Raw genomic sequence first — 131663 nt, forward strand, 5'->3', positions numbered from 1 at the left:
ATTGGTACTCATGTCCGTCAATATTGATGGTGCACGTGGGGTCATGGGATGATAAATAGATTGTTGGGCACATTAGGGCTGCTTTAGAGGGATTCCCTGTTGGTTGTCATTGATTAATTTGTTGCGGAGCTTGTCCTGGGAGTTGGTCATGAAACGGATTTGGTCCTATAGCAGGGGTAGCATTGGCCGAGGTATCGTTATCAATGGGAGTTAGTCTTGTGGCCAAGGAGCTTAAGAAAAGGGAACAATTTCGCTTTATGTGCCCTGTTTGGTTACAATAATAACACTGATAAGGGGCTTGCTGCTGGGCATTCCCTGGCCGTTGGTAGGGCGTATTATTTCGAGCCGTCTGTGGATAATTTCCCTTTCCCTGCGGTCTAAAGTTCCTGGAGGAAGGATTATAAGGGTTGTTGGGTTTAAAGTTATTCTGGAATTGGGCTGAGCCTAGGGCTAATGCCAGGACCCTTGCGTCCTCTTCCTTCTCCTTCCTTGCCTCCTTCTTCTTCCTCTCATCCCTCCCGTCATATATCGTTTTTGCAAGTTCTATAATTTCAGTCATTGGTCGCCCTTCATAAGGCACTTGAAGAGATAAGAATTTCCATATGTCTGGGCATGACTGGTCCTTTAAAAAGCTCTTTACCACTACTTGATTTTCAGGGGTGTCGGGGTCAATTCCTCCCCAAGTACGGAAGGCATTGATTAGCCTGGTATAAAAAGCGGAAGGTGTCTCGTCAGGCCCCTGCGTAATTTCTCGAATTTTTGTCCAATTGACAGATTTTTTCCCAGCCGCTTTAATGCCATATAGGATAGCCTTCCTGAAGGTTTTTAGGCTCCAGATCCCTGCTGGAGTATTGTAGTCCCACTCTGGGTCGGTTATTAACTGAGCTTCCGTTACCGGATTAACGCCTGCCGGCTTATCAGATTGTGTCTCAGGCAACCGTAGAGCTTCTGCGGCTTTGCTCATTATTTCATCTCTCTCGTTGTCCTCGAAGAGAGAGCCCAGAAGCATGTGGACATCAGCCCATGAAGGGTTGTGGGTTGAAAATAAGATGGAGACTTTCCTATAGCACATTGTGGGATTGTCTTTTAAGGCGGCCATTTGATTAGCCCAATTCATTAAGTCCGTTGATAGGAAGGGGACATGTGAATACACAAAGGTTTTCCCGTCTGTTACTGGAACAGACCTAAGAGGATATTGTCCCATTAATCCCACAGCCGATGTACTGGCTGTTTCTTCCGCTGCAGGCGGACGGGTAGTTAATTCTTTTAAGGCTGTCACTAGCTCCCCGACTAACGTCTTTTCCGGATCCTTGCTTCTAGTGCGGTTGGCGACAGGGCTGGCTACAGGGCTGAGATGGGGGGGTTCGTCGGGTGGACTTTGAGTTACTTGGTCATCCTGGGGTCCCCTAGTTAAGCTGGGTGGTTCGGGTGTCGCAGCTCCCGTTCCCGGTCTACTTGTGGGGGTTACTTCTCCTCCCCTCCTTTCACTTATCTCCTGATTGGGGGGGTTCGGTGCTGGAACCTGGGTACAACTGGGAATGCGGTCCAGGGGCTCTTCTATAGTCTCTTGGTAGGATGGGGGTTTAGGATCCTTCCTTTTGATAACGGGCATCTGGGGAACGGCGGGGGGGTCGTTGCCTTTCAGGATCTCCCTTGCCTTCTCGAACAGGTTAAGATAGCAAATCTGGAGGGGGTACTGATCTTCTAGAGTGAGCTTTAAGGCGGCAATCCGTTGGGTGTTAAACGACCCTCCTGGCAGCCACTTCCCTTCGTCTGGATGATCCATGGTAAAGTGGACCCAGTGTTTTTTGCATAGTTTTTGCAAACGCTTTCTGTCTAGCTTGTCCGCTCCAGGGATATCACTCCAACTTTGGAGGACAAATTGTAACGGGGTTTCTCCCTCAAAGTCCTTACCAGAGCCAAGCTTCCACTGCGCTTTGCTCCGGTTGGGAGTTTGGGGTAGGAATTCCTTAGAAGATTGGGCGCCCATGTTTAACTCTCTGGCCTATTTATACTGCAGTGCGGGTAGAAGACCCTCCAATCCGGGACACTCTATACATTAAAATCCTGAGTCTAAGACTCACTCAACAGACGATACCGTCTCCTGCCTACCTGTTGCGTGCACTTGCTAACTAGGTGGCTGGTGTGGCTAGATACCTAAGGACCCCCTCCTGGTCATTAATTGCCTAGGGTCCTGCAGCAACTTTCCTGCCTCTTACACACTAGACTCAGATCCTACTGAACGCTTGCCTACGCAATGTCAGGTCGGAACTGAGGAATACAAAGTAGGAAAAAGGAACGGGCGCACTTGCAATCTCTGATCATGGGTCATACCCAACAAGGGTCGCCATGGCAGAGGGGCGTCTTCACCCGAAGATTAAGAGCAGAGGAACACGGAATAAGGTTGGGTAGATTGCTCAGAACTCCTGCGCAGATTGGCAGGAGCGAGCTGGGTCCGTCCTTCTGGGGATTTCGTTTTAACGAAAGGACGGATCCCAAAAAGGCTCCAATTCTTCTTTATCCCTTATGCCTTTACAGCTTAGCTGCAACTAGAGCCCAAGATAAGAAACAGAAAAGGAGAGAACAGTGAAGAGTGAAGTTTTAGATTTTTAGTTGCTGCAGTAATCAGCCCACCCCAAAATGTCCCTGTTTAATACTCACAACGAATGACTCCTGAAGCTTCGGTTTCCCTCAACGATCAGGTTCCTGGTAAAAAGACCAACCCTTCCCAAATCTTTGCTTTGCCTTGGCTTGGTCCCGCTAGGCTCCCAATCACTCCCCTGAGCTCCGGACCCTGAAGTCGGGTTTCCCCCTGCAAGAGGCAGGAGCGCGCTGGGTCTCCTTTCCCCAGAAAGTCCGGGGCTCAAGGAAAAACTGGGTCCCTTCGTGGTCGCCAAATTGAAGTAAAATTTTAAGCTGGTTCCTATGAACCCAGAGAAATGGATCCTGACCCAGGGAGAGCCCAAGGATCCAGGCAAGCAGGCACGATGTTGCTGCTGGCCGTAGAATGACAGAGACCAAACTAAGGCTGTCAAAAGCAAAGTACAGTTTATTAAAGAATAAAAAACTGTTGCAACAGGGTCCTTCCTCTCACGCAGCAGCACGGAGTGAAGAACCCAGAACAAAGGAAGGTTGACAGTTTTATAGGTTTTTCTGTACATGTTACACAATTGTATGAAAGGCGATAAATGGATTTGGGAGGAGGGCTATCCGGTGAGGACAAACAAATTGATAGTCCTTGATGAGGAAAAACAAAAGGTGACAGTTCCTGGTGATAGTCCAGTTGATGCTTATGTACATTCCTTTATTGTTTCAGGCAACTCGGTTGGAGATGCGGCAGACGTCAGCGATATCAAAATCTAAATAAAGTTGTTTTTCTTCCTTGAGTTTTGTGTATTAGTGTCCTTTTGTTCAAGACTGGCTAGGTGGCAGTGTGGGATAAGGGATGCCAAAGTGGAAAGCGCAGCGAGTAAAAAGTCCATAGGATATATAGGAATTCATATAAAATTGTCCATAAACATATATAGAGCCACGGAATATACAAAGTTTATAGAAATGAAGCTTGCAGGAATGTTTCGTCTAGGGGATACAATATAAACAATAAAGGAATCAAAAGGTTACATTTCAGGTGCTGTTCTGGGAAGGAGTTATACAATTATTGTAGCGGGAAAGAGGGAACAGAGTGGATACATAGCAACTTCGTATTGACACTTTCAAGGAACGTTTTGACAGCTTGTGACATGGTTATAAAGTTAAAACGAAATCTCAGCCTAGAAAAGCGCAAGGAGGAAAAGCTTTGGCAATACAGTATAAAACAATTAGTCCTTTTAATTGACATAGTTTATTAACACAGGATCGGTTGCGTTTCCTGGAACCGATAATCTCTTCTGGGAGGGAGACGGAGACGCTTCGTCAGCAGCCAGAACGGGATTTTGTGTAACGATTGTGATAGCTGTCATTCCAGACATCCTGACTTGGCTTTTGTTATGTGTGTCCCTCTAGGGTGTTGATAGCAGGGTTTATGATAATCGTGGAATGTTTACTAGGGTGGAGAGCATCCTGGGGCAAGTCTGGGCAAGAAGGGATTATTCCTTCCCTTGGTTCAGGCAGTTTCCCCTTTGACCTGATTCCCGATGTCAGGTAGAAATATGGCTTCTGTGTGGGCAATGAGTGTGTCCCCTCTCTGTTCATTTCTGGACCCCTTAAACGTGGATTGTGTACCCCGATTCCTATTTCAAGTGTGTGCACATGAAAGGTTTCCATTCTCTCCCCAGCCTCTCCACTCCACTTCTCACCAAGAGATCAGGTTAGGCCCACACCCTATCTCCCACTTGTCCCTGTTTCTCACTCTGGGGGGGGGGGCAGCCCAGCTTTTTTTATTTATTTTGTTACTTTTGAAATGTATGACACGAAACACCCCAGCTCCACCCACCCCCAGTCCCTCAAGTAATTCTGGGCGCCATAGTTTGTGGAAGGTGAAGGGGCGGAGTCAACGCAGTGGCCAGTGGAAGGGCCAGTCTGGTCACTTGGAGCAGATCACATAAATTCCAAACCGAAACGCCCTGCCCGCAAACCGCTCAGTTTTTGCTTACAGCACTGGGCACAAAACATTGCGGATGGATTCGATGAAAGGAAAGGAGATAGAAAGAGGAAGGGTGGACTTTCTTTGTCCAGAGCATTTAGGGGAGAGACTGAGGCACTTGGAGGATTGGCAGCCTGGGTACCCTGAGGGAGGGTTATCTTAAAAAAAGAAAAAAAGAAATTGAATTAATACTGGACTGTCTGGAAAATGTTTGGAAAAAAGGAACTTGAAGAAGCATCCCTTTTCTTCACAAGTGGAGTCAAGGAATGTATGAAAGAAAAGAAAAATGGTGTTTTAAGGACAGCGAAGCGGAATGCTTTCCTTGCATCAAAAATCAGAACAGAAATGATAAATAACTCCTCTATAATTAAGTTCTCCCTACAACAGAACAACAAAGCATTGGCTTAAACTCTCAATGCCACAAAGGCAGCCAGTCAAAGACTAACTTATGAAAAGATGCTATTGCAGAAAGAAATGGAGCTGTGTCACTTAGAACAGCTTTTGGTTCAGGGAAGCATTTTCAAAGTGAACAAATATATTAATGAACTACACCAATATATGAACAGCTACTTGCAAATAGCTGAGCAGACCTCCTGAGAATGGTTCATGCTCTAGGATGCTGGATGCTGGACTGATATTACAAAAACAAAAAACAAAAAAACAGCAGAATGTCTATATTACGCAAATCCAATTGAAAAAACACATAAACATAATAGGCCGTATATAACAGTTGCAAAGTTATTTACTAGAAACTACTTCTCAAAAATTAGATACAGCTTCTTATAATGTCAAAATCAACATCATGACACAATATATTAAAATGTAGCTTTCCAGTTACCACCAAGTCCAGTATGTACAAAATACAAGTCCTATATTGTCAGGGCTGTAGTACATTCTTTTCTAATTTCTTCATCTTCTCTTATATTTTTTGTCTGTCGTATTCCTTAGAAGAGTGGCATGAAATAATCTAAGTGTCTAATGAAGATGATTGGGTTGGCAGACAAAAGAACGTAAAAGGAAAAGAACTCAAGAACTCTGGTCAATGATTACAGGTAGGTAGCCGTGTTGGTCTGAGTCGAAGCAAAATAAAAAAATTCCTTCAGTAGCACCTTAAAGACCAACTAAGTTTATATTTTGGTATGAGCTTTCGTGTGCATGCACACTTCTTCAGATGAGCGTTTCAATTGTGGGGATAATCCCTACTCGTAAATCAATAGGAAATTATAACAAACAATAATCCATTTTCTTGGTATTACAAAGCCCATTGCGCTCATAGAGTGTAGTGGGGGTTGCGGACGAGCCCAAAAGAAATCTGGGAGGGGGTGGGCTGTAGTTAGGCTGAGTCACGGGGCGTGCCTTTGAGTTTGATTGGCAGCCACTTCTTACTTAACGACCACGCTGGTTTCGCTTTTCCTCACTCTCGTAAAAGCCTGCGAATCTGCTAGTTCCTGCTGCAGATTTCTGCTGACCGAGAGAGCTTAAATTGGTGATATTGTCCTATTTCTTCCCTTCCTGCTGCAGATTTCTGCTGACCGAGAGAGCTTAAATTGGTGATATTGTCCTATTTCTTGAGAGGCCCTTATTTACCTGAGTTTATAAAACCTATTTTTCCTACCCCTCCTGCCCCCTTTTCACCCTTCCCTCCCCCACCCCTCCCCCACCCCTCGCCTTTCGGCGCTTCCACAGCCCGAGACCGGCTGAGAAGCATTTTGAAGCCTCTCTACTTATTGGTTTGAGCCTTTTGGAGCCCCCCCTTTTCCTCCCCCCCCCCTGGTTATAGCGACCTTTGGGAGCCTTAGCTTTTGTTTGTTTTTTATCAATAATTTTTATTTTCTCTTACATCAACATAAGCATAAACAAACATAACATAAACCTGTTCACAAATCCCGAAGTTGCAAATACAAGATACACAATCCAATATATCCGTTCTGCCGAACTTGACTTCCCCTGTGCGTTCGTTTTGGTTTTGTTCGTAAAAGTCTAAATTGTACGCTTTTTTTCATTTCTTTTCTACATACATTATCTTTACAGTTGTAGGTGTTACATCATTCCTGTGAGTGTTTTTACCATTTTACAATGCCTTTTGAGATATTCGAAAAATTTACTCCAATCCTTATGAGTCTTTTGATCTTTTTGTTCCCTTATCCTACCAGTTAGCATAGCCAGTTCTATATATTCAATCAATTTACCTCTCCACTCTTCTACTGATGGAATTTCTGGTGTTTTCCACCTCTGTGCTGATAGTATCCTGGCCGCGGTGGTGGCATACATGAATATTTTTACATCTTCCTTTTTGATTTCATTCCCTATTAGACATAACAAAAATAACTCGGGAATGTATATTTTAACATTTTTTTGATCTCATTGTATATTGTTTCCCAAAAGGGTTTCACTTTTTTACATAGCCACCACATATGATATGTGTCGCCATTTTCCTCTTTACATTTCCAGCACTTTTTATCTTTTATCTTATATATCTTTGCAAGCTTGACTGGAGTCAAGTGCCAGCGATACATCATCTTCATGATGTTCTCTTTAAGTATCGTACATGCGGTAAATTTTAGATTTTGATTCCAAAGCTTTAGCCACAGATCTGTCTCAATGTTATGACCAAAATCCATGGCCCATTTAATCATGGCATCTTTAGTTTCCTCATCTTTGGTGTTCCATTCCAAAATAAAGTCATATGTTTTCGACAAAAGTTTCTTATTTCCCTCCACTATATCCATTTGAAATTTTGATTTACCATTACCAAAACCATTTTTTCTATTATCCTCTTTAAATAGATCCCTTATCTGATAGTATTGGAGCCAACTTGTCATCTTACCCTTTAATTGTTCATATGGTTTAATTTCCCATCCTTTTTCAGATCTTACTATTATTTCCTCATACGTTATCTAGTTGGACTCCATATTTTTTTTCTTTATTGTCAGCGCTTCCGTTGGAGATAACCACCAGGGGTTTTTCCTTTCTAACAATGTTTTAAACTTGTGCGAACTTAATCAAAGCAGATCACCCATCTAGAATCTATACCTTTGTTACAAAGGTAATCTTTTATATATTTCCATTCCTTTTCCCATTTTTGCTTAGGGACTTTTCTAACTATTGCTGTTAATCTCGCTAGGTTCATAAACTCCACCAATTTAATATGCCAATCTTGGATGGTCGGTAATTTGTCTCCTTTCCATTTTTGTGCAAGCAACAGTCTGGCCGCAGCACATGTGTACAATAAAATATTTCTTCTATCTGTCGGGGTATTTTCAGGGATTAGGCTTAATAACAATATCTCAGGTTTCTTTTCGAATGTCCATTTTAACATTTTCTTTAGCCTCTCATAAATTTCTATCCAAAACATATTGACTCTCTTACAGCTCCACCAGCAGTGGAAGTAATCCCCTGCGTTTTCACTACATTTCCAGCATTTATCCATAACATTTTTATAAATCCTTGCTAATTTTACCGGTGTTAAATGCCATCTGAATATTAATTTCCATCTATTTTCCCTAATTCCCATACATGCTGTAAAGTTGATATCCACCCTCCATAATCTGTCCCACTGGTTACTGTAAATTACTCTACCAACATCTTGTGCCCACTTTATCATAACATGTTTTACCTCCTCATCTTTCATATCCCACTCTAATAGAAATTTATAAATTTTTGCTAATGGTTTTATCGAATTTTCAATTAATAATTCCTGCAATTTCGATCTATTCTCCAAAAAGCCATTCATTTTATGTTTCTTAAAAATACTTTGCACTTGATAATATTGTAGCCAGCTCATACAAAATTGCTCAACCTGATGATATGATTTTAATACATATTCCCTGTTTATTTTTTCTATTAAATCTTTATAGGTCAACCACTTCCCTCCTTTTGCATTCAGGTGTGCATTATCGACGTGTGGGTTAAAAGATGATCGAGTGCGGAATGAAGAAGAAATTGTCTGGGAGTTGCCAAAATGGTATCTCAGTTTTACAAGACGTATAATTTTGAAAAAGGTCTACTCTAGTTTGGAATGCGTTATATTTAGGCGTGGGAACAAAGCCTAATCCAAGATTTAGTATTCTCTCCTCTTCTTGTGATAATCAAAACAGAGCACAGGGAAAAGAGCACAAGGTCCTGAAAGATTTGACCTGCTCTGGAAGCACCTCCAACACGGCCAAAAAGAAAAAGAATTTTCGTGTGCAGAGCCCAAGCTTAACACCCAACAGAAACATGGTAACCCACATATGATATCTTCCTAGAAGCTGACCAGAGGATCTGGAAAGTCCAAGAAAACCTAAAAGGACTTAATTGAACCAAGTTATGAATTCATTATTTTTCCTTAGGGAACAATTTTGTTACTAGTTACAGGTAGGTAGCCGTGTTGGTCTGACGTTGTCGAAGCAAAATTTAAAAAATCCTTCCTGAAGAATATCTGAAGAAGTGTGCATGCACACGAAAGCTCGTACCAAAATAAAAACTTAGTTGGTCTTTAGGGTGCTGCTGGAAGGAATTTCTTAATTTTGTTACTGTTTTTTAAAAACTTTGGGGCATTCCCTCTTACCTAGTCTTTTTATAGGCATTTCATAACTTTTATAGGCATTTCATAAATCATTTTTCCCTGGAAGAAAAAAAATATTATATTAATCTAGAGTTCCAAGATAGCCTACAAAAGAAAACCATAAAACAGATCAAAATCAGGGGGGAAGCAGTTATCGTAGCAGCAGTTAAAATACAAAAGGCAGTAGATATAAAATCAGTTAGAATCCTGGGCATTTTTTTCTTTTTTCTTTTTTGAAAATGTCTAAAATGTGGCTTTCCCAATAAAGGCTAGAGTACCCCCTGCCCAACACGAGTAGTGTGCCACCTCCTCCCTCCTGTGTAGTCTCAACTCCTATTTAGCTGAAATTAGTGAGACATCTGACCAGCCCTGAACCCCTGGACAGTGACTAGGGCCTTGACCAAAGTTTGGTAAAAACTTCATTTTAGCTGAAAACCCCTTTTGCATCTCTCATGCTTTGTCCTTCATGAGAAGCTCTCGTTGCGCACAAGCCGAACACCTGCTGGGACTTTCCGTTAGACGTTGACTGCTGGAAACTCCTTAGCCAGAAACCGAAACTGGCTGACCACAAAGATCTAAATCCAGCTAGATATGGAAAGTACCTTGCACCTGGGCAGAAGGGGTAAACTGCCAGCTATACAAATGCTCTGATAGGCTAAGAGCAAAATAGAGAAGTAATTCTGATAGGCTTAAGAGAAATGCAAAAGGGTGGGCTTTGCTGTTTGAAAAATGTATTTAACCCATTGCACAAATAACTGCTTTGTGCAGTCTGCCAATTACCCTGCTGCACCTTATTGCTTTTGTCTGACAAAACAATAAAATTGTTCTTAGAACTTTAAAACTTTGCTGCCTGAAGTTTTCTTCTTCTGGTCTTTGTCTGGAGTCCTAGAACACAGTGCAACATTAGGGGCAGAGGCAAATAATGGAGACAAAACTTCGACATGTTTAATTCTGGTTTCTTTGACTGGTGGTTAAGACCACTATCCTAAACGCCCATTGTTCTTTGAAATTAGATAATGTTTCTGCCAAATCTCCTCTTTCTTTCTGTGCCTGAGGCCCCTGCATGTGTGCCTTATGCCAGCATTCACCTATCTGTTGCCCTCCAGATGTTGGCAACCTGATGCCCTCCAGATGTCCAGCCTTGCCCTCACTCTGGATGTACTTGGGATGCATTTTTTTAAAGTTCAGGGGGCACCAATATAGCAGCTTGCCAAGGGCGCAAGCAACCCTTGCAGAAAATCTAGTGTATTCGTGCTGAAATGAATAAATCATAAATGAAGTGGTCTTGCTATGAACCTAACTATAATTGCAACTTGTTCTGCACATTGCTGGATAGAGTTCAGAGTGTTGCTTCCTTGACCTACTTTTATAGTAATTGTGTATATATCTGCCCATGATAGCAGAGAAAAGGGTTGCACTGTTGTGGATAAAATGCACTATTCACTCATTTTAATTACATGGCAACAATCTTTTAGCTCTGTAATCATAGAACATGCACAATAGAAACAACCCCATTGTGAGAAGCTCTTTTTAAATAGATATAGTAAAATATGTAGCAAAAACCATTATACATCCATCATCGTTGCTTCTTATGCAAAACAAGAAAGAAAGGGAAAGGAAAGAAAGGAACAAGAAAATGGCATATGAAAAGGAGGAAGGAACAACATAACTCAAGTATACGTTCCCACTTACTAGCACTTTGAGTTGTGACCCACCCATCTACAAGCCCCACATAACTTTCTGATACAGGAGTAGGTTCCTTAAACAAATCCCTCTTATGACTCATGTTATCTACAACCAGAATCAATAATGTAATTCAGAGAACGATTGGTCAGTTTTACATTCATGGCTCTCTTTTTCACGAAACCTTGCTTCTGCTGCCTCTGATGCTGTCGAGACAACCCTCCAGATATTCCACTCTCCATCTTCCAACAATCACTTGTGCACTTGCAATGCCTTTGAATTTTCAGTTGCTTGAAACCTTTGTCCTGTAGCAACTCTCTTTGGGGACTTGTGGGCTTGTTTTGACTCACAGTGTTCCCATTAGAGTTCCCACTGATTGAAGAGACTCCCAGAATTGCAGAGTTGATCATCCTATATAATAAAGTGTAAGTGTCTGTGCGTCCAGTCCCTGTGTCCCTGGGTTTGCGCTACTGCGCATGTGCCCCACGGACAGCCGTTGGGACTTGGAACACAGAGACACTTGCTCGTGCGCCCAGGACACTCTCATGCGCGCGGGGGTCTGAGGGGAAGGCTGGCCCGGACGTCGAGTGAGCGGGAGGCGCAGCGCGGAGAGGGGGAGAGAGAGGCCTGTGTGTTGTGGGGCAGCCCAGCCACCCTCTCAGCTCGCCTCCCGCCGTCTAGCCCAGAGCCGCGTCGCAAGGCCGAAGTGGCAGTGAGGAGGAGGACGCCGCCTTCTCCCCCCCTCCCCAAACAACAACACTCTTTACCCGCCTCTGAAGCTCAGCCCACTCCGGTGGGGTGGTAGTAGGTTGACCTCGGCGACAACCCGTTTCTGCATCGGCGACGGAGGCTGCGAGGCTCCACCAAGCCCCAAGGGGGCGGCTTGATCTGAGCGGCCTGCTCTTGGCGATGCCGCGCCCGTCTCAACCTGGCAGTGAAGGCCCTGCAGGCGAGAGACAGGATCGGCCCACCAGCCTGGCTCTCCAAGGAAGAAAGCACAGCAGGTGCCCCCGAGCAACCACACAGCCCCAGCCGGACCCCACTGCACGTTTTCTCGGAAGCAAGTCCCAGCTAACCCTGAGGGACTTACTCTCGGGTAAGCGAGCCTAGGATTCCCGCTGCAGCGAGGAGGAGCATGTGGTTGGTTTTGCAGCAAACGGCAAACCTCTTAACTTAAGAGACTCTGAACAGGGCAAGTCTAACCCTGTCTACTCGGAACTGAGTTCTGTTGAATTCAGTGGTGCTTACTCTCAGGAAATACTGGAAGGGTCCCGTTTGTCATTTTAAGGATCGCAGCCCCGCACGAGTCCTTCGATCAACCCAACGAAATATTTCTCTTTCTGCTGGTCAATAAATTCGGGGATGATCGCAGCACCTGCTCTAGCACCCGTTATTTTAACGGGCTTCAAGATACTAGTTTTAACAATAAAATACTGGACTTTAATACAGTAGTCTAAAACTGGAGAATCTTTACACATAGATTATCCTCAATCTCTTACACTGCAAATTCCTGTGTTTAGGTGTGTTTTACTTTTAAATCATTGTGAGGGACACAATTTTGCCTGGGGACAGACCGGAGCCCCAGAGCTAAGCCACGGTCTTTATCTGCATGCACCCTCAACCTTTCAAGGTTTATTGAAAGCCATTCTTTCTCCCCCTCCACCCTGTGGAGGAGGTGTAGGGTTAGTAGGTTTTTTTTTCTATTGTTTGTAATTATTCTTTCTTCAGATATTTTTTTCTTTTGTGATGTTTAGTACAGTGGTACCTCGGTTTATGAACACAGTTGGTTCTGGAAGTCTGCTCATAAACTGAAGCATTCATAAACTGAAGCGAACTTTCCCATTGAAAGTAATGGAAAGTGGATTAATCCGTTACAGATGGGTCCGCGGCGTTCGTAAACCAAAAATTCGCAAACCGAGGGTCCACTGTATAGTATATTTGATGTGATAGATTTTACATTGTTATTGATTTGTATATATTCCTTTTTCCGTTATCTTTTTTTTCTTATCTTTTGTAATTTTTTGAAAGAAAGAGCAATAAAGATAAATTTTAATTAAAAAGGAAATTTATGCTAGAAATTTAAAAGAAAAGAAAAGAAAGCCTTTCTTTCTCTTCCTGTGGGCCAATCACTCGCAAGCAGAGTAGTTTGGAGGTAGCTACTCCCTGTTGCTTGACCCTGGTGTTTTGTGCACAGAGACGTAGCATTTACTTAAAGTAGACCTGTTGAAATCAGTGGAAAGGAATAACAAGCCTACCAATGTTGGTCTACTCTGCTTAAATGTCAGCTGAATACAACCCATTACCTCTAAAGACATCCAAATCAGAATGTAGGCTGATAACTTTATTTACTGCTCCAAAATAAAAACATAATGAAAGGAGCAGATAACCGCCCACCCCCAAAAAAATGGGTTTCCCTGAGCCATATGCAACTGCTACCTCAAATGCTTTTTTTGCTGCTTTTGTTTCATAGAACTGAGAGAAATTAAATCTGATGACAGTGCATTGCTATATGTAAACTTACCAGATTTTCAAGGTGAGAGCCTTTTATCTGAGCCACTGAGGTATTTTAATACTCCAGAGAGCATTTCCACAGCTGACAGTGTTGGCTTAGTGGTTGCCTAGAGTAATTATCCATTATTTCTTTTTCTTCTTTTAATTGTATCCCAAGGTTGGCTAAGTGCAGCTTCATTACAAACAAGTCCATGCAGGGTCACTGCAAGATTGCGAAGAAGAAAATGTGGGCGTATCAATCACTTTGATGAAAAGGTTGATTGGAATTCACCCTCACATACCACTAACCTCTAATGTCTCTGGAACACAGCCTATTAATATGGTCTTTTAACTTTATCATTGTGTTAAAAGATAGCAGCAATGTTTCAGTGGAAAGCCTTTTGCAAAAAGATAACCACTGTTAATGGAGAAATCGGAGGGCTCACTTGGACAAATAGAGACTTCAGCCCAAAGTGTCAGAGCAAAACAGCAGCCAGTAGGCTTGGTCTTTATTTAGGAGAATACTGTCGTGACAGGGCTCCACCTGCTACAAGATGAAGCAAGATGGAGACCCCGAACAAAGAGGACCCCCCACTTTTATTAGCTTCCCACCACCAAGATACACCCCTAAAAATACATCACTAATATGTCACTACATGTCATCAATACATCACAAAAAGGAGGGGTTTTGAGGCAGAAATCTGGGCACCTTGTCACCTTTTTCTGCCTCCCTTTCACCCCCCTCCCTAGTACATTCCAGGGGACAAAGGGAAGTTCCACAGTCTTTTGCATGTTGATCGCCGTATCCTGTGCTGAATCCATTTTGGGAGGAGAGACCTTCATGCTGGATTCCTTTTAGTCCCTCAGTTAGTTTGTGTATATTATTCAAATGGCCGGTAATGTTCAAGGTCTGGTCAGACACAAATGTGCAACACTCCGAACCCACGAGGGCACACACGCCTCCGGTCGATGCCAAAATATAATCCAAAGCCAATTTATTCTGTAAAGATACCTGTCTAATCTCTGACAGTTCAGTGAGGACAGACTGCATGGCCGCATTTGATTCTCCATGAAAGTCAACAAGGTATCAGTAAGCTCTAGGATATCCACATGATTAGAGCCCGCCCCGTAGGCAAGGAAAAGTGCCCTGCCGTATGGTTCACCATTGGCCGAGACCTATGACAGTTCTGACAGGTCCTTCTCTTTTTTTATTACGCCTCCTCCCGGTAGGGAGTTTAGGGGTTACCCTGATTCAAAGTAAGACTAATCCAAGGTAACAGGAGCCGCAGGAGTGTGGACTAGCCCACACATATGTGCGATGTGCACACAGATCCAGAATAGCCCTTGGAGGCAGGAGTCAATAAGCCCCGTAGTAAATGTGCGAAAGAAACAGTGGGCGGTTGGTGAAGGAACCCAGGATTCGGGAAGCTTTATTACTTGCTTCCAAGCGGATGACAGGTTCGGATGTGAGGAGGGGATATTATTTCTCCAAAGGGTTATATGCCCAGATAGGGTAATAGCAATTGTATACTCACTGGTGCTGTCCTCGATCATCTTATCTTCACCCACGAATTTCCGGCATAATGCTCCGTTGGTAGGTCCGGACAAGTGGATGTATTGGTGAGTTAAATTGACTGCAGTTAAATTCCAGGACGCTACATTGGCAGAGAGATGTTGCTGCAATGAGAGGGAAACCCCAAGGAAAGGGATGCCACTCTGGAGGTGAGCCGGGGTGTGTGCACAAACCCAGCAATTGTCTGTGGTTGCTTGTGTCGCTATTTCTGAGGCAAGGCGAACGTAAGAGTTTGAGTGCCAGGTAGAAAGGAGGTCATTATTGGTGGGGAAACTTGAAACCAACAGTTCCCCCCTTTGTTGAGGGGCAGTGCCTACAAGGTGTAATGGGTCCTGGTATTGGAGGAGGGTTAAGTTGGTGGACAAACCCCTACACCTCTGCGGTCCGGTTGTGTCCCATTCAGCACCTGGGAGTCTGGAAATGGAGTGGGACCACCCTTTTATATAACCCTTGCCGGTCCACGAGGAGGCTTTGCCGATGTCCCAAACACAGCAAAATCAGCGTAAGCACACCCCTTGTAAAATGGTGTGTCTTGGAGAGGAGTCGATGCGTTGGCAGTAAAATCCATGAATGAGACGACTGGTGGGGTGATTGTGGTCTGTGTAAACTGCCGTCCCACCACCACTGTCAATTGAGGTCCAGTTCAAAGGATAACTCTCCCATATGCTTGATAAAAATATTTATTCAATGTCAAGCTCACCAGTTGATAGTTATCAAGTCCCACCAGATTGCATAGGAATGTTCCACAGGTACTTTTCCTTTCATGACTGAGGCTGTGTTATGTTATGTTCCCAGCAACTGCTATGTTCCATACATATTTATACCATAGTTTGATAAGCCTTGCAAGTTACTCCATTTTTTAATATATTCTGGCTGTTGCAAGAAACCATGCAAGGTTGTCTTTCACAGGTGCTATCATATCTCTCTGGGTGCTTCCTGGTTATCAGTGGGGCTGAAAGGGCAATAGCAGCCACCCCCTGAATCCCACCAACATTAACAGGAGGACTTAGTTGAGTGTATTGTGCAAGGTCTCTTTACCCCTTTCTTTCAGATGCAACTTCCTTTCCCAGGCTGGCTTCTTCAGGGAGGCTAGTTAATATTTCAACCATCCATTGTCTCTGAAATTTTTGCCTTAAGCCAGTTTTCTCCTTCAGAATATTGCCACTCAGCCTGTGCTTTTTTCACCTTTCAGGAGGGTCTCAGCCTCAGCTCTTTGTAATGGTGTTACATTTTAGATATGAATGGGTAAAAAATGTGCAAGAATTCAAGTTCTCCTTTATTTTAAAATGCAGCCTCAGGGCAGGTTTCACAGTACCTCTGAAGATATATATGTTCACCTTACTATTTTCACCTTTTTAAAAGTGGCCTTGTTTTGTCTGTTTATTTTTCTTTCTTTTTCTTTAAACACAAACACTTTCATTTTGTCAAGTTGCTTCCAATATCTTAGTGTTGTCTCAACATTGCTTTTTTTGTGGGAGGTACATAGTGAAAAGTTGGAAATAGGTGGAGAGAACAATAGCACACTTCATTAGACATGGTTATTGTGGCAAATCAATGAGAATGTAATAATGTAAATAACTACATGATTTGTAAGAGGACTGTGTGATTTTGTTAGTTTCTCAGTGAGGTGTTTTCATTAATTTAAATTAAGCAAACAGTAATTTTTTGTTATATTTCGCAACTTAGTTGACTATGTCTGTTTTTTCATGTTGTGAGCTTCCATGAACAGAATTTACTTCAGAAAGGTGGCATACAGATAAATGGTGACATGCATTGTCTTTTTGCTTTTAGAACTTTCTTTATTCATATGCAAATTTATGTGGATTTTAATCACAACTCATATGTTGGAACAACCAAGACTTCTTTAATAGGCTGTCAGCCTTTAGTTGTTTCATTAAATTTTTATTGCATGCATTTTGATGAAAAAGTGAACTCTTATCCTTGAAATCTGGATTCTAACCCCTGGCACTCACTCTCTGAAGCTTAAGTTAGTTTGTTGTTCTCCAATTCTGAGGAAGAAAACTAAGCTTTGAAAGTAGGCTACAGGGCACAACATCTTGATTACCTAGTAAGCATGAACTGAATAAGATACACTTCATCTGAACATTACCCACTTGGCTACTGAATTTTCTGCACTAATAACCATGAAAATAGAATGTGCTGCTTAAGAACAAGACTCTAGAAATCTCCACAGCTAGCGATGATCTAGGAACTGAACTTCATCTTAAAACTGAATTAACTGTTATGAAGCAACATACATTCAAATTGGGACCCCTGCTGTAAAAGTAATTACATAGGAGCTCTCTGCTGTGGAATGTGCCTTAAATGTACTGCAACCTAGTAATATGTCAAAAAGGAAAAAAGCACGCTTCCTCCCATTTGCTATTGAGGACACATTTATAGGGACAGAGTCAAATGGGATACACAGCACCCACAATGCTACCTGGAGGGGCTGTACTTAATCTCTGCTGTGGACTTGCCCCCCATAACCAATGAGACACCACCACCAGTGCTACACCACACAGACAGCTCAGCCCATGACTGTTCTGTCAAATGCAAACAGGTTCCTTTCCTGATGGATCTTTGATAAACAACAAACCACTTGGCGGGGGCGGGGGGGCAGGTGAGCTTTATTGAACAAACTGGGCCTTTATACCCACATACAACAGTGCAAAACCTTCCCAAATAGAAACAACCAATGAACCCCCTTTTTTTCCTAAGCACAAACACACAAATAGACAATCCCTCCACAAAACATTTACGCAAACAACCAATGTACAGTACCAGATTATTAAGCCAAATTCCTCCTCACAGCTGCAGGGAGCCTGAGGAACAGTGGATCTTTTGTCTGGCTTGCAATATGGCAGCTTTGCCCCACATCCGGGCCCCCTCTACTCTGGCCCAGTCCTGTTATTTATACCCACCCCAGGTAGGCAAGGCTTCCTGCCTCAACAACATCCACCTTTAGTGATTTGTGCTGCTTTAACCGCCTCCCAGTGCCATAAGCTGGGCCATCCCCAAGAGTAGAAGTGTTCCTGCAAGGACTTAAGGTGGACTTAAATGAAGAGGTTCCATGTTTTCAGTACAATGGCCACATACTTTTGCCACTGGAAATACAGCCATGGCCTTGACCCTGTCTGACTTTAACCAGACCAGCAGGAGCTGGAACAGACCCCTCTGGAGACTTAGAAGCAGAGGAAACAGCCTCAGTCCCCTGGAGAGCACTCTCAAAAGAGATGCCTTCAAAGCTGAGCACACTTTTCCTACTCCCAGACTGCAAGCTAGAGAACGTCACTGCATGCTTGTGACCCATTCCCTGGGTGGTGCACTGGGAAGAAGAAACCTCATCCAGAGATGGATTTTCTCACCCTGGGAGGGAAGCACTTCGGCCATTGCTATAACAGGACATTTTCTGGCCGTAGTCCTGTAAAACACTGCGACCCACATCCATAGATGTGGATGTGGTTGCGTCTGACGTGGTTGCATCAGAAATGTAGCATCAGAGTCTTTATTTACAGCAGAATAAACAAAAGCATCATGACGAGCGGTAAGCTGCGTCTTCTCACACAGGCAGTGTCTCAGAAGAGAGTGAGAGAACAAAGGGCGGAAGTTCTCACAGAATTACCGTACTTCCGTTCCCACACATACAACAGTATGGAATGTAAACAGGACCACATGATCCAGCAATGGAGAATGAAATACTGACATGCCACGGCGTGATGAGCCCTCTCTAAGAGCTGGCTTTAATTGGCCTGGAAGAGAAGCACTTCGGCCATTGCCATGGCGTTGGGAGCCAGACTTTCTCCACTCTGGAAGGAAGCACTTTGGTGGATGCCATGGCATGTTGAGCCCTCCCTGGAAGACGGCAATTCTTCAACCTGGAAGGAAGCTCTTTACTGGATGCCAGGGCATATTGCAGCCTCCCTGGGAGCTGCCCTTTCTTGGCTTCTGGTGACACTGGGGATCAAACGTTAGATGAAACAAAAATACTGGGACCTTTCTTCGGAAAGCTGCTCGGGGACCTGCGATGGAGCACTGCCCAAGGAGGAGGAAGTGTGGGAGACCTGCTGGGAAGGCTGCTGGGACCCCGACTCTTCCGGGCTAAGGGGAGCAGCTCTTCCAATGGTAGCTCTGGGAACAGAGAGCTTCTGTTCTTCCTGAAGTCAAGCTTCTCTTGCAGGCTCTGGCAGCGATTCTCCTGGTCCACCCACATCAGAGTCTCCTTCTCCAGCTGCTTCTTGGCTCAGAAGGCTCCGCCAGCTGGGAGCCAGAGGTCTTTGTGATCGCACCCAGGGATTCATTGGAGAAACTTTTCTTCTCCATTCTGTGAACACGTAGGCAAGTCTTCTGACAACTGTACCAGCTGCTTTCAAAGGCTATTTTTTATTAAAGCTTGAAAAACAAAGAAAACACAATATACAGAAATCAATGTCAGATATCAAGCATTTTTAAAACATAAAAATGAAAAGAAACAGGAGAAAAGACTTCTGATTCTTCCTCTGTCAGCTTTAAAAACTTATGCAAAATTCTTACTTCATATTAACATCCAATTCTTCTACTTTCCATAAACCAACCCCCCCCCCCCAGTCTTTGAACCCATATCATCACAAGTTCATGTTCCTTTTTGTGCAAAAAGGGGTTCCCAAAAGTTCCATGGAGGTAAAATTCAGGAAAGGTTACCCCCCAACCCTCAACAACTGCAAGGAATGTTGACCCCTGTGCCCTTCCAAAACCCAAGGGACACCAAGTCCTGGGGAACAGCTTCCTCTAATTACAAGGATAGACAAGGGCCTCCTGCAAGCAACAGATACTTGCCAAGTTGGCTTCAGAAACAAGCCCTGAGCCACCCCCCCAAGGAGTCATGTCTCAATTTCTGCATAAAAGTAACTGCCTCCCACCAAGTTGCAAAGTAGGCAGGAGCACAGCTGCCTATGATGGAACCAAGTGCCAATTTGTACTAGCTTCTATGGGAGCTATCTCATTCATTTATTTTTATATCTCACCTTTTCTCCCACAAGCTCAGAGTAGCATTCATGGGGTTTCCCCTCCCTGTTTTATCCTCACAACAACCCAGTGAGATAGGCTAAGTTAAGAGGCAGTGACTGGCCCAAGGCCACCCAGTGACAGCTAGATGGCTGAATGGGAATTTGAACCTTTGTCTCTCAGATCCTAATTCAACTCTCTAATCATGGCATCAGCTCTCCAGATGCTCGCTCTCTTCGTGTTGCTCTTCACAGCATTGATCCACAACACCCCCTTTAAAATGTGTCAAAACACTACGGACACCATTGCACAGTCAATGGATGGGCAACGGATGGGCAACTGCAGCCCAGAGAGCTGCTGGTTCCATCATGATCACCTGGCCACAGCCCCGCTTCCTCTTGGGGAAGGTGTATTGTGGCAACTGGGATAGTGCTTCTCCTTTCCAGGCAAGGAATGATCCATGCAATTGTTTTCCACTTCTGTTCATTTGATACTGATATGCATCCTAAAGCAAGCCTGGGGTGGTTTATTGAACAAATAAAGAGTTTTAAAAATTAAATCAAAACTTCTTGCTAATAAATTTGGTCAGGCAATTTTTCTCTCTTTACAGCTTGTAATTTTTCAAAGCAATAATTAAACTTGGTTACTTTACTCCATGTCAAAGTGGGAAAGGTGCCAACCATTTTAATGCAGAAAATGATTTGAGTGTATTTAAAGGAATCAGCTGTGATAGGCAATTAAGCCTGAGGTATAAAATGTCATTTAAAGAACACTTTTTCAACTACCGAGGCTAAGAACTTGGAATTGACAAATGGGTAAAATATCTGTCGCATTTAATCTTTCATCTTCTTGGATCTCCCATTGTATTCTTTGACTTTCTCATCATTTACTTACGGTAGATAATATAAATCTCCGTTGCCCCCATCTCTGCAGGTACAGCAGGAGTCATAAGGGCTGTTTCGCTCAGCGGCATTAGGTTCAGTGGCAGGTGGGATTGCCAAAGTCTTTCTTCCTAGATGCCTGCCCCCCCCCCCAAAAAAAAGATTAAATCTGCTAAGTACAGAAAGCAGGATGCACACAAGTTAAATGCACATAAGTTGCAAGTTGTCTATAATATCATCTTCCTATGTCTCCCAAAGACTCCCAGACGGAGCTGTAAACACTCTAGATAATATTGCTACCGAAACATCACAATCACATTGTTGTTCCTGTTGCTATGGGAAGAAGGGGGAAGGCGAGAGATGTTGTACTGTTATTACTGGGTTTTTTTTTTACAATTCTGATGTATTCTGCTATATATTTACAATTAAACAAAAAAATGACATTTATAGCTGCATATCTACATCAAACTGCCTTGTGGATAAGCCCTTTGCCGATTTAAAACTATGCCATGGAACCTGAAAATGTTGTGTATTTATTTTTTACTAGCTGGCCCTGCCACGTGTTGCTGTGGGTCTTTCCTGTGATCCCCCACCCCAACCTGTCCCGATCTATGACGTATATTGCCCCTCCTCCTTCCACCCCGGCTCATCCCTGTGTGTTGGTAGGATATCCTTTCATCTGTTGTCCTTGGGGAGTGTTGGTCCCTCCCCCATGTATCTCCATACATTGGCCCCCACCCTTGGAGAAGGAACTGTTAGGTTCTGGGTTTTATTTCCCAGTATGCACTTCTGTCTGAGGACTCTGTTATCCATGGGGAGTCTTGGCCCCTACCCCCGGTATCTTCCTACATTGGTCCCCAGTCTTGGAGAAGGAGTTGTCAGTTTCTGGGTTCCATTTCCCAGTTTTTAATTTTGTTTGTGTCCTCTGTTGTCCCCTCCCCCCTGTATCTTCATAAATTGGCCCTTGCGCATGGATTGTGAACATTTCTGTATATTTAGATTAAGGATGGGGGTGGTGATGTGTCCTGGGACGCAGAGAACTACTTAACAAATCCCGAGGGGGGGTGTAAAATAGCGAAGTCCCATAGTCCTGTAGCAAGAGATAGGCCCAGACAGAAGGAGCGGGGTCAAAAGGGGCACTTGCCGCGGGTCTCCGAATCTAAAGGGGGTCTCGGTCTGCGTTGGTGGGGGTAGAGATGTGTTATCCTACCTTTAGAGTCCTTTTTGGTTTGGTGGAGTTGTAGTTTTGATGAAGGTAGTTTATGCTGGGGTTGTCGTGGATTTTTGGTAGGTAGAAATGGATGTTGGATTGATCGGCAAGGAAAAGGTGGGAAGTGGGTATATGATCCGAAAAGAATTGTAAATATTAGGAAGTTAAGAAGTTATGTTGCTGGGGGTAGAGATGTGGTATCCTACCTTTAGAGTTGGTTTTGAGTTGGTGGAGTTGCAGTTTTGGTGAAGGTAGTTTATACTGGGGTTGTCCTGGAACTGTGGAAGGTGTGAATGGATGCTGCAGTTGTCTGTAATTAAGTTTAATTTTCTTTTTTGATTGTAGAAGTCGAAGGATGGTGTTGGAGAGGTTTTTAGGATTTTGTTTATGAGGGGATTTTGAGAGGGGAAGTATTTGACGAAGGTAAGAGGGAATGGATCGGAGGATGGTGGGGTAGGAGGTCATTAAGGTTGCGGAAAGCTTTTGAGGGGTTTTGGGGTGGGTGTGATTATGAGAGGGAAAGGATCGCAGGATGTTGTTGGAGAGGTTTGGAGGATGTAATTGAGTAGGGGATGAAGAGGGAGAAAAGCGTTCATAAGAGTATGTTGGGGGGGGTTGAGAGGGAAATGTAGAGAGGATGGTGAGAGGGACCGATCGGAGGATGGTGGTTTGGTGTTTCTGAAGATGGTGGAAAGACTCTGAGTGTCTGGGGGGGGGGTGTTATTGTGAGAGGGGATGCATCGGAGGATTGTGTTGGAGACGTTAGGAGGAACTTGTAATGGAGTGGATAAATAAGAAGGTAATTGTTTTTGAGGGGTTTGGGGGGTGTTTGAGAGGATAAAGGATCGCAGGACGGTGGTTATTAGGGTCGGAAGATGGAGGAAAAGTTTGGAGGCCGTGGGGGGGAGTGGGAGTGCGAGAGGGGAAAGATCGGTAGAAGGATAAGAGGCAGCGGATCGGAGTACAATGTTCAAGATGTTAGGATAATTAGGAAGGAAATTGTTTATGAGGGCGTTTGGGGGGGTGTTTGTGACAGGGGAAAGGATCGGAGGACGGTGAGTGGGAAGGTTTCGGAGGACGCTGGTTATTAGGGGCGGAAGATGGCGGATACGTTCGGAGGCCGGTGGGAGGGGGAGTGTGAGAGGGGAAAGATCGGTAGAAGGATAAGAGGCAACGGATCGGAGCACAATGTTCGAGATGTTAGGATAACTACGAAGGGAAGTGTTTTTCAGGGCCTGTGGGGGTGCGTGATTTTGAGAGGGTGAAGGATTGCAGGACGGTGAGTGGTTGTTAAGAGGGCTGTAAGATGGTGGATAGGGTCGGAGGGTGTGGGGGGGGGAGGGTGTGGGGGGGTGAGGGTGATAGGGGAAAGATCGGGGGAAGAATAAGAGGGAATGGATAGGTGAGAGGATAAGGGAGTGTGAAAGGGAAAGGTATACTCCTAGTAGATTTTTGGTCGTTGGTAGGATGTTAAGATGGCGGCGTTGTGTGTCTCCGTTGAGGTCTTTGTGGGTGTGGCTTAGATTTCACAGGAAGGGAGGGGGTGTACTGTGGGAGGAATTCCACTTGAGGGCGCTGTTTGTGGGGGTGGGAAAGCAGGTCAAATCCTGTCAAGGTGTTTGATTTGAGGTTTAGCATGGCCCCTACAACCTTCTAGGAGTGACCTGGAGCGCTGTGTCAAAATTTCAGGACGATCGGTCAAGCGGTTACGGAGAACATAGCGGCCGTAAATTTCAGGATTTTTACATTTTTATATATATATAGATGACCATGTGGTTGTCCCGCTTCTTCTCCCATTGCTCATATTTGCTCTTGAATTTCTTATAAATGTGTGAGCTTGGCTAAGAAGTCACAGAATTGCGTTCTAAAATGGAGACTTTCCTGAGTGAGATGAACTCAAACTCCAAGTGCCTGCTTGAATTTAGAGAGATGCATGAGAAAGATGCCTTTGAGAAAGAAGTGTCTGGCAACCTAAAAGCATCACAACAGGCTAATAATTTGATTACAGCACTTTATATAGCTACTAAATTGTATCTTCATTCAGTGTCAAGTGGCATACGATATATACAAGGTGCCACCAACTAATGTGACTTCAGAGAATTTCCCAAAGTAGGGGATTTTTTTCAGTGGTGTATCAAACAGAGAATGATTCAAGCTTGAGGCAACACGCCTTCCAAAATAAGTATAAAGTCCCAACCACAGCACAGATGTGCCTGGTTATATTCATGACGTTCATATATTTAGCAGTGAAAATGCTGGGGAAAGTTGGTGCTCCAGAGGCAGGAGTAGGACAGTCCTTCCTGGATAACCGACTGTTTCAAACTTTCTTTCTCAGCTAATAAGAATGATGCCTGTCACAGTGGCCGGAGTGGACTACTTCAGAGTAACGACGCTACGCAGCTCTGCATTTTATTCTTTTATTGGTGCTGCGTATTTACAGTGCTCAAGTCATTGCTATTTACACGGAGCGATGTTGTCAGTCGGTTTCAGAACCTCCTAATGGCTTTTGGCGCGTCTTTCTCCAACACAAAAGCTTTGGCAGACCCATCCTCTTGCCCCTCCTCTTCCTGCGTAATTCTGGAGTTGGGGGGATGGGTCTTCCCCCCTTGCTTGCCCCTTCCTGTCCCACCTGGGACCCTGGCTCCACTACCTTGCCTGAGCCTCGGACACGACTTCCTGCTTCCCCACTGGAATCGGAACTCTCCCTGCTTTCCCCTTTGCTCGGGGACGGGCTTGAACTCAGGAGGGGAGGGACTTCGCGATATCCCCTGTCCCTCACATCCACCCCCCTCCCAAGCTCTCCTTCACCCCTCCCCAGGCCCCCCCCATGTGTCGGTGACGACTGGAAGCCTAAAAACTCGGTGCTCTCCGATCCCGTTGGTGTGAACACCTCCCCCCAGTCCTGCGAGCCCCCCCCTTCCGCCTGGGAGGACGGGAATCCCAAAAAGTCCGTGGCGTCAGAGCTGGTGGGGGTAAAAATGTTTTGCCAATCTGCTCCTTCCTCTGACTGGGTGGATCTTGGCGACACCCATACCTCATCCTCTGGTTCCTCAAACTCCGCTTCCCAGCGCCATGGTGAGCTGCTCTCCCATGCCTCCTCCTCCTCCCCCTCCCTTTCCATGTGCCAGGGCTTGGGTCTGTGGGGAAAGAGGGCGTGAAATTCTTCCACCAAGAATTCCTCCTGTATCTGAGTGGCTGGGACCCATTCATTCTGGGACGGTGGAGCGTCCTCCCATGCCATGAGGTACTCCAGTCCCCCCACCCCCCACCTTGAATCCAGGATGGCCGTGGCCTCATTGAGTTGCTCCCTGCCTTCCCTCTCCCCCCCTCCCTCGGGGGTTTGTTCGCTGTCTCGGAGCCTGCTGCTTTCCCTGTACGGCGACAGCAGCGATCTATGAAACACTGGATGCACCCTCATGTCCTCTGGCAGTGCCAGCCTGTATGCCACCGGGTTGACCTGTTGCGTGACCGTGAAGGGGCCCAGCCTTTTGGGTGCCAGCTTTTTGCACCTCCCTCTGGTGGGAAGGCCCTCCGAGGACAACCACACCTTGTCCCCCACCCTGATGACCTCCCCTTGTCGCCTGTGGCGATCTGCCCCCTTTTTGTACGCTTCCTTGGCCCTCTCCAAGTGTTCTCTGAGCTGCTGGTGCACCGTCTCCAGTTCCTCTGCCCAATCCTCAGCCTGTGGGCCCTCCTCCTCCTCCTCCTCCCTCTCCCTCTCTGGGAAAGATCTGAGGTCGCGCCCGTAATTGGCCTTAAAGGGCGACACCCCTGTGGAGACGTGCACTGCATTGTTGTAGGCAAATTCTGCTAGTGGCAAGCGATCCACCCAGTCCGTTTGCCGCTGGCTGACGTAGCATCTCAGGTACTGCTGCAGAATGGCGTTGACCCTCTCCGCTTGTCCGTTGGTCTGCGGGTGTCTAGCCGTCGACAAGCTGACCTCCACCTGCAGGAGGTTCATGAGCCGCCGCCAGAACCTGGAAACAAATTGGCGGCCACGATCCGAAATAACCCTTAAAGGTAATCCATGCAGTCTGAAAATGTGATCAACAAACAGTTTGGCTGTCTCTTCTGCCGAGACTGCCCTGGCACACGGTATAAAGTGACACATTTTGGACATAAGGTCCACCACCACCAACACTGCAGTCTTACCCCTGGACGAAGGCAGATCTGTGATGAAGTCCATGGACACCACTTCCCACGGCCTGTGTGGTGTGGCTAAGGGCTCCAGCAACCCTGGTGGCGCTGCTCTGACCACCTTCGCCCGCTGGCAGGTGGTACAGCCCCTTACATAGTCTCGAACATCTTCCCGCACCCCTGGCCACCAGAAGTGTCTCATGACTAGGTGAGCGGTTTTGTCCCTTCCAAAATGCCCCGCTGTAGGGTTGTCGTGCATCTGCTTGAGGACCGTACGTCGAAGCTGGGTGGTGGGCAGGTACAGCGCACCCTTGTAGAAAAGCAGCCCTCTGCGTTCTGCAAAGTCTTTTGCCTGCTCCCTCCCCCCTCTCAGTTCTCTGAAGATGCGGTTGGCAAATTCATCCGCTGCCGTCAGTGCTGTGAGTTCTGCCTCGCTCACCACAGCTGCTCCGCAGGACCATGCCGACGGGGGGAAAATGTGCCTTGGGGCTGGTGGCGCCTCCTCCTCCATGTACTCTGGCTTGCGGGAGAGGGCATCCGCCCTGACATTCTGCTCCCCCGGGATGTAGTGGATGGAGAAGTTGAAGTTCGAGAAGAACTCTGCCCACCGTATCTGCCGCTGGTTGAGCACCCTGGCAGTTCTCCAGAACTCCAGGTTCTTGTGGTCTGTGCACACCTGGATGGGGTGCTTTGCGCCCACCAGGAAGTGTCGCCAGTGCTGGAACGCAGCGTAGATCGCAAGAAGTTCCCTATCAAACACTGTGTAGTTGCGTTCAGGCTGTGTCAGCTTCCTGGAGAAGAAGGCACAGGGTCTCCACTCCCTGTTGGCGTCCAGTTGCAACAAAATTGCGCCCACAGCTTTTTCAGAAGCATCTGTCTCAATGCGTAGGGGCGCGTCCTGCACCACATGGAACAGGTTTTGGTCTGAGGCGAACACTCTCTTGAGGCTTTCGAACGCTGCTTGCGCCTCTGGTGTCCACTTGAACTTCTGCTTGCCTCTCAGGCAGTCCGTGATGGGAGCCGTAACGCGAGAGAAGTTCTTGATGAACTTCCTGTAGAAGTTAGCGAAGCCTAGTAGGCGTTGGGCATCTTTGCGCGTCCTGGGGCTGTGCCAGTCCAGGATGGCCTGCACCTTGTCCTTGTCCATCGCCAGCCCCTTGTCTGACAGCTTGTAGCCCAGGAAGTCCACCTCTTTGGTGTGAAACTTGCACTTCTCCAGCTTCACATACAGGTGGTTCTCCTTCAGGCGTTGCAACACCTCTCTGACATCTTTCACATGCTGCACCGGGTCATTCGAGTAGATAAGGATGTCATCTAGGAAGACCAAGCATTTCCTGAAGAGGAGGGACCCCAGGACGTGGTGCATGAAGGCCTGGAAGCATGCTGAGCCCCCTTGCAAACCGAAGGGCATCACCAGATATTCAAAAGAGCCCAGAGGCGTGAACATCGTGGTTTTCCATTCATCTCCTTCCCGGATCCTGATCAAGTTGTACGCCCCCCTTAGGTCCAGCTTGGTGAAAATCTTGCCCCTGCGTGCCGCTGTCAGGAGATCATCCACTCTGGGCATGGGGAAAGCCACTGGCTCTGTCACCGAATTCAGCCGTCTAAAGTCCACCACAAGACGGCGCTGTTGCGTGTCTTTCTTGTCCACCCAGAAGACCGGGCTGCCCCCTGCTGCCTTGCTTTCCCTTATGAACCCCCGCTTGAGGTTCTTGTCGATGAAAGCGCGCAGATCCTCCAGCTCCTGGTCTGACATGGCGTACAGCTTGGCTGGGGGTATCGTCGCCCCTGGCACCAGGTTGATCTGGCAGTCAAAAGGCCTGTGCGGGGGTAGGTGGTCGGACTCCGCTTCGCTGAAGACCTCCTGCAGGTCCCAGTACTGCTTGGGTATTGCCTCACCCCCTTTGATATGCATGGTGGCCACCGTGGCTATTGGAGGCCCCTCCCCTGGTTGGTGCTGCATGCAATGTTCCAGACAAAAGTCCGACCCAAACGTGATGCACCTCTGGTGCCAACTGATGGAGGGGTCGTGGCGCGCCAGCCAGCTCATGCCCAAGACGATGGGGGGGTCTGAGATGGTGGTGACGTTGAACGCCAGTGTCTCTGAGTGCCTTCCCACCGTCATTCTCATGGGGGGGGTTTGATGTGTGATGGCCCCTCCCAGCAGCTCCCTGCCGTCAATGGTTGCCACGTGCAGAGGAAAATCCAACTGCAAAAGCTGGATTTGGTGCTCTTCTGCAAAGCTTCTCGAGAAGAAGTTGGCGGACGCCCCACTGTCAATTAAGGCGAGGACCGTCAGGGGATAGCCATTTGGGAGCGTTAGCGTCACTTCTAGAACCACTCCTGCTCTGGGAGGGGTGGGCTGGCTCTGCACCTCTCTGTGCGGGTGGGCGGGCTGGGGCTGTTGTCTGCTGACTGTGCCTGGCTGCTGCCCCTTGTCTCCTGCAGCCAGGCTTTCCCGTTTCCCTGCTGTGGTGCTGCGTCAGTGGGGGAGGGCACCACCGTTCCCGCCTTTCCTTGCCACTCCCTGCGATGTGGGCAGTCTCTGACGAGATGCTGGGGTGAGTTGCAGAGAAAGCAATTCCCGCCCCTTCCCTCCTTGCGTCTTGGCGCCGCTGGGGTTTGAAAAGCCCGCGCGCGCGCGCTATCAATCTGCATGGGCTCCTGGTCCTGGCTGGCTCCAGGCGTGGCTTGAAAGGGTTGTTGAGGGAGTGGCTTCTCCTGCGACCGTGGGAACCAAGCCCGCTTTGCGCGCGTCGCTTGCTTGTCGTTCCACCGGGATTCCTGCCTCACCCCCACCGCCAGAGCTGCTTTGCTCAGCTGATCCATAGTACTGGGCTTTGGACCTCTCGAGAGTTCATCCTTCACCTCCTCGCTCAAACCCAAGTAAAACGCAGCTTGCATGGGAGGCGAATCCAAAACCCACCCCAGTCTGTGCACCAGCATGGTGAATTTCGCCCAATATGCGCGAACTGTCATATTTCCTTGGCGTAAATTATGCAGTTTCTCCTTAGTCTGGTCCAAATGACTATCGGACGAATACATCGTCCTCAAACCTTCTAGAAATTGTTGGACATTTTTCATGCAAGGATTCTTGGTTGCGATTAATGGTCTTAGCCACTCCCTGGCTGCTCCGGTGAGATGTTCCACAATAAACGCTACTCTGTGCTCATCATCGGGGAACTCATTCTGGTGCAGCTCAAGAGCATACACGATCTCAGTTTCAAAGCCCTGAAACTCCTTCGGGTCTCCATTGAACTTGCTTACAAGGGTCCCTGCTCTCCTTCCTGGCAGCACTTGGACTTGGGGAGCCCCTCCCGCCTTGTTTTTCTCTGCATCCAGCTTGTTTTGGAGGTCTACCGCCACCGCCCTTAAATGCTGCTCTTTTTCCTGGAGCTCTCTCACCTGTTCCGCAAGTTGTAGCCGGTCGTCCTGGACCTTCTTAGTCTCCTCTTTAGCTGCCTTCAATTCTCCCTGCGCCTGCAGCGACAGCTGTTGCAGTTCTAGCTGGGCTTGCTCAGCGATCTGCCGCCACTTCTCCGCCTCGGACACGCTCATCCCGGCAACTCCGAAGTAGCCCAAAAAGGATTAGGAGGTTGCTGTCACAGTGGCCGGAGTGGACTACTTCAGAGTAACGACGCTACGCAGCTCTGCATTTTATTCTTTTATTGGTGCTGCGTATTTACAGTGCTCAAGTCATTGCTATTTACACGGAGCGATGTTGTCAGTCGGTTTCAGAACCTCCTAATGGCTTTTGGCGCGTCTTTCTCCAACACAAAAGCTTTGGCAGACCCATCCTCTTGCCCCTCCTCTTCCTGCGTAATTCTGGAGTTGGGGGGATGGGTCTTCCCCCCTTGCTTGCCCCTTCCTGTCCCACCTGGGACCCTGGCTCCACTACCTTGCCTGAGCCTCGGACACGACTTCCTGCTTCCCCACTGGAATCGGAACTCTCCCTGCTTTCCCCTTTGCTCGGGGACGGGCTTGAACTCAGGAGGGGAGGGACTTCGCGATATCCCCTGTCCCTCACAATGCCAAATAAAAGTAATTCAGATACAATGAACAGGATGGTACACCAAAACATTCTACATGCAGTTAAACATAACAATGATACTTTACCAACTGAGAGGTCTGAGAGGGTACATAGGTTACAAATGGTTCAGCTTTCACTAAGTAGTGTAATGAGCTGACACTGTTAGTTAGTACAAAGTTGCATTATAAAGACCTCCAACAGGTGAGTTAGATGATATCCAGATTTAAAGGTACAGCACCTAATACAGGCATCCTCAAACTCGGCCCTCCAGCTGTTTTGGGACTACAACTCCCATCATCCCTAGCTAACAGGACCAGTGGTCAGGGATGATGGGAATTGTAGCCCCAAAACAGCTGGAGGGCCAGGTTTGGGGGTGCCTGACCTAATATGTACAACACCAGGAATAGAGATAACAGCAACACTTACAACTGCAAACCCAAACATGGAATTACACAAAACAATTTAGGTCTAGTTCAGTATTTAAACCTTTAGGGTGTGAGGATTTAAAAAGGAAAATCAACCTGGCTTCTTGCTGATGTAACAAAGTTTGATGAAGTCCCTCCTTATCCCAGGTTTCTTCTGGCTGACTCATCAGACTGTACAAAGTACATCTGTGTCAGCATGATTATGATGATTTTAAGCCGGGTACTGTCCACGCCTTGAGTCCCCTGAGCGGGGTGGAGTCATGCTTGCTCGTGTTATCCAATGCCTAAGCCAATACCACTCACATGTTGTAACCAATAAAGTTGTGGCCTTATTTTGCCCATTAACCTAAATTCATGTGTCATTATGTCTTATTTAACTCTACACAGGTGGCGGGTCCTTGACTTCACAACTTTCCTTGTGAATTTGCAGTATACCATATAATGTATGGTGTCATCTATATAGAAGCTACTACATACCGTCTTTCCCCTATTTTAAGACGTAGTCATTATATAAGCCATAGCAGGATTTCTAAGCAATTGCGCGATACAAGCCATACCCCGAAAATAAGACATACTGATAGACCCTTCACCCAGTAGCAATAACCCCCCCTCTCGCCAGCCAAGCCCCCTTAAAATATCTCCCCATTTTGCTGTTGCTCCACAGACACGTATTTCCTTTAAAAGCTTGTAAAAATGCACTGAAGAGCCGTAGCTGCTGGCTGCTGAAGCATCGTGATTTTCCCTCCCCGTTTCTGAGAGCATTTTTTTAAATAAAAGGATTCGAAAATATTTTTTTTAGCCAAGCTGTGTAAGCTGTACTTGGTGAAGAGGAGAAAAGTGGGGTGGGGAGGAGATGAAGGCACGAGGAAGAAAAGAGGGGCGATTGAAGCCGTTGCCTCGTGAATGCAGAGGCTGTTTTCCCTTTAAGGAAGAGATCTACGTGTCTCTCTGTCTCTCCACCCCCCCCCCGCGTCTCTCTCTCTCTCTCTCACACACACACACACACACAGCCCACCTCTCGCTTCCCCCCACCTTTCCTTTCCATTCTATGCGTCCACCCATGAGTTGCCTGTTGATTTCCTCTTGACGGGAGAGGGGCTTTTGAAGCCGCTGCCTCGCGAATGCAAAGGCTGTTTTCCCTTTAAGGGAGATCTCCCTGTGCGTGACTCTCTCTCTCTCTCTCTCTCTCTCTCTCTCTCTGTGTGTGTGTGTGAGAGAGAGAGAGAGAGAGAACCCACCTCTCGCTTCCCTCCACCTTTCCCTTCCATTCTATGCGCCGGCAGTCTCCTGTGTCTGATTGTTGTCTCCTTGCTTTTACCGAGGCATAAAGCAGCCTTCCTTTCTACCTTATGCTTGCTTGTCTGTGGAGCTGCTCCTTTAAGGATTTGTAAGTAGTCTGGATCGCAGTCCTTGCCTTGGGGACTTTTTTTTTAAAATAAGGACTTTTTCCGTCTTGCTGTTTGCGAGCACAAAAGTTAAACTGCCGGTCCTAGCTTCCTTTACCCACAAAAATTTAACTCACCTCGCTAGCTCAATTGCTTCTTAATTGCTACCATTTACCAAGTCAGCAATCTTAATTGCTGTTTAGCTGGCTTCTTTGTTCTCAGCAGGTAGCTTCTTTGCTATCACTACAAAGTGTTCTTCAGACTGTTGGAACTAAGTCTCGGGCAGCTGGCTAGTAGAGATCCTTATTTGCTTTTACGTATAGGCTACTGCTAGGACTGTATCACACAGATAGATTCCATTATACTGGTTTAGATTTAAGAAGCTCCAGTGTAGCAGATTGCTATTGAGTCCCCACATCAGAGGAGAGAGAGAGCAGCCCTTTGCGAACATCCCAGGGCTGGGGAGAGAGGGCTGGGCCAGGGACGCACACTCAGACTCATAATAAAAATAGCAGTAAGACATCCCACCAAAAATAAGCCACCCTGTGGTTTTTTGAGAAAAAAAAGTAATAAGACGGTGTCTTAAAAAGGGGGAAACACGGTACATGTGCCAGTATTGGGGCATTTTCATAAAACTCCCTTCCAGTTTAATTGTTAACACTAAAAATGAAAACTGCTTTGCTTCTTCAGCATGTGGTGGAAAGCCAAAAGAAAATTCTAGGTGTTCAAAATTTTCCTTAGGAACAGCATTAAAGTGTAACAGCTAACATTGCTGTTAATTCCGATGAAAGTTTAATGCCAACCACTCTTGTCTTAATTCTACTTTAGCTGCATCCAATCCCTTAATATTTCTGTGTCCTTCAAGTTTGACTTAAAGGTTGTTATATCTTAGTGGAGCTTGATGAAATATTTCCTGTTGCCATTGTCATTTTTTAATATGTCTATAATGGCTACAAAAGCTTTATGCCTTAGCAACAGCTAACTCCTTTTTAAAAAGGAAGAAGAAGGCAGTCAGGGTTAGTGCCAGCTAGGGTTATTGCCAGGAAGAGGGCTGAAAAATTAAATTCTTTAAAAACTTACCTTGGTTTTCTTTTTTTAGCTAATTACATTCAACATGATCTTCAAAAAAATAATAATGGAGAAGCTTTCATCCAGATCTTCCCCGTCAAAGAAAATCCTTCTCATGTCAGTGCTTGACAACACAGCACTTGACATACTGAACTGACATAGCTAGAAATAATGACAAGCATCTGAGCATTTCAAAAGCACCTAGAACTACAGGAGAACAATGAGTGTAGATAACTGTTGGGTTGCAGAGTGCAAATGAAGTCATTAGAAACCAATCCTTGGGGATTCTAGGCCATTAGTTCACAGGTCTTTTCAACTCAAAAACAGTCAAAACACGGAAGGTCCACAAAGCAGTGTCATCTCTACAATGACAGTATTCTGCATGAAGAATTCAAGCAGATCCTAGAAATGTCATATCCTCCAACATTCCTTATGGAATGACATGATTCAGAGAAGGTAAGGGTATATAGGGGCTTGATTTATTCTTATACCAGATAGTTGCATTGTTATATATTGTATTTGTGTGTTTGATTCCCCCTCCCCTGTATTATACTCTGGAAAGAGAAGAGATTTTCTAAAAAGGGCTTTTTGCAGATAGAAAAGCGCCAGGTAAATGCATTGAAAAGTGTGGGATGATAAGTCAACAAGGAGATACCCACCTTGCAAGCAGACCAAGATGAATTCAGGATGAATGCTCATAGTCATATTAACTTCCTGAAAACATATTGGAAAGAATGGTCAATAAAGACTGCTCATAGGCTGTGCACACATTACTAATTTCTCCGTAGAATCGTAGAGTTGGAAGGGACCCCCAAGGGCCATCTACTCCAACCCCCTGCATTGCAGGAATCACAGCTAAAGATTTCCTGCCAGGTGGTCATCCAACCTCCAATGAACTCCAGCTCCACTGCATTCCCACTGCTGGTGTTTGAAGCAGAGTACACATGGCTTCTTGAGAAATGATCCCGCCTCACCTCCAGGTGCGTGTCATGTTTGCCAATCCGGGTGCCTGAGCTGCTTCCTACGCCACTGTGTAGTGGAGCCCTGAAACAGCAGCAGATGGTGTTCTTCTTTGGCGATCACTCGTAGCCGAGTAAGATTGTCTTCCATAAACACGGTTTTAATAATGAGTCCGTAAATGACTGTGGAGACCAATTCTGGGTCCACACGTCCTTCCACAGTGGGAACGTTGGTTTCCGGGCAGGTGTTGATCAAGGTGTGGATTTGCCGAGCATGCCTTCTCTTAGCATGTTTCTCCCTTGTGTCCTGAGTTCAAGTAGAGCAAACATGATGGGAAGTGCCTGCCTTGAATTCTGCCTGCAATCCTAAATTTAAGGGTATGAGGGTTCTAAGTTGTATGTATGCCCTAAGTATCACAAAAGAATTGAAATGAAATAAATGCTAGTCAAGCAAATGATCAGTTAAAAATATGTTCCAATCAAAGAGAAAATTATCAGACATAAATGAATTCACTACACTAATTTCTCCAAAAAATAAATAAATTGTATTTTCTTTGCTTGCCTTTCCCTGGAAGACAGAAAAGCAAAGGGATGTTTTGTAGTTCTTGAGATGGGGAACTGATACCACTGTGCACTTCTTCTTCCCCAAACGCAACATGGTATCTGCTGAGAACTTCATTTGGATGTCTGCTACTTGCGGGTCCAGCAAAAGCGAAACCATGAGAGGAGGGAGGCTAACACACAGTTAAGACAAAAAGTAAGACACAAAACACCATGCTGGGCTCAAATGAAGTCATCAGCCTCTCCCATCAGTCAAGGAGGATTCAGAAAAGGTATGCCACCTTCTTCAAACCTCTGGTGGTTTCCCCACCACCGTAACATTCCAAAATGTTCTAAAAGCTGGTGGTAGTATTTTAACGATTTTAACAAAAATGGTGTGTTTTTGTTTTACTGAATTTTCACTTGAACAACTGCTAGGCATTAGCAATGGCCAAAAAAAAAATGCATGCATATACATAAACAGCCTTGGCCTTTATGGCAGCAACCCTGTTTTTGTCTTTTTTAAAAAACAGTCCCAACTTCTCTCTCTGCACCAGAAAAGGGAACTTGATCACAGGTACGTCAAGCTTATTAGGAGCTGTGCTGTTGCGCAAAGTTAAACCATAATGCAGAGAGAAAGCAGACCCTTACCCAAAAAACCTTCCTGTAGCTGAGCATGCCCATTTAAAAAATGATGATGATGATGAAAGGGATTGTGGAAGACAGAAGAACTTGTGTGCGACTACCGTAAGTGCTTTCTGAGCTGCGCTGCGCCTGTTCACTTAGTGCTAGCACTTTGCCAAATAAATGTAAAAAAATAATAATAAATAAATGGTGCAGCTCATTTCCTGCAGGTTAAGTTCTACATGAGCTCTCCTCTCTGTGGAACATTGCTTTGAATCTCATCCCCAGATCATTAACGGAACTGGAAGTGGGCTCTTTAAAACACACACACACACACAAATGAATGAAGATGGAATGGGAGGGGCTATTTTGTACATCAAAAAAGCCCCTAACCACCCACCACCCCAGAGCACATTTGGAAGGGAACCCATCCAATGAGAAAGAGGGTTAGCAATGTATGTGGAAACCTCCTTCGATTGTATTACAGCTCAGGTGCAGCTAAAAAGTTGCTTTGGTCTCCAATGCCTTCTTCAATGAAAGGGCATTTTGGTAGGGATATCAGAGCAGCAAAAAACATCTACACCATACCCGAGTGGTTTTATGGTGGATATTGGTTGTGTGTGTGTGTGTGTGCGTGCGCTCATGCAAGCTGCATTCACACCATACATTTATGGTAAAGCACTATGATATCACTTTAAATAGCCACGGCTTCTCCTGGCATTTAAGGCTGCTCTGTCCTCTCTTTTACCTTTGCTTACCTTTGTAGCACCCTCCCTCCCTCTCTTTAAGATATGGCTAGCCACCTTTTCTGAGGCTGAGTCAGAATTTTAGGGGAGCCCCTGGTTGGCGCTTGGGACTCCCACTTGTTGACTTGGAATAATTTGGTTGTTTGGGCTGTGCAGGCAGGTATAGGAAGTTAAGACCTCTGTTCACTGCTACCTTGAGGCATTATGGAGGTAAGGGGCACACTTGAGTCATCACACCTAGCCTGAGGCTCACACTGCATGGTGAACTCTAGACAGTGGGGCCCAGATGCACAGGGCAGATTTCACTTATCCAAGGCTCATTTAGCAAGGAGGGAGATGCTTCTTCCAATCCTTGGTTGGGGAGCAAAAAATGTGTTGGCTTACATCCCCAGGGCGACCAAGGGATGCCTCTCTAGAGTGAAAAGTTTTTAAAGAAAAGCTTTAGGAATGCAAACAACTAATACCCTCAGTAACTATGTGCTTCGTCCACCTGCTGTGATGCCATGAATTTTGTCTCTCCATGAGCTCTGTATTACCATAAATAAAGGTACAGCTCAAAGAGACAAGATACGGAATTATTGAGTCTCTTTACCCGGAATAAACCCTAGATTTGGTATTTCCAAGCACGTACTCATTTTAACAAGGCATATTTGTATTCATTAGTGCCCTCTGCTGGTAAGGAAACAGTTCCTTGCCTGATCGGTAGATGCATGCTCAAAGCCACAGTATTAAGCTTGTGAGAATGGACTTTGTTTTATGAAGAGTGTGTTTGACAAAGTCTAGAAGTTTCTACATTTCGGATTTTGCTTTGAACAAAGCATACAATATTCTTTATTTGTTACGGTGGTATCAAGCTAAGTTATAGTCATTGCAATCAATAGATTTAAAGGTGTCTCAAAGGGACATTACATAATAAAAAAAATAATTAAGACATTGTTGCTCTTTTTATAGCTCATTTCAAACTAAAATGAAAATATATTATTTCAAGGAACCTACAGAGGTGCGTATACCAATATTTCGAGCAATAAATCTTACCCACCCCACTTTAAGGATACAGCAAAAGCCATTGACCTGGCTAACTACCCTCTCAATTAACACAAAAACCCACTCTTTAAAGCTCAGTTGGAAGAAACATTGATCCAGAGAAAACCCCAATTGATATTTGCTCCCATTCAGCTTAAAAGAGTGGTCTTTCACAAGGAAAGCTCGGAGTGCAAAAAAAAAAAGCAAAAGCAAAAAACTTGGATATGGAGCATTAGAGCAGGCACCCCCAAACTTCGGCCCTCCAGATGTTTTGGACTACAATTCCCATCTTCCCCAACCACTGGTCCTGTTAGCTAGGGATCATGGGAGTTGTAGGCCAAAACATCTGGAGGGCCGCAGTTTGGGGATGCCTACATTAGAGTGTGAACCTCTGCCTGGAAAGAGCAGGGCAAAAGGTAAGTGTGGAGAAACTCTTAAGTTCTACTAAGGCAGGCTTCCTCAACCTCCAGATGTTTTTGGCCTACAACTCCCATGATCCCTAGCTAGCAGGACCAGTGGTCAGGGATGCTAGGAATTGTAGTCTCAAAACATCAGGAGGACCAAGGTTGAGGAAGCCTGTATGTAGTAAGGGCTCAGGCACACCTCCGTTTGACTCATGACTTCCAGGCATGAGTCCAAGAGGTTTTTCTTTTATCTCACCATTTTCCTTGGAAAAACCCACCGTCTGCTGTTGAATCGAAGCAGACATCAGTGAGGTTTGCTGCTGATTGATGTTTGTTCCACTTCAGTGGTAAATGGTTTGTTTTCACAGGGAAAGTGGCAGGACAAAAGAAAAAGCCCCCGGACCCAAGCCTAGAAGTCACAGACCAAATGAACAAAGGAAAGTTTGCATGAGACCTCAGAGTAGAGCCACTGAAATGAATTGATTTGTTAGTCATGTCCATGGATTTCAATGGGTCCACTTGAGTAGAACAAAGATTAGCTACTGCCCATATTTTGGAAGCCCCCCCTTCAGACCTTCCTCATCAATGCAGGAAGCTGTGGGGTGGGGTGGAGTTTTACGCATGTCCCTACTCCCCCTCCCCAGTTTAAGCTTTGAATAGGACAGCACACATATTTAAAGGAAAACGTACCATATTCAGGAGAAAGAAAAGTTAGGGGAGAAAAATGTGTGGACAGGACAACTAATTGTTTGTTCCCATGCATTTGTTGTTGATTCTGAGATTATCGCAATTAAGACTCCTTGGGGTCTCCAGAGACTCCTGCTGGGGAGCTTTCCAGAGAACATCTGTTGACAGCTTAGGCTACGACTTGACTGCTTTAAAAACATACCTTAAATTCAGAATTTTTCAGGCTGTTGCATGTTGTTTCCAGTTACAGTATGATAGGTTGCAGTCATGAATGGGATACAAATTTGGACCCCTGTGCCATTCTATCATATTCTCCCAGAGATTCTTTTTTTATGGTGATTAGTATCCCTTACCAACAGCACAAGAGGCGGAGAATTAACCTGTGAAGCTGTTTTTAGCATAGAAAGAAACTGATTGGAGGTGACGGGTGGGAGCTGCAACTACTTAACAGCTAAGACAGGCCCAAGACATTTCACTGCCTGAAATGAAAGTCAAGATAGTGCCTCCCTTGCACCCATTCAGTGTTCAAAAACCACCCCAAGTGTGTCCTCTTCTGCCCCTAAATGCATCAAGGTAGCTTAAGGAACACAGGTCGGTCAACACCCTTCAGAATTTGCCATCTGAGGTGACTGGCTCAATTTGTCTCATAGCAGGACTGGCCCTGTTAATCGTACCACACTGGGCTCCTGTTGACAGACAGAAACAGTGTGTTAAAAGAACCCTTTTCCTCAATATTAAGACAAAAGACTGGCCAGTATAGGAACTTTCTGCCTTCCTGAATTGATGAACTCAATCCATATCCCTGTAGAAGAAATATCCCACACAAATTAAACACAGCAAACAATGTTTGCCTATAACTTTACACCATTTCAGTGGAGGACAGTCACTTGCAAATGATTTGTGTACAGTGGTACCTCAGTTTATGAACACAATTGGTTCTGGAAGTCTGTTCATAAACTGAAGCGAACTTTCCCATTGAAAGTAATGGAAAGTGGATTAATCTGTTCCAGACAGTCTGCGGAGTACTTAAACTGAAGTGTTCATAAACTGAAGCGAACTTTCCCATTGAAAGTAATGGAAAGTGCAACCCCCTACCCTCTCCGGGGGTTACGGAGAGGGGCCGCTGGCCCGCGATGCCCCCAGACCCACTCCGACTGTTTATGGAGTGGGGGGAGCTTGGGCTGAAAAGCACTTACGAGGGCCAGGACTCCCGGAAGCTAATCTGCATGGCGGGGATTTCCATGGTTAAAGAAGATAATTAGGCTTAAAACTATGGACATACTTCAGAAGGAGGGGAAGAAGCGCTGTTTACTGCTGAGAAATTTATGCTGCTGAGGGAGAGGAGTCAAAGGCTGTATATCATCTGGAAGAAGGATTGATGGGGACGGAGCGATAAGGGAATTGAGTTTTTTTTTTTTTTCTTCATATGAGTTACTTCGTACCTTCCCAGACGCGATGTCCTGGCTTGTTTGGAGTGAAAGAGAAGCAAAAGACTGTGTGAGTTGAACTTTATAAACTGTTGTTACTGAGCATATTTTTTAAAGATGTGGAGTTGCCGATGAGAAAAGCCCCCCCCTAGTCGGACGGAAGGAGCCCTGGACGCGTTCGGAGGATTTATGAGCTGTGACGCACTTTGAATTGGAGCAGCGACCTGAAGCTAAGTTCAGCTATAGGGCAAGGAGATCCATTAATTTACCAAGAGTTTATGGTTTGATGTTTGGGTCTTCTGCCTGGAAAAGCTGTAAATTTTATAAAGATCGTTAATCTTCATGGCTATGAGAGAAAACGAAAGTGATTTGAGCTTTTTAAGATGGCGCTGCTTCGACGCAACAGGGAGCTCCAGACTAAGAAGATTTATGGGGAGGCTGGACTGATTAACCCACACAGGAGAAAGAACATTTGTGAAACCTTGTTTGATATTTATCTCAGCAGCTGGGAAACAATCGGTTGAAAGTGGAAAACATCTATGTGACTGTAAGGGGAAGATCTGGATTATTATGAACTTGGAGGACGATTTGAACTTTAGAAAAAAGACGGCAGTGGACGGTTGCGAGGAATCCCCAATTTCTTGAAGCATGGGAACCCAAATAAAAAATTCTCTAGACGATTTGGCATAACATTCGGTTTGATTGATATATATATGTGTATAATTTGAAATAATGAATGTGATATAATTGGTTTTAATTGGAAAATTAATAAAAATATATTTTAAAAAAAAAAGAAAGTAATGGAAAGTGGATTAATCCGTTCCAGACAGGTCCGCAGAGTACTTAAACTGAAGCGTTCATAAACTGAAGCATGGGTGTAATTGGTTCTGGAAGTCTGTTCATAAACTGAAGCGTTCATAAACTGAAGCGAACTTTCCCATTGAAAGTAATGGAAAATGAATTAATCCGTTCCAGATGGGTCCGCGGCGTTCATAAACCGAAAATTCATAAACCGAGGTGTTCATAAACCGAGGTTCCACTGTATGTTAATGTGCTCTAGGCATAAGAACTAGCAAAGATGGATCTCTGTCAAATTTACGGGGTGGAGTTAGAATGAATGGGGAGGCAGAGCAAGGGGAGAGAGAACTCATTTTTATTCAATGGCCCCCCTCTTCCTTTCCCCTGAGGCGAAATAATAAAGAAAACCTTTAGCCTCATACCTTGGACCCATGGATTGTATCCAACAGAAAATAATTGACATGACCAGATGTTGCAGTGTGGAAAACTCCTGTTTGGCTCTGCCCTTGTCCATGACAGTCCAATCCATTCGCCCTCCCTCCTGGTTTTCTGTCAGGTTTTCATTTCTGCACAACTTTTAAAAAACCAACCCCAAAGACTTTGCAGAGGGGGGAAACAACTTTAGGAAAATGGTATTAAGCACTGGGGAAACCCCAAATATAGCTCAATTAGGACCAAGAATACTGAGGAGCCACAGAATACTAACTAATATTTTTTTTGCTTCTTTTGCACCTAGACTAAATCCATATGGTCCTTGGCATGTTAGCAAACCCCTCCTTACAGTTGTTTAGGGCAAAGGAGAGGAAGCAATATGCACATTTTAAAGGTGGCAGAAATCTTTAAAGGCAGCAATGTAGATCTCAAAAAGGACAAGGGAGCTGTCATCATCCCAAAGCTTGCTAATAAAGGCTTGAGATTTCATTTTGCAAAGTAAACATATTTTCTTCCTGGTAGCACAACCTAAGCATTTGCTGGCACCTTTCTTCCCCACCCTTCTCCCGAGGTACTTTTTCCTCCTGAGAAGGGGGTGGGTGAGAACGAGTCATTTTTAGCCCCTATGTAAACATGACGGTTGCCATAGGAACCAGAACGCAACTATGATTACTGCCTGTCGCTGTCACATTTGCAGGAGCCCAATTACTTTGCCCATTACTTTAACTCCAAGGGAGAACAAGCACAATACACATTATTAAAGTGACCGTTTTTTTTTCTTTTTGGCAAGCAGAGGGCTGGGCTGGAGATTCTGTGACTGACAGCACACAGCTGTACCTATCCTATTGGGTTCCATAATTGCAAATCATACACAAAGAACCAGTGGGTGCAAAGGGAAAAGGAGTTGAAGGGATGAAGCAAAACTAATGTTCTAGTATCCAGTGGGCAGCATTTGTCTGCCACATTTGGGATAGCAAATGCACTATTCCCCCAGCTTTGATTGGCTAAAAGATCCAAGAAGAAGAGAATTCTATTTTCTCTTTAATGCGTCCCTTGTCTCACTTGCTTGAATCAGGTGTGAACTTGAAATACAGAAGGAGGGATTTACGACTGCATTTTCAGCTGCTAAGTTGTTTCTTGCAGAACTCATAGGAATATGAATGATAGGAATGTTCTAAGCAAAAATCTGCTCTTATTCCCTTATGGGGTACAAAAGAGCCTTATTGGGTTCTCCATCGGTCAGAGAATATATAACAGAGGCCAACCAGAGAAGTTTGAGAAGCAAAGCCTTTATTTGCTGTTGCAACAGGGTCCTTCCCCTCACGCAGGAGAACAAGGAAGGAACCCAGAACAAAAGAGAACCTCCACTTTTATCAGTTTCCCCATCACCAAGAAACGCCCCCAATACATCATTCCTACATCACAGCTATGTAATCAATACCTCACAAAAAAGGAGGGTTCAAGGTAGAAATCTGAGCACTTTTGACACCTCTCCTAGTCCTCCTATCACCCCTCCCAGGTGTGAATTCCTAAACACAAAGAGAAATTAACATTTTCATAAGAGTTGATCACTGTCTTTTGTTCAGAGGAGTCTTCCATTGTGAATGAGATACCATTGACAGGGAATTATGGCTCCCAAGTTGCTAGTCATGTGGAAATGTGTGCATATGCTGATCCTTAAGCCTTCCTTAAGGCAGGGTTGAGTCCAAGCGGGAGGGGTGCGGGTCTCTGGAGTGGAGCAGAGGCAAAGAAGGTGGTGTTGCGAGGGATTCTGGGTAACTGCAGCTGTCAGATTCGGTCACCCCTCTCTGTTCATTAGTAATGGTGTCCTGCAACACACACACCCCCAAATATGATTTTATAACAGGAAATATTATACTTTATCGCTTTTAACATGTCAATTTTCAACATGTCAAGAAAAGGAGGTTACATTATTGAGAGGAGCTTATATCATTTCAGTTTTTGAATGGGGATCAAATATAAACAAAGTGTACTGTATATCTAGAATTTCTTTGGGGGCAATCTGGGGGGAATTGGCTTCTTGACTCTAGCCAAAGAAAAGATCAACAGGAACAGAAGACAGTCTGCTGAATCCTCTTAATTTGCAGGGTCTTGATTAGAATGATATTACACATTGTTTTCCTCTGCATATGGGCCACAGATGGACAGTGAGGCCAAAGGTTTATACATATTACGAGATTTCTATACCAATAATTAACCCATCTTGATTATGCATGGTGCTGTGGTCTAAACCACTGAGCCAAGGGCTTGCCAATCAGAAGGTCGACAGTTTGAATCCCTGCAACGGGGTGAGCTCCCATTGTTCGGTCCCAGTTCCTGCCACCTGGCAGTTCGAAAGCACGTCAAAGTGCAAGTAGATAAATAGGTACCATTCCGGCGGGAAGGTAAACGGTGTTTCCATGCCATAGCTGCCAAGTTATCCCTTTTTTAAAGGGATTTTCCCTTATGCTGAATAGGCTTCCTCGCGAGAAAAGGGAAAACTTGGCAGCTATGTTCCATGCGCTGCTCTGGTTCACCAGAAGCGGCTCAACCGCCTCCCTCAGCCTATAGAGTGAGATGAGCACGCAACCCCAGAGTCGTCCGTGACTGGACCTAACGGTCAGGGGTACCTTTACCTTTATTGTTCAGGCAAATAAAATTAACATTTTCAAGCCTTAACACAAACTGGATTTTAATCAAATTCATGGCCCCCAAGTTTAGGGGGTTCAGCCATGGATTCAAGTGAAGTGTAAAGAGTGAGAAAGGGAATCACCTACAATGCTGACCTCAGGTGACATTCCACCCCCGCCCCGAAGTCTCTCCTGTCCTTGCCTCCCAAGAGGTTAGACTGCCATATGTCCCATGAACTGAAACCCCAGCAGAATGGCAGTCTCTTCTACGCTGTCCAAGCCGATGGCTGTTGAAGTAGATGAAGCCACTTTAATGTGAAAAGGCTGCTGCCGGCAGAAATGGAGCAAACCACCTATTTAGGAGCAAAGCCCTATTTAGGTCTCAGTCTGGGGTTGTCTATGGCTGAAGCAACATTTGAACCTGTGCATATGAATAGCAGGACTGTGCTCCACATGGAGCTATCCAGGGTGCTGAATCTTGAGGTTGCCCCCGTTTTTCTTTTTCTTTTGCCCCCTTTGCCTTATTGGAAACTGAAGTTTCACTTGCTTTGCTTGCCTGGCTGGAATATGAATTCTTGCTTAGGAGCCTCTACTTGGGCTTGAACCCCCATGTGGCTGAGATCATCACCTAGGACAAAACACTTATAAACAAAACAAAACTACGTCTATTAATACCAGGTTTATAAACAAACCTCAGATAAAATAAATCTGGACACTTTATACTCTAATTCAGTTTTTTTTTCCTACAATAATGGGGAATGGGATGGATTAATCTGATGAGCCACATGAAACACAGCTGAAACCTTGTTTAATTAAATGAGAAGAAAAGAATTTGAATGAGCAAAGGCTGAGCCGACAATGTGATACTCTGATGTTCACACACCTTGACAATTGGAGAAGCTGTGATAATCTTGTATAAAAGGCATCTGCCTACTTCCACGGGAAATTGGACCTGAACTAGATGGCCAAACTAGATGTGAGGAGGCCAGTTAGGTTCCTTTGACTGCCCTATTTTATGTATACAGTACATGTGAGGCAGGTCAGAGTCGGTGCCAAGTCTAGGAGGACCCTGGGCAAACTGTCCTTGATGGGCACCCCAGATTTGCAGGCACTGCCTGCAACATGCATACATACCAGTGGCAGCGCTTGAATTAAGTTAATGATCTTGCCTCAGAAACATGTAGAGCTGTAGAATTGGATACATAACATAACATTTCTTAATCATTTTTAGTAGGATGGGAAGTGTACCTCCTTTTACAAATTCCCCACAAAGCCTCTTCAGCCTGAACCCGAAACAGAAAACTGCCAGAGAATATGTGAGCTTGGTACAGACAGCTGGCAAGCATATTAAGAATAGGGCTCTTTTCCTTAATTGTGAGGAGTTTGCAAGTGGTTGCAATCTTTTTGCGCCCTCCCATCAGATGTCAAGGAGATAAATAACAGATGTCTGAAAAAAGACATCTGAAGGCAGCCCTGTATAGGGAAGTTTTTAATGTTTGATGTTTTTATATCTGTTAGAAGCTCCCCAGAGTGGCTGGGGCAACCCAGTCAGGGGTAACAACAACAACAACTCCAGAACAAAAAAAATGTTGGAATTGCTATTCTTTGACCAAAACAGGGAATCTGATGGCAGAATGATTTGTTAAGGTTCTCTCAACTATAGTCAACATGATAGTGAATGGAGCTTCCAACAGAGTTGCAGAGATAAATCCCAGAATAAATGTTTTATATGAGTGTATGTAAATATGGACAGTGTGCCCCTACAACTTGAGAGGCTTTCTTTGCAGTATTTCTCTGTGGCATACTCCCCAGAGAGAGATTACCACAAAGACCTGTGGGGAAAGCTGCCAAGGAACGCTGGCAATCCATCTGCTTGTCAGAAGGTAGGTAAAGGTAAAGGGACCCCTGACCAATAGGTCCAGTCGTGACCGACTCTGGGGTTGCGGCACTCATCTCGCATTATTGGCCGAGGGAGCCAGCGTACAGCTTCCAGGTCATGTGGCCAGCATGACAAAGCCGCTTCTGGCGAACCAGAGCAGCACACGGAAACACCGTTTACCTTCCCACTGTAGCGGTACCTATTTATCTACTTGCACTTGGACATGCTTTCAAACTGCTAGGTTGGCAGGAGTTGGGACCGAGCAACGGGAGTTCACCCTGTCGCAGGGATTTGAACCGCCGGCCTTCTGATCAGTGGTTTAACCCACAGCACCACCCGTGTCCCTGTCAGAAGGTAAGAGCCTACTTAAATTCCTGTTTTTAAAATTCCTGTTGGCATTCTCCAGAACACCCGCTGATTCCCAAGGCCATCATGAAATTTCAAACGAAACAATGCCAACAGGATTGCCTTTCATCCTAGACAACTACAAGTCCTAGACTCTGTGGTCTGTAGCTACCTACCATTGCATAGTTTTTCTACAGCAGTGCCATAATGGCCTAGTGCTTAAACAGGTTCAAGAACTGTATTCTTATTACTTGGAAATAAATGATCTAGGAGGTGAACAAATTGTAAACAAAAAGAAGAGTACGTCCAGACATTTCTCAGATATGTTCCAACCAACTCAGAGCTGTGTATCCTGCAGCGGTTTTCATAGCTGTGTTTCCCAAGAAAGCACCCTCCAGGGGATTAAATAATTTTTGTCCTGCTGCTGCTGCTATTGTTTTCTTTTGTACCTATGCATGCAGTCAGTATATTGAGCTAAGGACATTTTTGAAATTTTATTGTTGCAGCTGCAGTGGCAAGCAATACACAGCAGAAATATCGTAAGCTGATGCAGGCAAGAGCGCTAGTCTGCCTTTGCAGATCATCTTGGCTGTGAGTCCTGAAAGATCTGTTCCCTGCCTTGCATACCTTTTCCCACCTGGCCTGGGAGGGCAGGGCCCTGACTGACTCCAACTACAATAGCTGACGCCGCTGAACAGACTCTTGCTCGGTCCTTGTTAGATTGGGGGATTTCCCCCCACAGGGTTGGTCATTCATTCATTCATTCATTCAAGAACAACAAAGATTGTACCTCTACAAACCTAAAAGTTCTCCCAAATCAGCCAATCTATCCCTCTTCTGTATGGTGTTGCTGCTTTGGCTGCTAAGCAATGACATTCCAGCCTGAACATCAAGAATAGAAAGATGGATAGTGATCTCAGGGGTTGAGTTATGACAGCTATGTAGCCCAAATGAAGCTGTTGAGATACAAAAGGGAGGTGTCACACTACTCAGGGGAATACTCAGGTTCGCAGAAGTGGGCAAAAACCAAGGAGAAAACTGCAAATAACCCAAAGAGAACAGTGGCCACGGAATGGTGGGTATCTGTTTGGGCTGGGGGACCTGAAAACCAGGCAGAAAAAGGAGTGGAGTGTCTGATATTTATTCCACCTGGAAATACCCTCTCATAGAAGAGCATTCACTTTGGCCCGTAACCGCATAATGCCTTCAACAGTTCTCCAAGGGAAGTACAAACAGATCCCTTTATGTGAGAGGTGCTGCCTGTGCGGATCAGGAGAAATGGAATCTATCGGCCATATACTTCTGCGATGCTGCTTCTACGAGGAGGTGCGAGGTGAGCTTATCCACGCTATACTGGCAGAGCTACCTGGATGCTCAGATAATTTCTATATAGAGTGGCTTCTTTCCGATGCTAACCCTAATGTGTCAGCGAAGGTTGCCAAATTCTGTGCTAGAGCCATAAAAATCCGGTCCAATCTAATTAGCAGTGTCCAAATATCCTCAGAACATCTTCAGGACTAGCTAAAGAGGATCCAGTGATATTAACTGCTGTAGTCTACCTCCCTAAGTAGTAATACTCATTTTAATTAGTTTTCTTTTAACCAATTGTTAAAACTTATACTTATTGTCTATTTTTAGATATTCCTGTTTTCTTTTATTGTTTTTATGTATTGCATATTTATGTGTGCTGGTCAAGAACCGTAATAATAAATCAAATCAAGTGGAGTGGAATGGAATGGAGTGAGACTGGAGAGGGCATGGCCAGCATAGCTGCCAAGTTATCCCTTTTTTAAAGGGATTTTCCCTTATGCTGAATAGGCTTCCTCGCGAGAAAAGGGAAAACTTGGCAGCTATGATGGCCAGCTGGCTGAAACACTGAACAGAAGTACTCTGAGCTGCAGCAACTTCTTGCAGGTTCCATTTACAATTCATTGGTTTCTCAAGTAGTCATCCATCTTGAATCCTATCAGAAAAAGAGCAGCTCTTCCCTAAGGGGAAATCATCCTGCATCTGACTTCTAAAGCTTCATATAAAAGTGATACAAGGCTACAAATAGAAGAAGAAGAAGAAAAGAAAAGGAAGTCAAGCTGCCATTTACACATTTTGCTCTTGCAGTTTGCGGCTCAGAATCACTCCTAAAAGTGCCAAAAAGAGATGGAAGGAGCCAGCTAAGTGCTGCAAAGGGATTTGAGAAAAAGGACAGGAAGAAAAATGAAGATTAAAAAATGAATAGATTCTGATTAAAGGGGAAAGCTACCTTCAAAGATGGAGGAGATATTTAAGAAGTGGATCTGCTGGGTCACATTATTTTGTTCAGAGGGGGAAACGTCTAAAGTACTAGGAAATGCTAATGCTGTCTCAACATTCCACTCCGAGATTTGTAGCTCTGTAAGGAGATAAGGGCCTCCAGACAACTCTCAGCAACCTTAACAAACTACAGCTCCCAGAATTCTTTGGGGAAAGCCATGGCTGCTTAAAGTGATATCATTAAATGTATGGTGTGGATGTGGCCTACATCCCATTCACAGATATCCCACACTGATGTGGATTTAGCTGAGTAACAGCAAGTTAAGGAGGAACAAGGAACGAGTGCAAGGTTTTAACAGTGGTGGGGAACCTCAGGCAAACTTCCAGGCCTCTTCATCTGGCCCAGGCGGTGCCCTTTACTGACCTCACTTTGTCCATCCCCCCAAAGTGTTTTTGCCTTGCCGAAATGTGTACAGTGGTACCTTGCAAGACGAATGCCTCGCGCAACGAAAAACTTGCAACACGAAAGCACCTTGCGATTTCTATGGTGACTCACAAGGCAAATGTTTTTTTCCGGCAGTGCCTCGCAAGACGAATTTTCCCGCTACCCCCCCCCCCATTTTTCTCCCGATTTCCCCCGCCTTTTTTGGACTTGTTTTAAATTGAAAAACGGTCAATACAAAGGATGCATTGTGTCTGGAGCTTCAGAAAGCCTTCCCAATGCAGCCTGGGCTCACTTCTCGACGTGCAGTTCCAGGGTTGACTTCGAGGAGACTTCGAGGAGAAAAGAAACTTTTTTGAAGCTTTTCAGCAGTTAAGGTAAGTTTCTTTGCACTTTTAATAACTTTTCAAAACTTAAAAAAAAAACTTTTTAAGGTTTTCAGTGCCCTTTTTAAAGGTTTTAACTGCCCTTTTTTTAAAAAAAAGTGCCCTTTAAGGTTTCTCATTGCCTTTTTTGAGGTTTAAACTGGGCTTTTTTAAAAAATGTGCCTTTTAAGTGCCTTTCCTTTTTTTAAGGTTTAAACTGGGCTTTTTTAAAAAAAATGTGCCTTTTAAGGTTTCTCATTGCCTTTTTTTAAAGATTTTAACTGCCTTCTTTTTTGCAAACGTAGCAACTGTGCTGGCATGGGTCCCAAGAAGGCTGCTCCTGCAGAGGCAGAGGCCGGGAAGAGGACCAAGGAGAAGATCACGCTAGAGATGAAGAAGGAGATAATCCGGAAGCACGACGGAGGCGTGCGAGTGACAGACCTCGCCAGGGAGTACAGGAGGAATCCATCCACCATTGGGACCACCCTGAAGATGAGGGAGAAGATCCTTGCGACAGATGTAGCCAAGGGAGTCGCCAGGATCATGAAGAACCGGCCAGCTGGATGGAAGAGAAGCAGCCTGCAGGGGCCACAGTGACTGAGGCTGTCATTTGTGAGAAGGCCAAGCATGGGTGTACCCAGCATGGGGCAGGGGGGTGCAGCTGCCCCTCCCTAGAGAAGCAAGAAAAGGGGGAAGTTCCCACGCAGCAAAAAAAAACCAGCCGGCAGCGGAGAGCGGAGTTGCAGTGTTCATCCTCAGTGTGGACCATTCCCTGGGACAGGGAAGGATTGCTGGGTCACCTCTGTTGGTTTTTGCATCGTAAAGGTTCCCTCTAAGTCCCTTTCTAGCCAGCAGCTAAATCACTCTAATCCTAGTTTCTTTGTTTCCCTGATCGCCGTGCAGTCCTGTGTTGGGCTGAACTGCTGCTTAAGGGCTTGGCAGTTTGTAGCCAGCAGCTAAATTACCCTAATCCTACCCTACCCTACCCCCTCTTTGTGCATAGCCTCGGGCCCCTTTTATCAGATTTGTTTTGGCAATTGCTCTTTCACCATATGAGAAAGCTGCATATTATTGCGGTACAGGGGGTTGGACTAGATGACCACTAGGGTCCCATCAAAACTTTGAGGTACTATTCCTGGGTTGACAGGATAATAGTGCTGATAACCCCTATGCAGGTTCAATCCCCGTTTGGGCAAGCTGCATATTATTGGTTGGCAGGATAGTAGTGTTGATAAAGCCAAATTTTTGCAGGCCCATTCCCCATATGGGATAGGTGCATGTTCTTGCATTACAGGGGGTGGGACTAGATGACCACCAGGAGCAGATGTAGCTTGGGGGGTCGCTTAACACCATAATCTTCAACATTTTCTGAGGGAAAGAGGGGCACCCTACCATACTCTCTTCCGGTGAGAGTACTCCTTAATTTTCCTACATCTTTAAAAGATGTGGTTATTGAATTCAGTTTTGTTCCCGGTGAAGAGTTTGTGTAGCACAGTAGTCTGCTTTAACCAGTGCACATGGTGGCAGGACTGTATATGCATTACTATACCACACAACTGCCGGTTTGTTTAGTCCAGGTACGTAAAAAGGCCGCACCAAACAAACCTCAACATTTTCTTCAAACCCAAGAAAAATGATATTAGTATAAGACATGTAACTAGAATAGAAATTTTAAAAAATTCAAGTAAAAAATTGTAATAACTACCATAATAAAACACTGCTATAATTATATATAATAAAATTTTGGTTTCATTCGCCTTTTCCGTGCTGAAATGTCACAACCTGGACAACCATGGCTTGCCCCCCCCCCGATTTGTTCCTGGGTACGCCCATGAGGCCAAGGCCTTGCACGCAGACCTCGTACAGCAACAGCCAGGAACCTCAGCTGAGTCTGAAGTCTTCAAGGCAAGCAGAGGCTGGTTTGAAAGATTCAGGATCAGATCTGGAATCCACAGCGTGGTCAGACATGGAGAGGCTGCCAGTTCTGATGTCCCTGTGGCTGAGGAATTTGCCACAGAGTTCCTGGAGGTCGTGAAGACACAGGGCTACCTTCCACAGCAGGTCTTCAACTGCGACGAGACCCGGCTGTTTTGGAAGAGGGTGCCCAAAAGGACCTTCCTCACTCAAGAGGAGACCAAGCTGCCTGGCCACAAGCCCATGAAGGACTGTCTGACCCTTCTCTTCTGGGCCAACGCCAGCGGTGACCTGAAGATAAAGCCCATGCTGGTGTACCAGTCCGAGAACCCACGGGCCTTCAAAAAGCACAAGGTGAACAAAGACCAGCTGAGCGTGTTGTGGCGATCCAACGCTAAGGCTTGGGTCACACACGTCCTGTTTGTGGACTGGGTTAATCTGGCTTTTGGCCCTGCTGTCAAGCAGTACCTGCTGGACAACGACCTGCCGCTGAAGGCCGTGCTTCTGATGGACAATGCTCCTGTTCATCCTCCAGGCCTTGAGGAAGACTTGTCAAAGGACTTCTGCTTCATAAAAATCATGTCCCTGCTGCCTAACACCACCCCACTACTGCAGCCAATGGATCAGCAGGCCATTGCCAATTTCAAGAAGCTCTATACCAATGAGCTTTTCAGGCGCTGCTTTGAGGTGACTGATCGCACCAACCTCACCCTGCGTGATTTCTGGAGGAAACACTTCGACATCGCCAGCTGCGTGAAGATGATCACCATGGCCTGGGACGGGATCAGCCAGAGAATTCTGAATTCCACTTGGCGCAACCTGTGGTCAGACTGGGTGCCAAGAAGTGACTCTGATGTTTCTGCTCCAGAGTCAACAGTGCTGGAGGACATTGTTTCATTGGGGAGGACCATGGGCCTTGAGGTCACAGAGGAAGACGTCTGTGAGCTGGTGGAGGACCACGACCAGGAACTGTCCATCCAGGAGCTGGTGAAACTGCAGGCAGAGGCTACGCAGGAGCAGACCCCTTTGGAAGAGGAAGAAGTGCCAATTGAGGAACAGCTGTCCTCCACAGAACTTAAGGACATCTGCCAACTGTGGGAAAATGTGCAGACTTATGCACGCCGGCACCACCCAGACAAGGCTCTGGCACGTGACCTTTCGAACACGTTTGACACAAGGATCATGTCCTCTTTCAGAGGGGTGCTGAAAAGGCGGCTGAAGCAGCAGACCATGGAGAGGTTCATCATGAAGAAACAAAGAGTGGAAGAGGAACCTGCTGCTCAGGCTAGCCAGCCTGAGACCGTTCCTGCCTCCTCTACAGCGCCTTCTACCAGTTGAACAGCATTCATGCCATCCCCAGAGAGACCCTCCGCAGCTCCGGGTATGTAAAAGATGGTCCTGCCTCATGTTTGCTGATTTTTTTTAAAAAAAAATCTGTCATGTTTAAAAAGTTGAAGTTATGTGCTTGAAATTTTTGAAATCCTCTGTACAGTATTTATGCCTTTACAGAGCACTTTATAAACACTCTGTAAACCAAATTTGACTTTGTTCTGACCTTTTTTGCCCATAGGAACGCATTAATTAAATTTCAATGCATTCCTATGGGAAACCGCGCTTCGCAAGACGAATTTTTCGCTAGACGAATTGACTCGCGGAACGAATTAGTTTCGCCTTGCGAGGTACCACTGTATTTGAATTCTGTTAATGCTCTAGCTTGTCTGGATGAGGAGAAGGAGAGGAGAAGGATGAGGAGAAGGAGAGGTGAGCGTTTGTAGGAACAAGTCTGCTATATAGAGGTAAAACCTGAATTTGTTGCTCACTTTTGCCTCTGGCCCCACTGGCATGTGGCCCTCAAAAGCTTTCCTGGAAGGGAATGTGGCCCTTGTGTCATGCAACGCCAGTGAGGGGTGTCACCTGAAACAGTGCTGTGGTCTGGGGCGAGGGACAAGGGCCAAGGGCCAGATAAAGGGGCCTGAGTAGGGACACATTTGAATGCCAGACCAGAGGTTCCCCATTCCTTCTGTAATGTATTCCATTAAATCCTAAGTGCAATCCTAATGAAAAAATTGGAAGTAGTTTATCTAGTTGGGCCTGACACTTGTTTGCCTGTCCTTTTTGGTGACTTCTCGAGGATTTGAATATTATTTAGCATTGTTAATTAAATTTGTATACCGCCCTTCATCCGAAGATCACAAGGTCGTTCACAACATTAAAAAAACAAAATAAAAAGACAAAATACATATTAAAACAAACAAACAAACCAATAACCATGCTCCCCAAAACACATTTAATGGCCAAAGAACATTAATCAGCCAAAGGCCTGGTTATAGAGAAACGTCGTTGCCTGGCGTCTAAAGATATGTAATGAAGGTGCCAGGCAAGCCTCCTTGGTGTTGCAAAGGTTGCTGGTACATATTTTGAGAAAATAATGAAAAATAGTTACAGTAAATGACATGACATTTCAGTAATCAGCTTCCAGATTTTCACCTCTATGGCTTCCTGCTTTGGTGACACAAGTATTTTATTTTAAGGATTACTTTTGCCTAGTAAATTTCAATTGGAGGTGAAGTGTGACCTTATAAAATATTGCAGATTTCTGCGAAGATGGAAAATGTTCCCTAAATACCTTGCATTACATACAAACATATACCAGTATGTGTGTGTGTGTGTGTGTGTGTGTGTGTGTGTACACCGGTATATTGTCACAGCTTTTGGGGTACTAAATGCCTGGGCTCAGTAAAAGTTTAATTAGAGTTTATGTGTTAACATGGAATATCAGACCTGTCTTAAGATGTGTGTTAGATGCTTTGATCCTTTGATAAGCGTGTATGAAAGACTAATTACATTAGGCAGACTTCCTAAGTTGTGTATTAAAGGTAAAGGGACCCCTGACCATTAGGTCCAGTCGCAGACAACTCTGGGGTTGCGGCACAGAACTCATCTCGCATTATTGGCCGAGGGAGCAGGCGTACAGCTCCCGGGTCATGTGGCCAGCATGACTAAGCCGCTTCTGGTGAACCAGAGCAGCGCACAGAAACGCCATTTACCTTCCCGCCGGAGCGGTACCTATTTATCTACTTGCACTTTGACATGCTTTCAAACTGCTAGGTTGGCAGGAGCTGGGACCGAACAATGGGAGCTCACGCCATTCCGGGGATTCGAACCGCCAACCTTCTGATCGGCAAGCCCTAGGCTCAGTGGTTTAACCCACAGCGCCACCCAAGTTGTGTATTAGGTACTTCTTAATCCTAGGAAATCAACATGAGTTGAAAGGTAATGGATTCACCCAGGAATGTACTACTCCTCCTTTAATACCCCTTATATAACTAATGCAATACACACATGTGGTAGTAACCTAGGAATAACGATGGCTAAATAAAATGCTTCGCCGAGTATTGCAATGAACTATAGAAACTTCAGGATCAACAAGTAGCTTGTTAACTACTGAAACATGTGTGCTATAAAATTTGCCCATATGAATCATTGTTTCTATCTCAGTAAAACAAAAAAAACAAAAAATGACTTTTCCTTACAAGTTAGTAGGTCCCCATCTGTCAAAGTTTAAAACAAGTGAACTCCTAATTTAATTGTCACAAAATTAGATTCGGGGATTAGGCTATTGTTAATGTGATTATGTTGATTATTGGTTGTGATCTCATTAGAAAGCATCCTAGATGTCTGCAGGCTCCTTCTTCCAAGGTGAGGGGTTTTTTTTTTAGCATCAAGTTCTTTGAATCGCAGTCTTTAAGAATAATGTCGATATCGTGACACTGAATTAAAAAAATGTTCGTCAGTTTCAATCCCAGGTTCTATTGATGGGATTCCAGAGTCTTTTTTTGCTTTTGTTCTGTGGTTTATGCTTATTTTAAACTATGTAACCTCGCATAAAACTGGTATTCATTTAATTCAGGACTGGCCCTACCATTCAGTCTAATTTAAGGAGCTCAGTTAAAGGGCAACCATTTTTTCAATTATTTTTATCGTCATTTTACCATTGTGTAGGGAAAATTTAGATTTTCTTTCTCGGGCACCCAAATGTCCACTCACCATCAAACAGAGACATAGTCGCTTCAGATGATTGGCAGGTGCATGCAAAACAGTCATCTCTGTCCAGAAGGGGCTTTAGCTGGTGAACTTTCAGAAACTGGAAACAGGCATTTCAAATCATCAAGGCTACCTGTGCCTCCAGTGACAATGCCAGATCCACTATACCTGAAAGCTACTGACCTGCTCCTTCCAGGTGGTACAACCCCATTCAAAACAGGCCACCTTCCCACCCATGGACACAAGAACGTGGATCACGTAGCACCTCTTTCATATCAGAGTTCAGCTTCAATTTATTCACCCACATCCAGCCCATCTCCACCTGCAAGCATTGGTCCAGCCTTTGAACTTCCTCTCCTGATTCAGACAGAACAGAGAGCTAGAGGTGAGTGTCGTCCACATATTGATTCCACTTCACTCCAAAACTCCTGTTGATTATCCCCGGCAGCTTCAAAACAATGTTAAATGGCCACGAGGGACAAATGAATCCCTACAGGAAACACCATTTGCTTCCCAAGAGGGGATAGAGCTAGAAGCCCTGCCTTTTGCCTGTTTAAACCACAGGTAGCGCCATACTTAAACTAAAGCAACACCCTCTGCTCTTGAGTTTACAGCTGTTCCTGGCTCCACTCAGAGCTGTCCATAGTCATGGCTCCTTGCCTGAACTTTTGCCCCATTTTCCTGGTCCTCCCCCCCCCCAAAGGACTGTGCCTGCAACACAAGCGGGCGGGGGCACGTGGCCCTCTGGGTGTTATTGGGCTCCAATTCCCATCAGCCCCAACCAGCATAACCAATGGTAAGGCATGGTGGGAGGTGTGGTCCAGAAATATCTGGAGGGCCATAGGTGGGTCTCATCCCATCCCCACACTTCTGTAAGAAATTGAGAGTAGCAAGTAGCTGTGCCAAGCCCAAGCCCTTAAAGTTCTGGGTGAGTTTATGTAATAGGTTTTGTGAGGAAATGTGCCTTTATCCATTCTCCCCTTTCCATGCCTTCATTTTTTAAAAATTATTATGGCGGTTTTTAAAAGGGGAGGGGGGAGAGACAGTGAAGGACTAGTGTCCTCTTGGCTATAGAAGTCGAGGTTTAGGAGAAAATGATAATTTAGCGCTTTGAGGGAAAGGAGTCACTGATCCCATTTCCTAAGGTCCTTTAATATAAGCCCAAGAACTCATTTTGTCACAAATGCAGATTCCCGGACTTTAATTTGGCCCTTAATTATATCCAGTTCCATTTCTGAAGAGTAAATTGTGGCCTCTCCCTCCCCCCCCCTGCTAATATAAAGAGGCCAGTCTCTGGTTCCAGACTAATGAGGCTACCCTGTGCAATCGTCTCTACAGCTACGATTTATCACTTCTGTAGCGCCATCAGGGAGCAAGTGCTACTTTTACAGAGGAAAAATTAAGCCTCTCTATCAAGCATTCTGATAATGGTTGTCTGAGTAGCTCTAGTCACCCGGGGTCCTTCTAAGCCCTATATAAAGTGTTGACTATGGGAACATAAAAAGGTGATGCTAAATGTGAAGTTACATTAGTTTAAGATATGTAGTTTAAGAGTGATCACTCGACTTTATTTTCTCACAAGAAGCATGGTTGTGACATCTGGCTCCAGGGTGCTTGAAGGATTTCCTTCTACATTAAGTGTGGGGAACTTTTGGGCCTCCATACATTGCTCCCACCATCCCTGCTACACGTCAAGAATCCTAATATCAAAAGTCGTCCTTATAAATAAAATAAAATTGGCAGGATTCTGCAAAAACGTTAAATAAACTCTCAGGTATTTTTTAATTTATTTATAGCATTCATATCCCATCTTTGCCTCCAATGAGCTCAAGGGGGAATTGGTAGTTCTCCCTCTCCTTGTTGAATGTCCACAACAACCCTGCAAGGTAGGTTGTGATGCAAGGGAGTGACAGATCCAAGGTCGCTCGGTGAGCTTCATGGATGAGTGGGGATTTGAACCAGGTCCTCTAACCACTGCAATACACTGGCACACAAACTTTATAAAACATTGGTGCTCGCTCAGCATTTCAATGGAGAACGTGATGAAATATATATTTAACCTGGAAGGCTGCTGTCTTCACGCATCTCTCTAACGAATATTTTAAAAACCCTTCTCACTGCCACTTCCATAGTTTCTGCAGCTGCATGGATTTTATTTTTATTTTTCACAGCACTACAGACGGAGGATAAGATCTTGACATTTTCTCTCACTGTTCGTATCATTTGAAGAAAAAGAAGAAAAGCTCTCCAAATGTCTAGACTCCTCTAATTTCTAATGAGACGTTTTATGGCATTTTGAATACAGAGCTCATTTATGTGGTGCCTTCAATCATTTATTCCCCTTTAGGTTTTTGTTTTGTTTTTGTTACATTTTTATTACAACCGCTTGGTATTTATATTCACATGTAAATGTATTTGTACACAATAAACGCAGAACATTTCACCAACATCTTTCCTCCGCATGTACGGAGACTAAGGAACCCCACAATGTTAACCTTCCCCTGCTTAATCTATGCAAATCCTTGAAACCATTTCCATCCTCATGAGAAGTTTCTTCTTCAAATGGTCTAAAGCTGCCTGGTTAAAGAGTTTTTGCTTTTCTCCTTGAGGTAGGGACGAGGGAGAATTTTAAAGGCATACAAAAATGTGTTTATTATTAGGAGAAATTCGCACTAACATGCTGATGAATTTTCATGAGGTTTGTTTGTTTGTTTGTTTGTTTGTTTGTTTGTTTAAAAAAGCTAATTGCTGCAGAAATGTCGAGAACTAAATTTAAGAGTGGAACAATGAGAGAACAGAAATTGAGAGATCCTTCCATGCCTGTAATCTCTGGTCGCCTAAAAGTAAAGATCAAGTGTGCCTTCCATATTTAATCCAGACGGGACGGGACATTACCAAAATTTAGGAAACAACAGCTATAACCTAACTCTTGAACATCTATTAGGCAGAATCCAAAGAACAGCACAACTATTTCCTTGTGCCCAAGGTGAATTTGGGCTTGTGCTTCTGCACCAGCACACTAGGGATGGTTAGTAGCCTGGGGAAGGTCCCAAGGGCCAGATAAAGAGTCCTGGGGGCCACATTCAGCCCCTATCCTCCTTAAAGCCATAAATACAATTCAAGAAAATGACAAAGTCAAGATATCTAGGAACAGATATAATAGCAGCCTGCTATTATATCTATAATGTGTCATCTATATTCAATTTCTTCTCTTCAAATGGACACACATATATAAGCATTCATTTTGCACTAAGCAGGAATTGTGAGGAACATTTCCCCATCCACAGTTAGCAGCGATATTGGCTGCTATGAATCAGCAAGCCTCTCTAAGTCATCATTAAAAGATGCTTTAAGGATGTGCTCTGCCAACACAAATTAGAATGATTCAATATGGGCATCACGGTTCACATTAGGGACTAGTGAATCATCAACGTTATCAATGGTGCCACACAAGAGGGATAATGATAGGTCCATAGTTCCAGGAACTGCTTTACAAAATTTCATCTGTTGCTAGAGAGGCTTATCAAATGGAATGAACCTTAGCACCGCGGAGTTCCAGATGGTCTAAATAAAAAATGACCTACAGTGTGGGAAAGGGTGCCATAACCGAAAGAGAACTTATTTTTAAAAATCTTCCAATAACTACCCTAATTGGCAATGGAAGGAAGGTGTTCCAAGAATCTAGATGAGAGTACACTGGCTTGAAATTGGTCACCTGGGTAAAAGCAACACTGGAGAATGTGAGTTAGCGGGGCTGAACACCTGGGCTAACAGATGGCAAAAGCAACATGCCCGATGAATAAGCCACACAACAGAGAAAGAAACAGAAGGAATGGGAGGGAGCAGTTTGACCAAGCAGCAGCCAAAGGAGCACAGGAAGCTGTCTCATACAGACTCCGTATTGTCTACACTGACAGGCAGCAGCTCTCTGGGGTTGCAGGCTGGAAACATCCCCAATCTGGAGGTGCCAGGTACCTGCTGCATGCAAAGCAGATGTTCCAGCACTGAGCTACAGTCCTTCCTGAGCTACCGGGGACCTGGTGTGACGGATTGAGCTTAGTTTAACTCTTAACACCCTGGAGATATTCCCAAGCCCTCGAATTACACAAAAGAGGGGTGAAGGGACAAGAAGCTCAGGAGTGCCATATTGTTGCCCTGTGTGCTGAGGTAACAGTAACAGGGAGGGACCCTAAGTGAGGGAAGCCCTGGACTTAAGGCAAAAAGGAGCTATATTCCTAGTAACCCAGAGCCAAGCCTGTAACTGGCCACGGCAGCTGGATAGGTGTACCCTTGTTGTTAAAAGACCTTAAGTGGAAGGGAAGATTGCTATTTTAGGCGGACCTCGAAGTACTGGTGGGGCGGGAGTTTAAGAGAGTCCTGCTCTTCGACACAGAGAAATAAAAAGCAACAGGGGGAATCTGAGAGTCAGAGGAGGGGTCCATCGCACCTGGCCTCAGAATTTGGGGGGCCCTGGGAAGACTGCTGTCAGCACCCACCATGCTGACCGATGCTCTCGTTCAAACTTCTTGCTTCTTGTTCTCAGTGAACATCCAAGTACGTTTCTGAGCACAGTTCAAAGTGTTGGTGCTGACCTTTAAAGCTCTAAACGGCCTCGGTCCAGTATACCTGAAGGAGCGTCTCCACCTCCATCATTCCACCCAGACACTGAGGTCCAGCGCCGAGGGCCTTCTGGCGGTTCCCTTGCTACGAGAAGCCAAGTTACAGGGAACCAGGCAGAGGGCCTTCTCGGTAGTGGCACCCACCCTGTGGAATGGCCTCCCACCAGAGGTCAAAGAGAATAACAATTACCAGACCTTTAGATGGCATCTTAAGGCAGCCCTGTTTAGGGAAGCTTTTAATGTTTGATGGATTTCTGTATTTTAATATTTTGTTGGAAGCTGCCCAGAGTGGCTGGGGGAACCCGGCCAGATGGGCGGGGTATAAATAATAAATTATTATTATTATTATTATTACTACTACTACTACTACTACTACTAAGGGAAATACAGTGGTGGAGTAAATATGGGCAGGTAGATGTCTGTGCCATTTGAAGCCCAATACAATGAAGGATACTTGAAGTAAGTCATACTAAGTTCAATTAAGACCTACTTTCATGTAAATTCTATACCCAACTTATTTGGGCATTATCCCTATTGTGCCTTGTGAGACTTCCAAGTATACATACGCAGCTCTGGATTGCAAAGGTACAAAACATTTCATGTCCATTCCAGTTATCCTTCCAGAAATCCCATCACATAGGCCAACATACTTTTTTAAAAAAAACTTTATTGAAATTTCAAATTAACCATACAATTAAAAACATACAAATTAAAATAAAATATTGAACATTACAAAACAATATTAATAATATCAACAAAAATCAAAATCTTCTATTGAATGACACGCATATATATATGCTTTTATTAACTCAGATCTTAATACTTATAATTACTTATCTTCTTTAAATCGACTTCCGCTTGTCTTCGTCCTGGGCTGTTGAGTCTTCTACCTATATACTGCTTACCTAAATTTCCATCTTGGAATGACTACAGAATATTGGAATTAAACCCAAGTCTTTTTAGATACTCCCCAAATTTTTCCCAATTGTAATTAAATTTCTTATTACTAGCCCCCCTGATTGAATTTGTCAATTTTGCCAGATCTACATAGCTGATCACCTTTTCTTGCTAATCTCTAATACTAGGAATTTCTTGTTTTTTCCACAATTTGGCAATTAAAATTCTTGCCGCTGCCCCCGCGTACAAAAATACCTTTTTCATCTTGCTTGGATATCTGTTCGTTTATCATTCCTAATAGGAGAGACTCTGGAGTTTTTTTAATGTTGTATTTAAATATTTTTTTCAATTCCTCTAATATCTCATTCCAGAAAGATTTTATTTTTTCACAATGCCACCATACATGTAGAAATGTCCCTACCTCCTTTTGGCATCTCCAGCACCGATTATCTTTAGTTTTATACATTTTATGAATTTTATCTGGCGTCAGGTACCACTTATAAAACATTTTAATCAAATCTTCCCTAATTCCCTCTGACACCGTGAATTTCCATGTTACTTTCCAGAGCCTTTCCCAATTTTCCATTTGAATGGGTTTCCCTAGGTCCATCGCCCATTTTGTCATGGTTTCTTTAACCATTTCATCTTTAGTCTCCCATTCCAAGAGTATGTTGTACATTTTAGAGATATTTTTTCCGGTTGTTCTGCAGCAAATTCTTCTCTAATAAAGATGGTTCAGCATACTTATTCCCCTATTCTAGATTTGGGCTTGGCCACCCAATGGATTCATGGAGAAAGTGAGATCTTAACCAGGGGAATTGTAATTTGTAGCACATATTGTTAACCAGTAGATTGAAAACAGTGCATTTGAAACATTACAAGATTGTGTTGGATGTGGGTCCAGTACTGATTTTGTCCAGGTATCATAGTGATGGTTCATTTAATAACAGCAGCCAGAATGTTAATCTGCCAAAATGGGGGAAATTCCAAACCACCATCTATGAAGACATGGTTTTCCAAGGTGTGGGAAACGGATAATCTGACAGGTTTAGTAAGAGTAAGAAAAGGTACTGTATAGTGAAATACCATAGGTGTGTGAGGAAATGGAGCTTGTTTTACCAATTATTGGAATGATAACAGGCATTATTCCATCAACCCATGCATATATATTTGTTGTTGTTTAGTCGTTTAGTCGTGTCCGACTCTTCGTGACCCCATGGACCATAGCACGCCAGGCACTCCTGTCTTGCACTGCCTCCCGCAGTTTGGTCAAACTCATGTTCGTAGCTTCGAGAACACTGTCCAACCATCTTGTCCTGTCCTCTGTCGTCCCCTTCTCCTAGTGCCCTCAATCTTTCCCAACATCAGGGTCTTTTCCAAGGATTCTTCTCTTCTCATGAGGTGGCCAAAGTATTGGAGCTTCAGCTTCAGGATCTGTCCTTCCAGTGAGCACTCAGGGCTGATTTCCTTCAGAATGGATAGGTTTGATCTTCTTGCAGTCCATGGGACTCTCAAGAGTCTCCTCCAGCACCAGAATTCAAAAGCATCAATTCTTCGGCGATCAGCCTTCTTTATGGTCCAGCTCTCACTTCCGTACATCACTACTGGGAAAACCATAGCTTTAACTATACGGACCTTTGTCGGCAAGGTGATGTCTCTGCTTTTTAAGATGCTGTCTAGGTTTGTCATTGCTTTTCTCCCAAGAAGCAGGCGTCTTTTAATTTCGTGACTGCATATATATGAAGCAGTTCAAATCTAAGCGATAGGGTGAGCTCCTGTTGTTCTGTCCCAGCTCCTGCCAATGCAGCAGTTTGAAAGCACACTTCCTGCAGCAGGAAGGTCAACAGAGTTTCCACGTGCCCTGGCCTCCGTCACGGTGCCCCAATGCACCAGAAGCGGTTTAGTCATGTTGGCCACATGACCCGGAAAGCTTTCTGTGGACTAATGCTGGCTCCCTTGGCCTGAAGCGAGATGAGCACTGCAACTCCAGAGTCACCTTTGACTGGACTTAACCGTCTAGGGGTCCTTTATCTTTCTACCTTTATATAAAGTGTACAAATAATTGATCATTTGGACAAACTTGGGTATTAAAAAAATTAATTGTAGTTGGAAGAAAGCCGTGTGTAAGAGAGAGAGACAGAGAGAGAGAGAGAGAGAGAGAAAGAAAGAAAGAAAGAAAGAAAGAAAGAAAGAAAGAAAGAAAGAAAGAAAGAAAGAAAGAAAGAAAGAACCAGAGACAAATGTGCATGTTATCGAACAGTTGGAGTTTCCTTATGTTTCGCATAACAACTTAAAGTTAACTCAATAGCCTTTTGTGGCAACTGGCAGACATTTCTTAATGGGTGTTGTTCCTCAAATTAGCCACAAGGTGCCGCTGCAGCATCTTTTCTGCTACTGAGTTCATTTATATTGGCAAAAAAGAAAAGGAAAATTGCTACTAGGTCAGCGGTTCAAATCACAGGCATGTTGGCAGAGTGCGTATCAGTGCTTAATTGCAAAACACTTGGGATTGTATTCTGCCCAGAGTAGACCCTCTGAAATTAATGAACTTAAGTTAGTCATGCTGATTAGCTTCAGTGGGTCTGCATGGTCCCTGGCATCAGGGGTTGTCTTGAAAGCAGCTTCCTGTGATCCTAAGAATTTGATATCAACATGATTGATATCAACATGATTCGTAGGGTGGGGGAACTGACGGCAGAGGATCCAGCAAGACATCCAGTGCTCTGCTGGGCTTGCTCTGGCAGAGCAGAAGCAGTGAGGACAGAGCAATGTTCGTTTGCTAGTTTCCCAGGATTTTTTTAAATTCTTATTTGCAATTTCCCTTCCATTGTTTCCAAGGGAAGGAAAAATAACATTTGATAGTACTGGGGCTGGGATATATTACCCTGCTGCCCATTTTAGGGGTGGGTTGGGAGGCTAGGAAATATTGGGTGTTGTCGTTTTCTCTCCCTTGCACCCCCACTTTTCCCTTTTCTGATGTTGGAGCTCAGGCATCAGTAAGGTAAGAGCCATAGAGGTTTCCACAGTGGCAGAGAGGCCTCGCAGAGTCATAGCCTCCTCTCCAAGAGCAGACATTCTCTCTCTCTCTCCACTCCTTGATAGGGAAGTCCAAAACATTCCATTGATCCTAGGAAGCCCTTCTAGGGGCCATGGGATTTGTCTTACCATTGGATTTTAATGATAACTGAATATTTAATATTTTTGTAATAGAGTCCTGCCATAGATGGGAGTTCCTTCCCTTTCCCTTTCCATGGAAAAGTTACAATGACTGGAATATATACCTGGTTTGAAAAGGTAGTGTCAGGGGGACTCCCTACAGGGACCCTCCCCCAGTCATCCTGACCAGCACTTCGCCCAGCGACAGATCAGGAGGAGGGAATGAGGAATGAGATAAGATAAGATAACTTTATTGTCATTGTCCCCTTGCGGGAACAACGAAATTACTCGGTTGCTACATCCACTCAGATAAAGCATTCTGCATAATCCAAAATTACAAAAACCTAATTAAAAACAGTAAATATAATACAAAATAACAAGTAAAATAAGATGACTTCAAAGTCCAGGCTTTCCATTTAAGGCCAAAATTGCTCTAGAGAAGAAACTGTTCCTGAGACGGCTCGTTCTTGCCTGCATTGTTCTATATCTCTCCGTCCCGATGGCAGGAGCTGAAAGAAATGGTGACCAGGGTGCATTGGATCTCTTGATATATCTAGTGCTTTTCTATGCCACCTGGTGGTGTAAATTTGTTCTAAGGTGGTGAGTGAGCAGCCAATAATGCTCTCTGCTGTTTTAATAATTCTACACAGCCCTGCTCTGTCCTGGGAAGTACAGCTTCCGTACCACACACATAAACCGTACGTGAGCACGCTCTGTATGGCAGAGTGATAGAAGGCAAGCAGCAGCTTTTGTGGAAGATGGTTTTTCCTTAAAATTCTCAAAAAATACAGTCTCTGCTGCGCCTTCTTCACAAGCCCCCTTGTATTAACACTCCAGGACAGATCCTCCTGTAACTCAATGCCTAGAAATCTAAACGTTGTTACCCTCTCCACACAAATTCCGTCAATCAAAAGTGGCTGGACCTCGTTCTTCTGTCTCCTAAAGTCCACCACAAGCTCCTTAGTTTTCTTTGTGTTTATGAGCAAGTTGTTGACTCTGCACCACTCTGTCAGCCGCTCCACCTCATCTCTATACTCAGTTTCACCCTCCTTATCAGAGATGAGCCCGATCACGGTTGTGTCATCTGCAAATTTGACAACCCTATTTCTAGGGTGGGCAGCGACACAATCATACGTATAAAGGAGCGGACTAAGCACGCATCCTTGTGGAGCGGAATGGAGAGGGGGCTCCAAGATGTATCAGAGCCTCGGCACCGACCCAGCTGGCCAGAGGAGGAAGGACAGCGCAGCGAGGTGCCAGAGCCTCAGCAACCCTCCAGCCAAAGGACGGGAGAAGGAACGCAGCCCCTTCTGGTGCCCACGTTGGGTCATGCACCCAGACGTAGGGCAAGGGGGCGGCGTTTTGGGGTCCCCAGACTATTATGCTGGCGCAAAAGCAGACAAGCGCCATTGCCGGGTTCTGAATCAGAGTAGGCGGTCATGTTTTCTGCTATCTCTGCACTGTAAATAGTATGCACAACAAAGCTCTTAAAGACAGAGCAGACTGGAGCGTCTTTACTCGAGAGGAGCCGCAACAATCCCCGGACAGGTAGGTTTTATCTCGTGCATGCATGATCACTCAGCTTCTGTCTGCAAAAGGTGAATCGATAACATAGCCCTCCTCACAATTTTTTTAAAACCCCTATTTCCTGCAAAACATGAAGAACAACTTTGCGACAGGGCAACTACTGCTGCTGTTTCAAGAATGCGTTCCGCAAAAAGGTTGTCCCCACCACCCCTGCAAAATGCCCAAAGGTGCATATTTTACTTAGCTCAGGACACCAACGTGCTTTGCTCACGTGAGGACCTTTCAGGCCCATTGGAGTGCACAAGAAAAGCCTGCAGGATCAGGCCATCTAGTCCAGCATCCTGTTCTCACAGTGGCCAACCAGGTGCCTGCAGGAAACTGGCAAGCAGGACCCACACATGAGAGCACTCTCCTCTCCTGTGGTTTCCAGAAACTGGCATTCATAAGCATTGGAGGCAGAGAGTAGCCATCATGGCAAGTAGCCATGACAGCATTATCCTCCATGAATTTGCCAATCCTCTTTTAAAGCTGCCCAAGTATGTCCCCCCCCCAGACTTTCTACAGTGGTACCTCCAGTTGCAGACGGGATCCATTCCGGAGCTCCGGTCAGATCCCAAGGTTTCCACAACTGGATGTGCCTGTTCTGCGCATGCGTGTGGCGCGTAGAGCGCTTCTGTGCATGCCCGAGCGGCGAAACCCGGAAAAATACTTCCAGGTTTGCTGCTTTCGCAACCCGAAGTTTATGGCACCCGAGGGTAACATAAGCCAAGGTTCTACTGCAGGGGTCAGCAAACTTTTTCAGCAGGGAGCCGGTCCACTGTCCCTCAGACCTTGTGGGGGGCCGGACTATATTTTTGGGGAAAATAATGAACAAATTCCTATGCCCCACAAATAACCCAGAGATGCATTTTAAATAAAAGCACACATTCTACTACAGTAATATAAACACACCAGGCAGGCCCCACAAATAACCCAGAGATGCATCTTAAATGAAAGGATACATTCTACTCATGTAAAAACACGCTGATTCGCAAACCATCCGTGGGCTGGATTTAGAAGGCAATTGGGCTGGATCCAGCCCCTGGGCCTTAGTTTGCCAACCATGTTCTACTGTATTTCTTATTTTGGTTTTTTTTTTAAAAAAATGTTTCTATCCTGCCTTTACTTTCTGTTTAACTAACAGGTTAGGAAGCATTAGAAGCAGCTAACAAGCAGAAAAAGGGGAAAAAAGACAGGTGATGATGACGATGATGATGATGATAAAACAATTCAAAAGTGTCTTAAAGGGTTCAAATAATTTCTCATCTAGTTATAACCCTTACATTGGCCCTGTAAAGCAAGGGTAGGGAACCTGCTGGCTGGGGCTCACAGGCCACTGGTTGCCCATAACTGCTGTCATAAGTCTGTATTATCACACACACCATATTGCAGATGGGGGGTGAACTGAGACTGGCTTGCCAAACCCTACCTTGATGAAGTGAGGCGAACGGCAGAGGTGAGATTTGAACTGGGGAACCTCCTCATTTGAAGTTGAGTTACTTAGCTACTGCACAGCGCCAAGTAAACTGCAGCAGGAAAACCAGAACATAATAGCCAAAAGAGCAGCAAGCTCTCTTGAAATAAAGTCATAGAATCATAGAATCATAGAGTTGGAAGAGACCACAAGGGCCATCCAGTCCAACCCCCTGCCAAGCAGGAAACACCATCAAAGCATTCTTGACATATGCCTGTCAAGCCTCTGCTTAAAGACCTCCAAAGAAGGAGACTCCACCACACTCCTTGGTAGCAAATTCCACTGCCGAACAGCTCTTACTGTCAGGAAGTTCTTCCTAATGTTTAGGTGGAATCTTCTTTCTTGAAGTTTGAATCCATTGCTCTGTGTCCACTTCTCTGGAGCAGCAGAAAACAATCTTTCTCCCTCCTCCATATGACATCCTTTCATATATTTGAACATGGCTATCATATCACCCCTTAACCTTCTCTTCTCCAGGCTAAACATACCCAGCTCCCTAAGCCGTTCCTCATGAGGCATTGTTTCCAGGCCTTCCCCAGTCAGTGGAAGGGAGCAAGAAAGACAGAAACTACAGCGAGGTCAGACAAGGCTGATTGTAAAGGGTTGACCCACATGCCTTTTGAAACAGAAAGGAAAGCCAAGATTAAGGGGTGGGGTCTGATCATGAACTTCTTAGGTAAGAGGTTTCAAGAGCCTGGGTGCAATGGTCAGTTAGACCTTGCCCTGCATGCTTACGCTCTTCACCTCATACAATAAGGGAATGTACAGTGCAGCATTATGCCTTTTCCATCTGATCGCAAAGGTTCCTGTGGAAAGGTCCAAAGCGTCTCAGGGGGAGAGCTGGTTAGGGAGACAGTTAATGATTAAATCTGTGAGCCAGGAATGGGGCCAGCTCTGCCATCCAGCAGGGTAAAGTGACCTGCTTCGAGTGGCACCATGAGGGGTGCAGAAGATAAAGGCAGGAACTGGTGATGTCCGAATGGGGCAGCAAGGGGATTTGTTTTGTTTTTTTAAGCATTAGCCTTCATGGTCTGGGACTAGGGTTGCCAGACTCAATAGAGGACAGGACTTCTGTGCCTTTAATTGCCCTACTCTCGCTTGAGTCTGGAAACCTTAAAGAGAAACCAGCAGACCTTTTGTTTAATTTCCAAGGAAAGGGTCTGCTGGTTTCTCTTTAAGGTTTCCAGACTCAGAAGAGAGCAGGGCAATTAAAGGCACAGAAGTCCTGTCCTCTATTGAGTCTGGCAACCCTAGCTGGGACATCAATTGGGATCTGCTTCAGGCAGCAAAATGCCACAGGTTTGCGTATTTATTAAATTTTTTATATCCTGCCCTTCCTCCCAAAAGAGCTGAGGGCAGCACACAAATGATAAAGCAACTCCAATATAGACACTTTGCAAACCACCATGTGGGCTTATAAAGTACCCTGAGAATTAAAAAGGTTCAAGAAGCAACTAATTTGAGACTGCCTTACCATGTCCAGTTTCAACAACTGCTCATAAACCTATTTCTCCTTTGAAGCTTAGTCTTTGCCCAGAAGGTGCTTCAAATTATCCAGTGAATTGATGGGTCATCTCCTTGATTACCTACAGTAAGTGAAAGACACTTAAAAAACCTGACAGCAATCGCAAGATTCTGACAACGCAGTATGCAGAAGCAGAAAACTATTAATGTGGCTTTGCATCTGCTTAGGCAAATGTTTTACTTAATAATATTTTGGCCCTGAATCATGTGCTATCCCCCTCTATCTTGAATGTTGTTTAGGTACAAATGAACAGAAAGTGGCACTCACCACTTTCCCAAACAGTGAGAAATTTATTCATTCATTCATAGATCCATTCATCTCATAAAATATCAAGCAGTGTGCAGTAATGTAAAAACTTTTTAATTAACCCCCCCCCATTAAAAGCAGTACAAAACAATCATTAAAACAACTGGCTATTCAATAAGATTTTAAACAACTGTATAGGCCTGTCGGCATAAGAAAGTCTTCAAGAGACACCTAAAAGTCAACATTTCAGGCAACGCATTGCAGAGCAATGTGCCACGTCTATGAGACAGCACTGGGTATCTCCATCAAAATGCTTCTCAATGTGATGTTACAATTAGAGCATGTTGAAGACACTCCTATTTCTCAAAGGAGAAAGGGTACCCCAAGCGGCTTTATTGTCAGACCGCTATCTTCCCCCCCCCTTAGTTCAAACTGCAGATTTGGTTCCAAACTGGTTCTTTGGTCCTCCATTTGCCCCGAATGAGTCACCTCCTGAAGGATCAACTCAGCCCTCAGGAAAACCATGTGCCCTGCTTTCCTGAAGGTCTTCAAGCAAAGACTCTGTTGTGGGCGAACTAAGCCCTTGATTTCCTGCACTGATTAGTAATTCTCCGCTTGTATATTTAAGGATCCTGGTAAGCTTTTGTTCAAGTCTGTGACCCCTCATTCACAATTCCATGATAAGGAATCCTCAAGAAAGGTTAGAATCTCAGGCATGGCTAATGGAATGTAGAAGTTAAGTGTTCTTAGAATGCTAACTGGGGAAGATAATAGGGGAGAGCCCTGGCCAATTCCAGCACACATTCCTTCTGGGGTAGGGAGGGGGGGCTGGGGGGCTGGGGAAGCAAGCCTTGAAGATTTCCAAACATGGCTCGGTTTCTACCTGAAACTTCCTGAGGCTGACAAAACCAGGGTACCGATGTGCAAAGCATTGCATCACAGCTGAAAATAGTAATTTTGTGGAGGAAAATCTAATTTGTTATCTGCACAGACATTAAACCTATGTGTTTAGATCTCTGTCTCTGATATTTAGGAAAGTTTACGTTTATGTGAAGTTTTCTGAAAGTTTAAGAATGGAATTGGCATGATGAGAGTGAAATGTACATAAAAATGTTCACAAGTCTGTCCATGACCCTACTTTTTTACCTTGTTTATCTAGAAAAAGGATCACCACTTATTCTCTGCTCAAATGACAGAATCAGGTTGGGGGGTGAAGGGAATTGCTATTAAAAGCCATTGAATTTTTATTTTCCGAATAGCCTCTTTATACAGCCCTTTGATTCAAAAATCTCCAGGGCTTTTTACTATGAACCAATACAAATCCCACAGGGACCCAGGTGGCGCTGTGGGCTAAACCACAGAGTCTAGGGCTTGCTGATCAGAAGGTTGGCGGTTCGAATCCCTGTGACGGGGTGAGCTCCCGTTGCTTGGTCCCAGCTCCTGCCAACCTAGCAGTTCGAAAGCACATCAAAATGCAAGTAGATAAATAGGAACCGCTATAGCAGGAAGGTAAACGGCGTTTCCGTGTGCTGCTCTGGTTTGCCATAAGCGGCTTTGTCATGCTGGCCACATGACCTGGAAGCTGTACGCCGGCTCCCTCGGCCAATAATGCGAGATGAGCACGCAACCCCAGAGTCGGTCACGACTGGACCTAATGGTCAGGGGTCCCTTTACCTTTACCTTTAATACAAATCCTAGGGAATAGGACTCAGACTGAAATCCTATACACCTCACTAGAAGCCCCACTTAAATCAATAGGACTTGCTTCTGAGTAGGCATGAGTCAATCACAACCAGCTAACACTGATCACCCCTACTTGTGAGCAGAAAAGATGGAATAATCTACTCTTCACAATGTGTTAAAGCAGGAATAGCTAAAACTCTTAGGGCCTCGGGGCCCAAATTCACCATTAGCTCCTCCATTTTGTTTCATTTTCATTTCCCACTGCATAGAAATACAGTAGAGGAGAGCAAAACTTTACGAAGAACATCTGGCGCACACAACCTGCGTTGGATTACAAAAAGTGGCAAGCATTGGCAGCACTTAAACCCAGTGCTTTTTTTTCTGGGGGGATGCAGGGGTACGCACACCCCTAAACATTTAGTGAATCTTTGTACTTTTGTCCATTTACTGTATTTTTCCTGATCTGAACTATAAAATGGTGATTTTCGTGAATCAAAATGAGGGAGTACCCGAAACATTTTTTAAAAAGAAAAAAAAGCACTGCTTAAACCTGTGTGAGTTGTCAAAAAATAAACTGTGTCCGAGTCCAACGGTACCGGGAAGGCCGCAGGCTTCCCACCACCAGAAGCCACGTGTAAATGAAACACCGGACGGGGCAGGGCACGCTTTCCCGCCTGCACCTGTGTGAGGCTTGGCTTGGTCGATCCCGTCCGCCCCACCCGACGCCGGTTCTTGAATCCGGAGTCAGCCGAGCTGTGCGCCGTCGATTGGGACTTGCTCTCACGGAAGTGCCTGCAAACCGGAGTCACTTGGGTTCGCTTTCTTATGCTCAGAGGGAAGTCAAGCAGCTCCTGCTCCTGGATCACTCATTCCGGTTTCAAATTTGGTTAGCGAAACGTTACTGATCCAGGCCGATTAAAGGTGAAGAGCGCCGCGCCCAGCCCAGGCAGGCGAGGGAGGACAGGCAGGTCTGTCCTTTTGGCCCCGTCGTCGGGCGTGGCGCTCCGCTTCCCCGCGGAGGGACGGGCGGAGGGAGGGGCCCGAGCTGCGCGGCCTCCCGCTCTCCGCCAGGGGGTGGAGGCTCCGTCGCGGCCGCTGCAAACTGCGCTCGGCAGGTCCCTCAGGCACCGACGGCCGCCCGTCCGCTTGGCCGGCTTTTCCGCCCTGCCTGCCCTTCTCTCGTCCCCTCTCCAGCCATGGCAGGTCCCGGCGTCGGCGTCGATTCTCCCGGCTACATCCGCACCGTCCTGGGCCAGGAGTTCCTGGGCGGGCTGGACAGCTCCACGCTGGCTTTGCCCCCGCAGCTGTCGGGCGGCCGGGCCGAGGCTCAGAAGTCGCTGCGCATCCACCGGCAGGTCCAGCAGACCCTGGCGAGGAAAAGCAAAGGCTCCATGGTCAACGGTGAGTGGTGGGGGGCGCCCTTTCCGGCCTACCTCCAACTTTATTATTATTATTTTTAATGAACAACCCCAAACTTTGGACGGTTTCTATAGTCTCACCCCACCCGCAGTACACAGAGTCCTTTAACTTTCCCCCTCCCGCGAGGTATGATCTTTTAGCCAGTTTTCAGAAATCAAATCTCATGGGTGAGGGCTTGAGAATCGCACTTAAACCTTTCCCGTTGGAAAGCTGCCTTAGAGTCGCACCGTTGCTCCGTCAAGCCTAGTGTTGTCGGCACTGACCGGCAGCGACCCCCAAGGGTTTCCAGACAAGAAGCCGGGGATCATTGAACCCCCGACTTTCTCCATGTAAATGTTTTCCTTTCTGAGCTTCGTGAGACTTTTTTTTATAAAGTGCTTAACCTGTCTGGATTGCATTCTGTTGTGGATAATGGGGTGTGTGCCTTGGTGAATATTTAGGATTGCACCTGGCCAGGTACTTTCCGGGTAATGAGGTCTTCCCACCGTTCCATCATTGGCACCTTTCTTCAGCTTTTTATCTCCTTTGTCTTCCCTGCCCATCTTTCCTCTTTCAAATACTTGCTGCTCTCCCCACCCCCACCCCCCTCATATCAGAAACTTGAAAGAAGAGCGGTTTGTTTTGATTTTCTTCCAGATCTAGTACAGACGCTTTCAGATTTATAGTCTGCATGGGTTTTTACTGTGTGGAGGAGTCGGTAATTCAGATGTTGTTTCCGTACCTGGTGGGGTGGGACTTAATGTTGTAAATATTGTAAATACCACAAATGAATAGATGGTGGCAGGTTTTGTTTTTTAAAAAACAAAATACCACCAGATTTTCCCTGGAAAAGGTAAACCTGGATTAAATGGGGCAGAGTGTTTCAATGACAACCATATTATGCAGATGCTGCCTCCGTATTTATAAATGGAGAAGATTTAGAGAGGGGGAGGGAGGTGTTTTTCCTCAGAGTAGATTCCCTGAAATGAATTAACCTGACCAAGTTAGGTCCATTAATTTCAGTGACTCTATTCAAAGTAAAACTTGAATACTACCCAATGATTTTTAATGCATTAAGTACAATAATATGAATTAAATTGCTTATATTTCACACAAAAAGACTTGTGTTACAACAAATTCAGTACCTGAACTCTAACCTTTTGTGGCTTAGGTGTGTCATTCCAATATAATATGAAAGGATTCCAGCCTAGATCATAATGAAGTTGTTGGTTGGTAGTATTCACATTTCCTACCTTACTATGCATAATTGCAGTTATTTCCTCCATAAACATAAATGCCCCGTATTTTATAAGCTAGTAACATAAGGAAGGTGGTTAGTTATGTGCCAGCTTTGCAACAATAAAAATGCCCAATATGGTGGATGCAGTGGGACAACAGTAGTAAAATCACAGTAGAATTGTTTCTTTAAAAACAACAACACACAGTTGTTAATTTTAAAACATTGCAAGAGTGGTGTGGTTGCTGTTGGCATGCGATTCATTCTATGCTGCTTCTTGACTTCAGGACATTGAAATCATGTGAGAAGATACTGCAGCTGCTTTTTGCTTCTCTCTCAGTTGCCCAACCCTCCAAGAAGAGGCAACACTGGTGTGAGAAGTAGTTGCATCACCAGCTCCTCCCATGTGACCTCCAAGTTGAATCATTGCCATAGCATCCTGCAAAGTGACCACAGGGAAATGGGACTAACACTCCAGTAGTGTAAGAGCTAGTCATGTGGGGCTGGGCTCTACTAAATAACCTGCTCCGCACACGGTTGCTGTCTGCCCTGTTGTGGCTGTGCAAATCATTTCCGCTCTGTAAAGAATTGTCTGTACTGTATCTCTGTCCAGAGTTTTATCTCTCGGTGGCGAAACTGCTGCGTTTTGTGCGTAACTCGTTCGGCACGTCTTAGCGTGAAATCATGTTGCCACATTACCTCATTCATCAACCAGTGAGCTACATGTTATCTACTCACTCACAGAAAAGTTCATACATTTGGCCTTTCCATTTTAGGTCTTATCTATATGGGCTGTGTTTGCATGCAACCTGTCCTGGCTTTCGTACGATTTCCCCCCTGCCCCGCAGGGCTGGTGACTCAAGGCTGAATGGTTCACCCAGATAGTCTGAATTCTCGACCCAGTGCTTGACTCATGCATGTGTTACCCCTTGCCCTGAAGGCACCTTTCCTAAATTGGTCTGCCTTCATCCAGTTGCCTGTCTACACATGGTAGGCAGTGTTAGAAACTCAGGTATATGAGCTAGGTGCCAAATGGCTTCTTAAACCAGGGTTACAGTTGCCAAAACAATGCCTAGTTGCCATTCTGGGGCCAGGCGGCTCAAAACTCGTATTTTTCAATACAACTTTTTGGTTCCTGAAATACATCCTGCTTGTCCAGATAAAATATGACAGAATTCTACAGGATTTGTTGCTAGTATGTGAAACAGTCAAAATCCAAGGAACCCCCAGATGGTGGAGATGCCAGCCACCATCCTGTCACCTGGGCATCTTCACTTGGTCACAAGTGGCTGATAGCCAGGTGCATAATGCGCCTGGTGAACTTTGAGCACTGACTGTAGGCATGTCATTAACATTCTGCATTTGGATGGTGTAGACCAAGGGTAGAGAATGCAGTGTCCTCCAGACGTACAGTCGTTCAGCTTTCGTCAGTCCCAGTTAGCATGACCAATGGTCATGAATGATGGGAGTTGTAGTCCCAACAATATCTGGAGTGCACCATTCTAATTCTACCACAAGTATATACTACTACAGAAAATTGACAGGATAAGATCAGGTGGCCTTTGGCTATTCTGAGCTTCTGGTACATCGTGTTCTGGATCTGTAGTGCCAATGTTGTTCTGTGGGTGAATGGGTGGTCCAGCCTCACAGCAGTCGACTAGGCCACATGTGGGATGTCCTCAATTCTCTCCTAGCTCTGCTGAACATAGAGTGAGAACAATGTGATGTATTAGTTTGAGTGTCCAGGACTGGGGAGATCCAGGTTGAGTTGAAACCAATGCTCAGCTTTGAAGCTCACTGGGTGACTTTGCATCACTCGTACACTCTCTCTCTCTCACCCACACCCTTGGTACACAGGGTTTTAAGAATAAAATGTGGGGCAGAAGGAAAACTTGTGACTCCTCAGAAGAAAGGTGGCCTATCAAGTGAAATATACAAATAGGAAAATTTAAGGGCCAGTTCCCACATGATTTAATGATCCACCCAGTGTAACTGGAAGCTGCACATAGCTGTTAAATGAATCCGATGTGTGGTTTTGAACTCCTCCTATTCAGTGGGGAAGGCTGAACCAAATGCATTTGCTTAAGATCACATGAGTGTATCCCATGACATCTGACTTGTGTTTGGCTGGGATATGGGGGATGCCATGCCTAGACTGTGGAATTCCCTTCTGAGGACTTCCAACAGCTCACACAAGCTTTCTCTCTTAGCAGGCATTTCACTTGCCAACAGAATAAAAACTCAGAAGTCAGAGAGTTTGCCTGCTGTTTCCTGATGTTTTAAAAATCCTTTAACAATTATTCTATTACCTGATAGATTACTTACCTTGGCACCTAACTCCTCATTTCTTGGTGCAAAGAAGATAAACAAACCAGGAAACCTTGGCTTTGTCTGAACCTAGGATCATGGTTTGTTGCTCCATAACAAGCCACGGTTAACCTGAAGCCATGGTTTGTTGTTGCATCGCCTATCATGACTGGTTGCAGAGCAACAAACCACAGTCCCACATCCAGATGTAGTGGGAAGCCAAGGCTTCCTGGTTGGTTTATCCTGCGTGCACCAGAGGAGGAGAGAAGCAGGAACAATCGGGCAGCAGGCTGCTCATTCCTGAGAATGCATAAAAACTATTTCACTGTATCTGAAGAAGTGTGCATGCACACGAAAGCTCATACCAAAATAAAAACTTAGTTGGTCTTTAAGGTGCTACTGAAGGATTTTTTTTATTTTACTTCGACCCAGACCAACACGGCTACCTACCTGTAATAAAAACTTTGGGTCATTCTGGGTGTATAATTTGTAATAATAAAAGAGAAATGAGAGAGAAAGGCTTCTGGATGTTGAACAATGTCTCTGGTTTTACGGTAAATGCCACCCAATTGTTTACTCAGAGTGTATTGAAAGAGCTCTGTAAAATACTTCTTTATCTGAGGCCGGCCAATGAGGAGGCAAGGCAAGCTGGAACAATGCCTATGCATGCAAAGCTACCAAAATACACCTACAAAGAGGAAAGCTCCAGAAACACTCTTAACTTTCCTACAAAGCATTTGCACTTGACCAGCTGGGACATTGTTATGTTACTTGGAGTTGTTTTGTTGCTTTTGGCCAACTTTGTTTCCCCCCCCCCCTAATATGCAGGTATTTGGGGCATGTTGCATTTTTGAAATGTTAGGGATTTTGAGAGTATAATGCTCATAAACAAAAGCATAAGATGAAAAACGGAGAGAGCTTGCACACTCGTTAAAGTAAGCTCGATTTTCTACATAGAAGATCCTTCTGTGTAGGAAAGGATATGTATTGCATGTGATGACTCTACATGTGTGCGCTTTGTTGGGTGTATGTCTGCTGGAAAGACGCAGAGCTGCGGCTACAGAGTTAAACCCCGCCTGCATGTTTGCATGCATGCACTTATCCGATGTGACAGTCTGCACAGCAGACCATTTTAAGAATTTGCCCACATGGAAATGGATTGTCACTCATTCAAAACAAATAAGGACTTTGCGCCTGACAAGTTCCTCTCCTGCATTGCTTCCTACATCTATAAAGGGCCAACTGTATTCTGCACCTTTGAGCTTTATTATTTTCCACAAGGTAGAGCAAGAACAACAAATCGGTCTTGTTTCTGCTTCATAGTAAACTTAGATTTTAATGAATCCAAGCAAATACCTGTGTTCTTCAGTCATTTATAAATACTTTGAGCAGACATCATTGCAATTTGGATAATAATAGTAATCATGAGGACTAGCCAGTTGAGGACCTAGTGACATCAATGGCTTCCTCTTCTCCTTCCAGATTCATCACCTTTAAAAACAGTGTATCATTGGATGTTTAAAGGGGGAGTGGGTGATGTTGCATCTTTATCGACTTTATGTAAATTACTGCTGGCATAGCTTGGTAGAGCATTCCAACTCTTCAATTCTATGATTCCATGAAATATATCCTAAATGAGGGATTGCTCTGTAAATAAATGATTGCAGTCATGCTTATCTTGGAATACTTGGGGTAGGGCCAGATTTGCACTGTGTTTCCCCTTTTGCCCTCCCTCAGTTAGACCGTGCTCTGGGAACATAAAACCAGCCATTTATTCACAATTGCTGCGACGTTTGCCAAACAGTAAACATCACTGAACAAATAGGCGTGTATGCAACAGACTCGCATATTTTTAGGGTATCGTTCCGTTTCTTTCCTGCAATATTGTGTTTCAGCATAAGGGGAATTATTGCCCTGATTACAAATTAGCCACAATCCCAGGGAGGGGGGAGCAGGGAAATCTTTTCACCCTGAGGACCGCTTTCCCTTCTGCGCAACCTTTTGAGGGCCATATGCCAGTGGTGGGCAGGGCCAAAGGCAAAAGTGGGCAAAGCAACAGATGTAAAAGTAACCTTTGTACAGGAGGCTTGTTTCTACACATACTCTCACACACCCCTCTCTATCCTCTGTTCAGACAATCAACAGGCATTATCTGAGTTCAAGGACGAATTCCTGCCAGGCAAAAATATTTGCAGTGCAAATTGGGACAATGAGAGGTGTGGCCTTGGGAGGGAGGAGGAGAGAGTTTTGAGGGCCAGCGAGAGAGGCTTGGAGATCTGCTTTTTGTCCCTGGGATTGTGGTTTCCTACCCCTGAAGTAACAGTGTTTATTTACGTCCACTCTGAAGGCATCCAAAGGCTATTGACAAATCCCAATGTTTATTTACTTCAGATACTTTTATTGTGGTAGGTTGCAAAATGTGTTGCAGCTTAATTCTCCAGTGTTATGAGCTACACTTTCTCCTTGTGTGTGCAGTTTAGGGACAGGCCTGCCAACTCTCCAGCTTTGAAGAAGAGACATCTAGTGTTAAGGCTGTAAAGCCTGTCTTCCTTCTCACATTGAAATCTAATCTCCCTGCTTAGCCTTTGTTCTCCATAATTGCTTCTGGTTTGAACAAACCTGGAAGAGTTTTCTGGCACCTTAAAACACCTAAATCATTTATTGTGGCATACACATTCATAGAGTAGAGCCCACCAACTGGTTATGCGTACTCTGGTCAACAAAATATTATGTCTTAATATATCATAGAATAATAGTTGGAAGGGACTCCTAGGGTCATCTAGTCCAACCCTCTGCAATGCAGGAATCCTAATAATTCTCTTAAGTCTTAGTTTAAAGTGCATCCACATGATTATCTTCCACATTTGCAGACAGGCATGAAGCTATCTCTCTGAAACTGGTCAGCCAGCCTTCTAGGAAACCTTAAAGACGATGTTCCTGGCAATTAAAGAAAGTTGCCCAAGAGCTCAGCTAGCCTGATAGAATTGCCTGGGCCTGCAAGCTAACTTTGTTTAACCCAATTGCTAGATCAGAGCAGAGCCCTTACAAGCCCAGTTTGCTAATTAAATGAGATAAAGCTGCTGAAGGAAAGCCACTAAATCGAGTCTAGACAGACATGGTATTCATGTATTTCTGGCAACAACAAAAAAGCAGGAGATGCCTGAATTAGATTAGTTACATACTGAATAGAATAATAAGGAATTGTGTTAATGTTTAAAACTCTACTTTAAGGGTTCTGATGCTGTGTTTTCCGTAAAGCAGGGTAAATGTAACACCTCTTGATTTCGTGTTAGTTTTTAAGGCTGAAGTCTTATTTGAATGACAGAACATTTTAACATCTGGCTTTCCATAGCTTTATTATCCCCCCAAAAAATAATATGCATTTTGCATGTTACTGAAATTTGTTTATTTTATTTTACAAAATTTATACAGTACTCGTTTGTAATAAAACCTCTGTGTTTTACAAAAAAAGAAAGCAATTGTCCAGTAGCACTTTAGAGACGAACTAAGTTTGTTCTTGGTATGAGCTTTTGTGTGCATGCACACTTCTTCAGATACACTGAAACAGAAGTCACCAGACCCTCATATATAGTGAGAGAGTGGGGAGGAGTATTACTCAGAAGAGTGGTGGGAATGGGTGATTGGCTGATAGGTGTGGTAAACCTGTTGACTGTTAACGGCTGCAATTGGTCTTACAGGAAAAAGCAAGGGATGAGATGGCCAAAAGTAACTTTATCATGTATAATGAGATAAGAAAGCTCATGCCAAGAACAAATTTAGTTGGTCTCTAAGGTGCTACTGGACCATTTTATTTTTGTTTTATATTTCTACTGCATCAGACCAACACAGCTACCTACCTGAACAAAAAAAACAAAGCATCCAGATTATCAATACAAGACTGTTAAAAGCAGCTATTAAAGACATTCAAAAGATAATCAACACAGGCTTTTGAAAATCTGCATGGGTTTTTGAAAACAAAAAAAAAATCTGCATAGGCTTTCCAAAACAAAAATGGTTTAAGCGTGCCTGACCCTCAATATGCTTTTTGCATATTGCTGGCAAGATGCCCAACATCCTGTTAATTTGGGGACCAGGAGGCTGTGTGAAGGAGCTATATAAGATAAGGGTCCCTGGGGAGGACCCAGGAGTGGAGTGAATATTGTATTTGCACAGCCAGCATTTCAAATGTGTTGCTTCTCTATCTCCACGTGAGTGAATGGCAACCATTCACTCATGTGAGAGGAAGTCAACAGGTGCTCTCTAAGGCACCAGAGATGTGAGCCAATCTACCTTGTCTCCGCTAGCAATTCCTGTAACCCCCAGCCTTTGAGAACCATGCCTGTTTTAATCTACACTGGAACGGGATGGGTGTTGGTAACTGGCTTCTGGATGTAAAGGACCTGCAGCAAAATGTTGCAGTGTGTTCTCCCTCCTAACAGGATCCTTTCTGTTCAGGCCTGCGGCCAGCAATTCCCTCCAAACAGAGCATTCAGCTCCTCCCATTGGACTCTTCTCGCCTCCTCTCCCAATGCTTGAAGATCTGCAGGGAGGATTCTAATGGTATTCTGCTGAACAGGGTTAGAGTCTCCAGACTTTCATGCTCAGTGTCTAAAGGTTGGGACAGGAAGGGGTGGGGCTGATTTGTGCAAAAGCAGCACCTGAACACATACACACCCTTACCTGATTTGAACCGCACAAAGAAGGCTTGTCTTTCTTTTCCAACTGACTTGGCATTCCGTGGTGACTGAGTGTACTCTGTACTCATTTGGTTATTGGGCTGGTTGTCTGTAAAAAGCGTTACTGTGTCTCTGCAAACATCAGCGTTCCTCTGAGCATGCTGATAATCTCCTCCTCTCTCAGTGGCCCTGTTTTAGATCCACTCCTGCCAGCACGCACCACCTGAGTTCAGTATTAGATGTGAATCCCACCCTGCCCAGGTGGAACTCGGAACAGCATCCATTTTTAATCCACATCCTCCTTATCCTTACAACTTTTCTGTGAGTTAGCTGCAGAGCCGGCCCATCTGTTAGACGAATGGGTTGAGTATGAATTGTGTGTGTGTGCGTGTGTGTGTGTGTGTGTGTGTGTGTATTGGTTTGTTTTTGTTACGTATTTTGTGTTTCTTGTTTTTCATGCTGTGAACCGCCCTGTGATCTTCAGATGAAGGGTGGTATGCAAATTTAATAAATAAAAATAATAAGCAGTCAGAGACACATGGGCACACCTAGGAAGATTTCCAGAAAGGATTGGGAATTTTTCTGGCTTATCTGGCACCACCCTCAAGGGCCTCCTTTGGCAGGTGGGTAACAACGCTTTACAGAGCATCTATATAAACTACCATTGTATTGTCAGATGATGGCAGGTGATTGACAGGTGGGTTGTCCCACCCATTTGTCAAAGTCCCTTGTGCAGTGCTTGCCAAGCATCTATAACAGCCAGTTGAACCAACAGCCAGTTGAACCACAGTGCAAGGGGCTTTGCCAGCCCTATGCTTAATTAAAACTTGGGGAAGTGCTGAGTGAAAGACTTACTTTCAGGCGTTTAGGAGCCCCCATACATACTTTGCAAGCCAGCAAAAAGCAGGATTTATTCCTTCTGCCCGTCAGCTGGCAGTGGGACATACAATGTCAGTTGTGGGGCAGGTGGCCATCATTTGAGTAAAACGGCCTCATGGGTTAGCTCAGTTGGTTAGAGCATGGTGCTGATAACACCAAGGTCACAGGTTTGATCCCTGTATGGGTCTAGATGACTAGATGATCCATGGGGTACCTTCCAACTCTATGATTCTATCATTTGGCCAGGTTTGGCCCAAAGGCTGGTGATTACCCGTCTGTTGTTTTATAGCACCATCAATGGAACTGCAGCCTGCTCCGTGGAGTGGGTATCTGTGAAGTTGGTTTACGGTACCATCCTAGCTGAACGTTGCTTCTGAGGGCACAGCTCTGATTTAGTCCAATTAGAGATAGGGCAGTGGTTGATTTATCGCCCTGATTAAGATGGCAAATGCTTTAAGCCCTAATCTGTAGAAACTTAAATTGAAATCTCGGTTAACAACTGATCATCCACAAAACTGTTCCTTGAGGATTATCACTTTCTAATCTGATGCTGGAAGTTGCCCAAATGCCATCACAGCAAATGTGCAGTATCTGTGTCAGTGGACAAGCACCTTCTGTTTGCTGATCTTTGGCTATATGGGAAACAGGCAAAGCTATAAATTGTTTCATTTTCCATGTGAAATTTTTCACATCTCAATATCATTTGCATCTTTACTCTGACTGATCTTGCACCTTTGACTGATCTTGCTCTGTTTGCATTCGTCTGTTGTTTAGAAGCCAACCCTGAGGCCAGGGCCTGTGTATTCTGAACTGAAATCAAAACAACACTTTATAGAGCACCTATATAGACTATCTTGCCTGATCTTCTATGGTGTGACGCACAAGGCATGGGGTCAGTTGGAAAGACAGTGCTGCAATACAAAACTGGGAAGGGTAGAGGTGTTCTGTGCAGTGCCTAGTAGCAATCGGAGTGGACCGAGAGGAGTAGGACAGAGGAACAGCAACCCAGGTCACAAACTTCTGTCTGTCAACAGGGCTGACCTATCCCATCACATCAGTTCACTGTGGTAGCTACCAAGCACTTCAAAACCACAAGCACTGAGTTTCAGTGCTTATACACACCGTACCCTAAGGAGCCAACTAGGATTGGCTTGTGACATAGGAGTGGGAGCCCAGTTTGTACACTAGAAGTACCACCACTCTTTGCTTGAACAGGGGGCTAACAGCTGGCACTGTCATTGGACCAATGGCATCAACTGTCTGCACAGGTTATTATAGGCTTCTGCATTAGGTGCAGGTAGCAGGACCTACACCATATGAACCAGGCACTCCTCGTCAGTTACAACCGGTCCATCCATCAGCTCTCCTCATCTCCTTGTGGGTGGTAGCTAGTGGCTGTGTTTTCAACATGCATTGCCTGTGCTTCCCATAGGAATGTATAAACCAGCCTGGTGCCCTCCAGATATTTTGATCTACTGCAACTCCCATCAGCCCCAGCCAGGACATAAGAGCTGTGGTCTAAACCTTCTGGAGGGCACCATGTTGGCAAGGGCTGGGATGGACTGTTGCACTAAAATATGTTTCTCTAGCCTTTTCTCTGAAAATATCCAATGAGGAAAATCCCACGGTGTTCTTGGCTAGGTCTCCTCTTAATGTTTTGACCAAGTAACCTCTTTCACCACTTTTTAAAACCTGCTGCCGTCTAGAGTAATCGCTCCCAGCTTTTCTGACCTCAAAAGAGTCCCACAGCCCCATCATTGCATAGACAAATAATCCATTTTAATCAGCAGCCTTGATTTGCTGGGGGACCGTATGTTGAGAGATACAGCCTGGGGGAGTTTTTTGTTTAAAATTAGGACAGAAACCAGATTGTGGCTGAGGAGACAGCACAGCAGTTCAAATAGCATGACCTCCTAGGATCCTGTGCTCTCTGCCTCTCCCATTTTCAATAGAACTACTTAACCTTCCAGGTATGGATGTGAGAGTTTCATTAACTCTCAGTTCTGCCTTGCACACCATGTGCCATATGTCTCCTCTAAATCTGCAGAATTTTGCTAGTTGCCTTTAAAGTAATGTGAGGATAGGGATTAGAACAGTATTGCTTGCTCTGGTTTGTAACTGAGTGATTAAAGAGATGTCAAAGCAGGGAGATCAGCTGTAGAGGTAAAGGGATGAGAAGAAGCACAGCGGTTTATGGACGCACCCACAGCATGGAAGTGAGTAGTTGTCATCTTGCGTGAACAGTTTCCTCAGTTTAAGATCACCTATGGCAAGGATGCGGGTGGCACTGTGGGTTAATCCACAGAGCCTAGGGCTTGCCGATCAGAAGGTCGGCAGTTCGAATCCCCACGACTGGGTGAGCTCCCATTGCTCGGTCCCAGCTCCTGCCAACCTAGCAGTTCGAAAGCACGTCAAAGTGCAAGTAGATAAATAGGGAAGGTAAACGGCGTTTACCTACAGCGGGAAGGTAAACGGCGTTTCCGTGTGCTGCTCTGGTTCGCCAGAAGCGGCTTTGTCATGCTGGCCACATGACCTGGAAGCTGTACACTGGCTCCCTCGGCCAATGAGCGCTGCAACCCCAGAGTTGGTCACGACTGGACCTAATGGTCAGGGGTCCCTTTACCTTTATGGCAAGGATAGACTTGCAAACTGTTATGCACTTCTAAGCTATTGTTGGTATTGTTGCTTTTATTATTACTGACCTCACTAAGACATAAATTAAATTTATTATATTCATATTCCTTCCATCATGGAAGCCATGGTATGTGATTCATTCATCCAAAGCACTAACCAGACCCAGAGTTGCTGAGCTTCAGCCAGGTAGTTGGCTCAGCATTTTGACCCTCTTAAAATTATCCATCCTACTTATGCAAAATTTGGAGGGTTCTCTTGAGCATGTTGATGTGCTTCTCTTAATTTTCAGTGAGTCCTACTTTGACGGTAAAGCTGTTACAACTTAGCACCTGAGCTCACTATTAATGTGTGTGATGTGCTATCTCTCATGCCTTTGTACAGGGAGTCTGCATCGGACCGCCAGCGTTCCAGAATATGTGTTCATAGCAGATGAAACAGACTTTGCTTCAAGACCTCCTCATGGAACTTCATACTATCAATCTTATCAGGTAAGGAACACTAAAGGAACACACACACACACACACAGTGGGTGTATATATGAATTCAGATGCCTGCAATTGATAATGGCTGGGTCATAGTCAGGTTCATCCATTTTATACTCTTGAGCAGAGGTCAGCAAACTTTTTCAGCAGGGGGCTGGTCCACTGTCCTATATTCTTTTGGGGGGGGAAATGAATAAATTCCTATGCCCCACAAATAACCCAGAGATGCATTTTAAATAAAAGCACGCATTCTACTCCTGTAAAAACACCAGGCAGGCCCCACAAATAACCCAGAGATGCATTTTAAATAAAAGCACACATTCTACTCATGTAAAAACACGCTGATTCCCGGGCCGTCCGCGGGCTGGATTTAGAAGGCGATTGGGCCGGATCCGGCCCCCGGGCCTTAGTTTGCCTACCCATGCTCTTGAGAATGCCTGCTGAGTTTTCCTCTCATGCTTGAAGGCCACCCATATCTTAAGCATTACTGTAATTCCACAAAACAAAGTAATCACCTAAACAGAAGATTCACTGAGGAAAATTGACTTAGTCACCCGGTTCCATTGTGTGACAAATGGGCTCCATTTTATGTTATCGATAATGTGATAATCAAAGGACAGAAAGAGAGATTGTTGCTACAAAAATTATGTGTTTGAGGTTGAGGAAGGAATGGTGCATTTAGTTTTACAAAACAGGATCAGAAATGTTTAAGGGAGCTAACTATTCTTGCGTACAATATTAGATTCCAGGAAGGAAACTAATCCTTATTTCAGACGCTAGAGCTTTTGATTGTACATGAGCCAAGAGGAATTCTGCCTTTGTTTATATTTGTCAGACAGGTTGTGGACCCTGTGTAGACTAAATCATCTTGTGTGGCTTAACTTAAGTACATCTCCCAGCTTTTAATTAGAGTGTCTGAATTTATCTAATTACTTGCTTTCTCCATTATCAATAGTCTCCTTTGCACCTTCCTCACAGAGTTCTCTGTGTTCTCAGTCTTTGATTCTGTTGTAGTTGCATGTAGTTTTCTTGCTAGATTACAAAAAAAAGTAACTGCTCTGGAAAGGAGGTAGAATGGGAAAGTCGTGCAAGCCTTTGAGGAAATACCAAAGTTTTTATATGCTGTATAGGGCAATGGAAATGCTTTGGAAAATTGCACAACTGTAACTTAACCTCCTGTGAAGGACTCTCATTGCTAATAACATCCCAGACATCTATTGGACAAATGGGACATTTGTCCCAGGAACTGATAATGCAAAGAACAGCTAAGTGCTAGGAAAGAAGGAGGGGGGGAATTATGCTGGCCAGGGTGATGAAATAGGTATGTAGAGCATTCTACTTCGGATCCCCATTCATTCAAGGAAAAACACTGGGTAATCTTGGGCCAACCAATATCTCTTAGCCTAACCTGCTTCACAGGCTTATCATGATGGTAAAATGCAGCTTCCCTGAGCTTCCTGGAGGAATGGGCAGCTGTAAATGTAATAAATACAAAGGGCTCAGGACATACTCCCTCACAAAGTGCATAGCTAAACTTCCAGAAGACGTGGCGATGGCCACATTTTTCCATGGGAACATATACCAAAGGAATTTCCCCCCAGAAAACATTCCACCCCGTACCACTACCTTATCGTGATGTTCTTTTCATTGACTGTATTGTCCCTTTTGTGTGTGTTTTAACAGATAGGATCGCAAAGCAGTTATGAAAATGGCTGGGAGCCTAGAATCCTTTCCTATAGCTCCTACAGGGGCATGGAAGAGACATCTCAAAGACAGCCCTTGAAGAGATTAGAGGTTTCCCCCAATGGAAGTCCTGGCAAGCTGGCACCCTTCCCAAATGACTTCCATTACAACAGGGCTCTAACTGTGAGGCATGGCGAAAGCAAGAGATCCAGTGCCATGCCTCCCAGGTACGCTCGCTCCGAAATCCTTGGCTATGGGAGCCACAATGCCGCGAGCAGAAGGTATGCCGCGCAAAGGCAGTTCTACATTGGGTCTGGGAACGACACGGAGGTCGACAGTGTCCCAAACAGCCCCCGCGTACCAGTCTATCAGCGCATTGGGACCAGTCGGAGCATGAACAACCTTTTGGAGAAAGAGAGTTACCCGACTTCTGGTTATGCCACGGGACAAGTCAGGACTTCCCAAAACTGGTCTCAGAACAGGCAGTCTCAGAACAGGTCCAGCTGGCACCAGACGATGGTCAGGTCGCAGAGCACAAGGGAGGCCTCTCAACCAGCTTCGATTGCCAGCGCCACTGCCGAGACAGGGAGGAGGGTGGCAATGACAGCAGCTATGGCAGCCGCAGCAGGAAGTGGACACATGCTTCAAGAACGGGCCGGTGCCGTTGGATTTCAAGCAGGGTAAGGTTTAACTGTGCCCTTTTGCCATCAGTGCCTAAGAATATGCTTTGGGTTGCTCTGTGCACCTTGCAATAATGAAGTATGGTCTAAAGCAGGGTTTCCCAAACATGGGTCCCCAGCTGTTTCTAAACTACAGTTCCCATCATCCCCAACCATTGGTCCTGCTAGCTAGGGATGATGGGAGTTGTAGTCCAAAATCAGCTGGAGACCCAAGCTTTGGAAAGCCTGGTCTAAAATCAGGTTGCTTATAGTAAAATATTTATTTTAGTTTACGTTTTATATCCCACCGTTCTTCCAGAAAGCCTAGCGAATTTGCCGAATGCTTATTTGAAAGCAACTTAACCGGTCAAATTAAACTTGGCCATAAGTGGGTCAATTGAAATTCTTCTTACCCCGCCCCACCCCACCCATTATGCCATTAGCCTTACAGGGGAAAGGTTTTGTTTCTAAGACTTTTAAAAAAGTAAAGGTAAAGGGACCCCTGACAATTAAGTCCAGTTGTGAACGACTCTGGGGTTGCGGTGCTCATCTCACCAAGGTAGCCTACATTTGTCCGCTTCCGCAGACAGTTTTTCCGGGTCATGTGGCCAGCATAACTAAGCTGCTACTAGCAAAACCAGAGCAGCACATGGAAACGCCATTTACCTTCCCGCCGGAGCTGTACCTATTTATCTACTTGTACTGTGTGCTTTCGAACTGCTAAGTTGGCAGGAGCTGGGACTGAACAATGAGAGCTCACCCCATCACGGGGATTCGAACCTTTCGATCGGCAACCCCAAGCAGCACAGTGGTTTAACCCATAGCGCCACCTGCGTCCCCTCTAAGACTTTTAGCTGGTTCTTAGTTTGGGAGAGGAGGGTTCCAACTCCCCTCCTTGGCCACTGTGGTTCTAATGAACCCCTGCTGCGCACTTTCTTTTTTTCTTTTTTAAAATTCCTAATGTGCTCAAAGTGGGATTTTAAACTAGCAATTAAAAAAAAAATACTGGAGAGTGGCTGGCTGCCAGCTGGTACAGATACACTAGTGGCCAAAATTGTGGAAACCTTTTGGGGAAAGTGTCTTTCCGAGGTTTGATGGCTCATAACACCTGATTGGCTCTCTAAACACACATGCTCCTTAGCTACATTCAAATGAAGGAAAGCTGCTGCATAGCAACCTAAGAAAGTTGTGTGTCCTTTTTCTGATTATTTGGCTATAACCTTTGAGAGAATACAGGTAATTGAACAAACTTTGTTGCATTACATTCTTCATTAAATTATCTTTCCATTGATATATATTTTTTTTGTATTACTCCAAAAAAGGGGGGTGTTATGAGCCATCAAACCTCAGAAATACACTTTTTCCTAAACGTTTCTACAATTTTGGCCACTAGTGTCACTCAGTGTTGAGTGGGATGGACCAATGGTCTGACTTTAGTGTAAGGCTGCTTCCTATGTCTTTTAGAAACACCAGGCACCAGTGCTTTGCATCTTGCTCTTATCTATTTTTCATGAACAGTGCACCCAGTTCATGAGACTTTGCAAATCTAGCAAAGATCCTGACAACGCTTAGCAATGTAAGAAAGCATCCAGCTCATCTTGTCTCTGCACATACAGTGGTGCCTCGACTTACTAATTTAATCCGTTCCGAAGGCACCTTCGTAGGTCGAAAAATTCGTAAGTCGAAAAGCGCCATTGGAAACGCAATTTCCCATAGGAATGCATTGGAAAGGGAAAAATTCGTAAGTCGAGGCAACCCCATCTAAAAATTCGTAAGTCTAAAAAACCCTATCTAAAACCGCCATGGTTTCCGTTCCGATGTCGAGAAATTCGTAAGCGTGCGGCCATTTGCCCCATTCGTAAGTCAAAAAATTCGGTTGTCAAGTCGTTCGTAAGTCGAGGTACCTCTGTACTCAGCAAATAGGCACTCATGGAGCTTATTTTATTTTAACCTTCCCATGTTGACATGGAGCTTACTGCACATGTATCTTACATAACATAGGCTGCAGTCCACTGCACATTTTCCTCCCATTGAACTAAACAGGGCTTCTGAGCAGACATGCTCAGGATTGTGTTGTTGGAATAGACTATCTTCCAAAGGCAGCAGATCCTTTTTATTTCCGCTGCTATTAAACCACTGAATGCATTGTTTTCGTAACGATATCTTGCTTTACTCATTGCTGGAATTCCTACTCCAGCCTACTGAGTCATAAGAACATGATTTTCTGTACTCGGAAAATTAACTTTGCAGCTGTTAAGGTATACACTGTCAGGAGGACAGAAGGGGTTTGTTCATGATGTCAGGTCAGAACAAGAACTGAACAGCAAAGTACTTCTGGTTAGGATAACAACTGGATTGAACAGAGCAGCTGAAATTCCCCAGGTGACTGTGATGTTTGCTGTTGATTCCAGGTTGGCTCAGTAGTGCAGATATAAGCAGCTGACATTTTGATTTTGTCATCGTTTGAGAAGTGTAGGAGAAAATGGATAGAGCTCAAAACACATTGCTTGAAACGGGCATTGAATGGGGCAGGGCATAATGAGTTGACTATCCAGTTAGAACCATTTAAACATTTTCAGTCAAATTTAATCTGGTTGCTCTTTTTCAGTGTTTAATATTACTTTATTTAAGGCTATTTTGGTGTTGTTTTTTTAAGTACATGCAAAAATGTAGGTAGAGACTACTCCCTCCTAGAGTCACATGTTGGCTTCTCTGTCATTCCAGTTTGATGCATTAACAAAGTGGGGTCAAACATAACAGGCTAACTGGGGCTGTAGTCCAGAATCTAAGGTAGAAGCTTGGAAAGGAGGAATCCTGTTGTGTACAGTGATGTACAAAAGTAGCAGCAATTTATTTCTTTGCAACTGTACCGCAAGTGACATCTGAAGCATGTGATGTGCCGCTCTTACCTATTACATTCTACATAGTGTGCTGAGATCAACCAGGGCTAGCCCTACTGTTGGGTAAAGCGAGTCACCCATCTCAGGCAGCTGATTCTTAGCATCATGAAAGGACAGCCGAACATTGGCTATTTCATTTATTGTTGTTGCATTGTTGCTGTTGAGAAGGGAGAGGTGCTTGCCTGCTCCCAGAGCTACCATTCCCAGAGCGGCTTAATCTCTCTTCCCAAGGACTTCTGTGAGGAGAAGAGGGTTCGCCCAACAAGTCTCAGCACCTTTAGCCAACTACAGCTCCCAGAATTCTTTGGGGGAAGCCATGACTGTTTAAAATGGGCACATAGTGCTTTAAATGTAGGGTGTGGGTGTGTGCCTTCCTTTAATTTGTGCTTTTCCTTGTATTTTATACCTACTGTTTACTTTTCCCTCCTCTGTACCCATCTCTTTACTTACGTCTGGCAACTGCAGTAAGTTCATGTATTTAACAAAACAGGATATGACCCATAAAAGTTTATACCACAGAAAGTATGCTAATCCAGCCTTCCCCAACCTAGTGCTCTTCAGCTGTTGTTGGGTTACAACACCCATCAATCCCAGCCAGCATGGCCAGCAGTCACCATAGGCCAGGCTTCCTCAAACTCGGCCCTCCAGATGTTTTGAGACTACACTTCCCATCATCCCTGACCACTGGGACTCCTAGTTGGGATCATGGGAGTTGTAGGCCAAAAACATCTGGAGGACCAAGTTTGAGGAAGCCTTCCATAGGCGATGGGTGTTGCAGTCTAGCAACATCTGGAGGGCACCAGATCTATTACTTATTTACAGTGTTGTTTTTAAGCAGGATTGTTGCTTGACGTTCACAGCCTGCTGAAAAACATCCATTAGTTCCACTGGTGCTCATTTTGCATTCTGGGCTTACAAAGTGTTCATGTTTAAATCACCCAGGAATCCGGAAGGAGAGATGACTCTGGAGCGTGCGGTAAATATATTGCAGACTGAAAATGCTTCGTCCCCTCGAGTCCTTCCAGCAGTTGTCTTCATACAGCATGAGAGTTTCCAGAGAGCAGAAGCCAGGAGGAAAGTGAGTAAACAATTTTCTTACTTACTGTGGCTCTTTGCAGAGGCTACTCTTCCTCACAGAGTATTGCATCTGGAGCTGGTAATGGAGAATAATGGAACTAAGAGACACCAGGGTTGGAAGGACCTTCTGGATGAAATTCTCTTCGGATATTAGTGCATTTACCTCTAGTATTTACTGAATATGCAGAGGGGAGGATGATATCAGACTGGAGACAAACAAATCTACCTTCCAGCTTGAAATCCAATTTTATCTAGACACTAAATCTTGGAGAAAAGGTTAAATAAGTGCTATATCGTTACTTGAAGTTGCCGTAAATAAAATATTTTTTTGGAATCTGTAACTTTTAAAAAAATCCTTTGGCAGCAGCACTTAGGTGAGATGGAGAAATAGTAATCCAGTTGACATTTTCTTTACTTTTACTGTTAAGGCCTCGGTGCTCTCTTATTTCAAATATGCTTTTCAATATTGCATGTGACTGACTGTGTGACCAAGTATATGAGAGAGGTCCAGTGCCCAAAGTGGGCAAGGATGCCATCCCATTGCTTTTCTATGGATGTAAGAGCATAAAAAGGAACCTGCTAGATCAGGCCAATGGCCAATCTAGTCCAACATCCTGTTCTCCCAGTGGCCAACCAGATGCTTATAGGAAGCCCCCCAAGCAGGACTTGCACCAGAGCCCCCTCTCCCCTCCTGTGGTTTCCAGCATCTGGTTGGTATTCAGAAGCATACTGCCTCTGACCATCCTGGGATGCTACAGAAAGCAAGATTACACCAGTGTTGCAAAAGTCTCTTAACCTAGTTGTTTCTGGACCTGGGGGAAGCAAATACTGCAGCAACAGGCACTTGCCCCTACCTTGCTGGGATTAGGCCTTGGGCTGGAAAAAGAAGCTCTCTACTGCAGTGGCGCTTCAGCTCCACTGTTTCTGAGTTTTAACTAACAAAGCTCACACCATGATGCAGGTGGTCTTTAGCTTCACATGTCTTTTAAGTGCTCCAAATGACTAGCTTATTGGCCAACAAACCTTGGTGCCTTCCAAAGAGGGTGACCAAAAAATAAAGTGTATCTGAAGAAGTGTACATGCACATGAAAGCTCATACCAAAATAAAAACTTAGTTGGTCTTTAAGGTGCTACTGAAGGAATTTTTTATTTTGTTTCAAAAAATGAAGGCTATAAGTTTGCATAACATTTATTTGTGCACTAACTTTTCAGTATAGATGGAGATTTAGAAAGAATGGGATGAGTCCAGTGCTGGCCATACTCTGAGTAGTCCCATTGAAATTTATGGACATGACTAATGGGTTCATGAATTTACATAGGTCTAACTATTTAAATAGGGACCCAGGTGGCGCTGTGGGTTAAACCACAGAGCCTAGGGCTTGCTGATCAGAAGGTCGGAGGTTCGAATCCCTGCGACGGGGTGAGCTCCCGTTGCTCGGTCCCAGCTCCTGCCCACCTAGCAGTTCAAAAGCACATCAAAGTGCAAGTAGATAAATAGGAACCGCTACAGTGGGAAGGTAAACGGTGTTTCTGTGCGCTGCTCTGGTTCGCCAGAAGCAGCTTTGTCATGCTGGCCACATGACCCGGAAGCTGTCTGCGGACAAACGCCGGCTCCCTCGGCCTATAGAGCGAGATGAGCGCCGCAACCCCAGAGTCGGACACGACTGGACCTGATGGTCAGGGGCCCCTTTACCCTTTAACTATTTAAACACAGTCAATCTCACCATAGAATGGAAATTTGTAGGGAAGTCTGTGCCTGCCCAACCTACTGCCCTGGGGCTGCCTGTTGATGTGTAACTTCCAGGCCCAAACCTGCTGCTCTTATGGTTATTTCCCTTTAAACTAGGACTTGGACTAGAGAGCCTTTCAGACAGAGGATGTACCGGATGAAGCATGGTCACCTTTTCCCAAATGGATATTCATAATTTTTAAAACTATCAGATCAAGCTTGAGCCCATCATAGCGCCAGATATCGGCATCTTGTTCAGTATGGATGTTAGGGTTCTCCAAACATTGTGGGCACATTTGGAAATCTAAGAAGCTGTCATGGGCACAACAAAATACCCATTTTACGGGGGCGGTGACTTGTGGTACACACACCCCTAGTCAAAACACCAACACACACAACAAAACAAATTGCCGTATTTTTCCTTCTATAAGACGCCCCATGTATAAGATGTTGACCCTGATGTTGGGAAAGATGGAGGGCACTAGGAGAAGGGGACGACAGAGGACGAGATGGTTGGACAGTGTTCTCGAAGCTACGAACATGAGTTTGACCAAACTGCGGGAGGCAGTGCAAGACAGGAGTGCCTGGCGTGCTATGGTCCATGGGGGTCACGAAGAGTCGGACACGACTAAATGACTAAACAACAACAACAAATGTATAAGATGCCCCCTATTTTGGTAAGAAAATGGGGGGAGATTGCCCCGGGTATAAGACACCCCCTAATTTTTGACATTATTTTTTAGTGGGAAAACCTAGTCTTATACACGGGAAAATGCAGTAACTGCAGGCAAGAAAGCAGTCAATATCCCCACCAAAGAAGCAGACAACACAAACAATAACAAAATCCTGCTTTTAAAAAATGAAAGAGGCCTTGGTGAGCATCAGTGGGTCCCATGGTGCCCACAGACACCACGTTGGAGGCTCCAGAAAAGAGTCCTGTAGACCTGCTTCATGAACTGGGTATCTGAGGGGAACGGGTTCATGGTGAATGCAAAGGCATGCCTCTTTCTAAAGCTGTATGCCTAATAAGTCTCCAGCCATAAAAGGAAGAGAGGACCCGGTGTTCCTTTACCAAAGAACATGTCCTCACCCCAGGGGTTTAGACTGGACAATCTTTGAGACACCTCCATCCTCCATAATTCAGTATCAGTTCCAAGTCTATATTTAATATAGCAGTAGCTGTGAAAGCGTGTTGTGAAGCTGTTTACATAACGGCTCAAAAACTATTCAGGCAACAGTGTCTAATCTCTTGTGGTCTATAGCAGAGCAAGAGGAATAGACCAAACAGGAAGGGAGGAGGAGTAGGATCGTATATAAAGGGTGTGTACACTTGTGAAGAAATCCATGCTCTGGGACATGAAAAGCACGTTGAAAGTATATGGATAAAAATTATCTTTGAGAATTCTTGGAGAGCAGGTGTGGTCCCTACAGACTGGAAGCAGGCAAATGTTGTCCCCATCTTCAAAAGGGGGGGGGGGAGGAAGACCCAGGTAACTGACCCAGCCAGTGATTGTGACATCGATACCAGGGAAGCTCCTAGAAGAGATAATTCAACAGTCATTTTGTGAGCATTTAGAAAAGGATACTGTGATTACTAAGACCCAGCATGGGTTTCTCAAAAACAAGTCATACCAGACCAATCTGATTTCTTTTTTTGATGGAATTACAAACTTGGTGGATCAGGGAAATGCTGTGGACATAGTGTATCTTGATTTCAGTAAGGCTTTTGACAAAGTCCCCCATGATATTCCCATGAGGAAGCTGGTAAAATATGGGTTGAACGAGGTAACTGTTAGAAGAGGAAGAGGAAGAGTTTGGATTTGATATCCCGCTTTATCACTTCCCGAAGGAGTCTCAAAGCGGCTAACAATCTCCTTTCCCCTCCTCCCCCACAACAGACACCCTGTGAGGTGAGTGGGGCTGAGAGACTTCAGAGAAGTGTGACTAGCCCAAGGTCACCCAGCAGCTGCATGTGGAGGAGTGGAGACGCGAACCCGGTTCCCCAGATTACAAGTCTACCGGTCTTAACCACTACACCATACCACCACACTAGGTGGATTTGTAGCTGGTTGACTGACCGAACCATTAATGGTTCCTCATCATCCTGGAAAAAAGTGACAAGTGGGATGCCACAAGGTTCTGTCCTGGGTCCGTTGTTGTTTAAGGCCTTTATAAATGACTTGGATGAAGGAATTGAGGGGGTGTTCAACAAATTTGCAGATGACACCAAACTGGGAGGGGTAGCTAATGCCACAAAAGACAGAATCAGAATTCAAAATTATCTTAACAGATTGGAGAACTGGGCGCAAGCTAACAAAATAAATTTCAATTGGGACAAATGTAAGGTTCTGCACTTAGGCAGGAAGAACCAGATGCACAAATGTGGGATGGGGGACACCTGGCTTACTAGCAGTACTTGTGAAAAGGATCTAGGGGTCTCGATGGACCACAAGCTTAACATGAGTCTGCAGTGTGATGCAGCAGCAAAAAAAGCTAATGCTATTCTAGGCTGCATCAACAGAAGTATAGTGTCCAGATCAAGGGAAGTAATAGTCCCACTCTATTCTGCCTTAGTCAGACCACACTAGGAATACTGTGTCCAATTCTGGGCACCACAATTTAAGAAGGATGTTGACAAGCTGCAACGTGTGCAGAGGAGGGAAACCAAGATAATCAAGGGTCTGAAAACTAAGCCATATGAAGAGCGCTTGAAGGAGCTGGGTATGTTTACCCTGGAGAAAAGGAGACTGGGTGGGAGATAGGATAGGCATCTTCAAATAGCTTAAGGGCTGTCACATGGAGGAGGAAGCATGCTTGTTTTCTCCTGCTGTGGAGGGTAGGACTCGAACCCAATGGCTTCAAGTTGCAAGAAAGGAGATTCCGACTAAACATGCGAAAAAAACTTTCTGACAGCAGGAGCTGTTCAGCAGTGGAACCGACTCCCACGAGAGGTGGTGTGCTCTCCTTCCTTGGAGGTTTTTAGGCAGAATTTGGATGGCCATCTATCATGGATGCTTCAGTTGAGATTCCTGAACTGCAGGGGGTTGGACTAGATGGCCCTAAGGGTCCCTTCCAACTCTAAGATTCTATGAAGAGCCGCCTCTGTATCTCAGCCGCTGATTTATAGCAAGTTGTTGAGCATTCCCAAGGTGAGCTCTCCAAAACAAAATATTGTCACTTTATCAGTGCTTTTCCTGGGAACCCTTTGTCCTAATCTGGGAGGGAAAAGATAGCTCTGTGCAGACCATTTACTCTAGCCTACTTCTCAGCAAAAGTCTAGTTTACCCAGCATATTTTTTCCTCATGCACTGGAGTTCACTTAAGTCTTCTGCAGCTATATCTGTTGCTGGCAAAACTATTTTTAAAAGGCGTAATTTGTCTTTGACTTTTCCAACTAGAGGTGGTAAGTCAGCTATTGATGTGGTCCATCTAAAGTTTGCGAATTAATCATATTGCACCAATTAAAGAACAATGCTATATACACTTCAGCATTTCACATGGAACCATGGTAGAATAAAATAAGCATTGGTTTCCTGTTTCAAGTTTGGCCAGTGGTTCCCTCCAGTTACTGACTGCAGCTCCTGTTTGGCCACGCTGGCTAGAACTGAAGAGTGTTGGAGTTCATAAACACCTGAAGAGCCCTATGCTGGCTACTCCTGTTCTGTTTTACTGAATTTATCTTCATAATTGAAGTCAGTTGCATAATTGAACCCTTCCAAATACATTACCGCAGAAAGTCTGTGTTTATATTTCTAAATGGATTTGTTGCGCCAGTGTGTTTGAATTGACTAACTGTGCAAACCTCCAGTTTCGGTATGTGGAGGTTTACATGGTTTAGTCAATTTAAACACACTGGTGCAATGAACCCTCTAGTTCTGGTCCATGAAGGAATCCCTCCCACAAAAAACTGTAATAGTCCAGAAGCAAACAGTCTTGTCTGCAACTCATTCCACCAAAACCAAGGGTATTTTTTTAAAGGCTTGGAAATGGGTAAGCAAAGCATTTGTAGGAAAGTGTGTGCGACTGACTGAAAGGAAGAGGTGGTGTTCCATGTTTCCATGCCAAAGCATGAGGGTAACAGGAGCTTTTGTTGAGTTTCACTTCTCAGCACCTGCCAGCTAAATTCTTCATTCTACCACAAAGCTCCTCACCACTGCTAAGGATTATGTAACATTTCCATGTTTTCGTCCGTGCATTTCTGCCTCCACAAAGAGAGGTTTGTTCACCAGAGAAACCATTGCATTATATAACTTTGGACTAGAAGAATAAACAAGTTACTTTGCTATAAACCATTCGATTCTGAAGAAGCTACTTGCAAAACTGAATGTATCATTTGACAAATTTCTCTGGAGTTAGAGCCCTAACAATTTCAAGAACCTTGCCTATAGAGGGGTATACCACCCAATGTACCAGCACACTATCCATGTTACATTATATTGATGTTACTATGCCAGCACTGCTGGGAAATGTATCCATGCAGATGTTTATTTGAAGAGAAATTCAGCTGTTTGGCTCTCTTTGGGTTTCACCCATTTATCTGATCCAGGAGTGGGGAAACGTCTGATCAGAGGCCAAATGCCTCTCTGCATCTGGCCCTCTGGACTCTCGGACTATAGCTGCTCCTCTGCCACACCCCTGTCTTCCCAAGCCACACCCCCTCACTGTCCCTGCTTCACAGCTTCCTTGAGTTTTTTTGCCCGGATGTGTCCTTGAACTCTGATCTTGCTTCTGGTTTGCCTGGATAAAGGGGTGTGCAAGTTTGTGTAAAAACTAGAGTTGGAATGCAGCTCAGCTTGTCTTGAAGACTGGTGGGTCTGCCTGGGGAGAAAGTAAGGAGAGAGAGAGAAACCTCAAAACATTTCAAGGTTACTGACCTCATTTCCTACTTCATATTTGTATGTCTCCTGCTGAGAACATGCAAACATGGGTCCTTGGATCTCCACCTTAGAAAAGATCCTAGTTCTACCTACCTATCAAGCATGTATTTCCTTCAATAAACTTAGCTTTCCTCATTTTCCAAACTCTGAGTCTCAGTGTGCTCCTCCAGTAGGGAGGGATTCAGTCTTCAGTTCCAGCTTCTGCTGATAAATTTAAATTTCACATGCCTTCAGCAGGCCTATTATACAAAGGTTAAAAAATGGCACCCATTGCTCTGTCCACTTTTGTCCCTGGGCCTTCTCACCGCCGACTTCTAGGCATAAGGCTGCCCAGAATTTGACCCTCAGACTGAAAAGGGCTTTCCCACCCCACTTCAAATGTTGTTGGACTGAATCTCCCACCATGACCGGTGATTGTGGATGATGGGAGTTGTAGTCCAACATTTGGAGGGCACCAGGTTGGGATGGGAAAAGCTGGTCTAATCCTTAGGAGATAGGATGGAATGATTCTTTAGCCTTCTGCATCCAGACTGACCGGAAAAAGCTGGTGCCAAGCTGTTCCTACCGAAAAGCATCAAAGGCCTTCATAAAGATAACATCACATCCCAGGGCCATAGAGAGCAGTCTGTGGCCAGCCAGATACCACTGGAAAGTGATAAGTAAATTGTGAAGGTCGTGCCCTTTCCCTCTCTGCTTCTCATCTCACTTCCAGCGGCATGCATGTTCCTGCTAAACTCAGAGGTGTCATTTTAGCCGAAGTATTCAATAGCCTCATAGCTAATAAACATGGGGTTGTTATAAGCTTTACGCAGAGTGGACCTAATGAAATTAAAAGACCTGCACTATTCACCTCTATTCTAGGTGACTTTATTTGCAAAAGCATTTTCATGCTGCTTTTCAGCCCTGACAGGGGCCCCAGGGTGGTTGAAAAGAAAATGCCACAAAACCAGTTTAAACCATAGTAATTAACACGGAGCATGAAAAGCCCCAGAGCAAGAGTTTAAAACCTTCCATCCCAGATTTAAAAGCATCAAAAGCCAAGCAGAATGTTTTTATTTGCACCACTCCATCAGGGATGGAGCCAGTGTAGCCTATCTTGAGAGACAGTTCCATAACGGGGGGCTACCACAGAAAATGTCCTGTCCCATGTTCCCACCCACTGAATGCCTTTATCCAATCCTATTTTAAATTATCTTAGGTCGATTATTTGTTTATATATCACTTAATGTCCAGATAAGCTTCTAAGCCATTTACACATATAAAAAACAATGGATTCCGTAAGCTCGTTATATGCTGCTTGACCAAGTGTCGACTTCCCCCTCCGGATCATTTTCTCTTCTCTTTTTCGTCACATAAATAATTTTGACAAATTGTGATGGAATAAAACTGAGTTTCACAAAATTCTATAAATCACCCTGATAAAGAAAGCAAACCTCCCCACCTCTAGTTGTTTTTGTAAAACAGGGTTGAATACATATGCACATGTGCTTTTAAAAATGCATACAGATGCCATGTGTCCAGATCAAAATGCACACCCCTTTCCGAGGGACAACTTGTGACTTCTAAGATTCAGTTCTCTAAGAAGAAGCATCTTTATTATGTTGAACGGTAGAGCCAAAGGAACTCTACCCCCTAACTGACCTCTACTCCCATTCACCTGCTGTGCCCAGTAGCCATTACCTCCAATGTCAGCCAAAGTTCCTTGCAATACAATACCACCCATGCACAAAACCATAAAGAGATATGCCAGGAAGCACAGAGATGTGCCAGATACGCAACAGGCAGTAGAGGGAGAATGCGCAGGGAGGTAGAAAGAAAGATACAGGTGGGCAATAGCAATCATTCTCTCTATTTCTGATGTTCAAGCTGTGAGAGCTATTGGTTATGCAGCCAATACAGAACCACCCATGCACAAGAATCATACTTTGGGAAACCTAAGCGTTTGCAGAAGTACAAAAATGTGGGGTGCATAAGGAAGACCGCCACCCCTGAAATAAACCACTGAGGACTCAGTGTGTTCAGTGGTCATCTGAATTAGATCATCCCACATGTGGAAAGGCAGATCTAAAATAGTACAGGAGATACTTTTTTTACCAGTAGTATGAAGGTGCAGATTTACCGCACAATATTTGCATCCTTGCTACCGGATAAAGATACTGAAAATACTAAGGAAGAAAGTATTATGCTAGTTGTTGGAACTTCGGGTGGTGCTTTTAATAGCTAGTCCACGTGCATCGGGTAGCAACTGTTTCTCATGAGAGCATTAAGAACTGGAAGGTCATAAGCTCTTCCTTATTTCTGTCCCCAGTATTTTCTAAGCTAAACTGCACACACTCCCTGTTTGGGGAGGTTGGCTTTGTTTTATCATGTCAAAAAGCAATTATCCTGGCTCAACTCCAGCCCCACCTATTGACTTCCAAGCATTAGACTCCTCAACATGCTCTGCATCTGCTATCTTTTCTTAATGTTTTTCTTTGCTTACACACCTTCCTCTTTCTTCTCAACAGGTTTACTCACTAGGTGGGATTCCCAAGCTACTAGAGCTTCTGAGTGTGCCGAATGAGGATGTGCAGAGGGCAGCGTGCGGCGCTTTGAGAAACCTGGTCTTTGAAGACAATGACAATAAGCTGGAAGTTGCAGAGCGGAAAGGGATCACGACCCTGCTGAGATTATTACGGCAAACCAGAGATGTGGAGACTAAAAAGCAAATTACAGGTATTTAAAACAGCGCTGATGCATTAGAATGCCACCTTCAAAGTGCACAGACCTTTTGTTAACGAATGCTCTTGATTGTTAGGGACACCCAAGGTCTAGATGGGATGCTATGCTTAGTTTGGGGGAGGGGGTTCCCAGTATTTTTATATACATGTGGGAGCATCATCCCCAGCCTGTAAGCACATCAGTTGCACATCACGGTAAGCCGGACTGTGGTTTACCAGGACTGCACAAGCTTCCAAAAAGGGTTAGGATTGGCTGCATCTAATGGTTGGTGAAGAGAAAGGTTAACCAAGAGTCTTTGCATGACACACTACATATAATCTTGGGTTTGCTCAGCGCGTGGCAAGACTAAAAACATAGGGGAGGATATGTGTATGATATCCTCTCCAGGAACCTGAATGTTCACTCCATCGCAGTAAGCCAAAGCTAGCCACTTCATTCTGCAGGTGGCGATGGGGCTGCACATTTTGTGTGTTCTTCAGGTGTGGGGACTCCCTTAACTTAGAAAGCCAGCATGTCAGGGCGAAAGGTAGCTCTACCACCCAATTATGCTGATTATATATAAAGAAAGGCAATTAGGTGAAAAATACTATGGAATTACAGTGGTACCTCTGGTTGCGAACAGGATCTGTTCTGGAACCCCGTTTGCAACATGAGCAGTACGCAACCTGCGCCTGCACTTCTGCACATGTGTGCGTTGCGATTCAGCGCTTCTGCGCATGCACATGACATCATTCGACGCTTCTGCACATGCACGAACCACCGAACCCGGAAGTAACCCATTCCATTACTTCCGGGTTTGGCATGTTCGTAACCCGTGTTGTACATAACCTGCAACATTCATATCCAGAGGTATGACTGTACAATATTGTGCATGTTACAGTTTTCTAAGGGATTGTTTCTGAGATTGAGACAAGATGTTGGAAAGGGTACAACTTTGCCTCCATTTATACCAACTTGTGGTATTTATACCAACTCCATTTATACCAACTTCCAGTGTTCCAGGAAGCTGTGAATTTCTTGTTCTTCAGCTGATTCAAGGATTGCTGCCTGAGCAATGTCCTGATGTTCTTAACCCATCAATTGCAGACGATTAAATAGCAGCCTGTTACTGTGTAATAATATAATGGTATTGCACATGATGACAGAGGGTGGAAAAGGTTGGGAAAGGAACAGCAAGCCAGAATTTCCCACTCTCTGAAATGCTGACAGCTCCTCTCCAGATTAATCACCACAAATTAGGCTGTTGGGGCTGTGGAAGGGGGGGGGGTAAATAGTCTTCAGAGAAGTTGATAATGTTAACCTCTGGTAACACCTCTGCTGATTTTGTAGCTAGCATGTCACTGCTCAGGAATGTTTGTGGAGTCTGGCAGCACCTGATATAGCTCTCGTAGGAGTTGTCTAAATCTCTGGTGGGAGGATGGTGCTTTTTTGGAGGTTTGTTTTTTTTGAGAAGCCAGCATTAAACCCTGCAGGATGTCTTGCAGATGTCAGCAGAAATTCCCTGTGTGATGGTGGGAGGTATTGTTGTTGTTTAGTCGTTTAGTCGTGTCCGACTCTTCGTGACCCCATGGACCATAGCACGCCAGGCACTCCTGTCTTCCACTGCCTCCCGCAGTTTGGTCAAACTCATGTTCGTAGCTTCGAGAACACTGTCCAACCATCTTGTCCTCTGTCGGCCCCTTCTCCTAGTGCCCTCAATCTTTCCCAACATCAGGGTCTTTTCCAAGGATTCTTCTCTTCTCATGAGGTGGCCAAAGTATTGGAGCCTCAGCTTCACAATCTGTCCTTCCAGGGAGCACTCAGGGCTGATTTCCTTAAGAATGGATAGGTTTGATCTTCTTGCAGTCCATGGGACTCTCAAGAGTCTCCTCCAGCACCATAATTCAAAAGCATCAATTCTTCGGCGATCAGTCTTCTTTCTGGTCCAGCTCTCACTTCCATACATCACTACTGGGAAAACCATAGCTTTAACTATACGGACCTTTGTCGGCAAGGTGATGTCTCTGCTTTTTAAGATGCTGTCTAGGTTTGTCATTGCTTTTCTCCCAAGAAGCAGGCGTCTTTTAATTTCGTGACTGCTGTCACCATCTGCAGTGATCAAGGAGCCCAAGAAAGTAAAATCTCTCACTGCCTCACTGGGAGGTATAAGATCTGCTTTTCGTAGCTAGACATCATTTTTAAGTACCGAGGCGTCTTAGATCTTTCCAGGTGCAAGGCTTGCTTTAATCTCAAGGTTGTATTGCTCTTTCCTTCCCGGAGCTGTGAGCTCCACCTGTCAGAGATAACAAAAGTCCTATTGTTAAAAGCCACGAGGATAAAAATATTAGAAAAGTCTTGCTGGAACAGCCAAAAGGCCTGCTTAGTCAAGGATCTAGTTTCCTACAGTGGCCAACCAGGTACTACTGGGAAGCCTACAAGGAGGGCTTAAAGGCAACATCCCTCTCTTGTGCCTGTTCTCAACGCCTGGCAGCTTGCCACTCAGCTGAAGGCTCCATATAGCCAGCATGCCTAATGGCCCATGGCCTGTTTTGCATGTCACAGCAAGCCAGAGTGGCTGCCTGTGGCCACATGAAGATGCTGGCTCCCAGAGAGGAACTTGCATGTCTTTCACTCCTCCCTGGGCTTTTCAGGTCAAAGCCAGAGGGCAACTAAGCAAAGGGTTTGTCTTGGCATGTAATCTGAACCTGGGATACGTCTCCTTAACTGTGACCTGTAACCGTAAGGCGAACCTTAGCTACAGATTGCGGTTAAGGAGAAGAGACTTAAACCACAACTGCACAAAAGCCCTATGCCGAACCTTGGCTTAGCTGCACTGCTGCCCTGACCTAAAAAGCCTAGGGATGACGATGATTTATTATTATTATTATTATTATTATTAGCCACCCATCTGACTGGGTTGCCCCAGCTACCCTGGACATCTCCCAACAAGAATTTCAGTGGGTTTACTCTTAGTACAATTAGTAAGGTACAACCCTGGGAGATTTAAGCTTCAACATGCCATACTCAAATCCCATGCATTATCTAGCTGCTGTCCTTACAACAGCTTTGTAAAGTAGGCTGTTGTTGTGTCCATATTGCAGATGGGGAACACTGAGCTGTAAGAGCTGTTCGGCAGTGGAATTTGCTACCAAGGAGTGTGGTGGAGTCTCCTTCTTTGGAGGTCTTTAAGCAGAGGCTTGACAGGCATATGTCAAGAATGCTTTGATGGTGTCTCCTGCTTGGCAGGGGGTTGGACTGGATGGCCCTTGTGGTCTCTTCCAACTCTATGATTCTATGATTCTAAGAAGCAGTCAAAACACAATGCAACATCAAACACTAGGTGTGATCTCCTCTTTGGGAACAAGCACGTTCATACTAAGCCAGGGGTCTCCAAACTAAGGCCCGGGGGCCGGATGCGGCCCAATCGCCTTCTAAATAGGGCCTGAGGATGGTCCGGGAATCAGCATGTTTTTACATGGGTAGATGTGTCCTTTTATTTAAAATGCATCTCTGGGTTATTTGTGGGGCCAGGCCTGGTGTTTTTACATGAGTACATGTGTCCTTTTTATTTAAAATGCATCTCTGGGTTATTTGTGGGGCATAGGAATTTGTTCATATTTTTTTCCAAAATATAGTCCGGCCCCCCACAAGGTCTGAGGGACAGTGGACTGGCCCCCTGCTGAAAAAGTTTGCTGACCCCTGTACTAAGCCATGGTTTTGGCTTTGTGGGATGTGCAAACCTTACCTTCCATGAATTTGCCTAATCCCCCCTTGAAAGCCATCTAACCTCCAATCTTATCAAGAGTTGTTTAGTCAGTCCAACTCTTGTTTTGTCCCACAAAGCAAAAGTAAACTAAGGTGAAATCCTCTTGCATGCATTGGCTTTGTCTTTCCAGCATTCGTCTGCTGCCAGGGAAGGAAGAGGTTCCCTCCTATTTGCTCAACCATTGAACATGAAAACATGTGTAAACAGTGGCTCATGAAACTGTAGAGTTGGAAGGGACCACAAGGGTCATCTAGTCCAGCCCCCTGCAATGCAGGAATCTTTTGCCCAATGTGGAGCTCGAACCCACAGCCCTGAGATAGATTCTCATGTTCTAGAAACTGAGCTATGCAAGGAGCTAACAGCATTGCCACAATTCAAAGGCCTTTAAGGCTGCAATCCTGAACATGCTAAGGAGTATTTCACCCTGCTGGTGAAGGGCAGGTAATGCATTTAGTAGTTGTTAACAATAATATGTACTTTCTCACTCTGATCAGTAGCCAAGGAGTAGGGCTGGCAGAGATGGATGTGCCGTGGTAAAGGAGAAGGGCGTTCATTGTCCTCTGTAATCCCTTTCCCTGTCCCACAAGAAGAAGCAGAATAAATTATACAAAATGAGGAAATTATGCAAATCTGCGTGGTTGTACTTATTCAGATCAGATCCTGGTGCACATTCTAAGCAATAGAATTTTGTTTTTGTTTTCTTAAACACTGTTTCATGTGCACAGCCGTGGCTTCATAAATCCAAGGGAAATTCTCAAATATATACAGTACATGGAAGCTGCTTTCCCTTTCATCGCTTATGCCATGACTACTAAAGCGCCTTTCTCAAGGTCATACAGAAAGTCATGAAGCTGTAGCTCCAAGATACTGGCTCCGTTTCCCATTCCATCAGCAGCAAATGCTTTGCAGGGGTTGAAAGGCACTTGGAAGAGGAGCTACGAGCGAGCGAGTGCCAGGCCTGATTGGAACCAAAGCTTTCTTTATTATGGGGTAATCTCAGTAGCGACGGAGAGCGGCAAAGCCGAGGCAGCCAAAACAAGCTTTTGAAGGGGAGCCAGCCAAGCCTTCAGGGAGTGTCTAACCTCTTGATCTTGTCTCATACTGCATACATCTGAGAAATGGAAGAACATTCCTTCTGCAAGGAGGATTGTAGCACAGACAGACAGACCTTTCGTGAAATAAAACATGCATATGAAGGGCAGCCACACCCATCTTGTTCTAAGTCTCTTACCATGGAAAAGTCCCAGGGGGTATGGAAGTCACATGCATGCAGTGCAACTATGTCCCAACGGCCTGGTTCTGCAAGCACTTCTCCCTGCAATATTTCCTTTAACTCACATGCCCATCAGAGTACGGTTAATTAAGCTGGTTCATCGACTTCGTCTTTTTGACCTCTTTTTGCAATTTTGATCCATCCCACTGTTCTCTACAGCTGGCAATGCTGATAATAATACACAATACTTTACCGTGGTTTAGGACAGGGATGGGGAATCTGTTGTTGGACTCCAGCTCCCATCAGCCCCAGCCACCATGGTCAGGAATGATGGAAGTTATAGTCCAACAACATATCGAAAGCAACAGATCCCCCACCCCTGCTATCTGAATAGAGCTGCCAACTTTTTAAATCTGTCCCTATGTCTGGGCTTTAGACAGCAGCCACAATATGCAAGAATTAGTCAGTCAAGTCACTTAGTAACTCCACACTTTGAAGAGCTTCAGTTGCTGCTTCCTACAGTATGTATCATGCCAGAGGTTGCAGGGGCACACGGAAAAGTTGGCAAAACTATTGAGGCACTCTAGTTGCAAAAGTGAGATTTAACCGGGGTCTTTCTGATTCACAGCTCACTCACTTAACCATCGCACTGCACTAGTTCCTGGCATTTGCTTTTAAGTCAGGGGCGGGAAACCTTTTAACCTTCCAAATGTTGTTGGACTCCCAACATCCCAGCTACCATGGCCAGTGGTCGGGGGTGATGAGAGTTGTAGTCCAACATCATCTGGAGTGCCACATGTTCCCAACTCTTTCTTTACCTTTTTTGGCTCCTACTCTATTCTTCTCAAGCATGCAAATTATTTTACTGTGCTTAGCTCATTCAAGAAGGTTCCCATATTTTCTGATAGGGTTCCTGTGAAATAACTGCTGGACATGGCAGATGAGGGAATGGGAGGCCTTCCAGTTTAAACCAGTCATATTTTAGTCTAACAAATAGTGAGTTGATCAATCAACCACTGAGGTGTATGATTAATCCACAATTTGAATCTTTCCCTCTCATGTCCAGCCCCAAAATTCTATCCACCCCAACGCATTCGCCATTACACTACCTTCAGTGGGGTTTATTTACCTTGTCTCTTAGCTTCTGCTGTCATAACATGCACAGGTGTGGCAATAATGCCAAAGTTGTGCCTATTGCTATTCTACCTCCCCCACTGAGATAACAATGCAATCGCTGTATCTCTGCGTATTACAAAAGGGCGATTATCCATGAGCCAAGGGTCAGAGGAGAAGTTTGGTGCTGAGATTGAAATGCCATCTGCCTTGAGCTAAGATTTTAAGAGATGTGTTTTGAAATCCAGAGCAGTTAACTGAACAAACAATAGTTCTCTTTGTAGAGGGGAGCCACTGTGCGTGTAATATATTGCCAGAAGATACTTGCAAAATCTATTTCCCCCCCCCAAAAAAAGAACAGCTGTAAAATATCTTGCAGTCACATTTTTTAAAATGTGCAGATCTCCAAATCAGACCCAGGTTTCCTTTTCTCCTTGACACCCAACACAATGAAAGTACCATTGTGTTTCGGAAAGTTTTGACAGCCTGGTAGATCCATGACCAGATTGTCAAAGAAGCTCTTCATGCAATTGTTTTTTCAAAGAGCCCGGGAAATGCCTGTCACTACCAGATGAAGTCCTGTGAATGGAGAGCCAATGTTGTTTTCCTGTCCCCTATGCTTTTTGTAGGTTTGCTATGGAATCTCTCCTCCAATGACGAGCTGAAGATCTTGCTGATCCGAGAAGCCCTGCAGCCCTTGACGGAAACCGTTCTCATCCCTTACTCGGGCTGGCCAGACAGAGATTATACGAAATCAAGCATTGTACCTGACCCAGATATCTTCTACAACGCTACAGGATGCCTGAGGTAAGCTGGGTGCAGGGAAAGGGCCTGTCGTTCAGGGGGCAGAAGGTCCCAGGTTCAATCTCCAGGCAAGACTTGAGATGTCCTGAACTCAAGAGCCACTGCTAGTCAATGTAGACGATACTGAGCTAGATGGACCAATGGTCCAACTTGGTCTGGGCAACTTCCTATGATGTCTTGTGTTTTATTTAAACCATAGTAATTTAGTTCTTCGTTTATTTGGTGAAACGGTACCTTTTTTCCCCCATCTTAGACAATCTGGAGGTTTCCCCACAAAGCACTCTAGAATCCATAGAGGGTTTGTTTTTCATCCTGGGCTAGGTCCCTGAAGGCTATTGGACACCCCTTGGTTGTTCTTTAAGGGAGCTTATGCCCAGGCAACCAAGGTCACCACAAATGCAGATGATGCAGGCAAGCATGTTCACTGGCAGGAAGCATCATTATCTGCAGCCCTCAAGAGCTGCTCTGCAACAGTTTCAGCCAAACACTCATCGAACAAAAGCAGCATAGCAGAAAGCCTAAGAAGTAACCCTACCCAAACAAGAAGAAAACATGTAGGCAATATTTGGTCTCATTCATTCTCCCAAAGTATCTAAAACCTGAAAACTTTTAATATCGATTATATTCAAGGCTTCGTACACACCGTGTTGCACTAAAGTAACTCAAATTCTTTGCAGAGGAATAACAGAAAGCTCTGGCAGAAGGAGGATAATCTTTTGGGTTGCAAAGAAAAGGAAGGGGGGACATCACAGGAGATTCTGGAAAGAGGTTTTGCTCTTTGAAAACATTTTTAGAATAAATAAGGTTTCTAAAATGTGTAAAATGGCTGGATATCCCTGCAAGGGAGTGGATCCTGCTGTTTGCTACCTTATATTTTCAGAATTGTAGTTTTAAAAAAATTGTTAAAACTTGAAGTGTGGCACATGTGTCCCTCTACATGTTGGACTAGAACACTCATCATCCCTGGCCATTAAGTGTGCTTTCTGGGGCTGATGGGAGCTGGAGTCCAACTTCTGGAGTGTCACACTCCTGGGCCTAAATTCCCTCCCTCCTGCCTTTGATTTCCCTTTCAGCACTTTCTTGCAATTGATCACTATGGAATCCACTACTCTTTACATTAGGCTGGGCTTAGCATGGTTTGTGCTGTCAAAGGTTCAACATGTGGGCACAGAATTTTGACTCCACGTTTCTCTTTTTCCTCAAGGAAATGCATTTTCTGCCAGGAAAAGCTTTGGGAGCACTTTGGATAATCTAGCAAAAGTTGTGGGTGGGTACAGAGGCCAGGGGCGCAGGTGGCGCTGTGGGTAAACCACAGAGCCTAGGGCTTGCTGATCAGAAGGTCGGCGGTTCGAATCCCCGCGATGGGATGAGCTCCCGTTGCTCGGTCCCAGCTCCTGCCAACCTAGCAGTTCGAAAGCACATCAGAGTGCAAGTAGATAAATAGGTACTGCTCCGGCAGGAAGGTAAATGGCATTTCCATGCACTGTTCTGGTTCGCCAGAAGCGGCTTAGTCATGCTGGCCACATGGCCTGGAAGCTGTACGCCGGCTCCCCGAGCCAATAATGCGAGATGAGCGCCGCAACCCCAGAGTCGGTCACGACTGGACCTAATGGTCAGGGGTCCCTTTACCTTTACAGAGGCCAGCCATCAGGATGTCCAATCATCAGAGGATAGTATTTCCAGGGGAAAGGTGGTTTTTGTTTCTCAGGTCCTTGATCCTTGGTTGCACAATGAAGCAGGCATTGTTTTCTATTGCACACAGTCGTAGCTGAATGGATTCAGTTACGTTCGCCTGGCTGTGGGAGTGCTACAAGGCCACTGATGTAATTCTGCAAAGAATAATTAACCGGGGGGGGGGGCATAGGCTCTTCACTTTAGTAAACTGTAATAAAACAGATATGTGCTTTATTTCACAATGGGTGAGTTTCAGTGTCATAAAAGCTGGCATTCTAATTACTGTGTTGTATGGAATTAAGTTGTAACCTTGATAGTTCTGAACCCTGCCTGTCTTGAAAAGATCTTTCCTAAACCTGCTTCTTGAACTTCACAAAGCAGGCAACTAACTACCATTTCCCTTATCCCAGGACCCTGGAAGGCACTGCTGCCTGGATATAGCTCAGCTCAGGTTCGAAAGGTCTTCCAAGGGTAGAATGTCCTACAACGGGGAAATCCCTTCCTGCCTTCTCCTGATGCTTTGCTATTGCAGAGATGAAAACATAAGGCAGGAGGGGGGGGGGCTTGGCCCTCCATATGGACTACAGCTCCCGTCAGCCTTGACAATTGGTTGTGTTGTGGCTGATGGGAGGTATAGCTGAGCAACATAAAGGTTCCCCATCCCTTGCTTAAAGAGATGCTATCTAAGCCAGGCACCCCCAGACTTCGGCCCTCCAGATGTTTTGGACTACAATTCCCATCATCCCTGACCACTGGTCCTGTTAGCTAGGGATCATGGGAGTTGTAGGCCAAAACATCTGGAGGGCCGCAGTTTGGGGGTGCCTGATCTAAGCTATAGTTTGCCAGCTGCCACCAACTAAGATTTTAAAATACAGGCATGGGTTTGCTGCATTGCCTTGTAGGGAGGGCAATTGTGTTACCCCTGAAAACGTTCTGTATTTCCTTGTATATGCACTAAGCATATGCGGAGCTGCAGGCTCCGGGAGCACTAAAAATATCCCTTTTTATGCCAAATTAACATTCCCAGAGCCTTTCTAATTTGTGACGTTATATATGTTGCGGTGTGTATCTTAAAAGAGAATGAGATCTGCAAAAGCTGGTGTCAGAGCACACAGGGAAACCTGCTGACAAACAAGTTACCTAACTACTTGTACATCTGCCAGATTACAAATCCCTAATTAGTTCTTCCTTTTGTAATATCTGATGCACTTGTTGCTCAGGTGTTTTTTAAAACCTATACCCTGCAGCCTATATTGCATAAAGAAGACTATATTGTTGATGTAATGGTACATTATGCATAACACACCTGAGCTGCTCTTAATAAAGGTTTTAGACTTGCAGAGATAACAGCTGGGCTAAATTATTTGACCCGCCTTTCCAGCAAAAACAAAATTCTAGCAATTTTCAATGAGGGTAGGGTGCTCTTGCTGTTAAGATAAGACAGACGACAGAAGATTTTGAAGTTCTTCTTTTACACAGTTTCGCCAATGCTTTGACCAGTGGTGGTGAGAGCCAGTGTGGTATAGTGGTTAAGAGCTATACTCATAATCTAGGGGACTGGGTTCGCGTCTCCGCTCCTCCACATGCAGCTGCTGGGTGACCTTGGGCTAGTCACACTTCTCTGAAGTCTCTCAGCCCCACTCACCTCACAGAGTGTTTGTTGTGGGGGAGGAAGGGAAAGGAGAATGTTAGCCGCTTTGAGACTTCTTCGGGTAGTGATGAAGCGGGGTATCAAATCCAAACTACTCTTCTTCTTCTTCTTCTTCTTCTTCTTCTTCTTCTTCTTCTTCTTCTTCTTCTTCTTCTTCTTTATGGTGAAATTCAGACCTATGAAATGTCTGAGTGAGATTGACACCGTCACATACTGTCTTTCCAAGGGGAATTGCAGATATTAGTGTAGTGGCAAATTTAGATACAGTATTAGATATTAGTGTAGTGGCAAATTTAGAAGTGCAGGCTCCCACACTAGTGGGCCTGGTGTGGCACAACAACAGAAGTCATTGGGCAATGTCACTGCTTGCCCACGCTTTCTGCGCATGCGTGCTCCTGTTCCTCCACGATTTGCCCATTAAAATGGCATGAAATAACAGTTTGCCTGTATACCACCCCATAGCCCATCAGTTCACACCCACAACTTTCTTGGTTAATGGAGTTGCAAGCAAATTATTTCTGGAGAACAGTTAACACAGAAATGAGTGCAAGACTTCCACCATATTTCCAGGAATAGCTTTTACATTGTGTGAAGACTCAAATACAATACAGAAAGTAACACACACACAAAAATTCCTTCCAGTAGCACCTTAGAGACCAACTAAGTTTGTCATTGGCATGAGCTTTCGTGTGCATGCAAACTTCTTCAGATACACTGAAACAGAAGACACCAGACCCTTATATATAGTGAGAGGGTGGGGAGGGGTATTACTCAGAAGGGTGGTGGGAATGGGTGATTGGCTGATAGGTGTGGATGACTGTTACGGAAAGTAACAGTTAGGGGAACAGAACAAACTTCCATGTGAATGCAGCCATACACGCAGTTTATTGCAGGCAGAATTTGTGTAAGTCTTCGACGAGCTCATTAAATAGTAAAACCAATTTTTGTTGGATGGTTAGGCAACAAGCATGTCCCTTTTGATTTCACTCGCCTTGCCTACCCAGAACACTGTCTGTCTGTGTGTGTGTGTGTGTGTTTTTCTCCCTCCGCTATCAACACAGCTGCTGTTTCAGAGGCCCGGTACCTGATTTGCAGGAACAGGCCTCTCTGTGTACACATTTATCATTTCCTACAACTGATATTGAAGTGACGTTTGTGAATGGCACAACAAATACCAGTTTCTTAATTATATACTGCTCTTCTCAAGGTACATCAATGTTTATCCTCTTTTACTTAAAACTGGGGCCTCCAGCAGAGTTCTTTTTTCTCTCTCTTCGTGCTACCTGATACCTCAGGTGTGGAAACCCTGTGGCCTTCCATAGCTGCTGGACTCCCATCGGCTCTGGGCAGCACAGTTAATGGTGGGGGATGATGGGAGCTAGAGTCCAGCATCATTTGCAGGGCTATTTGTCTGCCATCCCTGTACTTACCTGATCCAGGTAAGTGTGGCATTGCTCTTGGGAATTTCTGAATACAAGGAATGGACTCCGCCATGGAATTATGATCCCTTTGTTAGGTAGATTAGGCTGAGAGATAAATAGGGATCATCCAAGGACATCCAGTGAGTTTTAGGGTTGGGTGATGGTTTGTTCCTGGGTCCTAGTCCATCACTTTAACCCAGGTATAACTTGCATGGTGCTGACCGGATGATGTTGGATTGCAGTTCCCTGAATATGGACCGTGCTGGCTGGGAATAATGGGAGCTAGAGTCCAACAGTTCTGGAGGGCCACCTCATTGGCCAGCCTCACTTTAACCACTGCACTATACTGCCTTTCTGTAGGATTATTTCATGCCAGTACTAGACTGCCTCTGAAAGTGCATTTTATTGTTGTTGTTGAGCTTGCTTCACTTTCCAACTGGGAATAAATTTGGGAAGCAAAGTAAACTTATTTCCTTAGACATTCAAAGTACTAGTTACACGTTTGACATTTTGCCTTTTTGTGTAGTGTTTGTGTTAATTACTGAATAACTGACATAGTGTCCAACACAAGGCTTTCTAAAAAAATTCCTTCAGTAGCACCTTAAAGACCAACTAAGTTTATATTTTGGTATGAGCTTTCGTGTGCAAGCACACTTCTTCAGATACACTGAAAAAGGCTGTGTATCTGAAGAAGTGTGCATGCACACGAAAGCTCATACCAAAATATAAACTTAGTTGGTCTTTAAGGTGCTACTGAAGGAATTTTTTTATTTTGCTTCGACTCAGACCAACACGGCTACCTACCTGTAACAAGGCTTTCTGTTACACTATAAACACCGAAGAATCTGATCTTCTCTTTGGCATGAATTATTCATTCAAATGGGGGGGTTTAAATTTTTTTGTTAAGGCTTACCTCCTTAAAACGTTCTGCTTCAGCTGTTAAACAAGCCGATTTACACAAAGCATGTCCTGCTCTTTCTCTCATGCTCAGATCTCAACATCTTTGTTCTGTAGCCAAAAAAGCAGCCGAAGTACCAGGAGAGGCTGGGAGTTGTATGCCATCTTCCAGTTGCTGAGTTGGGTAACAAATGTAAGCTACTAAAAAAGCACGTAGCAGCTTGTTCACCATAGCACAAGTCCAGTTTTGAAACGTGTGATAGATATACACACCAGTAAGTCAATTTCCTCCTTTTCAGTCCTACGTCTCACATATCCCCATATCACCAGGTGGTACCATCTGCCTTGTTAAAAAACAACAACAGTGGAATAACACTGTTCCAGGGACTGGAGGAGGGTTGTGAGTTTGTGACATCACAGATGTTAGCCAATATGTGCTGTTTATGCCTCAGCATTTCCCATTCAAGCTGAACCACCCAGAAAATCAGCAGAACCATTGTATTTCCAGAGAGAGAAATGCACATGTTGCAGAGCAGCAGGGCCACTGTCAACATCTCTCTTCTGTAACTGCAGCTCCTCACTTTGTTTTGAAATCCGCCCACTGCACTGCTCTTCAAGCATCAGTGTTGAAAACTCCATCCCTATTGTTTTTGTTTTATTTAGCTCTGGCATACCTACAAAACTCTTATCTCTGTGCCCGAGCAAGGCCATGGCAAACATGCTACTGTCAACAAAGCTTGCAAACTGGCAAAAGGAAGAACATGTTCTTTCCAGCAGGCATCTCTGTGTAAAATAGAGCAGAGTGGTGGCTGCTTTAATGCTAGTGATGTTCTGGAAGTCCGTACTTAACCTGAAGCGTACTTAACCTGAAGCGAACTTTCCTATTGAAAGTAATGGAAAGTGGATTAATCCGTTCCAGACGGGTCCGCGGAGTACTTAAACTGAAAGTACTCAAACCGAGGCGTACTTAAACCGAGGTATGACTGTATGTTGCATCAATAGTGCTATGCAGCTTCCAATGGTACTTGCACATTGACTAGTGAAGAGCTTTTGCATAATAATGGAAAGCAAAAATATGGACCGAATTGTTGTAAACGTGCCTGTAGATCCTATGTCTTATGGTAGGAAAATTCTTGCTGTTTCTGGCCTGTTAAAAATTTTAAAGGAGCTTGGATCGGGATAACCATCCAAGACACAACAGCGTTTGGATGAGTTATAACTTTAACAACCCAGTTCTTGGGAAGGTGTGCCTAAGCTCATTGACTCCAGTGAGCTTAGGTACGCCTAAGTCTGCACATTGAGGGTAAACAACACAGCTCTCATCTTTACAGATTGCATCATCAGTGCAAGCAAAGCACTGCATTGGCGTTCCCTGCTGGCTGTTTGAAGAGCTGATTTCCTCCTGTATAAACCAGAGCATTTTCATGCATCTCCAGGCACAAGTGCTGATTTTGCTTTCTTGCCTTTTAAGTGTATCCTTAGGTAGCAACCTGAAGTTGGAGCCCTTCTGCACAGCAACTAGCATCCTCTGCTACAGAAACCGAAACCTGCCATAGAGCTGAAGCTGATTGTACAGCATCCTTGTAACCAATTTTAATTCCCTTTTTGTAGAAACATGAGCTCTGCTGGCCCTGAAGGGAGGAAGAAGATGAGAGAATGTGAAGGGTTGATTGAATCGCTGGTGTATTATATCCAAGGCACCACTGCAGACCACCAGCCGGATGATAAGGTAAGCTTTCCAAACGAAGGGATTTCCTGAGTCTCTAGGACAGGAATAACCAATGTGGTGCCGGATGTTGATGGCCTACAACTCCCATCATCCCTCACCATTGACCATGCTGGTTAGGGCTGATGGGGATTGTGGTGCAGCAACATCTGGAAGTCACCAGATGAGGGAAGGCTGCCCTACTCAGGATCCAGAGCTGACCTGAGACATTACGGTAAATGTTTGCGGCACTTTTCACCTTGGCTACCACTGGAGAAGATCAAGACAACATTGCAATGTTCTGAAATTCTAAGACCAGACATCTAAGTGCCAGTTACAAAAGTGCATTGCAGGTCTTTAGCGGTTGCTTCCGGTTATTTACACAGCCAGAATAATGCACATCTGTTCTCCCTTCCAGGCCACAGAGAACTGTGTGTGCATCCTTCACAATCTCTCCTACCAACTGGAGTCCGAACTCCCTGGTAGCTATGCACAGAATATCTACATGCAAAGAAGAAATGTTCCTACCAGCGACAGCAGCATTGGATGCTTTGGAACAAGGAGCAGGAAAGCGAAGCAGGTAATAAGAGGGCTGTTATTTGGGGAAGGAGCTTCAAGCAGCTTAGTTTGCAGAGGACACGTTTGCATGCAGAAGGTCCCATTTCTAGGTAGAGTAGGGCTGTGCAAGACCCTGGTCTGAAACCCTTTAAGAGTGCTGCTGCCAGGCTACTCCAGAAGCATTTGCTCTGAAGGCAACAGCATCCAGATCGGGGGGGGGGGAGGGAGGAGAGAGAGAGGTTCATGGCAGCTCCTGCCACAGCTGACAATGTGCTTCATTGATCCAGCTGCACAGAGCGAGGGGGCTGGTGAATGGGCAGCCCTACCTTTCAGTGAGGAAATTAAAATAGATGGCCTTGTGGTCCCTTCTGATGCTGTGACAAAATGGTTCAGCTTAACGTCTAGTTCCCGCTAAGCCTCATCCTGCAAGGATTTTCAGACAGCCTTTCACTCTGATTCAGGGTTACTGATTTAGGATTGGCAGCCCATTGTTAGGAGGCATTAGCGCTGGGCTCCTTTTTGGTTAGATCCGGAAAGGTGAGTCTCGCTGGGGTTTTTTTTAAACTGTTTTGTTTCTGGTTTTGTTTCTGTTTAATGCACCTGCATGTTTAGCAGCAGCAGGACCTGCCGCTCCCTGAGGAAAAGAGCAACCCCCGAGGTGTTGAAACCCTCTGGCATTCCACCCTGATAAGGATATACCTGTCCTTAATAGCAAAAAGCACAAGGAACTTTACCCAGGAAGCATCGCTGGGAGCTTTGCAGAACCTCACAGCGGGAAGTGGACCTGTAAGTAGAAAGAGAGGGGGATTCCCCCTTTTATCTTGCTTTCCTTTCAGCCCCTCCCCTGTAGTTCAATATGTTTTTGATGACCTCATGAGAGAGATTTACAGTTTCCTGCTGTATTGGCTCTCAATACAGAGAGCCAGTGAGGTGTAGTGGTTACAGCACTGGACCAGGACCTGGGGGAGAACTATGTTTGCCTCCTTGATCTTCCAGTAAATATCATCTAAAGAAATGCTTTTCACATTGTTCAGGAAAGGAGATCTGATTCTAAACTTTCAGGGCCAGAGTCGGGGGTTGGAATTGTTGGGCCCCCATCTCAACAGGATTGCCGGAGCTCCCTGGTGCCAGCGGTGGGTCCTCTCTTGCCATGGCTACCTATTCACCCACTCCATCTCTCTGCCTCCAGAAGGAGAGGACCAGAGAACAATGGAAGAGAGGAAGTAGAAGGAACAGGAGCTGCCACCAGCTCATTTGCCTGCCATTTTCTCCCTTGGCAGCAGTGGAGGGTTGTTACTAGAAGCAGAGGCAGAACAGGGTGGCAACTGCAGGAAGGAAGAGAAGAGGGCCCCTTGCTCAACAGACACGCACACAAACCTGAGGACCTAAAGCCATCACTGTCCCCTGTGCTGTGATATATATATATATATATATTTCTACCCCATCCTCTTTCAAACGAGCTTCAGGTGGCATATGTTTTTATCCTCACAACAACCCTGTTCAGAGAATCTGTGATCCTCCAGGTGCTGTTGGACTCCAACTCCCATCAGCCCCAGCCAAGATGGCCAACGCTTATGGAGCTGTAGTTCAGCACAGGTTCCCTATCCCTGCCCTAGTCTGATATACTGCTCCATGCTGGATCTCGCATCATTCTCCTGCTGTGCCTTCGCCACTTAACTGTGCTCCCCAATGTTAGTTGAGTAGCAGCCATCAATGCTGTTGCATCAACCAAAGAAGTTTCTTCTGAGACCAGCTGCACTGTTTCTGACCAGGCTATTCCCTTTCCTGTCTGCTGTGTGTAGGGGGCAGGCGGCAATATTGTTGCGGGAGCGTCTTGCAAAGGCTGAGATGGAACTGGGGTGTCCTATTAGGTGTCTAGCACAGTTCTGGAACTGAATTAGCTCTAAGGTCTCTCAGTGTCATGCAATGAAATTATAATTGGTTTAGACCAGTTCAGCTGGCATGGCTGCACTCAAAAAGATCCTGGCAACTATAGTTGGATATGGGAGCTGAGAATTCCTGTCGCTTACCATAGAGCAGATGCTGTCCTTGGGAGAGGGAATGGTTTGTAAACCTGCTAAGTCTATGGTGTAGACATGTTTTAGCAATGTGGTGTCCTCCAGATGTTGTTGGACTACAACTCCCATCATCTCTGACAACTGGCCGTGCTGGCTGGAGCTGATGGGACAACATGTCAAAGGCACCGTATTGGTTGTCCCTGCCTTAACGACTCTTTGGTCATTGAACAACAATCACCACCTATCCAAAAGAAAAGGGTGCGTTCCGTGAACTGGTGGTTTCGCTTATGCCTGAAGAAGCTGTGTGTGTATTTTCTGACAGATGCCATTTGGAGTAGCCCAAGTCATTGTCAAGAAGGCCAACGGCCTCCCAAGTATTCGAAACATGCTGCATGTGAGCTGCCCAAGCGTAAAGAAAACGGCCGTCTCCTTGCTCAGGAACTTGTCTCGCAACACCTCGCTGCAGAATGAAATAGGTAAATAAATGTGCAGTGACTGGCCAAAATTACTTCGATGTCAGATTACTGTTAAATGCATAGTAAGTATATAAACAAAGTTTGATTAATCCCCTTCCATTGATAATAGCAATAATAAAGGTTTGCCTTAATAAACAATCACAGCTGTGTGTGTGGACTTCGTTCAACTTAATGTTTTCTATCTGGGATGATAGAGAGGTTTAGTCTGTGATGGTTGTTTCCATTAGCTCTATAATGGCATTCAAATCCTGTTCACACAAGGGAATCACTTCTGCTGTGCCCCACTCCAGAACAAATAACCCCAGCACATTTAAGTCCATAGATAGTTTAATCAGTCAAGAGGAATGTTTTCACCTGGCACCTAAAAATATGTAATGGCAGTGCCAGTGAACCTCTCTGGGGAGAGCATTCCACAAGCGGGGAGCCACCACAGAAAAGGCCCGTTCTCATGTTGCCACCCTCCGGACCTCTCGTGGAGGGGACACATAAAGAAAGTCCTCAGGTGATCTCAGCGGACCCTCCTGCTCATCCTAGTGAGTGGGGCCCCTAGATGCATAGTAGATCACTGGTAAACGGAAGCCAACCTCTGGATAAACCTAATGAAAAAGTGTCACGCCCCATAAAGTTTTTATGGAGTAAGCACCTTTAAAGAAAGCTGCATCTAAAGTGCTTTGCAAATTAAAAATGCTGAATATTACTTGCTGGATACTGTTTGAGCAGACAGCTGCAGAGCTTTAAACTTGAGCATTCTAAGGGCACATCCTGTTTCACCTTCCAGCCAGAGAAGTGTTGCCAGATTTGGTCGCCGTGCTTCCAGATGCTGCCCCAACCTCTGACATTGCCAACGAGACCACGGCTTCCACTTGCTACGCTTTATACAACCTGACTCAGAACAGCTCCCAGAATGCTCGGCTTCTCTTGAACTCTGATGGCATCTCAAAGGTTCTGAACATCAACTTGAGTGACAGGTGAGCCATTTTCATATATACCTGCCCCCCTCCCCCCAAAAAAGCACAAAATAAGCAGTGTCCCCAGCATTGTCCTGCTGTCCAGAGATCCCTTTGTGGCATCCCTGCAGTGCTAAAGAACTACCTCGTTTCAGGGCAATACTTGGCATGCTCTGTTCTGAGCAATTATTTGCTTGGGTTGGCATCAGCATGCAATTGAGTTTAGTGAGTGGTTTGATTGATATAAAATACATTTCAAGAGGTTGCACTTGAGTGAGAACTATGTTTCCTTTATTACTGTTTCTGCTTGCAGTTATGTGGTCCAGTTACTATATCCCTTTGTTCTCTTATAGAATCACTGGCATTGTAGGCCTAGTTCTCAAACCCATGCCAGTGTCGTGCCATTTCCAACTTTTAAATATTCCTAAAATGCATCCGTTTCAATCTCCCTCCACTAGAAATATTTTAGTCTCTCATTCCTTCTTGTCTTTTTCTTAGCCACACTTCTTTACCATGGCATTTGATACTAGAGACAGACAGATATTCTTTCCTATCCTCTTGAGTAGGGTTATTTGCTTTCAACTGATTTTTAAACTGTATTTTTAAAATTGATGTAATCCATCCTGTGATCTCATGGTGAAGGAGGGATAAGAAATTAATTAAACAAATAACAACAACAATAATAATGGGGATTTCATCTAACTAAACCCATTGAAGTTAATGGAATCTAAGTTAATCATGTGTATTTAACTTCTCTGTTTTGCATAACTAGCATTGGATACAACCCAATAATAATTGTCCCTCTTTTATTCTTTAAATAAAAGAAGCTTTTCTGTGTCTTATTTTGCCCACATTTCTTCATTACACTCCCACTGTTGCTCTCTATTTGTTTACTGCAGCATGTGCTCCTGCCCTTTTTCTTTTAAATATCTTCACACTTTCTTCTCTAGACTCTCTTTCCCATTTGCCTTCTCATCATCTTGATTCTGCCAAAATCCCTTCCTCCTTGCTAAACCTCAGGTTGTTGTTGTTGTTTAGTCGTTTAGTCATGTCCGACTCTTCGTGACCCCATGGACCATAGCACGCCAGGCACTCCTGTCTTCCACTGCCTCCCGCAGTTTGGTCAAACTCATGTTCATAACCTCAGGTTATGATTTGTATTTCGTGACTCTGCATCACCCCTTCTCCAACTCCCCTTTCTCTTTGGCAACTCACTGCTTCCTGAGATCCACCTTAAAGATCTCCTCCTCCTTCTTCTGTATATACGTACCTACCCAGACATTGAGTTCCTCTTGAGGGCTTGGTTCAAGGTGCCGTTGCCAAGTGAAATGAGGTAAGCAAGTACCAAAGTGAAGGTCTGTCTAGGCCTCTAAGGGTTGGTACCTCCGCAGAGAGGCTCACGTGCTGCTTTATCCATGGTATTTTTAGTGACAGGTGAAGGAAGACCTTTTTATTCACCTAGGCTGTGTTTTAGATCAGCTATCTAAACTACTTTATACCCAGGCAATGGGCAGCTGTATGAATTTAATGAGTATTAAACTAATAATAATCTACATGTCTCATTCCTTGTGTTTCTTTCCTTTCTTACCATTTAACCTAGATTCCCTCCCTCTTCATTCCCCCTTTCTGTTATGTATCTTCCTGTGTCTTTTGAGACTCAATGCCCCATGGACAAAGCCTTTTTTTTTCTTCACTTAGCTGAGCTGCTTTGCAAATAATGCTGATTGCTGCTGTTATTATTCTCCTCCACAGCAAAGCCGGCAGAGCTGCTTCCATTCTCTTGTATTCTTTATGGTCTCATCCTGATCTCCACAGTGCCTACAAAAAGGTAAGCTGTCAACTACCTCTGGGGCAATGACCTCCCTATTGGTCACAGTTGTTGTTTTTCATTTGATTTTAAGTATTACAGGTCTGTTTGCAAAGTCAATTCTCTAACAGCGCAATCCTAACCACGTCTGCTCTCAAGTAAGTCCTTATTTAATTCATTGGTGCTTACTCCCAGTTAAGTGTGTTAGGGTTGTACCCTTAGCCTTCAAGAGACAAGCCAGTGGCACATTTTCTCTAATTTAATACTTCAATTTAAAAGTATAATCATTAAAGCAAAGTTCAGTCAGCGTTTCATAATAAAATGAAGCAGTTTCTTCTCTGAACTTGTAGTCCGCATTTCATTAAAAGTATTAATTTCCTGTCTCCCCTTTCTTACCCAAATATCCTGGAAGTTTAGACATAAAGTTCTCAAGAAAGCTGTTTGCCTAGTACTGTTTGCATGTCTTCCTCCAAGCCACGTGGTCAGCTCTGTAGAGAGGTCTGAAACAAACGTAGTTTTCTGCATCATGCACACAGATCCATCTTGCCCAAACAACCTCAGCTCCGTGTGTTCATGGATGACCCTGGGTTCTAATGTTGTGAAAGCAGAAGAATTTAAACTCTCTTGGTTTAATCTCTCTTATTTTTTTCATTTACAAGGCTAACTTCAAGAAGACTGATTTCATCAATAACAAGACAATAAGAGCCTACAATTCACTGAAAGACTGAAAAGTAGCCAACAAAGACCTTGAGGACTGATGAGACCATGCAGGAAATGGTATTACCATATCTTCAGCATTAACTCACCAGCAAGAGCTGCATGGCATCCTCCAAGAGACTGATTTTATACTTTCCAAAGGATAACCAGAAGAAAGTGCTCCCTCCCTTCCCAGATATTCTCTGCCTTACACCACTGCTTCTTATTCCTTTTGAACTCAAGGCTCATTTGCAAATCCTGTGGCCATTCAAGTTGCATCAAAGTAACTAATTTGAGTACGAACTCTGATATTTACAACCTTTCACACATTATATGTTGGTCCACATTTGGACAAGGATCAACTCAGTATCCTGGTTTTATATTATGAGAAACTAAATAACCAAAGAAAATGGGATTTTGGAAATTTCTATGAATTTTTTTTTTGCTTGCTGTTTTTTGCTATGCTATGCCTAACTACTAATCAGTGCTTCCTACAAAACTGCCCTAATCTGCCAGATCTGTTGAAAAATGGAGGCAGATTCTTTATAGACTGCTTTTGAAACATTTTCCTGGGCTGTTGTGGGGGTTTTTTTAGCATAATGCTTCAATTGCCATTGCCACATGTGTGTGTGTGTGTGTTTGCTAAAACCTAACTTTCTAGCAATGTGGAAGTGAAAGAATGTACCAATGGAGCTATTTTTAAAATGCCTGTGAACTTGGGGGTTCCCCTTTTGTAGTTCTTTTAGACAGCCACACTTGTGTGAGTGTCCCAAATCACAAGACTATTCAGTCTGAGGACTCAACCAATTAATGTTTCGTGTGTGGTTATTTCTTCCCTTTTCCTTAAGTTTGCCAGCTGGACAGGAAAATGTCCTGACTTGCTGCAGTAGCTTGGTCTGCAAAAATCAACCAGGGATGTTTATCGCAGCATAGAGATAGCATCATTGCTTGCTAAAAGAGGTGTTCAGATGACCTGGCTCACATGCTCAGAGAATGGGCAGGGCAGGAGGGGAGGAGGGGCACCGGAACTAGCCCTGCTCCCTTCTAGCAAAATGTTTGCCAGCTACATATCTCCAACATGTGAGCATTTAAAGAAGACCTATAGCAGGCACGTCCAACAGGTAGATCGTGATCTACCAGTAGATCACTGGACTTCTGTGGTAGATCACTGGCTCCCCCCAAAGAAGCTCAACAAGTTTGGCTCCCCTAAAAGAAGCTCATCATTTTTTCCCTGCACCCCTAAAAACTGTGGCTTTCCCCCTCCCTAAAAAAGTTCAAGAACTTTGACCTGAACCCCTAAAAGGGGGGTAGATCACTGCCAGTTTTTAGCTCTGTGAGTAGATCGCAGTCTCTTTGGAGTTGGCCACCCCTGACCTATAGGAATGTACCACTGGAGGTGCATAGAGGCCTTTCTCACACATGTGCTGAATGCAGAGACAGTGGGGGCATGGCTGCCAGGCATTCAGGCAATGAGACTAAGTCTCTATCAAACAGTATTGGAACAAATGGGGGGAAGGTCCCCTGGAACCATTTTCGCCATGTCTTCCAGTTGCTGTTAGACAGGAGTAAGGAACCTGTTAGAAACAAATAGGCAACCTGCTTTTCACCTGTGCCTCTAGGAGCAGGCTTGGTCTTCCAGCTTTTCAGCCAGGTTTTGCAGCGGTGCCTTCTAAGAGCCGCTTGATCTGCAGCAGAAAATGGGGGTTGAAGTTTGTCCTCACGCTGTGAGAAGCTTCTCCTGCTCATTCTTTGCAATTGAAGGTGCAAGTGCAGAGGCCAGCTGAACATCTCGCAGCCCTACAGGAGCCTGACATTCTGAAACGAAGCAGTCCAAGCTTTCCCCCTTGCTTTATCTTCCTGCCAGAATAAGTACGGTATGTTCTGCCACATTTCTATGTATCACTGCTGCTGTTAAAGGCACAGGAGCAGGGAAGTTGACAAGTTTCTACTACTTCAATGATTAGCAAGAGTGCAACTCAATGAGCAAAACTTCATCCTCTTGTTGCATGAGAATTGCCCGCATTCCCTTGAGTACGGGCAGAAGCTGCTTTCTTTTGGCTCATTTCAACCGCTAGGAAAGGTTTCTCCTGCTCATTTTCTGCATGGCATGAGCTGTTAAAAGCAAAGGATCCAAGGCCATAAAAGAGGTTGGTGACACAGCAGTTGTCTGCTGTTTCCTATATCAAGCAAATGAAAGTATGGATTGTTGGTTTTTCTTTCTTCAAAAAATGAGAAATATAATTATGAATTTTTGAATTGCCCTTGACACTCCTCTCAAGTGGTGATTACAAGCATACAATTAAAACTGCTAAAAAATGGTTTTGAAAACAGTTCAAAGAAACCTTGAAAGTAGGTGTTCATCTTCTATTGTTTATAAACCTAAGGCAGACACCTTTTCATACAACTGGAAAAGCTTGTTGAAACAAAAATGTCTCCATGATTTACAGAAAGTAGGGAGTGGGTACCTGTCATAGCTCAGCAGGGGCGCTGCTCAGCGAAACGGGGGCAGCCACACTGAGAGCGCTGCTCTGAGTTACTGTCCAGCATATATCTGGTATTTGGAGGACTTTGGAATATGTGGAAGAAACTCTTCCACATATTGCAGTGACCTACTTATAGGGCATTGTTTATTAAAATATTCTGGCATCATCCTTTATATGCAATAAGGTACACAAAACCAATATATAAATAAAAAAAATTACAGTTCAGAATAAAACAGCAGCCACTAGGCCAATGGCAAATAGACTTAAAAAGAATCCACCAGCCTGCAAAAAGTCTTTGGATAATAAATAGGTTTTTAGGAAAGCCCCTCAATTGCATCAGCACAGATAGCTCCGCTGTGGTTGTTCGCTTATTCCAGCTTTGAATTTCCTCACCTGAATTCATTGTTGGGTACTTTTAGAAATCTGGAGTGCGCTCTGCTTTTTCTCAGGTTTCCTTTGGGCTTTTTTAAAATGGGATTATCAATGTGTGTGTGTGTGTCTGTTCCCTAAAAATGCAATCCTGTATGTGCCTACTCGGAACATAGACCTGTTAGGTGATGCCTACTTGGAGTAGACAGAATGAGATGGATGGACTTGTTACTGTTGATTTTAATGAAGTATGACCAATGTTGGATATCACCTGTTGGGTTCAGTAGGCTTGCTCTCAGGTAAGTGTGTGTTGTGCAGGTGGGCCTCAGCCACATTTCAAAAGCAATCAGTTCAGACCTCTTCCTCTTTCCTAGCAACTTGTGGGGCAGGGAGAGCGATAGACAAGTGAGTCCCTCTGCATCCATACCCACCCATTGCATCCACTGGCATCCAGGTGGAAATGTGGCCCTCGAAAGAAAAATGTCTTCCTCTACTAAGAAGGACAGCACTCTCTAGGTCAGGGGTTCCCAACAAAATTTTCTCAAGGACCCCTCATCGAGCCGCTATTGTGACAAGGACCCCCATTAATTCCTAATCCTAAAATTAAAAAGTGAGAGCCAAATTAAGAGTCTTTTTATATTTTATATTTATATGTTTTTTTACAGTTACAACAGAGTACTCCATCAGTATACAGTTAGTTTTAATTTTCAGTTCTTAATGAGATGAGTTAAATCTGTCCTTTGAGTCCATTATTTCTGAAATCTTAGGTTCCAAACTTGAAACTTTAACTCTGAAATCCGACCGCATGTCGAGCCGATTCCTATATTTGTTTTTCATGAAACACATGAGGGGAGGGGAATGGAGAAGACAGGGTACCTGTGCAGTAGCGCACAAATGGAGCCGACACGCCCGCGCAAAGCATCTTGGGGAGGTGAGCGTTAGTAGAATGCGTGCGCTGCCTCTTTGCAAAACAGACTCTGCTCATGCAGGAAGCGGCCAAAACAAAAAACTGTTATCATACGAAATATATTTAATATATTTTTTATTCTAATAGCATCTTGCGGACCCCTCTGGCATAGCTCCACTGCTCTAGGTACATCCAAGGTTGTCCAGGTGATAATCTTGCTGAAGCTAAACTGGCCTGCATCTGTTCAATGCCTGGATGGGTGGCTGCCTGGCCTCCTTGGGGTCCAGGATGGAAGAAAAGTGGGGTATTAATGGAAGAAATCCCTTGCCAATTGTGCTATGTGCTGCATCTGGGAATCATGGGTCAGTAGATTCATTGCAATCAATTCTGTCTGGTACTTTCACTTGCTTGCTTGTTTATGCACCTTCATAAATCTTGCTTTTCTGTTGTTGCAACGGTTAGTCTCTTCCCCTTTCATACTAGTTTATTTCTAGCTATCCTGGCCATCTACAATAGCTGTTTTTCTAAGTATGTGCCAGGAGATATTTATTTAGCCTTCCTCACTCCCATCCCAGCAATGCATTCTTTCTCCAAGAAGCCAGGAGAGTCACGCAAGGGTGTGACCTGCTCTATCCTGCTGTGAAATTCTGTTTGTTGTTGCATTGCTGAGCAATTTGCTTTGGAGAGCCAAAGGGAGTGTGTCGAACCCATTGGAGCTGCCAGTATTTTTAGAAATTGTCTTTTGAGTTCCCTCTCCTGTGCTTACACACACTTAGTCTACATTCCTGTGCTCACATACCGGGGAGTAAACTCCACTGAAATCAGTGGGATTGACTATTGAATACATAGGTGTAGGATTGCACTGTTGTTAGAGCTTCCCTTTTTTTTTTTAAGGTAAAGGGGCCCCTGACCATCAGGTCCAGTCGTGTCTGACTCTGGGGTTGCGGCGCTCATCTCGCTCTATAGGCCGAGGGAGCCAGTGTTTATCCGCAGACAGCTTCCGGGTCATGTGGCCAGCATGACAAAGCTGCTTCTGGCGAACCAGAGCAGCGCACAGATACGCCGTTTACCTTCCCGCTGGAGCGGGCCCTATTTATCTACTTGCACTTTGATGTGCTTTCGAACTGCTAGGTTGGCAGGAGTTGGTCCCGAGCAACGGGAGCTCACCCCGTTGCAGGGATTCGAACCGCTGACCTTCTGATCAGCAAACCCTAGACTCTGTGGTTTAACCCACAGTGCCACTGGGTCCCAGCAACAAAGCAGCAAATGAAAGTTTGTGCCCATGTATCCCCAATGCAGTTTATTTGATGCAAATGGCTTACAGGTTTTGATGATTAAGCAGTATAGAAATCCTATTAATTAAATGCAAACATACATGAACAAGGAGCACAGAAAATTACTCTACTGCTTTTCACTAGTACTGCTTTGAGTCTAGCTTTAGTGTAGCCCTAATACCGGGCTGGACAGTGTGATAGCCTTATGATGTTGGACTACAGCTCTCATAATCCCTGACCATTGGTCAAGATAGCTGGGGCTGATGGGAACTGGAGTCCAGGAACAACTAGAAGGCCCCACATGGGCTAAACCTGCACGAAGTAGAGAACAGCTTGTCCAGTTGTTGGCAGGAAGCCCTAATGCCAGTGTTGCTTACATTATTATTATGCTTCAGCATGAACCCCAGAGATAAACAGCGGGCTTTACCTGCCCTTGTACTATGATACAGTTCTTAACTTTCCCACGCCCAGTCATAATCTGTTTCCAACGGCTCTGCTTTCAGATTGACAGATTGCTTTTGGACCGAAGTCAGAGACCGCTTTAACCTGAAGTGCTGCATATTCCCAAGCAGTAGCTGTTCTTTAAAATGGGTGGCTCACCTGTAGCCATCCAAACTGAACTATAACTCCCAGTAGCTTCAGCCAACGTGGCCAGTGGCCATGGCAGCTGCAGTCCAGCAACATTTGGAGAGCCCCAGGTGAACAGCCTCTGCTTTATTTCTTATATTTTGGCCCCGCTTTTCAGAAAAAAATAGTCCTTCACATAAAATTTAAAAGATTCACCCTGCCTTTTGGTTCTCAAGCTAAAAAGACAGAATGCAAGAAAGTAGGAAAGTGTGGGGCAAAGGCAGAGGAAAGTCAGTCTGACAATGCAAGAACTAAGTACTGAATTATATGAATGCACTCATATCCATTTGTGGCAAGGCTGCTCTTCCCTTCCTCCATTTAAATGTACAGTGGTACCTCTACTTACGAATGTTTCTACTTACGAACGGAGCTCCGTCCGCCATCTTGGATGCAGTTTAGATAGGATTTTTTCTACTTACGAATTTTTAGATAGGGTTGCTTCTACTCACGAATTTTTTCTCCCAATGCATTCCTATGGGATTCGACTTACAATTTTTTTCGACTTACGAATGTGCGTTCGGAACGCAATAAAGTCGTAAGTAGAGGTACCACAGTATTCAACTATGATACTGCCTTCTTCCAGCACTGAACCTAAGCATTAACAGCAAAACTAGCTTGGCCAACAAGAAACAACATCCCCGTTTTAAATCTAGCCAGCCATAGCTGTAGGTTCAACATTTGACTGCAAAACCTGGGCCCTTGATCTTCTCTGTTTTGTGATGGGGCTTCTTTGAGTAAACTGGACCTGCCTATCATTCACACACAGTGAGCCTCATTCACGCCTCCTTTGTGTTTGTGCATGCAGAATGTCCCCATTTCAATCCCTGAACCACAACTCCCATCAGACCCAGACAGTATGGTCAATGGGAAAGGTTAAAAGGATCAGGCAGCAGGTGACAGACAAGACCTCTTTCTGCCCAAGACCCTTGAAACCAAGGGCCAGGGTAGACAACACTGGACAGTGGACAAATAGTCTGACTTGGTATAAGTTAGTTAGTTAGTTAGTTAGTTTATTGTTACGGTTCTCGATCAGCACACACATTTATACATCAAACAATCCAATATACAATTTAAAATATATACAATAAATATAAACTATAGCCATTATAAAAATTATTAGATAATAGAAATTATCACTACTTGGGCAGGTACAGCTAATAATGGCACTGGAACATGTTTAGCTCTGTCTACTAACTAGGTCAGCCCGAATTTTTATGGCTCTAGCACAGAACTTGGCTGCCCTTGCTGTCTGACTTGGTATAATAAGGCAATATCCTATATTCTTAAGCCATGTTCTAGAAGTCAAAATGGCATTCAATGAGCACATGCTGGGGGTCAAAGAGCAGCAGGCTCTACCCCACACGTTTATTAACTGGACACAGTTTGAACATCTCAAAGGGGGGGAGCATCACTTATCAGGCCGACCTGATAATGCAATTGACATGCAACATACAACCATAGGGCTCATCCACATTTCCACTTGTCCCATGACTAGAAAGCATGGGTCAAAGTGATTTTCTGCTTTTCCCATGCTTTCCAGACATGGGTCCAAGTAGTTTTGCCTTTGCCCCACTGCTTTCCCCCAGAAAATCTGCTCTTTTGTGCTGAATTGGAGCAAATTTCAATCCGGACAAAACACAATTGATGTTTGTTCCAATTCAGCGGTAAACAGCAGGTTTTCCTGGGTGAAAGCAGCAGGGTAAGTAGAAGCATGAATGAACCATATGCTATATTTCTGAATTAGTAGGGTTGAATGAGCATGCAAAAGAAGAAGAAGACACATGATAGTACCAAAAAGGACTCAAATGCATCTGTATGATGCTCCAGAAAACAATACAAGTGGCTTTGTATATGCTATATATATTTAAAGCAAAGCCCCCCCCCCAAGAATCCTGGGAATTGCAGTTTACTCTCTCACAGAGGTACGATTCTGAGCACCCTTAGCAAAATACAGTTCCCAGGATTCCCAGACCTCACAGCTCCCAGGCAGAACTCGCTTTGGGCCATTTCTAGGAGAGCATTCTTTCATACAACTCTCCCTTCTACTGGACTGCAGATGGGAGTTCCAGTTACCACCACCCCCCCCAGACAGTATGCACCAGGACTGAGCTTAAGGGTCCAGTGTGGCCCTCCAGACCTCTCTTTGTGCCCCCCCCTCACCAAGTCAGCCCAGCTCTCTCCAGGCCACAACCCTCACCAGCCCTGCCCTGCACATTCGTGTCTTTGCACTGTAGCAATGCCCTTCTGCTTGCTTGAATGAAGGGTGGAGGTGTGTGGGCACAAATCTATGACTCTACTTGTCTGGAAAACAGCCGACTGCACAGAGGCAAGAGGCACAAGGGTTGCCTTGCCGACTTGGCCCCATCCCTGCCCTGGAGAGCTGCCCAGGAGCAAATGCAACCTGTGGGCTGAGAGAGGTGGTCCAGTGCACCCCTCAACTAACACCCCTGCTTAAAGCCCTTTAGAAGCAGAGTTAGGAACATAGGAAGCTGCCTTCTACAGAGAGCATTTGCCCATCTCGCTTCATCTACAATGACCGGCAGCAGCTCTTGAGGGTTTCAGACTGGAGTCTCTTCTGTTCCTACCTAGAGATGCCAGGGCTTGGACCTGGGACCTTCTGCATGCAAAGCAGGTGGTCTGCCATTGAGCTACAGCACATTCCTATGAAGTGGGATTGCAATGGCGAGAGGTGATATTCTGCCGGGGTGGGAGTGCATTTTATAAGTTGTGATACAGTATGCCAAACACAAGCACACCTGGTAAGTACAATTTGCTCTTAAGCAGAATTTGATTATACCCTTACAAAAAGCAGAAACCTCTCTTGCCCCATTCTCTAGCGCCACCACCACTGTTGCTAAACAGGTTTTCTGGGGAGAAAGGAGAAATCGTGGAAATCGTGTAATTTATTTTGACAAATGCTGGTCACTCCCTCTGCTGTGGGTGGAGAAAAGAAAGCAAGCTAGAGGCTATCTGAAAAACAATACAGTACAAGGCCCGACAACATTCTTCCTGCACGTTTCCTGGTGTCTTCAAACTATGACCAGAATTTCTTTCAAAAGCTGCCTGCCTTCAGGGTTCAGTAATTAGCAGCCCAGTTTGCATATGTAGCATGAAGTCAAATGATGGCGTACCACGAGCAAGCAAACACTGTGGCACAGGGAGAAAATCACGAGCAGCTATTTCACCCCTCTCTCACTCCTGCCACACTATGGGAGCTCAGCCATGGTTTACCTTAGCAGTGCATTGCTTGAACCCAAACGCATTGTTTGCTTTCTCCTAACAAACCATGAGTGCATTGCAGGGGCTTGTACTAGATTACCCTTGGGGTCCTTTTTAACTCTACAATTCTGTGAGTGGTAAGCTAAAATGTATGGAGGGAGATGAACTATGAGCACAAGTTTGGAATTAGCACAGTTTAGATCCCAGAGGAAGAGTGAAGCAGCTGTGATTTTTAAGTATTAGTTTGGCTTAGCATTATGTGTGAACTAGGCGTTGTAAACTGCTTTGAGGGTTGTTGTTGTTTTACAATCAAGTGGAGTACAATTTTATTAAGAAAGAAAGAAAACTCAAAATTTCACAACAACTACTGCATAGCAGTTGCAGAACCTTTGCCCCTTTCAGATGTTATCATATGGCATACACAGAGGGGGACTGGCAAATCTTCCAGTTCAAGTTTTGCTCAGTTTCACGTTTCCACCTATCTACATCACTTTATGAACTTTTCAAAGTGCTTGTGAAAATTTACCAGCATCCTAGTGCAAATGTATTTCAATATGCACTTTTTTTGCAAGCAATTTTCCCTAATATACTGCATTTCTTTCTGCCCACTCATTCTGTTCCTCTCGAGGGAGGTACATCTGTCACGTCACAAGAACGAGGCTCACACCACAGCCAGCTTTTCCTCCAGGACTCTGTAGTGCTCACTCCAGTACAGAAATACACCTTTCTTAGGGCACATCCCTTTCTTACATCAATCTTCACCCTAGCTAAGGGGAAGAGAGCAGACGATATGTTATGGTGGGGGTGTTTGCTCAGAGATTAGTGCTGGCTTTGTCTTACGAGGTGCTGTGCCTTCATGTACCAGCAAATCTGCACTGGGAGGGACAATTGTAAAGAACAATTTAGCTGTGTTTGATGAACAATAGGTGGTTCCTGCTGGGCGTTAACATTTGCATGAGGGGTTTCATTGTGATGGCTGGCTGGACTTCACACAAGGAAAGCTGCACCCATGTGCTGGCTATGTTTAAACTGGGCCCAGCTGTTTTGCATTATGGTAGGTTTCACTGAACCGTTTACACAGAATTCACTGCTGCCATTATTTACTCGTTGAAATGAAATGAACAACAGAAAATGGAAGAGATGGGTGGAAAAGGTCTAGTGGCTCTCCTTGTGGGAAAAATAAGAGTACAGAGTACGTACTACATCATTTCTCTCAGGTAAAATCAAGACCTTACAGTATTTCCCTTTGGAATTAAACTTTAAAACATGGGTGGAGAACCTCAAGTTTAGAAAATTCTTAAGACCTAGTGTCCAAAGATATACCATGCATCATTTTGCAAACTTTGATACAGGTGAATATTTTAAAAAGTGCTCTCTTTCTGCTGTGAGACACCTTCTGGTGACTCTGAGAAATCCTGTTTATGCAAGAAGATGCACCAGTGTGCTAGATTGTTTTTTATATCCCATCATTCCTAAATACTTCCATCTTCAAGATCTTGCTTTATTCCTATAGGGCCCCTGCTGGGATGTCCTTTTCTTTCTAAATAACCTCGGATGTGCAGGGTCTGACTAATCAGTGTATCTGACGAAGTGTGCATGCACACGAAAGCTCATACCAAAATAAAAACTTAGTTGGTCTTTAAGGTGCTACTGAAGGAATTTTTTTTATTTTAATCCTACAGAAATACCTTTCATAAGGCTTCCTGTTTAGAGAGCTCCCAAGATGGGTTTGTTCAGCAATATGAGCTTCTGACTAAGCCAGTTGACTTGAGCTAAGATTTCTAAACACTGACAGTTGTTTACACAGTTGCATCCAGATTCACAGACCCAACCCCAAGCAAATCTTCCAAATACAGTTACACAACACAGGCCTCAGTTTGGTTTTTAGTTTACTTTATGAAGCAGCAGCTTCACCAGCTTATAGTGTGCAGATACACCAGGCAAGAGGTGGCTTAGAGCCAGTCAGGGCTGGATTTAGGTTTGATGAGGCCCTAAGCTACTGAAGGTAATGGGGCCCTTTATATGTCCAGCTGTCCTTTGTCAACAACAATTTGTTGCTGGTTTTTTGTGTTGAATATATGCTATACAGTCATACCTCAGTTTACGACCGCCTCCATTTGCGACCGCTTCGGTTTCCGACCACTGCGGACCCGGAAGTGTTTACATCCAGGTTCCGCAGCGCTCAGATGCGCAGAAGCGATCTAGAAGTGCTCTATCGGCGCTACACACAGAAGCGTGCATCAGGGAGCAACCAATTTGGGGAGCGACTGGCTCCCCAGAACGGATTGCGGTCGCAAACCGAGGTATGACTGTATGGTAATTTATGGACCTAATAGGTATCTAAAGCCATTTGCACATAACAAATAGGAGCCTACACAACATAAAACATTACAGTATTGCTGTATGTAGGTTTTATTTTATTTGTTTTTTATCTTATATTTTGGAAATGTACATCTAGGTGTTTTTTTCCTTTATTTTTTGGGGGGCTCCCAAGCGAGTGGGGCCCAAACGATAGCTTGTTCAGATTATACACAAATCCAGCACTGGATCCAGTATAAATTCATTTGGCTATAACAACCAAAATAAGCCCCAAACTCTCTCTTTTGTCTTGCCTTCTCTCTCTCTCTCTCTCTCTCTCCCACCCACACCCCCACACCCACAGAGAGCGCGCACTATTCATTTTTTTAAAAAAAATATCAAGAGTGGTTCACAACAATTTTATGTATACAGTAAATACTATATTAAAGGGCTAAAATAAGAAATCAGCTGTTATAGAAATACTGTATGTATTATTAGTTGCCTCTCTAAGCCTGATGGAATAGAAAGGTTTTCAGCAGCTGTTTAAAAGTTGGCTCAGAAGGTACCTGCTCCAGACTCTCAGATTTATTAGCAGAGTGTTCCACAATAGAAGCTCCGTTTCTTGTTGCTGTCAATTGAGTCTCGCCAACTCAGCGCATGACCAGAGATGCTCCTGCAGATTATTTCAGTGACTGAGCCGAGACGTAAGGGTACGGGTGGTCCTGGATCCAGGTCCCTGGATCTAAGTTTTCAATACGAGGACCCAGAACCTGCTGCCTCAGTAGTGGATGTAAAACAACACTTCGGTAAGCCTCTCCTTCCGTTCAATTTCCAAAT

The 131663-nt window shown here is 44.8% G+C and overlaps 2 protein-coding genes and 1 non-coding gene across 4 annotated transcripts; all 3 read left to right on the forward strand.

Annotated features, from left to right (window-relative positions):
* The first annotated feature begins 48859 nt into the window (after positions 1-48859).
* Positions 48860-51793, forward strand: LOC118091172 (tigger transposable element-derived protein 1-like). Its single transcript, XM_060279439.1, has 2 exons — positions 48860-49134; positions 50497-51793. The coding sequence occupies exons 1-2, from the start codon at positions 48860-48862 to the stop codon at positions 51791-51793; spliced, it is 1572 nt and encodes a 523-aa protein (XP_060135422.1).
* Positions 51794-70443: 18650 nt separating this feature from the next.
* Positions 70444-120456, forward strand: PKP2 (plakophilin 2). Of its 2 annotated transcripts, none has more exons than XM_035128528.2 (13): positions 70444-71066; positions 83178-83284; positions 84962-85641; positions 89463-89598; positions 98711-98918; positions 105625-105802; positions 113054-113171; positions 113566-113727; positions 114321-114491; positions 116046-116199; positions 116978-117167; positions 118899-118974; positions 119613-120456. In XM_035128528.2, exons 1-13 carry the CDS (start codon positions 70862-70864, stop codon positions 119679-119681), a joined length of 2454 nt encoding a protein of 817 aa, XP_034984419.1. In that variant the 5' UTR covers positions 70444-70861; the 3' UTR covers positions 119682-120456. The 2 variants fall into 2 exon arrangements, with proteins under 2 accessions (XP_034984419.1, XP_034984418.1); XM_035128527.2 differs by having other exon boundaries at positions 70445-71066; positions 114318-114491.
* Positions 80272-80350, forward strand: TRNAI-GAU (transfer RNA isoleucine (anticodon GAU)). The gene has a single exon. It is a non-coding gene; the product is annotated as a tRNA-Ile (tRNA).
* Positions 120457-131663: the final 11207 nt, after the last annotated feature.

Source organism: Zootoca vivipara, chromosome 10 (assembly GCF_963506605.1).
Source record: "Zootoca vivipara chromosome 10, rZooViv1.1, whole genome shotgun sequence".
Taxonomy (NCBI): Eukaryota; Metazoa; Chordata; class Lepidosauria; order Squamata; family Lacertidae; genus Zootoca; species Zootoca vivipara.

Coding starts and splice junctions, on each gene's coding strand:
- PKP2 (XM_035128527.2), top strand. CDS start 70,862: ATGGCAGGTCCCGGCGTCGGCGTCGATTCTCCCGGCTACATCCGCACC. Junction 105,803..113,053: donor AACGCTACAGGATGCCTGAG/GTAAGCTGGGTG, acceptor CCCTTTTTGTAG/AAACATGAGCTCTGCTGGCC. Junction 114,492..116,045: donor TCACAGCGGGAAGTGGACCT/GTAAGTAGAAAG, acceptor ATTTTCTGACAG/ATGCCATTTGGAGTAGCCCA.
- LOC118091172 (XM_060279439.1), top strand. CDS start 48,860: ATGGGTCCCAAGAAGGCTGCTCCTGCAGAGGCAGAGGCCGGGAAGAGG. Junction 49,135..50,496: donor AGCAGCCTGCAGGGGCCACA/GTGACTGAGGCT, acceptor TGGAATCCACAG/CGTGGTCAGACATGGAGAGG.